Source organism: Lemur catta, chromosome 13 (genome assembly GCF_020740605.2).
Source record: "Lemur catta isolate mLemCat1 chromosome 13, mLemCat1.pri, whole genome shotgun sequence".
NCBI classification, from domain to species: Eukaryota; Metazoa; Chordata; class Mammalia; order Primates; family Lemuridae; genus Lemur; species Lemur catta.
Window position 1 is genome coordinate 7,701,830 of NC_059140.1, and position 111,475 is coordinate 7,813,304.

At 40.3% G+C, this 111,475-nt stretch overlaps 1 protein-coding gene and 1 long non-coding RNA gene across 7 annotated transcripts; one reads left to right on the forward strand and one right to left on the reverse strand.

Moving 5' to 3' along the window:
- Positions 1-6,551: 6,551 nt before the first annotated feature.
- Positions 6,552-63,049, reverse strand: LOC123649459 (zinc finger protein 708-like). Of its 3 annotated transcripts, XM_045567614.1 has the most exons (5): positions 62,962-63,049; positions 61,618-61,661; positions 53,717-53,808; positions 23,987-24,113; positions 6,552-9,605 (listed from the first exon to the last, which is right to left on the reverse strand). In XM_045567614.1, exons 2-5 carry the CDS (start codon positions 61,637-61,639, stop codon positions 7,540-7,542), a joined length of 2,307 nt encoding a protein of 768 aa, XP_045423570.1. In that variant the 5' UTR covers positions 61,640-61,661; positions 62,962-63,049; the 3' UTR covers positions 6,552-7,539. The 3 variants fall into 3 exon arrangements, with proteins under 3 accessions (XP_045423570.1, XP_045423571.1, XP_045423572.1); XM_045567615.1 differs by lacking the exons at positions 53,717-53,808; positions 61,618-61,661; positions 62,962-63,049 and adding an exon at positions 35,606-35,768; XM_045567616.1 differs by lacking the exons at positions 53,717-53,808; positions 61,618-61,661; positions 62,962-63,049 and adding an exon at positions 30,486-30,718.
- Positions 63,050-69,670: 6,621 nt separating this feature from the next.
- Positions 69,671-93,570, forward strand: LOC123649212. 4 transcript variants are annotated; one of them, XR_006738918.1, is made up of 6 exons: positions 72,081-72,116; positions 75,126-75,221; positions 80,596-80,723; positions 81,248-81,322; positions 88,287-88,508; positions 93,486-93,570. It is a non-coding gene; the product is annotated as an uncharacterized LOC123649212 (long non-coding RNA). The 4 variants fall into 4 exon arrangements; XR_006738916.1 differs by lacking the exons at positions 72,081-72,116; positions 75,126-75,221 and adding an exon at positions 69,671-69,843; XR_006738917.1 differs by lacking the exon at positions 75,126-75,221 and having other exon boundaries at positions 72,077-72,116.
- The last annotated feature ends 17,905 nt before the right edge of the window (positions 93,571-111,475 follow it).

Consider the following 111,475-nt stretch of genomic DNA (forward strand, 5'->3'; position numbering starts at 1 on the left):
CGGATGAACTAGAGCTCTGCCTGGAGAAAGCAGGGCTCAGCAGCACAACGAACGGTGTCTCAGGCATCAGCCAGTTCCCACAGCAGTTTAGGAAAGCAGGCGGCCCCGTGGGCTGGAGGAGGTAGATGATGATGTCCAAAGACCCCCCGGCGTGGGTGGGAAAGAAAATGAAGCTGCGCAACTGAAGGTGGAGCCAGGTGACCTGCCAGGTTAAGGCAAATGCGAGGTGTACTTCGCAGCTTCACATCCCCCTCACTGCCCCGCCTGGACTGTCCCCTCTGGTCCCTGCCTGGACTCAGTCTTGAAGGGGTGGCAGAGAGCCTGCAACGAGCTGCATTCGGAAAGGACGAGGTGCTCACCACCCAGCCCCTCCCTCCAGAGCTGAGCACGTCCCCCGAGCCTGGCACATGCCGGGATTGTAGTCCTGAAGCTCCGCAACCAAAGGGCTGGGAGCGGCGACGAGACTACAACTCCCAGAATGCCGGGCGAGGCGCGCATCTCCCTACCCCTCCCTCCAGGGCTGCAACACCCCCGAGCCCGACGCATGCTGGGATTGCAGTCCTGCAGCCCCGCGACCAAAGGGCTGAGAGCTGGGAAAGGGTTACACTGCCCTGCATGCCCTGCGAGTGCACCTCCTTGCGCCCATCCTACGTGCATGGTCAGAGGAGTTTTGCCTGGCTGATGGAAACCTGGTCGTTCTGAAACCTCTCCTGACTGTGGAAAGTGAGCATAGATACCAGGGGGACCCGTCTCACCCGCATAATTGTGACACCACATCTTCAGGAGATGCCAGCTTCTGACCTGTCTTGCCTGAAGTTTGAGTCTTCACAGACCAGCTAGGAACCCAGGGGGTCTCTCAGTTTAGTCAGAGTTGCCATGGTTCTACTTGTCCTCCCCGCCCCTTCCGTCCACCCTCCACCTCCTCTTTCCTCCACCCTTCCTCACATTCGCTTCATAAGATCTGCCCTTTCCCAACACTGCCCCTTTCTTTGTCTTGCCTTTTTGGACATACACAGTACTGCCCCGCCATGTAATGGAGCTAAAGGCCTATGGGCCTTGGCAGTTCTCGGGCTTGGGAACCCAGGCAGGAAGTTTCCTGGTAAGTGTCTTATAGTGTCAGTTCACTGCCTAAAATAAAAATACCTGGTCCCTGGTAACCTGGCATTTGCCTTTTCAAAGCCACCTTTCTATTCCTCCAGACTGTAACAGATCCCTCTCTGCACCCCAGGAGCACCTCTTGGATGCCTGGGTTGGCATCATAGCCCACGTCTCGGTCAGTTCTCTCAGAGGGACTCTTCTGCCACTGTTAGAGAAAACATCACAGGGGAAAGGCCTTACCTCTGCTTCATGCAGTCAGGGAACTCAGCCACACAAGGAAGAGACCCCCTAACCTGCTTTGGAGGCCACATCCACCACTTCTGTGACTCCCACCCAAGCTGGTTCCCAGGACTCGGGTGTTCTATTTAGGACCTCTCGGCCATAAATGACAGAAGCCAACAGGACCCAAAGTGTCCCGTGATCCTTCCCAAAGCATTAGGAAAGTGTGTACTGAGGTAATAATACAATGTCTGCATTTCTGAGCTGAATAAGTCACCCTTGGAAATTCTTTTGACATCCCTTTTTAAATATCCCTTTGAAACCATTTTTAATAATTTACTGTTGAAACTTAACAGTGATAATTCTCTTAATTCATTTTTCCATTTAACTTCTCAGATTAAGTACTACACTACTACAAGCTTCTGAAACTGCATTGGGCGCAGCCTCAATTCTGTGCAGGGAGGATGTACAAGACCAGAATATCCATTGCACATCTTTCTGGAGCATCAGTTTTACTACAGAATTTGAAAGAAACAAATTTAAGTGGTTTCCAAGGTGGAAAATTAAAACTTTAAAACAAGGCTGGGGCCGGGCGCGGTGGCTCATGCCTGTAATCCTAGCCCTCTGGGAGGCCGAGGCGGGTGGATTGTTTGAGCTCAGGAGTTCAAGACCAGCCTGAGCAAGAGCGAGACCCCGTCTCTACTAAAAATAGAAAGAAATTATCTGGCCAACTAAAAAATATATATATAGAAAAAATTAGCCGGGCATGGTGGCACATGCCTGGAGTCCCAGCAACTCGGGAGGCTGAGGCAGTAGGATCGTTTAAGCCCAGGAGTTTGAGGTTGCTGTGAGCTAGGCTGACGCCATGGCACTCACTCTAGCCTGGGCAACAAAGCGAGACTCTGTCTCAAAAAAAAAAAAAAAAAAAAACAAGGCTGGGAAGTCATCTTCTTTAAATAACTGTCAGTAATCTATGCCTGATATGTCAGACTTTCTTCTAGGAAAAAACCTCTAAGGATAACCTATTTTCCATAATTATAAATAGTAAAAATTGAAAATCTTGACAAGTCAATCACAAATCCTGCCCTGTGCAAGCTACTTGGGAGCCCAGAAGTTGGAGGCTGCATTGATCTATCATCACACCACTGCACTTCAGCCAGGGTGACAGAGTGAGACTCCCCCTCAAAAAAAAAAAAAAAAAAAAAGAAAAGAAAGAAAGAAAGAAAGAAAAGAAAACTCTGCCCTGCCAGTTTCCTAAATCACAATATGTGCTTGGTATGGTTTCATTTGTATTTTTTTGAGGAGGAGGGGGGACGTTATTGACATTTTGGCTATAACAGTGTATGTTTTTTAACAAATTTGTGGAAGTTTTTGGCTATTAGTTGTTGATTTACTTTTGTACTCCATTTACTTTTTCTATCTCTCCCCTCTCTCAGACTCAATCATTCTATAGGTCTCTAAGGCTCTATTAATTTTTTTTCAATTTTTTCACTCTTCAGATAATTGGATAATGTCTATTGCTTTGTCTTCTTTTTCTAATCTGTGGATAAGCTCAAAAATAGGTTTTTTTTCTTTTTATTATCTTTTTCTTTGATTCTTTTTTATAGTCTCTATTTCTCTACGGAGGTTCCACATCTGTTAAATCATTATGAGAATATTTTTTTTTACTCTTATAAACATATAATAGCTGTTTTCAAATCCTTGTCTGCCGATTACACCATCGTGGACATCTTGGGATAGCTTCTACTGCCTGCTTGTTATTGTGTTTATGGATTACGTTTTCATGTTTTTCACATGTCTCATGAGTTTTAAAATTGTGACTATTAACTATAAATGATAGTTATAGAGACACTCTGGGTTTTGTTATAATACTTTTAAGAGTATTACTATTTTTTGAAGAGGAAGTTAACTTGGCTGTATTCAAATTTTAATACCTATATTCCCTACAGTGGGCACAGATGAAATAATCTAGTGCTTATGCATACATATGTCATATTACTTATAACAATTTAGATGCATGTTTCTATACAATGATATATAATTATTTTATTAAGCTTTTATCATTTTTGTCTGTAGAATGGTAATTTAACAAGCTACTCCACCATTACTAAAAGCCAGAACCTCAGATTTCTTTGCTTTTTCTATTTTATATAAGTGAAATTTTACACCACATATACTTTTACATCTACTCTCTTTTATGCAACATCATATTTTTGATATTCATCCTTGCTATTGCAGATACCTATAGTTTTACATTGAAATTTTTTTCACTGTGGTAATCAACACAATGGTGATTGTGGTCAGCACCACCACTGACCTGGGTCCCAACTTCTGGGGTCTCAATGTTTGTCTCATTCCCCAGCCAAGGCCAGCCATGCTGGGAGGGGGACAGGGTATATTGGGAGGCCTAGTTGAGTGGCTTCTGCCTGCCCCAGCCCCACTGGAATTTCTCTGCCCAAAAGAGACCACTGTAAAGGCTTCACAATCCTAAGGAAGGGAGTTTGCACAGAACTGTCTCTTCCTCCACTCAGTAAGTGGTCACCCAGGGTGCTATTTGGGACTAATAAGATGGGGTCTTCTCAGGGTAATTGGTGATGACACTTTGCTTCCTCATTTACATGGAAGGCTCTCAGGTCTGGTCAGGAAGGAATGCATGAGTCTCCCATATCCTTTTCTTAAGCCACCTGGAACACATATCACTGCTAACTGGTCACAGGGCTAAGAATCCTGACTGTGGTTGATTAGCAGTGTCTACAAAGGCACAGAGTGGAGAGTCACAGCAAAAACATGTCTGTACCCAGTATGCCCCCTGGAATAAAAGCTGGGCAGCCTATGTGCCCAAATGGCTCATAGAATGGCCATCCCCATCCCTAGTTTGGGCAGCCAGCCTATCCCCATGTAGTACAGACAGACGCAGCAGAATGGGTTTGGCTTCCTGAGTAATTGTTGGGCTAATTTGGTGTAGGAAGTAAGCCCCCTACCGAATCTACCCAACAGCCTGGAGAAAGCTATGTGCCAATAGGATGGACCAGCATTGGAACCAGAGAACTGTTAATTCTGCCAGTTCATCACCCCTGCTGAACATCCCAGCTGTCATCAGCACATTCCATTACCAGGGCCTCCTGTCTCCACACTTCTGACCTGTCCACAGACAAACATCTCTTTTCCTGTTAGCCCAAATTAAACATGACTGGTGATTTGTATTTTTTTTTCTTTTTTTGAGACAGAGTCTCGCTGTGTTGCCCGGGCTAGAGTGAGTGCCGTGGCGTCTGCCTAGCTCACAGCAACCTCAAAAACCTGGGCTTAAGCGATCCTACTGCCTCAGCCTCCCAAGTAGCTGGGACTATAGGCATGCGCCACCATGCCCGGCTAATTTTTTCTATATATATTTTTAGTTGGCCAGATGATTTCTTTCTATTTTTAGTAGAGACGGGGTCTCGCTCTTGCTCAGGCTGGTCTTGCACTCCTGACCTTGAGCGATCCACCCACCTCGGCCTCCCAGAGTGCTGGGATTGCAGGCGTGAGCCACCGCGCCCAGCCTGATTTGTATTTTTAAAGTAAACTTTCAGTGAGAAAGAAGGTAAAACACACACTCATGGCTGTCCCAGTACCTCTTTCAACCTTGCCATTTTCTCTGGCCCCCATCTCCTGGCTTCCACTTTTCACTGATGAGCAGACCCTGTTTAGCATGTTTTCTTTTGGGAAGATTTTAAAATCTTCTGGAACTTTTTCTATAGAGAGGAAAAAGAAGGAAGAATAAATTTGGGCATAATGGGGACTTATGAAAGTTCAATTGTCATTTATTTGAGAGTCAAAGAGATTCAAACTGCCTGGTCCACTGGACTCCTCTGAACCCTAAGATCTCCATAGGACTAGACAGGGAGCTTTGTGGAGTCTAAAGTACCTTCCTCTTGGATGCTGATATGCCATATTGACTTCTAATTAACCCCAGTTCTGGGAATGCCTCTCAGATTTTTACTTTATCAACTCTTCCTAGTATAAGAGCACACACTACCATAAATACTGCCCTTAGGTCAAAACAACCTTGATGTTATGATACAAATTACAGGCTATGATGTATATAACATTGGCATTTTTGTCTTTTCCTGGAAGGTCAACTTTAATTGTTCTCCACATGAATATGTGTACCCTTTTCATATAGTTATAAGCCCTGTATCTGGGGTGTAACAGCATGGAGATCAATCTGTCTTATTGCCACCCATGACCATGCACCTATCTATCTATAAATTCCATAATAAATCACCCTCTACTGACAAATGGGATTTGTCTGCCTCTTCTTTGGTTTCCTGGCTCCTTCTGCATTTGAGCATAACGTTGCATTTATGGACATTTTACAAAACAGAAGAGCTAGTCAGGACAAATCTAGTAACCAAAGTGTGGGCAAGAGGAAGAAAGTATTGGAGTGAAAAGTATGGAGTGTTACTTCTCGTCTATTTGGGGTGATGTAGCCCATTTGTGAGATGCACACCAACCACTGAGTACAGGGATGCCCCTAAAATTCTAGAGGGACTAAAGAACTTGTCAGTAGAAAGCTGTATTACCCTTAAGGTAAGGAAGATCACCATGTGGCATTAACAGTGGATTGGGCATTACTAGGAGCTTTGCAAGTGGTCACAGAAGCCAGTTATCAGCTGAGATGAAGGTATAAAAGCTAGATGAACAATTACTGTTAGAAAAAGATATGAAAACCTCCACATCTATGTTACCAGTTAGCTTTGTGGATAAGTTTGAAACTCAGAAGATGCAGTTGGAAAATCTATCCTGGTGTTTTGTGCAGCTTGAAGGGTAGAAGCTGCCTTAGCCTAAAGTGTGAGCATGTCCATCTTTTTTCAACAATTTGAAGGATAAGAAAATTATATAATTACTTTAACTGAATAGGTAGCAAGTGAAAGGACAGGAATTGTATGGGGGCATTCTGCACCCTGGAGACATGAGATTTGTGAGAAATAAATTTAACATACAATACAGAAACTAAATTTGCTTTGAGAATTTGTGCAGTCTAGTTTGCTTGTAAATCATCAAATCTTGTGAAATTATGTTTTGATCCATTATTTCCATTTTTTTCTGAATATAGGCACACACACACACAAACACACATGCATTTCTTCCTCTATAGTTCTCTTACACAAAGTTTGTTTTTAGCTCAATATATTGTATATTGCATTCAATGTAAATCTAAACAAATCATCTCTATGTGTTCAACTGGCCCAGGAAAGGGTCATGTGCAAAGAAAACTATTGGGTAAAATTTTATGAATGATGATTTTGGATTTAAAGGTAAGATTTTGAATTATACTTTCATATAATCTTTATTGGAACCGTATCAACATATATACATATACAACCTTTTAGATAGAAGTTATCTTCACTTTACTGTGATATCTGTGAAGATGTTTTTACTTCTATTACATCAAATAACATTCAAGGTTTTTATGTCCTCTATCACATCAAATAATATTCAAGACTTCTATTTGATTCTACTGTAAAGATAATGTCAGTCTTTTAACTAACTGGCCAGTTTTTGCCTACTTAAGGAGCAATTGGTAAAATGATTGATTTTGAAAACTTAGAATGTTTCTCTCTTACTTTAATACAGAAGAAAAAAACTAGATTACATACCGTATACTTACCTGCATCATTGTTTTATGACTCAAACACAAAAAGTAACTTTCTCTACATTTTCTTAATGTATTTTACATTTGCCATTAAACTTTCATGGAAAAATTGATAGTAATCATATTCACCTAATATTGAAGGACCCCTCATAGCTCTGTTGCAAAGATAACAGATCACATATTTTCATATAAACATTAAGAATGAAGGCAAAGCATCAACTAATTTGAGAATTACATTAATATTTGCATTTGAAAATTACAAATACTATCAATACAAAGTACCCATGGAATATAATTGTACCTGTCTAAACATCAATATTCTTGCTCTTTTGAAAAATATGATCAGATAAATTATCTAAGTGCTTTGACTTCACATTATTCTCTACAATAAATACTTTGGGTTAGTGTAAAGTCTGAAAGTGTGCTTTAGTTGTCACTTGTATGAAATCCCCTAATGCACTTATACTTAAGTTTTTATTAAATACTTCCATGCGTTTATTGCACCTGTAAAGTTTCTTTTTCTATGAACTCTCTAGTGATTTCTAAGTTGTATATTTGGGATAAAACTCTTTTCACACATATTATGCCTATAGGGGTTCTGTAGTATGAATTCTCTGATGTTGAGTAAGGTGTGAATTACAGTAAAAGATTTTGTCACAGTCTTTACATTTGTAGGGTTTCTCTCCAGTATGAATTCCCTGATGTTGTCTAAGGCTTGAAGACTGGGTAAAGGATATGCCACATTCTTCGCATTTGTAGGGTTTCTCTCCAGTATGAATTTTCCGATGTCGTCTAAGATTTGAAAAATGAGTGAAGGCTTTGCCACATTCTTTACATTTGTAGGGTTTCTCTCCAGTATGAATTATCTGATGTTGAGTAAAGTATGAACTATGTCTAAAGGATTTACCACATTCTTTACATTTATAGGGTTTCTCTTCAGTATGAATTTTCTGATGTCGTCTAAGATTTGAGAACCGAGTGAAGGCTTTGCCACATTCTTTACATTTGTAGGGTTTCTCTCCAGTATGAACTACCTGATGTATTCTAAGGCTTGCTGACTGGGTAAAGGCTATGCAACATTCTTCACATTTGTAGGGTTTTTCTCCAGTATGAATTCTCTGATGTCGTCTAAGGCTTGCCAACCGGGTAAAGGATATACCACATTCTTCACATTTGTAGGGTTTCTCTCCTGTATGAATTCCCTGATGTAGTCTAAGGCTTGCTGACTGTGTAAAGGATATGCCACATTCTTCACATTTGTAGGGTTTCTTTCCAGTATGCACTACCTGATGTATTCTAAGGCTTGCTGACTGGGTAAAAGCTTTGCCACATTCTTCACATTTATAGGGTTTTTCTCCAGTATGAATTCTCTGATGTTTAGTAAGGTATGAACTATGGCTAAAGGATTTACCACATTCTTCACATTTATAGGGTTTCTCTCCAGTATGAACTACCTGATGTTTTCTAAGGCTTGCTGACTCAGTAAATGATATGCCACATTCTTCACACTTGTAGGGTTTTTCTCCAGTATGAACTACTTGATGTCTTCTAAGGCTTGCCAACCGGGTAAAGAATATGCCACATTCTTCACATTTGTAGGGTTTCTCTCCAGTATGAATTTTCTGATGTCGTCTAAGATTTGAAAACCGAGTAAAGGCTTTGCCACATTCTTTACATTTGAACGGTTTTTCTCCAGTATGAACTACCTGATGTATTCTGAGCCTTGCTGACTGGGTAAAGGATATGCCACATTCTTCACATTTGTACCGTTTTTCTCCAGTATGAATTCTCTGGTGTTGTTGAAGGACTGAATACTGAGTAAAGGCTCTGCCACATTCTTTACATATGTAGGATTCATACTCAGTATAAATGTTCTGATGTTCAAGCTGTGAACTCTGGTTAAAGGATTTACCATATTCTTTACATCTGTAGAGGTTTTCTTCAGTATGGATTATGTTATGTTTTCTTAGATTGGATGACTGATTAAAGACTTCCTCACATTTATAAGGTCTGTGTGAGTTTTCTCCAATATGAATTCCCTTAGTTTGAGAATGTTTCCCTGACTGGACAAAAGCTTCTTCACATTCATTACACTTGTAGGAATACTCTTGAATATGGATATCCTCATGGCTAATAAACTTTAAACATTGATGAAAAACTTTCGCACATTTTTTACATTTATACTGGATCTCTGGATATTGAGCTTTCTGATATTTCTTAGAACATAAGACTTGGTTCAAGGTTTTTTCAGGTTTATTGCATTGATAAATTCTCTCATCAACATGAATATCTTGGTAATTATTTAGGGTAGAGTTCTGGATAAAGGGCATTAAAGTTTTATTGGATATGTAAAGTTCTTCCCAATTATCTATTCCCTGATCTTGATTAAGCAATGATGATTGGGTAAACATCTTATCATACTGATCACAGTTGTAGATTTTGGCATCTGATGGTATTATTGGTTCGTGGAAGAATAATAAGGTTTTAATGATGGGCTCATCAAATCGGTCACATTTAGAAATATTCTCTTTAATTTTAAATCTCAAGTCATCAGAAATATTTGACTGAACACTGAATCCAATACTATATTCTAAGTCTTGGGTTTCTCTGGGGCTTTCAAGAGACTGGTTATTGCTTCCTTTCACATGTAGTGCTGAAAAGAAATACAGATAGAGTGTAAATGACATGCTGAGTCCAGTGAGAACAAAGATGAATAACTATTACAGCAACAGAGAAACTGCAGAACATATGGAATTCATTATGGAGGGTAAAGATTAAGGAGTTTTAACAACAAATAGACAAACCATTTTAGTGGGAAAATATATAGAGTACTCCAGAGAAGACATATCCTGCCAGCAGTCTGGAGAAGTGCCCTGAATATGTAGTATGGTTGTATGGAGCTAAATTTTTCCTGAACAAAGTCATTCTCTAAAGGATAAAATAGGTAGTTGTTTTTTAAATGATACAAATCTCATTAAAAATGAAAATATATCAAAGAAACTAAGAAATATAGTCCAATAAAAGGACAAAAATATTCAAGTGACCCTAAAGAAGTGAAGATCTATAAAGTAATGTTAAAAATATTTAAAATATCTGTCTAAAAGATGCCCTATAGCTCAATAACACAGACAACTAAATAAAAGGAGGAAAGCAATGCATAAAGAAAATGAGATTATTTATAAACATATTAAAACTAAAAAAAAAAAAACACACAAAAAGTATGGAACTGAAAAATAAAATAACCGAATTTAAAGATTCACTAGATAGAGTCAACACTAGACTTGATATAGCAGATAAAAACTAGCAAGCTTGATAATAGGCCATTTGAAATTATAGTCAAGAAAACAAAAAGAAAAAACGAAGAAAAGTGAAGACAGCCTGAGGGACTTATTACCATCAAGCATGCCAAAATATTCCTAATGAGAATTCTATAATGAGAGAAGAGAGAAAAATGAGTAGAGAGCTTACCTGAAGAAATAATATCTGAGAATTTTCTAAATTTGAGAGAGAAAATAGCATAAAATTTAAAGAAGCTCAACCTACTCTAACTAGGAACAACACAAAAAGACCCAAAACAAGACACATTATAATTAAAGATTTAAAAGTTACTAACAGAATCTTGAAATCAGCAAAAACAAAACAAACAAACAGAAAAGTACTTGGCATGTATAAGGGTACTCCTATAAAATGATCAACAGATTTTTTAGCAAAAAGAAAACATTGCAGGCCAGAAAGGTGTAGTACGATACTTTCAAAGTGCTACAAAAAGGACAACTACCAACCAAGAACACTATTTCTGGCAAAACTGTCCTTTAAAAATTAGTTAAAAAAAAAAAATTTCAAATATCAAGAAATCTTAAAAAATGTATACTCAAGAGATATACCCTGAACAAACTTCTAAAGACAGTCAATTCTTCACATCGAAATGTAAAATATTAGCCACATGGTGATGTGAATACATAAAGTTCTATGATAAATGTAATTATATGCATATATAATTTGGTATTCTGTGTTATCGTAACAATGGTAAAATACTTCTATTAATAATTCTGCTACATATTTGAAAAGACAAACCCTTAAATAACCATAAATTTGTGTTAACGGATACAAAATGTAAAAATATATAATTTGTGACATGAACAGAATTAAATTGGGGATAAAAAAAGGCAGGGACTTTGAATGGAATTAATGTTTTCAGCTTAAAATTGTTTATTATAACTTTCAGAAATTTTATTTAATATCTATGGTAACCACAAAGAAAATATCTATAGTAGATACACATCTCAATGCTCCTGGGGTGTACAGAAAAAAAAATTAACAGGAATGTAGTAGATACACAAAAGGAAATGAGAAAAGAATCAAACCATGTCACTACAAAAATCAACAAAACACAAAGAAAGACAGTAAATGAAAACAAGAACAAAATTCCTGTAAGACTTACAGAAATAAATAAAATGCAATAGTCACTCCCTTTCAGTATATACTTTCCACATAAATGAATTAAATCAATCATATTTTGTCTGAATAAATTCAAGGAATAAGATCCAAGTCTATGCTTTCTACAAAAGAGTCAATTTAAATATAAGAACACACATAGACTGAAAGGAAAAGAATTGAAAAATAGTAGTGAATGCAATGTCAAATACTCTCACATTGAAAATATATGTTACATCAAAAATTGCCACAAGGGACAACAAAAGATGTTATATAATGACAAAAGAGTCCATTGATTAGGAACCTATCACAAGTATTAATATATATGCACTGACCATCACAGCTCCAAAATATATGAAGCAACCTTTTATAGAACTGAAGCAAAAATCAGAGAGCAGCACAATAATAGTAGGATAATTTGATACCACACTTTAAATAATGAAAAGAAATAAACAGGCAGGCCGGGCGCGGTGGCTCACGCCTATAATCCTAGCACTCTGGGAGGTCTAGGCGGGTGGATCGCTCAAGGTCAGGAGTTTGAGACCAGCCTGAGCAAGAGCAAGACCCCATCTCTACTAAAAATAGAAAGAAATTATCTGGACAACTAAGAATATAGAGAGAAAAAATTAGCCGGGCATGGTGGCGCATGCCTGTAGTCCCGGCTACTTGGGAGGCTGAGGCAGTAAGATCACTTAAGCCCAGGAATTTGAGGTTGCTGTGAGGCTTACTCCACCGCACTCACTCTAGCCCGGGCAACACAGCGAGATTCTATCTCAAAAAAAAAAAAAAGAAAGAAAGAAAGAAACAGGCAAAAGAACAAAAAGGAAACAGAAGACTTGAACAACGCCATAGATCAATTACAGCTAAAAATCTTATACTGAACTCCCCACTCAACAACAGCAGAATAAACACTATTCTTAAGTACATATGACACATTATGCCATATAGACAACCTGGTAAGCCACAAAAAAAGTCTCAATGAATTTAAGCATATAGAAATCACACAAAATATTATTTCTGACTACAATAGAATAAAACTAGAAGTAAAAACCAAAAGAAAAGTCATATGTCCACAACTATGTGGAAATTAAACAATAAAAACAACAAGAAACTCTTGAAAACACTTTTGTTCAAGAGCTAAAAGACTTAATATTGTTAATATGTCAATGCTAGCCAAAGTGATCTATAGATTTATGAAATCTCTATCAAAATACCAATGGAAGTTTTTGCACATGTGTTAAAATATTCTAAAATTCCTATGGAATCTCAAAGGATCAAAAATGTTTGATCTCTACAGCAAAAATAAACTAGAAGAAAAAAAATGTTTGATCTCAAAGGATCAAGCAAACAATATTGGAATAGAAAAATGAAGTTAGAGGCATCATACTTTCTGATTTCAAAACATATTACAAAGCTACAGTATTCAAAACAGTGTGGTACTTGCATAAAGACAGACGATGAAACAGATTAGAAAGCCTCTGTAAACGTTCATGTAAATAGTCAATTTTTGCTCTGCAAGGATTCAAAAATATCACGAGGAAAGGACAGTATCTTCACAAAATAAGGTTAGGTATACTGGAAATCCAAATTGGACAAATTGAAGTTGGACCTTACCTTGCACTCTATACAAACAAGAACTCAAAATGGACTGACTTATTTTTTGTATCTTTTCTATAAAATTTTGAAATTTCTTTTTTTGTTCACCATTACTGTACAGAAATGCTATTTTCTATGTTGATTTGGTATTCCGGAACTTTACTGATTTTTTAATAATTCCAACAGTTTATTTTGTGTGGTGTAGTCTTAAGGATTTTTTAAATATGAGATTATTTTGTCTACAAACAAGGACAATTTGTCTTCATACTTTCCAATTTGAATGACTTTAATTCTTTCTCTTTTCTAATTGCAATAATACAGCCTTTGGAAGCTAAGAAAATCTTGACATTTCCAAATGAAGGAACAACATAAATGTTGTAAAATATTGTGTGAATTACTCAAATAAAAACTAAATATTTAGGATTAAATTATGCCATCATTTAAATATAAGCTGAGAAAAATGGATATAAATTTTAATGATCCCTTTTTGCCTGCAATAAACTTGAACTTAAAACCAAACATTTTAATAAATATGTGGTGCCCACTAGTAATCTGATTTATTTCTTACATAACATGTAAATTTAGCATTTTATTTCAGAACTTTTGAATCTAACAAACATGGACAAATTTGATAGGTAGCATTTCAGAAAGTGAAACATACAGGAGAGTGTCATAATCAAAATGACAGAATAGGAGGTCTCCCTCTCATACCCCCCACAACATAATGTGATAGCCATGCCCAAACAAGAGAGGCTTCATGGGAGTTTTGGGATACAGGTCAAGGTCTGTGATACCTTGGTGGAGCCCAAGATTGAGGAGGATGATTTCGAGAGAGGTGGACCATGACATAGTGGCAGACTTGCCAATAATAGTCCTGCCAACAGAATCAAAAATGACCACATCCCACTGTAGACGTAGCTATAGCCCATTTAACCTTGGTCCTGCCACTAGCACCATCAGCAAAGATACACAGGAAGATTCATATCCACCTGTGTCTCAGGTAAACAGGCTTGTAGATCTTGGTCCTATCTCTGGCAACTAAATCAACCTAAAACCCACCCTTTTCACTTCTCAGCCATTGTATGTGAAATCCTGCTTTCACAGAGATTATCAGGGAGAAAAATCCATCTGTGTTCCTGAATGCAGAATCACCAATATTGATCTCAAAGTTGATCTTGAAGTGGCGCTAAAACCTTTCCTCAGCCACAGTCCAGGACCCATTTTGCTCAATCTGACATATGTCTGACATATGTCTGGAAGCACACACATTTGTTTCCATAGAGGGAGGCCTGCTAACAAAAATCTTATTGTGAATTTTAAAATTGCCTTGTTAACCAGTTCCAGCCCATGTCAGCCAAAGTCTAGAAGCAGTCCTGCTCACCCAAAAAATTGGAAGGAGACATGACATGGACTCAGAGACAGACCTGAAGACATTGCTGTCAGCTGTGGCTACACTATACTATAGAAGCCCTATACATCAGTTCCAGCCCCTCTCAGCTGTAATCAGGGGTCAGTCCTGCCCATCCAAGGACCTGTCTCATGACTGAGTGAGAGAACTCCTAGAGACTCAGCAGGAGCCAAACCTGTCCACATACATCATAGCAGTACTGCATTTGCAGAAACAACTGCAGTTTCTTGTCTTACCACAAGTCCTACTTATCAAGATCCTGAAAAAAATTTAGTCTTCCCATGGAGTAGCCAGGATCCATGACTGTTTGATGGTTTCATAACAAGTCTGCCAACGATGGAACCCACTGCAGACCTAGTAACAGTCATATGACTTGACTCCAACCTCACTCAACTACAATCTCAGAAAAAATCTCATCAGGCCAGGTACCCAATAGGAGAAGGTATTTACCTCCCAAAACTTGTTTATAATGACGGGAAGAGGTCTTTGGTCCTTCAGATTCAAAGACAGAAACCAAGGATATACAGACCACAAAGAATCAGGCAGATATAATCACCAATAAAAGAAACTAATAAAGCTCCAGTAATCATCTCTAAAAAAATGAAGATCTAAGAACTGGCTGACAAAGAATTCATCTCAGTGAGATACAAAAGAACACAGATGGATAAAAAATTATAAAGTAATGCATAACAAAATGAGAATTTTAATAGAGAAGTACAAAAGATAAAAAAAATCGTACAGCTGAAATACACAATGGCAGAACTGAAAAATCTAATAGAAAGCTTTTAGAGGGAACTCAATTATTCAGAATAAAACTTCAGCAAACTCAAAGAAAGGTCATTTGAAAATAGCCAATAACAAAGAAAAAAATGAAAGAGTAAAGAAAGATATGGGTCTGAGAGCGCATCATTAAGTGAACAAATATATGCAGTTTTGATTTTCAAAGGAAGGATAAAGACAAAAAAGATTATTTAAAATTTAGTGTCTTAAAACTCCCCAAATCTAGAAAAAATATGTGGACATTCAGTTTCATTAAATTCAAAATACCTAAAGCAGGGATACATTATAATGTAAGAATACATTATAATTGGAAAATACAAAGACAAAAATGACAAGATTGAAAACAGCAGATCAGAGTCTTCAAATATAATGGAACTTTTATAAAATTAGCAGATTTTTTTCAGCAGAAATCTTGGAGGCCAGATGGAAGTGAGGCCATATATTCAAAGTGCTAAAGGAAGAAAAAAAAAAAAAATCCTGACAACTAAACAGACTTTATCTGAAAAATCTGTCCTGAGAAATGAAGAAGAGATCAAGACAGTCCCATACAAAAAAAGTTGAAGAAATTCATCACTACTACACCTGTCTTACAAGAAATGCTGAAGGGAATTCTTCAACATGACATGATAGAATGGTAACCAACAATATGAAAACATACAAAACTATAAATCTCACTGGAGATGCTAAATACAATGGAAAATTCAGAATACTCTAATACTGTAATGATGATGCAGAAATCACTTTTAACTCTAGAATACAAACTACAAAATGACACTATTAAAAATGAAGATGACCACAATAATTTAATGGATATACAATACAAAACGGTGTAAAGTGTAACATAAATAGTACAAAATCTGTTGAATTTTTTCTATTCAAAGAAGTTAATTTGTTATCTTAAGGTAGACCTAAGCTAGACTGTTATAAGTATCAAGTGTTCTATGTAAGTCTTATAACTTAATAACACTAGGAAAATAATTGAAATAACACCAGGAAAATACAGGGGAAAAAAAGAGAGAAAGTAATTAAAGCATATGCCAACAATAAAAACGAATCAAAAAAGTTAAAAAACGGGGGGGGGGAGGGGCAAAAAAAGTTAAAAAGAAGAGCAAATAGTACTAATAGAGAAACAAAACACTATCAAATGGATAGAATAAACAAAATTACAATAGAAAGTCTTTACCTCACATAAATACTTCACATATAAAGAGACTATCTAATGAAAAGACACTGCTATAGACTGATTGTTGTCTCTAAAATTTATGGTAAAATCTAATTGCCATATGGTGGAATTACGAAGTGGGACCAGGTTGGGTAGTTGTCTTATGCTTGTAATCCTAGCACTCTGGGAGGCCAACATAGGAGGATCACTTGAGGTCAGGAGTTTGAGACCAGCCTGAGCAAGAGTGAGACCCCGTCTCTACTAAAAATAAAAAAATCAGCTGGGCATGGTGGTGCATGTCAGTAGTCATAGCTACTCAGGAGGCTGAGGCAGGAGGATTGCTTAAGCCCAGGAGTTTGAGGTTGCTGTGAGTTATGCTGATGCCATGGCACTCTAGCCTGGGTGACAGAGTGAGACTCTGTCTCAGAAAAGAAACAAAGAAAAAGAAGTGGGAACTTTAAAAGGTAATTAGGCTATAAGGGCAAAAAGAGTCAATAAGGTTTTTCTTTTTTTATCATAGGAGTGTTAATTATCATGAGCATAGGTCTGCTATTAAAAAAAAAAGCTCTGTCTAATGCACACCCTCTCTCTCCCTCAGTTTTTTTATATTGCAGGAAAAAGTTCTTTACCAGATGCCAGTACCATGTTCTTTCCCTGCCCAGCCTTCAGAATCATGAGCCAAATAAACTCATATTCTTTATAAATTACTAGTCTGTGGTATTTTGACATAGTAGCAAAAATGGAATAAAACAGAGCAAGTGAATGGATTTTTTTAAAAAAACTCAAATCCAAAATTATGCTGCTTACAAACAACAATTTTGTTTAAGGACAAACAGGCTAAAAGTGAAGAGATGGAAAACAATATCCCATACAAATTATAAACAAAAGAGGGCAGGAATGGTTATACCTATGTTGTACAAAATACATTTCTAGGAAAAATCTGTCACAAAAATAAAAATCATTCACTATATAATTACAAAGAGGTTAATTTTTCAAGAGTATACACAATTAAACCTACATATGCATGCAACACAGCTCCTAAATATATAAAGTGAACATTAATAGAATTATAGGGAGAAATAGACAGAAATACAATAATAAAGGGGATTTTAGTACCCTACTTAAAACAATAGATAGGTCATTTAGAAAATTAATAAGAAAAGAGTACAGTTGTAAAACACTATAGACCAAAGAGAACTAACAGACAGAGATATAACATTCCATCCAATATTATGAGAATACATATTCTACTCTATAACACATGGAATATTCTTTAAATAGAGCATATGTTGGACAAAAAAAAAGTCTTTTCAAATTCAAGAAGATTAAAAGTATATTAAGGCCGGGCGCGGTGGCTCACGCCTGTAATCCTAGCACTCTGGGAGGCCGAGGCTGGTGGATCGTTTGAGCTCAGGAGTTTGAGACCAGCCTGAGCAAGAGCGAGACCCCATCTCTACTAAAAATAGAAAGAAATTATATGGACAGCTAAAAATATATATATAAAAAAATTAGCCAGGCATGGTGGCACATGCCTGTAGTCCCAGCTACTTGGGAGGCTGAAGCAGGAGGATTGCTTGAGCCCAGGAGTTTGGGGTTGCTGTGAGCGAGGCTGATGCCATGGCACTCTAGCTTGGGCAACAGAGTGAGACTCTGTCTCAAACAAACAAACAAAAAAAAAAGTATATTAAGTTTTTCTTTCAGATCACAATGGTATATTAATAAAACCAGAAATCAATAGCACAAAGAAAATTGGGAAACTCACAAATATGTGGATAATAAAAAAACGTGCCCCCGAGTAACCAATGGGTCAAAGAAGAAATCCAAAGGAATATCAAAATGTATTTTGAGACAAATTCAAAGCATCACCAATGAATGAACACTTCTAGGATGCACTAAAAGTATTATTAAGATAAGTTTATAATGATACCTTTTGACATTAAGAGAAAAAGTTCTGAAATAATCTAATTTTAATACTTTATAAGTTTAATACTCAAGGAACTTAAACAGTAAGAATAAAATAATCCCAATGTTAGCATAATAAAGAAAATAATAATAATTAGATAAAAAATGTTATAAATAAAAACTAGAAAAACAAAAGAAAAGATCAAAGTAGCCAACAGTTAAGTTTTTAAAAGAAAACAGAATTGAAAAATTTTGGCTAGAACAACCAAAGGAAAAGTAACAAAAGAGGACAGAAAAAAATTATAAATGAAAGAGGAGACTTTAGAACTGATATCACAGAAATACAAAGTATAATAAGACCATAATGTCAACAATTATATGACAACATATTGGATAAATCAGAAGAAAGTCACTACAAGAAAGAAAAGCCTGAACCATTATCTCTGATGAAGATACAAGCAGAAATTCTCAACAAAATACTAGAAACCAAATTTATCAACACACTAAAAAGATCATACACCATGAACAAGTAGGATTTACACTTGGGATGCAAGGATGTTTCAACATATATGAATCAGTAAAAATGATATAATGCAAAAACTGAAAAGATGGAAATCATATGATTATCTCAACTGATTTATTAAAAACATTGGACAAAATTCAATACACATTTATAATAAAACCTTGAAATAATATACATACAGAGATATCTACCTCAACATAATAAAAGTCTTATGTAACAAGCCCTCAGGTACCATTATCCTCAACAGTGAAATGTTAAAAGATTTTCCTAATATCAGAAACAAGAGAAAGAAACCTAATCTCACCACTTTTATTCAACATATTACTGGAAGATCAAGCCAGAGCAATTAGGTAAGAAAAAGAAACAAAAAGCATTCAAATCAGAAATGAAGAAGTAAAATTCTCTCTGTTTGTAGATGAAGAGATCATATATATAGAAAACTGCAAAGATTATATCAAAAAAAGTTAGAGCTACTAAACCCATTCACTAAAGTTGTAGGTCATAAAAATCAACATTCAAAACTCAGTTGCATTTCTATATACTAACAATAAATATCTGTGAAAAAAGTTAAGAAAACAATCCCAGTTACAATAGAATTAAATACTATAAAATTCTTAAGACTCAATTTGACAAAACAGGTGAAAAGATTTGTTCAGTAAAATCTAACATTAATGAATGAAATGGAAGATGCAAATAAATGAAGATAGTCCTTGTTCATAAATTGAAATAATATAAAATGTCCATACTATACAAAGCAATCTACAATCCCTATTAAAATTCCAATGGCATTTTTCACAGAAATAGTAAAGAATTCAAAAATTTCCATGAAACCACAAATGACTCCAAATAGCCAACAAAATCTTGAGAGAGAACAAAGCTGGAGTCTTCACACTTCCTGATTTCAAACTATCACAAAGCTATACTAACCAAGAGTATGGTACTGACATAAAAACAGACAAACACCACTGGAAAAGATTAGAGATAGCAGAAATAAACCCATGAGTATACAGTCAACTAGGTTTTGACAAGGACACCAAGATACACAAAAAAGAAAGCATAGTCTCTTCAATCAATGATGATAAAAAGGAGCTATCCCTATGTGCAAGAATTAAACTTCTAGAAGAAAGCATAGGGAACAAACTCTTTGACATTAGCTTGGTAATGTTTTTTTTTTTAATATCACACCAAAAAACTACAAGCAACAAAAGCAAAAACCAAAAACAAGTAAGACTACATCAAACTAAAAAGTTTCTGCACAGCAGAAGAAAAAAAAACACATAAAAGAGCAACATAAGGATTGGGAGAAAATATATCTGATAAATGTAATACTTAAAATATATACGGATCTCAACTCAATAGCAAATAAAAAAAAAGGTAAATCTGACTTAAAATGTGCAAAGAACCCGAGTAGATATTTCTCCAAAGAAGACATAAAAGTGGCAAATAGGTTTATGAAAAGATGCTCAACATAATTATACATCATGAAAATGCAAGTGAAACCACAATGAGATATTACCTCACACTTCTTTTAATGACTATTATAAAAAAGTCAAGCGATAATAAATGTTGGCAAAGGTGAGAAGAAAAGGCAACTCTTCTACAATGTCAGAGGGAATGTAAATTGATCCAGCCATTATGGAAAGCAGTATGGAGGCTCCTCAAATATTAAAAACAGAAATACCATACAATTCTTCCATCTCACTTCTGGGTATATATCCAAAGGATATAAAACCAGCAATAGAAACAGATATCTGCTCTCCTATATTTATAGATTATTCACAATATATAGTATTCTGCAGCCATTAGAAAAAAAGGTAATTCTGCCATTTGTGACAACATGGATGGAGGAACCAGGTGGAAATTATGGTAACTGAAATAAAATAGAGAAATAAATTACTGTATGATATGAGCTATTTGTGGGATATAAACAAGTAGAGATCATAGCATTAGAGAGGAGAATGGTGGGTGCCAACACTGGGGAGTGGTAAAAATGGGGAGATATTTGTCAAAGAGTACAAACTTTCATTTACAAGATGAATAAATTCTGGGGATATAATTGTTCAGGTGGAGAGCTAGTGTACATGGGTTTAGAGAAAGATTTCTTCAGATAAAGATTAGGATATATACGTAAAAAATTTACTTTATCTTTTAGGAGGAAAGAAATAGAGCGGAAAAAGTGAGCAAGAGAAAAGGGAAATAAAGGGAAACAATGAGGGGGAGTTGTATGGCGAGGTGCCCAAAAGATAAGGGAGGTACCTTGCCAAGGCCAGGAAATTGATTTTCATGGGGACCAAGAGAAAGGAAAAAAATAGTGATTGTTGTCAGTTGAAACAGAAGTGGCTGTGGAAATTAGCAGGAGGCAGCTGTGAGACCTCAGCTTGTCCCTCTTGTGCTTTTTTGTTTGTTTCTTTCTGGAGACTTCTTTATCTCTGAAATGTAGTCAGACTTATCACTGGGGATGTGATCTTGCCCTGAGGTATGGTTTTAGGCAGGAAACTGAGACCTGGAGTTTGGCCCTCCTGCTGTCCACTCAGGACTCCTCAGGAACTCCTTGAGGCTATAAATTCTAAAAGACAGTGAGCTGGTGAATGTAAAGAGAAAGATTTATATTTTCTTTTTGTCTGTTGGGTTCCTTTTATTATTAGATGTTGTGAAAACAGAACCTGGCAGGGTGCCTATCAGTACACATACACAGAGAGAGAGAGTTTATAGAATGTATTTTTAGCTGTTATTTTGCTAGCAAGACCAACAGTACTCTCAATAATGTGCAACATTGTAAATATAGTTAACAGTACCATATTGTATACTTCAGATTAAATAATACTCCCTTGAGTAGATGAAGAGACTAGACCTTAAGTGTTCTCACACACCAAAATTTGGCAACTATGTGAAATGATGGATGTGTTAAGTTCATTGTGTTATTACATAACGTATACATATATCAAATCACCAAGATGTACATCTCAAAAACAAAATTTATATTTGTAAAAATAAATGCACATGTTGGGAAGAAAAAAAAAGAACAAACACACAAATGAACAAATAAACACAGAGGAAACATTCTTGGTAAGGTGCATAAGTAACCAAACAAAATTGTAAAATGGTAATTATTAAGATATAAGGTGGCCGGGCCGGGCGCGGTGGCTCACGCCTGTAATCCTAGCTCTGGGAGGCCGAGGCGAGTGGATCGCTCGAGGTCAGGAGTTCGAGACCAGCCTGAGCAAGAGTGAGACCTCGTCTCTACTAAAAATAGAAAGAAATTATCTGGCCAACTAAAAATATATATACAAAAAAATTAGCCGGGCATGGTGGCTCATGCCTGTAGTCCCAGCTACTCGGGAGGCTGAGGCAGTAGGATCGCTTAAGCCCAGGAGTTTGAGGTTGCTGTGAGCTAGGCTGATGCCACGGCACTCACTCTAGCCCGGGTAACAAAGTGAGACTCTGTCTCAAAAAAAAAAAAAAAAAGATATAAGGTGGCCGGGCACAGTGGCTCACGCCTGTAATCCTAGCACTCTGGGAGGCCGAGGCCAGTGGATCATTTGAGCTTAGAAGTTCGAGACCAGCCTGAGCAAGAGCGAGACCCCATCTCTATTGAAAATAGAAAGAAATTAGCTGGACAACTAAAAATATATAGAAAAAATTAGCCAGGCAGGGTGGCATACGCTTGTTGTCCCAGCTACTCGGGAGGCTGAGGCGGGAGGATTGCTTGAGCCCAGCAGTTTGGGGTGGCTGTGAGCTAGGCTGACGCCACAGCACTTTAGCCTGGGCAACAGAGTGACACTCTGTCTCAAAAAAAAAAAAAAATAAGGTAACAGTCAAAATGTTAGCATACGCTGGACAATGTTCTAAGCCTCCCATAAACACTTTTTAGTTAAGAACTCTATATGGCAAGTAGTACATTAAACTGTGCATATACAGTTTAAATTTCTAGTTCAGGCTAGGAAAAAGCAACTGTTAATGTAAAATATATGATTAGAATTTTTAAATAAATATTTTAAAATTAAATACCTAATTAAATATTTATTATGTTATTTAATATTTAATTAAAGGGGATGTTTTCTACTCTGATGAAATTACAGAGAATTAATTTCTGTATTATCACCTTTGAAACCTCCATAGCATTGGAAATTAATAAAACAGAAAATATTTTACATCTGTCTAAAGTATTTCTGGGACTTCTGAACCAAATATTACTATGTCCACCACCATGTTCACACAGTTCTGACATGAGGCAAAAACAGAACTTAAAAAATCGGTTAACATAGAGACAGTCAGAAATATGCACAGATTTTCCCAGGACCCCAAGGAAATGGATGAGTGGATCATGGAGGCCCTCACAGGCCAAGGGGAGGACTTTGGCTCTCACTGTGAATTTGATGGAAGATCACTGAAGGGAAAAGGGAGTCCTCAGATAGTATTTTTCACAATCTTAAGGAGAATCAATCCTCAGACAATATAAGAGCATGAGAAAGAAGATGTTTTTCTGTGAGAGGAAGTGAAATGAATCTAGGCTTCTCAAAAATTAGTTTCGTTGTACCAGAGCTTCTTAATCCACACTTTAAGGTCTAGCTTCCTCCTTGTCCTTTGAACCTATCACCTGTGTCATCTGCTTCATTCACTCTCACCTACCTGGGTGTTTGGTTACTGTTTCCTCTCTCTTTACATTCCAGGGCTCTTTCAGTTGTTTAAACAACGGACCAAGTCCAGCTTAGAGACAGCAAGTTCTAGTTTATTAGAAAAAAAATCCCATGAATTTTGCTTGGGATTCTTCAATTTTCAACTTACCATTGTACTCAGTAGAGAAGATAGAATATTATAGAAGATTCTAGAAGATTATTTTTTTAAGTACTATTTTCCAACAGCACCCGTAGAATATTTAGGAAGCATTTTAAATTTGTGGATCCTGTGCTTCACTTTCAAGTATGACTGAATCACAAATTAAAAGAAGAAATTGTATTTTAAGGTATAGACAATATTTTATATCACTGAATTTCTAGAATCACCGCTAAAATAGAGTGAAACCTACAAATTGCCTCAAGAAAGAAGGTAAATAATGAGGTCAAACATAAAGATTTTTTTTGTACATTAACAATTCCCCAATTATTTTTCCTGAAAACAGGAATCTGAAACTCATTCATACAAAACAGAAGCTCCCAAGACACATTCTGCAAAGAAAAGAAATAAAACCCTTGGAGTATATTAGATATTCTAGAGGTAAGTTATTCTCACCCACGGAGACCAGGTTTCTGTAGTTCTCTGACATCACATCCTTATACAGATTCTGCTGAGCAGGGTCCAGGTATTCCCACTCCTCTGGAGAGAATTCTATGGCCACATCTCTGAATGTCAACAGTTCCTGAAATAAAAATAAATCAATACATAACACATTGACCACGTAGCCATGGGCAGAGTTCTTAGGGTCCAGGTATTCCCACTCCTCCCGAGAGAATTCTACAGTCACATAACTGAATGTCAACAGCCCCTGAAAAAAATTAAAAATATAAATAATAAACAAATGAACAAGTGGCCACGGGCAGAGTTCTTAATTTGACCCAAGATAAAAGGAGGGAGAGTTAAGAGTCCTGGCTCTGACATATATAAGTGACCTGAATTACACAAGAATATACATTTTAACACACTAATATTCCTTAAGGCATTCTCTACCTCTGTGGAAGGAGAATGACATAACATCCACAAAATTAGTGTAGATACTATGCTTATATAGAACATAAAATATAAAACTAAAGCATCACCAACAGAAATATACATTTTCGAGTGCTATATTTACATCATACAGAATCAGTTGCGTCTATTCCTCAGATGGAAAGTCATGGTGAGTGAGAAGCACATTTCTCAAATTTTATTGGGTACAACAATGAACCGTAGATCTTGTTATAATGCAGATGCTGATTCAGTAGATCTGGGTGAGGCCTGAGATTCTGCATTTCTAACAAGCTCACCAGTGATGCCAATGCCTGAGGTCTTAAAGCCACACTTTTGAACAGCAGAGGTAGAACACTGAAGGAAGGATTTATGGATGACACAGAATTGAGAGTTTCATGAAATATATAAATTATAACATAACAGCAAGAATAGCAGCAATCCCTTTTGAACATTTACTGTGTATACTAGATGTCATTCTAGCAGCTTTTCATATATTAATGCTTAAAACCACAAAAATAATTTATAAGAAAAACAACAATATTCCTATTTTATGACAATATTTTGCCAATTATCCAGTAAAGAGTAGAGCTTGGGTTTTACCCCAATTTATCTGACTTAGAATTTATCTCAAAAGGACATACAGGCCAATATACAGAGACAACCCCAACAGAATGTTCAGGGCAGATTTCTTAACTGAGAAGAGTAATGAAAACAAGTTAAGAAGACAGCAACACAAAATTGATAAAATAATGTTACATTTTATGCACACAAATACATAGAAATGGTACCTATGTACACACTAAATGTGATAGAGTAGAACATTTTTGTTTAAAGAAATATATTTAATTGTAAAAAAATTATAGATCTCTGTTGATTATTAGACAAACTATGGAGACCACCACACACAATAATATAAAATTAAATAAGAGCTATTGTTCCTGAGCCGTTTTTTCAATTTGTTTCATTTATTCTACGTGCCTGTTACATTTTCAAGTTTTAAGATGCTCAACATATTACTTATATGCTAACTCTTCTTCCTTTTCTCCGAAAATACAGAGAATAAAGAAACATATGTTTGTGACACGAGAGGAAAATAAAATAGAAATGTACAAAACTGAGACCTGTTTTAAATCTACCAATCTCAAAAGCAGTATCTCAAGTTAACAAATATGAGATCCTTTATTCTCCAAAGCAAGCTATGAAGAAGTAGAAACTAAAAAGAAGGGAGTTTTTGCATTATATGTGATTGTTTAAACACACCACTCAGTAAATTCCCCCAAGATAGCATTAATGACAAATACAAAAAGAACAAACTTTATAGTGAAGGAATCTTGCCAAGAATACCTTAACCAAGTGAATAAAGCTACCATCAGGTGTCATGGGACAAACTGGTATGAAGTGTCAATAATCACAGATGGACTATAATTACCACTGTGATATGAGTGGGAAAAATTAAATTATAATCTGAATCTAATCACAGAAAACAGAATCTGTGGCAGAGGGCACAGGTAATTGTATGTCTTCAAATTGGCCACGTGATCATAACCATTAAGCCTGGGCTGAGAACCTCTTAGGTCTTGTTTCTCAAGCTTCAACGTGCATATAAATTTTTTGGGATTGTGGGCCCCAACTTTCGGTAATGTGGTTCAGCAGGTTTGGAAGGGGTCTAAGAATTGGCTTCTATAACAAGTCCCTCTTAATGGGGATGATGTTCTCCCGAGACCCATTATCAGTAGCACTCAGCTAGAGACAGCAGAAACAGCACAGAGTCCCTTACACCTTACACTCTTACCACAACACAAATACTAACTTGAAAGTTCACATTCCTTGCTGGCCAATTCAAGTTTACAGAAGGCTGAAGAAGGCAGCAATGCCTGAGTGAGTCTACATTTGTAAAACAACATGTATACGTGTTAATGCAGTGTTTACTGAGCAGGTACCATGTGCTCCCAAGTATGTTACAGGGCTCTGTGCTGGGAACTCCCAGTATGTGAGCTGATCTTCACAATAATACCCTGGGAGTCAGATACTAAATGTCCCCAAATTCCAACCAGGATTCAGATGAAAGACCTGGTCTTTGTATTTCTCTTTTTTCCCCTATCATTTGATTTTAAGAAGAAAATATATAAAATAAAAGCTAAATACAGACAGATGGGAGCAATACAGAAAAGGGTGAAGCGTAGTTCAGAAGGATTTTTTACTGTTGTGCTTATATTTACCTTTTTATAACTTGTAGAACAACTATAGGTAGCTAGGTGGGATGTCTCAGAAACACAGGTTTTAATGACAAAAAAATTAAGGCCCCAAAAGATAGAGTCCTTTCTTTCCAATTACCTGCTTTTGTGTTTTTAAAACTTGTCAGCACTAGATTTGGAAAGACAGGAGCAGCCACCCAAAAGTCTAATTTCTTCTAGTCAGTTCTGTGAGGGGAGATTCCAGGGTGGGGCCACACTTGGACCAGGCTCAGAAGAGGGTGGATGGATCTGGGCAGGACTGGTGCAGGGAGCAGACCTGAGGCTTCTCATCTCTGTGCTGGTTTGTTTTCAGTTCCATCTTTCCTAAGCCTGCCCAAGGGAAATTTCACTCCCTGAGTTTATTTGATTTTATTTATGTATTTTATTATTATGATTATAATTTTTGTTATTATTATTTGAGACACAGTCTCACTCTGTTGCTCTGGTTAGAGTGCAGTGGAGTCATCATAGTTCACTGCAACCTCAATCTCCTGGGTTCAAGCGACTCTTTTGCCTCAGCCTCCCAAGTAGCTGGGACTACAGGCACGCACCATGACACCCATCTAATTTTTCCATTTTTAGTAGAGACATGTTCTCCCTCTTGCTGAGGCTGGTCTTGACTCCTTAGCTAAACAATCCTGCCATCTCCCAGAGTGCTAGGATTATAGGTGTGAGTCATCATACCTGGCCTGATTTTAATTTTTTTAAGCCCTATTCTTATCTATTTTGTAACATACAATGACAAGCAATTTAACCCAAACTCATAGGGCTTTCTAGAAAAATTACAAGCTTAATACTTATTCTTAACAAGGTAAAAGCTCATAATAATAACTCTTCTATCCATGAATTGCCCTTCAGTGGTGACATCAGCACTCACAACAACATAAGGGACATGGTACAAATGAAGCCCAAGTCCCCTGTACACCTGCCTTCTTGGCACTGAATGCAAGATGTTAAGTGCAACCACTGATACATTTTTTTCTAGACTGAAAGTCTCTGGACATTAAAGACCATGACTGCTTCATGTGGTTTTCTTATGACCAGATGAAATGAAGGCAATTGATTTATCCATCAGTTTGCATCTCCAGACCTCCTTTTTGTTCTTCACCCAAGTACCAAGACACTGGAGCAACTTCCTTCTGGGCACCAACCAAGGATATTTCTTCTGTGAGGGGAGAAACAAAGCCCAGATCACTCATTTCTCTCCCTCTGAAGTGAAATTAGAACTCGATCTTGTATGTCTCAGCCCATTCTGCACAGGATATCCCCAAAACATCAAAGTCTCCGAGGTCCTGGTAAGAGAGTCTCTAGTGACATTAGGCTGATGGCCCCATCGTGCTCCAGGCAGGAGAAACTCAGGCTGACTGTGGGTCAGAAGAGAGAATAAAGCTGCCCTGGTGATGCAGCTGATCCTGGATCAGCTGTGTGCTGATCACCTGTCCATGCTCAGCTAACTCTGCGGTAAGAGGAAGCACAGGAATGCCCCAATACCCAGTAAAACAGTGTATAGGCAGGTATTGTTGTGGTCAGGGCAATGGATATCTTGTGGCCCTGCCCTCTGGCTGCTCAGGTGCTTGTTTATACTTACAGATTCTGCCATCAGATTCTGTTCACACCACAATCCTCTCACACAACTACAGCAGCTCACTGGCCAAGATCAGAAAAGTTCAGAAGTCCCCACTCCAAAAATGGGGCTTTAAGATATCTATGTTGATCTTTTCTCAATACAGAAAATGTCTCCCCTAGATTTTCTGTATATCCTCAGTTCAACACCTGGCCCTGTCTTGTGAATCCCAGGTGGGGGCCAGATATTATAAGCAGGTGTCAGGTAGGAACAACCTGGCTCTGTATTCTTGGGTGTTATAGTGAGGGGAGGGAAGCTGGAGGAAAGATCCCCTCATGGAAAGGATCTAAGGCATCCTGAAGAAGCTGAGGACTTGGATTTAAACTTTGGAGCTAGAAATTTAGTTCTTAGGACGGGGACTTGCAGATGCCTTCTGTAAATCCATGAACATTTGTGCAAAAGAAGGAAGTTCAGATTCTAAGGCCTACTCAATACACATGTGCACGCCTGGTTGAGTATTGGGGCCCCATTGACTCTGACTTGGTTTCAAGTTCTGAAGATGTCAAGTTCATTGAAAAAAAGAGGATGACTGATTGCTGCCTGTGAAGTTATTTTTGGTAGTAATCTGCTCTAGAAGAGACTGTAGATGCCAAATAGGCAGAGAGATAATTCTGCCTATAGATTTTGGCAACAGAGTACAATTTGCTCCACAATTGTGGGTTGTGACTGGAAGCCCCATAGGAAAAGACCCCTCTACAGTGAAACCTGATGGGCACCATATATGTTCATATTATGTCTGGAAACTCCAGACAGCCTTTCAGAAATATAATAAGAAAATCATCTCCAGACCCAGAAAAACTATCCACAATGGTAGAGCAGAAAGAAAACTGTTTTATTACACAACCCAGAATGGGATGTGCGTGACAGGCTAAGAGATTGTAAAAATAAAGAAAAGTTGCCATAATTAGTCTTTATTTATTTATTTTTTTGAGACAGAGTCTCACTCTGTTGCCAGGACTAGAGTGTCCTGGCGTCAGCCTAGCTCACAGCAACCTCAAACTCCTGGGCTCAAGTGATCCTCCTGCCTCAGCCTCCCGAGTAGCTGGGTTTACAGGCATGCGCTACCACGCCGAGCTAATTTTTTCTATATATTTTTTAGCTGTCTGGCTAATTTTCTTTCTATTTTTTAGTAGAGATGGGGTCTCACTCTTGCTCAGGCTGGTCTTGAACTCCTGAGCTCAAATGATCTGCTTGCCTCAGCCTCCCAGAGTGCTAGGATTATAGGCCTGGCCCCCCATAATTAGTGTTTAAGTAGAAGACCTGACAGCACCATTTGTCTTATAAAGTACATCCTAAATTTATCTGGCCATTGGGGAGGCTCTCTCTGTTTTGGCTATATTCCAAGAAAATTTGAATTGGCTATATTCAAAGAAAAAATATACTTCTCTTGTCTTCATGACAAGATTCAGATCTGCAACTTGGATCCAGGTGCCTGCTAAAGGCAGGCTCCTACTTTTCTACAAAAACAGTTATATAGGGCTCAATCTTCCTGGATATTTAAATTTCAAAGCAATAGTTTCCAGGTCCTAGAGAAAAGATATTCTTTGGTCAAAAAGAAGGACAAAAGCCCTATTTAGCTGTTAAAATAACTTACATATATTTTGAAGAGGCATACAAAAAATTTCAATACAAAAGTTTGGTAAATTAAACACTTCAAGAAAAAGGAAGGGCCAAAACCTCTTCCCTCATTTTCAGCTTTGAGAATTAAGTCTTGTAATTCTAATCTACATTTGATTTGCTCTTACCCCAGCCAGATCTAGGGCCATGGTCTTGAACACATGGACATCTACATTCCAGAAGGTGCTATATTCAGGCACCAGAGGGGTGGCCTTGGGCACACTGAGTGGACAAAAAAGATTTGTAGGGAAAAATAGGCAGAACAGAGAAGGTGGTATCAAGGGACCATGGATGTGAGACAGTGCAGCATTATTGGAAGGACTGGTTTTTGCTACATATACAAGCCCAGGTGGGGCTATGTCTTATTCCTGTGTCCATGCAGGAGATGAGATTATGATAGGGTGGTCCAGAGCCTAGGTTGGTGGAGGGATCAGTTCCTGCTACAGACTGAGTGTTGGGGTGGGAAGAATCCAGGAGTCATCGAGGTCCTTGTATGGATTTTGGTGTGCGACTGTAAGAGCACATGTGCTGTGGGTGCAATTCCTGAGCTTGGACCCTTGTCCTGAAAGAAGCATGACCATGTCATTACCTAGTGCGTGTGTGAGTGGACAGAAATCACAGGGTGGCAGCAGGGTGTGAGGAGAGGTCGGCCTTCGGAACACATTTCCTCTGTGACCTGAGAAAACAAAAATATCTCAGAGTTTTTGGAGCTATATGAGACATGCAAAATTGATCAGGCCCAGACAGACATGACTATGTGACTTATGTCAATCTCTTAACTCATGCCTGGGGGCATTTGTTTAAAGATATTTTGTTCCAGACTAGCTGCCTCACCCATTATCTTCATGTTTTTAGAACTGTGATTAACAAAACAAAATACAGCCAATCAATAGCTTATGTAATTTTAATGTAAATTCTTCATGAACAACTTAGAAACTGCCTCTCCTCTTTTGCCCTTAAAAACCCACTTGCAACTACTGCCAATGGGAGTTTATATTCAGGGCAACTTGAATCTATGCTCCTGGGTGGCCATCCTCAACCTTTGCACGTCAATACTCTCTTTAAATTAGATTCTGACCTTTTTGATTATTTTAGATTGATAGTCATCAGTCCCAGCTGGAAAAAGACATGGAATCACATGACAATTTGTGGCATAACAGGCCATGTGCAGGAGGACAGAGCCTCCCTTCCCTGAGACACCCAGAGATTCCTTGCAGGAAAGGTCTTGTCCGACCCACACTGGGTGAGAGTCACCGGCATCCATGTGTCCTAATTTCCCCAAATATCCTTCATTAGAGACACAAATAAACAGTCTCTTTGCTTTGAGTATCTCCCAGGGCATATCATCAGGAATTATTACAGCATGAGCATTAAGGTGTTTTCATCGCAGCCTTGTTTGATAATGAACAAGTGTGCAACAGTGGTGGAAATGGATGGAAGCCCTTAACAATGACGCCATGATGCATATGTGATGATATACAAAGGATGTCATGATCCATGTAATGTGATAAAACAGATTAGAGCAGCATTAAAAAATCTAATTCTGTTGTTTTTGCTTAGTGTGCATATGTTTTCTGTGAACTGTAGTAAAATATACGTCCTTTTAAATTATTTATATTTTCGGCCGGGTGTGGTGGCTCACGCCTGTAATTGTAGCACTCTAGGAGACTGAGGCCGGCAGATTGTTTGAACTCAGGAGTTTGAGACCAGCCTGAACAAGAGTGAGATCCCGTCTCTACTAAAAATAGAAAGAAATTAGCTGGACAACTAAAAATATATAGAAAAAATTAGCCGGGCATGGTGGCACAGGCCTGTAGTCCCGAGACTCTGTTTCCAAAAAAAAAAAAAAGAAAAGAAATGATTTTTGCTTCTTCAGACCATATCACTCACTGCACACATATTTTCAACCAAGAAAATAAAAAGCTTAAACTCAAATCATGGAATAAAATCCTTAAATACTTTGGAAAACAGGAATTACATGGCAAAAAAGATTTTATAAAGTGCTCCTTCCATGGTTGGTGTGAGCAGGCTGGGAAACCTGCAGTGGAGGTGTCCCAGGAAGAACTAACTGGGCCTTCAGTGACCTCCTGTGGCAGGCTTAGGGACTGGCCTTAGCTTGGAGTCACTGGGCTCAGGCCTTTGCTTTTTGGTCAGGGTTATTTACATAATTTTATATAAGAAAACACACAGTATTTAAAGATGGCAGCAAAATCACTCAAATCCAGTGTTTATGTTTATAGAATAAAAGGAAATTCTAAGCGGGAAAAACTCAAGCCCTAAGTGTTTTTCCTCTGCTCTCATACCAGAACATATCAACACAGAAGATTTCTGTGACCAAAGGTGAGGGGACTTCTCCCTATCAACAAGCAAGAAATCAGTTTTGCAGGAGACATCAGCTGCGTGTCCTTAAACCCAGTTCAATTCCAATACTATCTACCTGGAGATGGGGGATGAGGCACAGAGTGTTCATGTCCTTGCTAGAGTCATCACCTTCCAGGAAATTCCATGTGTTCAGCTACCTGGAAGCTCCCCAAACTCCATCTTTTTGGGTTTTTATGTAAGCTTCATTTCATCCACATAATTAATTAAACCATAAGTCACTGGTTATCAACTTAACCTTAAGCTCCTCTCTCCTCCCTAGAGGTTGGGGGAGGAACTGAAAATTCCATCCCTCTGGGCATGTGACTCATTCCCTTGGCAACCAGAATGCCATCTAGTGGTTTCTAGGGGTTTTCCAAAAATCCTCTTACTAACATAAGTCAAGTGCTTTAAAGAACATGTTGTAAATATTAATAACAAAAGACTATCTTTCACCTTTACTGGTCAGGAGCTACCTCAGAAACCAAGGACAAAATACCAAATAATCTAACAAAGAATATTTTTACTGCTCTAGTCACTTAGGAAATAAAACTTACAGGAGCTGAGATTCAGGAATCATGGGGAAAAAAAATCAAAATATATTTATGATACTATCACAGAAATTATAAGGCACTAAAATGTCATACCTCAACAGAAAAAGCAAACGTATCTATCCCTTTTAGACAATAAACAGCCCATTTAATTATTTGCATTATAACAAACCATTTAGTAAATACATTTATGAGTTGCCAAATCCTGTCTCATAGGATTGATCATTAAACTCCAACATCCAGACAACAGAATACAAAATAGAGTTATCCACTGTCACAAATTCTCCACCCTGCAAAAAAGAGAGGAATGGATGTTTTAGTGAATCTTTGTCATTCACCAATTTTTCCACCCTACTTTCTTGTGGAAATATATTCCTTCATCTGCAACCAAAATGGAAGACAGATTTTTCCAATTTTCTTTCCTAGGTAGCATTCCCAAAGCTAAGCCCTGGAACTCCAAAATCACCTCCAAATAAAGAACATACCTGAGAAACTTACTACATTCACTATGGGAAGAAAAATGGTAAATAAGAATTTTTAACAAGTTGAATATATGACCAGATTTTTTAACGAGATCTATGTTTTTCATACCTATTTGAAAATATTTTATCTTGCAAGCTCTACTGCTAAAATTCATTTTATAGTTAAAGACAAACTGAAGGGAAAATAAGTGAACAAATCTTTTCTAGGTGAAAAACCCATAGAAGGGGAAGTGCTGACAGAAACACCAACACGTGTGACTCAAGTGTCCAGTCAGGCCATCCTAACACTGGGCAAATCTGCCCACCCCATCCTGCTAATTGAAGTACTAGATGACCCTTCTCCCAGGAGACACTGCACTGTGACCCGCTTTGTGCCTGAAATGCATTTTGCTTTGCAGGTTCTTGCACCACCTCACTGGGGTCTGTTTTCTTTATCCTTTGAGGCAGTTTTTTCCCCCTTCACAAGTGTGAGAAAATCCAGAGAGCAGGAAGCATTTGTGTCTTTCTTCCTTAATACCAGCATCCAACTGGCATGTCTCCAAGAAATGAAAACTGGGCTTGGGAGAAGAAAATCTTCATGTCTCAAGTAGTTAAGCTTTTTAGATGAAGGGAATACCAGGAGATTCCTCTCAGCCCCAAGGCAACCTAATGCTGTCTTCACAGGCTCCAGCCCCAAACCTCAGGCTGTCCGCTTGGAGAAGACCCAGGGGCTGATATTCACTAGACACTCCAAGAGACAAGGCCACTGTGTGCATTCTGGGTTGTCCCCACACAGTTATGAAACCCAGGACCAGCAAAAGACAGGAGGGTGGCTGAGGACACTTCACCCTATAAAATTTCTGTAGATAAACCTCAAACCAAAGACATTCTGGTAAGACATCTGTGCCTAGGGAAGATAAAAGAAGGAGAGACACAAAGAATCATTATAACAGAGTGTCAAGTGAATAGTCTCTGATTTCCTCATGTGAAATATTCAGAAACACAAATATTTATTTTTTCTTTTTATTTATTTATTTGAGACAGAATCATGCTCTGTCACCCAGGCTAGAGTGCCGTGGCAATAGCCCAGCTCACAGCAACCTCAAACTCCTGGGCTCAAGTGATCCTCCTGCCTCAGCCTCCCGAGTAGCTGGGACTACAGGCCCGTACCACTACACCTGGCTTATTTTTTCTATTTTTAGTAGAGATGGGGTCTCACTCTTGCTCAGGCTGGTCTAGAACACCTGATCTCAAATAATCCTCCTGCCTCGGCCTCCCAGAGTGCTAGGATTACAGGCATGAGCCACCACACCGAGCCCCATGAATGTAAAAAGTGTGACCCACTCCTCTGTGAAAAATGATAAACAATTAAAATATTCTGTCTCTTTAAAAGTACAATAAAGGACAAATAGTGGATACTGTGAATTGGTGAGTGAAAGTTCATATTTGGGAATGTGGGGGAAAAAACTAGAAATTCGGTATTTTACTGCAGGCCCTAGGAGACTTATGTTGGGGGAACAGAGCGGTGGATTTGAGATTCTGGTTGCCATACATTTGGAAAATGCAGGGAGGAACAAGTCCTTCTGTGGAGTGTTAAAATAACTGAAGAGTTGGCAGTTACACTGAACTGACACTTGTGCCCCAACTTCTACCTAAGGATACCGAAATCTAACTGAAATGCAGTTTTTGTAAATTACTAACTTGGGAACATTTAGGCTTAACTAACTACAAACTACCAATTAACCTCTGATTACATAACCAGAAGACAACCACCGTCATATTCTAAAAAAGGCAACTACAAAACTATAATCAATCAGTTACTGAATTTGGTTTGCTTCCTTACGCAGCTTATAAAACCCCTTCCTTCAAGCCGCTCCTGTGGATCCCCAAACGCAAACCATGGCTGGGGGCTTCCTGACTCACAAATCGGTTTGCTCTAGTAAACTCTTTAACGTTTTAACGGCGTTTTAGTTTAATTTTTAACAGGGGAAAGGACAAACTGGGGACCCCATAAGCCCCAGCACTGAGAGGGGATTCTCCCCTGATAACCCTCACGTCTTTACCGCACAATCTGACAGAAACGCCCGCGGCGCTGCGGGCGCAGAGCCGCCCCGAGAGGCCTTTCAGCCGTGCGAGGTCACGTGTAGACAGGACAGGGCGCTCCGGGTCCTGGCTGCCGTCCCAGCCCCCACCCTGTGGCCCCAGGGGTCCGAGGGCCGAGCGGCACCAGCGGGGACTCGGGTTTGCAGACTCCCGGGCAGACACCGGGAGGCCTGGGACCCGCCACACCCGGTTACAGCCGGCTCCAACCCCCGGGACAGCTAGTCCCACACACTCACCATCTCCCAGCTTCCGTGTCGTCCCTGCATCCTCCTCACAGATGTTGCAGTCCTGCAGGTCACAGCACGACAGAGGTTGTGACGAGACGCAAGGATCGTTCAGAGCGAAAGAGAAGGAGCAGCGAACACGGACGAGGCCCGGCGGGCTGAGGCCGGAGACAAAGGCCGGTGCCGGGCTGTAGACGCCGCCCCTTCCTCTCCCGCTGCGAGCCTGATTGGACCGTTCCCACACCAGCACTCCTGATTGGATGGGCCCAGACCCTTTCCCTTAGCCCCTGAGTGACAGATGACGGGATCCCGCCTATTCAAAGCTGCAACCAGTGTTTTTCCTCTCCCCTCAGGGACCTGGCACTGCCTGGAGAACATTTGCGTTTAACCTTGTATATTATGTCATATCCATTGTGAATAATACGCATAATATTCAAAATTGAAACCTAAAATTTCAGGTTCTGGGTCAGGCATAGTGGCTTGTGATTCGTAGCACTTTGGAAGGTCAAGGGAAGATGATGACGTGAGGCCAGGAGTTTGAGACCACCCTTGGCAAGATAGCGAGACATCATCTCTACAAAAAATTTTAAAAAGCCAGTCATGGTATTGCAGGCCTGTATTCTTAGCTACTCGGAAGGCCAAGGAAGGAGGATTGCTTGAGCCTACGAGTCGGAGGCTGCAGTGAGCTATGATCAGGCCACTACACTCCAGTCTGGAAATCAGAACAAGACCCTGTCTCTAAAATAAATAAATAAATAAATAAACAAGATTTTATAAAATTTCTGGCCTCCGTTTTTTAAGGAGGAAGCCTGAGTTTTGAAAAGGGAGGCAATCCTTTCAGGCAGCAATGCCTACTAGAACTAAAGTAGGAGCCACGTGTGTCATTTTAAATGTTTTAGTAGCAATGCAAAAGAAAACAAGCACGTGAAACTAATTGTAATAATTTATTTAACACAATATATCCAAAGTACTATTTCAATATGTGGTTAATATCATATTATTAATAAAATACTGTTTGGTACTAAATCTTTCAAAGCCCCTCTGTATTTTAGCTTCCAGAACACCCCAATTAAGACAGCACATCTGGATTCATATTGTTAGAGCCGGTTCCCCTCGGCCCCAGGAACAGAGAGACAGAGTCACTGAGGCTGCAAAAAGGCAAAGGAGTTTTATTGACTAGCTCGAGCTAGGGTCCAAGCCCCGAGCACCAACGCAGTGGTCTCTTTCCATGGGCAGGGACCCCGCGCAGCGGGGAGGCATGTCTTTTATACTCTGGCAGCGTGCCCTGTTCCCTTTTTCTTTTCCCCCCCAGCATTATATTTCACCCTGCCCCTGATTGGTTCCCCCTCTTTCCAGGTCCTGGACTCAGCGCTTTTCCTCAGTACTTTTTCCTTGCATTTTGTTTTAACCCATGATGCCTCATGCAGTCGGGGAGGGGTGGGGGCCAGTACATCAGGAAGTGACTTGCAGTTTTACTCTCTGGGGTCTTATCTTTCTTTATCTCCCCAAGCCTGTCATGGCTTTACCTAAGCTTAAGCAGACACGCAATATATACAGAAGCAGAGCTAGGCTGTTAGCTTCTCACACCCAGGAAGCCTAGCCTATCATGGAGTTACCCTTGCTCTTATGCCTGTTTTTCATTCTGATTAACTATGTTTATCAAACAACTAAAAGGAAACACAGTCACAGAAGCAAATAGCATCAGTTAGAATCAAAGAGAGCACACATTTTTTTTTTTAACAATTCATCACACACACATTTTCCTACTATCAATTCCTGTTCTTCATTCCCCCCTTTTTCTTTTACCTACGAGCACTCTTGCTCGTACATGGGGTTTCGCACCTCTTCCATTTCTAAGCAGGTATCATGGCTCAGCTTTTGGTATTGCTGCCGCAATACCATCAATTGTATGGTATTGACCCGTTCTTTTACAAAGGTAATTAATCTATTTAGAATACACAGTCCGAAAGTGAGGATGAGCAGGAGCACAATTAGGGGTCCTAGTATAGTGGAAAGCAAAGTAGTCAGCCAAGGGGAGCTATTGAACCATGACTCAAACCATCCTTCTCTTTGTTCACGCTCTCGTTTCCGCTTTGCCAGTCCTTCCCTGACTTTAGCCATGGTGTCTCTAACTATCCCAGTATGGTCAGCATAGAAATAGCACTCTTCCCCAAGGGCCGCACATAGCCCTCCCTGTTGGAGAAATATGAGGTCCAGTTCCCTCCGGTTCTGTAGCACCACCTCAGACAGTGAGGTTAGGGACTTCTCTAAAAGAGAGACAGACTTTTCAATTCTGGCTATGTCTTCATCTACGGCAGCCCTCAAACTATCGAACCCCCTATGTTGTATCGCTAAGGATGAGATTCCTCTCCCAGCTCCTATTGCGCCTAGGCTGAAAAGGGTGGCTAAGGTTATTGCCGTAAAGGGCTCTCTTTTTTTTCTAGCCAATCCGGCTCTTTCTGTGCCCTTTGTCCATGCATCGTATATTATATCTTCTTGATGGTAAATAACCTTAGGGAACACTAGCACCTGGATGCAGAATTCTTTAGACTCATTAAAGACAGACAGGCTGAGACATGGAGTCAGGCCTATCTTAGAACAAATCCACCACCCATCAAGTGCCGGAACAATCCATTTTGTTCTTCCAGTCCGGTTCACGACCAGGTGGACTTTGGCACAAAGCTGTGCATGGCTAGGGGGCACCTTCCCTATGCAGGTTCCGCTCCTGGTGACTACCTGAAGTGTTAGCCCTGGGCCCTTGCGGTCCCACTTGCAGGACCCGGGGGTCTCCTCTCCCGAGTAATGGAAGGGGGCAGCCAATCCCACTGCTTCATAGAAAGGGGGTCTAATATCATAGCATAACCAGCAAGCTGCCATAGCATTGGGGTCAGAGTGGTTCAAGGCCTCATATGCTGCTGTCAGCATTTTCCATAGGGGATCTCCCGGCTCCTCTGCTCTGGGGGCTGCTTGTATTTCTACTTTCGCCACCGGAGTCTGTGCTCTGGGGGCTACTTGTGTTTCCACTTTCGCCACTGGAGTCTCTGAAGGTATGAGTGGGGCGCTTGTCGGGCTTCGGGTCGTTGGGCATGGGGTGTTTTGTTTCTCTATCAGCACTGCATTGGGTCCCACAATGCCCGCGATGGGAGAAACCTTTAGCCTAATCTGTATTATGGTACTAAATTGTGGGCGCTGATGGAGAAACAGCCCCCAAGAAAGTCCCGAGGTCCACCGTCTGTCCTTTTTTCCTTCATCTGTAAACCTTACACGTATTAGGTTACAGTTATGGCCATATAGTCTTCGTGTGCATGGCCGGACAAAAGACATCTCGATAAAAAGGGGAGTTACCTGCCATTTGCTCTCTCCATCATTGGTGGTTACACACTCCCAGGCTGCACAGAAATGAGAAAGGACTCCCCCACACTTGCGTCTCATCTCTCCTGTTCTAAATCCAGGACACGCATAAAACCCATTTATGCCCATGGACACTCGCCTTTGGTACTGCCTCCACTTTCCCCCTTCCATGTCTTCTAGAGGGTTAATCTTTTCCAAATTAAAGTATAGGTCTGGCCACCAGGTGTTTAGTGGGGCTGTTCCTGAAGTCGTGTTAAAAACTTCATGGGTTTCTAGACTACTGATCTCCCAGGTGAGGCTATAGGGCATGTGGGGATCTGGGTCAGTCAGTATTTTTTCTATAAGTGTTTTGATTATACCAGTCACCACAAGCATCTTCATTCCGGGTGTCCCCATCATTGGTCCGGCGGCAGTCTGGTTGCCACGCGAGTCAGTCTGGTCTTTAGTGGATTCTCTGGATCTGCCGAGGCTCTCCACTGAATTTGTTGCTGCTCTTGCTCGTCCTTGTTGGGAGGTCTCGTGTGAGAGTGGTGTATCCAGGTCGCCACTCCATCAACCTTCAGGGCAGTGGGGGTGACAAGAATAATCTGAAAAGGTCCCTTCCACCTGGGCTCTAGGGTTTTGCTATTATGCCGTTTCACCCATACCCAATCTTCCGGCTGGTAGGGGTGCCCGGCAACCTCTTTTCCCTCCTGTCGAGCTGCCTGATAAAAGGCTCGGAGCGCAGGCCAGATCTGGCCCTGAACTCGTTGGAGGGCCTGTACAGCCTGCAGCACTCCTTTAGGGTTTTCAGGCAGAGCCCCAGAAGTCATTTTTGGTATTACAGGTGGAGGAGCGCCGTATATAATCTCAAAGGGGGTTAGGCCTAAATGATAGGGGGTGTTCCGGGCTCGGAACAGGGTGAAGGGAAGGAGGGTCACCCAGTCTCCACCAGTCTCCAGGACCAATTTAGTCAAAGTCTCCTTTAGGGTTCTGTTCATTCTTTCTACCTGCCCCGAGCTCTGGGGATTATATGCACAATGTAATTTCCAATCTGTCCCCAGAGCCCGGGCTAGCCCCTGACTAACCTGACTTGTGAAGGCTGGCCCATTGTCAGACCCTATGCTCTCCGGCAGCCCGCACCTGGGAACTATTTTTTCTAATATTTTCTTTGCCACTATTAAAGCAGTTTCTCCTTTAGTAGGAAAAGCCTCTACCCACCCTGAGAAGGTATCTACCATGACCAGTATTTGTACCCATATTTCCCTGGTCTTATCTCTGTAAAATCTATTTCCCAAAATAATCCTGGTTGCCTCCCCCGTTCCCTGGTACCTGCATGGGTCCCTCTGACCTTTCCCGGCTGCACAACCTGGCAGACATGGCAGTTTTTGACAATGTCCTCTGCCGTCTTCTCTTGTGATTTGAATCTGAGTCGTGCCGTGGCCAGCAGCTGTAACATCTTCTTCTTGCCAAGATGCGTTGTCTGGTGCAAGTGCCCTAGTAGGTGATTCCCTAAGGTCTCAGGGACTATCAGGCGATGTTCTCCATCTTGGAACCAGCCATCCTTGTTCGGCGTCGCCTGCAGCTTCTCTGTGGCCCACCTTATGTCCGTGCTGGAATAGTCCTGTTGGGGGGGCATCTTCCCCATCCCAGGGGGCGGCAAGCTCAGATGCAGAACATCGGTTAGTACCGGTCCCTCCGCAGCCCTTCTTGCCTCAGCGTCCACGGCCCGGTTGCCCCTGGCCTCAAGGGAGTCCCCCCTCTGGCGTCCCGGGGTATGGACTACAGCCACTGCCTTGGGTAACAGGATGGCTTCTAGTAGTTGGAGTATCTCTGGCTTGTGCTTAATCTCTTTGCCTTCAGCTGTAACGAAGCCCCTTTCTCTGTAGAGGGCTCCGTGTATATGCACTGTCCCGAAGGCATAGCGGCTGTCAGTATACACCGTCAGCCTCTTCCCCTGGGCCCGGCGAAGGGCTTCTGTCAATGCGACCAGCTCAGCCTTCTGGGCCGAGGTCCCCTGTGGAAGGCGCGTGGCCCAGATAAGCCTGCCTTGCTCATCTACTATGGCCGCCCCTGCATACCTGTGTCCGTCCCGGACGAAGCTGCTCCCATCCATGAACCAGGTCAGGTCGCTGTTCGTGAGGAGGCGGTCTTGCAGGTCACTCCGGGCCATCTGAGTCTTGGCCAGGATCTCAAGGCAGCTATGTTCAGGCGTTGCCGGCACTGGATCTGGCAGAAGCGTGGCTGGGTTCAGGATGGCAGAAGTCCGGAACTCGATGCGAGGGGCGTCTAACAGAAGCCCCTGATAGTGAGTCAGCCTCGCGTTCGTGATCCATCGTCCCGGCGGCTGCTTCAAGATCCCCTCTATGGCGTGAGGGGTGGTGATGTGCAGACGCTGGCCCAGGGTGAGCTTGTCGGCGTCTTTGACCAGCAAAGCGGTAGCTGCGATGATTCGCAGGCACGCTGGCCATCCTGCTGTTACTGGGTCTAGCTTTTTGGACAGGTACGCTACCGGCCGCCTCCAAGGTCCTAGTGTCTGCGTGAGTACCCCCTTGGCTATTCCCTTTCTCTCATATATAAACAGGTGGAACTCCTTTGTGAGGTCAGGGAGCGCTAGGGCCGGGGCCTGTAACATAGCTGTTTTCAGGGCTCGGAAGGCGTCTTCCATTTGCATAGTCCATTCCCATGTCTGGCCTGATTTACATCCCTCATATAAGGGTCGAGCTTTTTCTGCAAAACCCGGGATCCAGAGGCGGCAGTACCCCACTGACTCCAGGAACTCTTGTACTTCTCGACATGATGTCAGAGTGGGATTCCCTAACACAGTCTGTTTCATTGCCTCAGTCAGCCATCTCTGACCTCCTTTTGTTTTATATCCTAGATAGGTGACTTCTTCCTTGTAAATCTGGGCCTTGTTAGCCCTGGCCGGGTATCCCTGTTCGCCTAGCACCCTAAGCAGGTCCTTGGTGCCCTCTAAGCAGGTCTGTGGGGTTGGGGCAGCTAGTAGCAGATCATCTACACACTGTAGCAAGGTCACTTCCAGGTGGTTGGCATGGTACTCACCCAAGTCGTAGTGAAGGGCCTCGTTGAACAAGGTGGGTGAGTTCTTAAACCCTTGAGGCAGCCTTGTCCATGTCAGCTGCCCCTGGATTCCCCTCTCTTCATCTTGCCATTCAAAGGCAAATATTTCCTGGCTGTGCGGGGCTACTGCCAAACTGAAGAAAGCATCCTTTAAATCCAAAACAGTGTACCAGGTTTGTGTCGGGGGAAGGGAGCTTAGCAGGGTATAGGGGTTGGGAACCGTAGGGTGGATGTCTAGGACCCGCACATTGACCTCCCTGAGGTCCTGCACTGGCCGATAATCCTTCCCACTCGGTTTTCTCACTGGCAACAAAGGAGTGTTCCAAGCTGACTGGCACTTTCAGAGGATTCCGGCATCTAGAAGCCTTTGAATGTGGGGCGTTATGCCCATCTTGGCCTCCTGGGGCATGGGATACTGCCTGACCCGGGCTGGTTCAGCTCCTGGTTTCAGTTCAATATAGAGAGGCGGCCGATGCTTTGCCCATCCTGCTCCCCCGTCTCAGCCCAGGCTTCAGGAAACTCATGAAGCCAGTAGCCCGTTTCCCCTTCCTGATTGATCTTCATGGGCTGATACAGTCGGTACTCGTCTGCCTGAGCCAAGGTCAGGACTTGAGTAACCCGGGGGCTACTGATAAGGTTGCCTTTATCATCAGTTATTATTATTCCTTCTTCTTCAAAGTAGATATGGGCCTTTAATTTTGTGAGTATGTCCCTTCCTAATAATGGGGTGGGGCACTCTGGAATGACCATAAAAGCATGACTCACTTGCCCTGAGCTCAAATCTAACTTTTGTTGAGTGGTCCATTGGTAGGGCTTAGTTCCAGTTGCCTCCTGCACCCAGCTAGTCCTATTGGATAGTTCTCCAGTAGTTTTGGTAATCACCGAGTATTCTGCCCCTGTGTCCACCAGGAAGCTAACTGGGTTCCCCTCCACTTGCAAGGTTACCCTGGGCTCGGGGAGGGGCACCAAACCCCGTCTTCCCTATTCACTATCTTCTCCTTGCCCCACTACTAAGACTCTCTTAGGCGATGCTCTCCTCCCTGGGCCCCCCTTTTTCTTGGGACATTCTCTAGCCCAATGTCCATGCTCCTTGCAGCGGGCACACTGATCCTTGCCTAGTCTTTCCCTCCGGGGTCGTTCTTTGCCATCTGCCCCTGACTGTCCCCTTCCCATGGCTCCAAGTAGGATCTTAGCCATTTCCTTATTTGCCTTACGTGCCTCACCCACCTGGAACTTTCTATCTTCCTGTCTCATTCTTTCTAACTTCTCTTCCGGTGTCTCCCTATTGTTATAGACTTTTTCCGCTACTTCCAGCAGGTCTTTCAAAGTTTTTTCACTCAGCCTTTCTATTTTCTGCACTTTACGCCTAATGTCAGGGGCTGCCTGGTTAACAAAAGCCATCATTACTGCTGCCTTGCTCTCTTCTGCAGCAGGATTTATGGGAGTGTACTGTCTGAAAGCCTCCATAATCCTTTCTAGATAAGCCGCTGGACTCTCCTCGGGCCCCTGCCGAACATCCCCTACCTTAGCCAAATTGGTCAGCTTTCGTGCTGCCGCTCGGAGACCGGCCATCAGAGTCTGGCGGTAGACCCGGAGACGCTCCCTGCCTTCAGCCTCATTGTAGTCCCAAGGCGGCCGTTCAAGGGGAAAGGTCTGGTCGATGACCCAAGGATTGGTGGTAGGCCTGCCGTCTGCACCAGGGACTAACTTCCGGGCTTCTCCCTGGATTCGCTCCCTCTCTTCTGTGGTAAAAAGCACCTTAAGTAACTGTTGACAATCGTCCCATGTGGGCTGATGAGTGAAAAGGACAGAATCTAACAGGTTACTTAGGTCCCTTGGATTATCAGAGAAATTTGCATTTTGAGATTTCCAATTATAAAGATCACTGGTGGAGAAGGGCCAGTACTGATACGCTTGTTCTCCGTCCACTCCCGGGGGTCCCACAGCCCTCAAGGGAAGCGCTCTCACTGGTTCAGGATCTGGAGTTTGTCCAGTCTGTTGTCTAGTGCCGTACGCCGGACCCCTTGTCGGAGGTTCCGCTCCCCCTTGGGCTGCGGGAGCTGCAGGAGCCGCCTGGGCCATTCCAGGATTATAAGGTGGAGGTGTATGCCACTCTAAATCTATTAAATGTGGATACAGGTTAGAGTCTGGCACTACAGGTGATCCTGTGGGCTGAGGATCCTGTACCCTACTCTTCTTTATCTCTTTGGTAACTAGGGCTTGTGTCTTGTTCCTTGATGCTGGCAGGAGGGTCCTTAGCCAAAGTGGCGGACCCTGGACCAAGTCTTGCCAGACTATAATATAGGGGCCTTGGTCCGGATGGCCGTGATGACCAAAGACTATCCCTTTTATTTTTTCAATAAGCTCAGCATCAAATGTTCCTTCCTGTGGCCATCCTACCCCAAAGGCCGGCCACTCTGCCTCACACAAGGTGATAAATTTCTTTTTCTTTATATCCAAGGAAAGGCTGTGTGCCCTTTCCTTAACATTTTTAAAATGATCAATGAGGGTAGACAAAGGTGTAGTCTGAGTCTGACCCATGCTCACAAGGGTATTAGGGAAGGGAGTCCTCTCAGGTGTCCGCCTGGCTGCGTCCCTCCAGGGAACTTAGGCGCGTCTTGGCTAAGGTGTACCCGTATAAAGCCCGGGCCCGGTCACTCCTTTTTAGGGGAGTGAATCACCGTTATGCCGTACGACGTCGCCACAGAACCGCAGGTTAGGACCCACTCAGATTCCGTAGCCGCAGCTGTGGAACCTCATAGAATCACTCTCCATTCATTCCATCAAACAGACTCTACCTCTTAAAAGGGAGGGTCGATCCGGAGCCACGCTAGGACTCCCACTACGACCCAGTAGAAGAATGTAAATGCACACTTCTGTGGGGTACCCCAAGATGGGGGTGTTACAGTGTATAGACCAATACCAAACACCAGGGCTAGTGAACAGAGGAGGATGAGCTCCACCCAGAATACTGCACCTTCAGAGACCAGGCGCGTCATAGAAGCGAAAAACAGACGAGGCGACAAAGTAACAACAACGAGGAACAAACAAGGAAAACAACAGACTACCAGCCGGCTACCATTTGGATTCCTCGTCAAACGGATCCACTTGGTTTCGCCTTTCCGACAGAGTTTCCACCAAGTGGCCCCGGACTTATCTCCCCCGCTCGGGAGTGCCTTCCACTGACTGGAAACACAAAGAGGCGGAACCAACCGTGGGGGTGACAGACGTCTCCTGTCACTCCCGACCGGAGACCCACCAGCGCGTCCGCCTAAGTCTTCTGCCGGTCTCTTTCCAGGGCCCAGTTACCTACACCGTACGGATTTTAAGAGTTCCAACTCCTCCTCGGCTCCGGATTCTGTTCCAAGGGGTTTGGGGATCCCAGACGAGCCCCCAAAATGTTAGAGCCGGTTCCCCTCTGCCCCAGGAACAGAAAGACAGAGTCACTGAGGCTGTAAAGGCAAAGGAGTTTATTGGCTAGCTCGAGCCAGGGTCCAAGCCCCGAGCACTAACGCAGTGGTCTCTTTTAGGGCACGGACCCCACACAATGGGACATATGCCCTTTTATACTCTTTGCTATAGCTTGTTACAAAAGATTGCCCAATACAGATTGCCCAAGCACACACACACCCCCTGCACAAGCTGTTCACGTGCGATTAGGAAGGTTGCCCTGGCTGTTTAGGCTGTTCACGTGCTGATCATGCCTCGGCCCCTTTATCAGGAAGTTACTTGCCGTCACCTCCCCAGGGCCTTGTTTATCAAGCATTTGAGCAAGCAAGCACTGTTTACAGAAGCGGAATTTGGCTGTTAGCTAAAAGCAAAAACAAGTCACCATCAAACAAACTAAAATATTGTTTTAGCCCTACTTTACAGAAGGGGACAGCAAGCCCGAGACCCTGTGCCGCACGCTGCTGGCACTGCTCCAGCCCAGCCACTCGGAGGCCATGACAGTACCTTTAAGGGGAACCCAGCCCTGATTGTAGGCAGGTGGTTGGGTTTCCAGTCCGGTGGGTCTAAAGTGGTTGCAAGAGCAGCAAGGAAATAAAAAAAGGAAAAAAAAGCAGCCTTCTCCAGAACCAGAAGGTGAAATTGGGCCCCCTAAGATCAATGGAGAAGCCCAGCTAGGGATGTCCACAGCCACAGAAGCGCTCAAGATCCCCTGACTCCTACATCCTCATTTGTGTCTCCACTGCCACCCACTGCCTCACCTCATTCCAACCAAACCACACGGCCTGATGCAGCCCAGAATGACCATCCCCATGGCCGCCCTGATCTTAGGAGCCAATGCAGTAGCAGTCATGAGTTGAAAGACACCAACCAGGCTCACTACAATACCAGGAGGAACAGCAACAGTCCCCACTCTCTGTCCTCTATGAACCACAGGCAGCACAGGAGGACTGCAGTCAGCACACCCTGGCAGCCTCCCCCACTCCTCTCTGGCAGCCAGTGTACCCCGGTGCTCCACCTTCTGCCAGGAGTGGCTGGGGAACACCCACTTTGTGCAGTGTCCATCCTTCCCTTGGCACAAGTTCTACTTCCTTCCTCTAGACAACGCATCAAATAGCAGGCAACTAGTGGAGAAGTCTATTGTCCCAGGGGGAAATAATGCCCTCTTATGGGTTCCGATGTCCCCTGGGCCATTATGCAGGGGAAAATTGCAACCATTTTTTTTGGAGATGTGAAAGTGAGAAAAGAGATGTTTGTGACTTTCCAGTTTGAGAAAAACCCAATGATTACCCTTACTTAAAATTGCTTGAATTGTTTGTGTATCTCTATGTATATGTACATATCCAAGACAAGGGAAATGTATACTTCATAAACATGGCTGTATAATTTTTGACAACAAAAGGTATGTACTTATAGGCCAGACATGGTGGCTCATGCCTGTAATCTTAGCAATCTGAGAGGCTGAGGCAGGAGGATTGCTTGAGGTCAGGAGTTCGAGACCAGGCTGAGCAAGGGTGAGACCCTGTCTCTATCAAAAACAGAAAAACTAGCTGGGCATGTTGGCTCATACCTGTAATCCTAGCACTCTGGGAGGCCAAGACAGGAGGATTGCTTGAGGTCAGCAGTTTGAGATCAGCCTGAGCAAGGGTAAGATCCCATCTCTACTAAAAAGAGTAAAAAATAGCTGGGTGTGCTGGTGCCTGCCTGTAGTCCCAGCTACTCGGGAGGCTGAGGCAGGAGGATCACTTGAGCCCAGGAGTTGAAGGTTGCTGTGAGCTAGGCTGACACCATGGTACTCTAGCCTGGGTGACAGAGTAAAACTCTGTCTAAAAACAAAAAAAAAGAAATAAAAGGAAAACAATAATACAAACATTTACCCATAAAATCCTGTATGAAACAATATAACATTAAAAAATATTTTTTTTAGACAACTACAATGTTCAGCTACGACTATGAGAATAGGTATTGACACGTGGTATATGTAAATACAATTTCACAGAAAATGCACTATAGTCATTAATAAAAGGCTGTAATGTTTTGCTTCAAGAATAAGCAGAAAAAAGAAAAAAAGGCTGTAATGAGAATAATGCATAACCACTAAAAAGGCACTAAAGATAATATTTTATTACATTAATATATTGATATTATTTCAATACAAAATGAAAAAGCTGTAATCCAGCCTTCAGAAGGAGAGAAAAGCCTTACATTTTTGAACAAAGGAAAAACTACAAATTTTGTTAAATATGGTGACTCACTGATGTAATATATACATTTAGAAATAAATTATATCATCATTTAGATATAGGTTGAGGAAAGTGAATGGAAATACTAATGATTTCTTTTTGACTACAGTAAACATAAATTTACAAGTGAATGTTACAATTTATGGGTTGTCTATTAATCATCTACCTTTATATGTTATGTAAATTCTAGCAAATTGTTCTGAACATTTGAATCTAAAATTACAGACAAGTTTGAAATAGAACAAAATAGAAAGTGAACATGTATAGGGACAGTGACATGAGCAAGATGGTGGGAGGTCCCCTGCTCGTATATCCTCCCAAAGGAACAATAATTTGACAGCCATCCACAAACAAAGGTGCCTTTATGAGAGACAGGCACCACAGCTCATGTCTGTAATCCCACCTATACTTTGGGAAGCTTAGGCAGGAGGATTGTTCAAGCCAGGAGTTTAAGAACAGGATAAGGGATAAAATGAGACCCTGTCTCAAAAGAAGTGCCTTTATAAAATCTTTGGGATTCAGGAAAGGAGTTATGAAAACCTGCAAAAGCACAAGACCAAGAGGGATCATTTGGAAAAGACAGCCCTCATTGAGGTGGCAATCTTGAGGACCCCTGGTCTTGCCTACAGACCAGAATATGGCATACCCAACTTGGTTTCATTGAGAATTATGAAGTTACTCTGTAACTGTCTCCAACTCATCCCAGCCCATCCAGAGTAGTTCTGCCAATCCAGAGACTTGAAGGGAGATGCCCATTCATGGCCATGGAGGCAGGCCTGCAGAACTTGGCCTTTACTATGGTCTCTGAAGCAGCTCTGTGACTCAGTCCCAGCCCTCTTAGCCATAGTCCATATCAAGTCCTGCCCAGCTAGATACCCACACAGTGCCCTGGGGAAACTCTTCCAGGTACTCCATGGGAGCTACACTCACACCCTTGATTATCAGGCCCACCATATGCGGACCCAAATGCAGAACCCTGCCCCAGTGCTTGCCCAACTGATTAAGGTTGTGAAGGCAATCCAGTCTGCCCAGGAATAAGACAAAATTCATAACCACCCAAGACCCTGGTCATAGGCCCACCAAAGGCAGACCCCACTGCAGACCCAAGTAGCACCACTGTGACCCAAATACAACCCCTCACCACAACAAACCCAGAGGGGATCCCATTAGTCATGGAACCCAAAAAGAGAAGATCTTTACCTGCTGAAACCAGTTTATAAAAACTGTAAGAGGTGTTTGCTCCTTTAAATGTATAGACACCAATGCAAAGTTATATTGTACCCATTTTTAGCGCTTCTATTTTAACATAGTACTGAAAGTCCTAAGAAGAACAATTAGGCAAATAAATAAATAATTAAAAAGCATCTAAATTGAAAAGAAAGAAGTAAAAATTTTGCTATTTGTAGATGGCATGATCTTATATATATAGACAACCACAAATAGTACACCAAAAAACTGCTCAAACTAATAAATGTACTTAGTAATTTTAAAAAATATTAAACTAACATTCAAATATCAGTTTTGTTTCCATACACTAACAGAAAGCTATCCAATAAAAAAAAGAGAACAATCTCATTTACAATAGCATCAAAATAACAAATTACTTAGCAATAAATTTAACCAAGAAAGTGAAAGATCTTTACAATGAAACATATAAGGTATTGGCCGGGCACGGTGGCTCACGCCTATAATCCTAGCACTCTGGGAGGCCAAGGCAGGAGGATCGCTTGAGGTCAGGAGTTCAAGACCAGCCTGAGCAAGAGCGAGACCCTGTCTCTACTAAAAATAGAAAGAAATTAGCTGGACAGCTAAAAATATATATAGAAAAAAAATTAGCCGGGCATGGTGGCGCATGCCTGTAGTCCCAGCTACTCAGGAGGCTGAGGCAGAAGGATTGCTTGAGCCCAGGAGTTTGAGGTTGTTGTGCTATAAGCTAGGCTGACGCCACGGCACTCTAGCCCGGGCAACAGGGCAAGACTCTGTCTCAAAAAATATATATATATATATAAGGTATTGATTAAAGAAATTGAAGATAAAAATCGGCCGGGCCTGGTGCTCACGCCTGTAATCCTAGCCCTCTGGGAGGCTGAGGCGGGTGGATCGCCCGAGGTCAGGAGTTTGAGACCAGCCTGAGCGAGACCCTGTCTCTACTAAAAATAGAAATAAATTATCTGGCCAACTAAAAATATATATAGAAAAAAAAAAAATTAGCCGGGCATGATGGCGCATGCCTGTAGTCCCAGCTACTCGGGAGGCTGAGGCAGGAGGATCGCTTAAGCCCAGGAGTTTGAGGTTGATGTGAGCTAGGCTGATGCCACAGCACTCACTCTAGCCCGGGCAACAAAGTGAGACTCTGTCTCAAAAACAAAAAAAACAAAAAAAAAAAGAAATTGAAGACAAAAATATATATAACAATTTCCTATGTTTATGGATTAGAAGAATACATATTGCTAAAGTTCCATATTATCCAAAGTAACTTATTGATTAAACTGGATTCCTATCAAAATTCCAAGATCATATTTTAAAGTAATAAAAATAAATCCTAAATTTATATGGAACTTCAAGAGACTATGAATACCCAAAACATTCTTGAGGAACAGAACAAAGCTGTGGTATCATACTTTCTGGTTTCAAACTATATTTCAAAACTCTAGTAATAAAAACAGGATGGTATGTTCAAAGACTCCTGGAACAGAATAGAGACCCAGAAATAAACCTATACATATGAGGTCAAGTAATCCTTAATAAGGGCACCGAGAATACACAATGCAGAAAGTATAGTCTCTTTACTACTTGGTGCTGGAAAAACTGAATACCCTCAAGCAAAATAATGAAATCACACAATTTGTCTTACACCACACACAAAAATTAACTCAAAATAAAATGAAGCCTTAAATGGAAGACATGAATCCTTAAAAAATTTTAAAGGAAACACGTAAAACATTTCCTTGATATTGGTATGGGCAATGATTTCTTTGGATATGACACCAAAAGTATGACAACAAAAGCAAATACAGTTGGACTACACCAAACTGAAAAGTTCTGCACAGCAAAGAAAAGAATAAGAAAACCTACAGGATGAAAATAATATTTGCAAGCCATATATGTGAAAGAGGTTAATAATCAAAATATATAAAAAACTCACACAATTTAAAGGCAAAAAACAATAAAAATGCAACTGAAAAATACGGAAAAGACTGAATTGATATTTTTCCAATGAAGACATAGATATCACTTCACACCTGTTAGGATGGCTAATATCAAAAAAAAAAAAAGAGAGAGAGAGATAACAAGTGTTGTCAAGGGTATGTAGAAAAGTAAACCCTGTACACTATTGGTGAATTGGAAACTGGTGGATTCATTAAAAAAAAACAGTCTGGTGGTTCTCTGAAAAAAAAACAAAATAAAACAAAACAAAAAACAGAACTACCATACGATCTAGCAATCACACTTCTACATATGTAACCACAGGAAATAAGTATCATGAAGAAATATCTGCAGCCCTGTATTCACTGCAGTATTATTCACAATTGCCAAGATATGAAAACAACCTAAACATTTGTGAACACTGAATGGATAAAGAAAATATGGTCTATATTAACAATAGAATATTATTCAGCCATAAAAATAAATTCCTCTCATTTCAACAATATAGATAATTCTAGAGGACATTATGGTAAATGAAATAAGCCAGGCACAGAAAGACAAATACTGCATGATCTCACTCATATGGGGAATCTAAACATGTTGAACTCATAGGAGTAGAGAATACACAGGTGGTTGCCAGGGCCAGTAGGCAGGGAAATTGGGGTAATATTCTTCAAAGGGTACAAAATTTCAGTTATAACATGAATGAATTTTGAGATCTAATGTATAGCTTCATGACTGTGGTTAATAATAATGTTTTGTATGCTTAAAATTTACTAAGACAGTAAACTTTAAGGATTCTATTTTTTTTTTTTTGAGACAATTTCGCTCTGTCGCCAGGGCTAGAGTGCCATGGCATCAGCCTGGCTCACAGCAACCTCAAACTCCTGGGCTCAAGTGATCCTCCTGCCTCAGCCTCCTGAGTAGCTGGGACTACAAGCATGTACCACCACCCCCTGCTAATTTTTACTATTTTTAGTAGAGACGGGGTCTCAGTCTGACTCAGGCTGGTCTCGAACTCCTGAGCTCAAGCGATCTTCCCACCTTGGCCTCCCAGAGTGCTAAGATTACAGGCATGAGCCACCGTGCCAGGCCATGGATTCTCATTATTCAAAAAAGCTTAACCATAGTGAGGTGATCGATATGTTCATTAATTTCACTGTATTGATGAATTAATCATTTCACAATGTATACACATCAAATCATTACATTTTATATAATAAAGATATAGTTATATAATTTTTTAAAAATCCAGATAGACACACAGATACATATGTATTTTAATATATATATATATATATATATATATATATACACCCTGATGTCTCATATATATGAATGACAGGCCGGGCATGGTGGCTGACGCCTGTAATCCTAGCACTCTGGGAGGCCGAGGCAGGAGGATCGCTCGAGGTCAGGAGTTCAAGACCAGCCTGAGCAAGAGTGAGACCCCGTCTCTACTAAAAATAGAAAGAAATTAGATGGACAACTAAAAGTATATATAGAAAAAATTAGCCAGGCATGGTGGCACATGACTGTATTCCCAGCTACTCGCTCGGGAGGCTGAGGCAGGATGATCACTTGAGCCCAGGAGTTTGAGGTTGCTGTGAGCTAGGCTGACGCTATGGCACTCTAGCCCGGGCAACAGAGGGAGACTCTGTCTCAAAAAAAAAAAAAAAAAAAAAAAAGAATGACACAGTCTTAGTAAACTTTATACTCAACAAAAGACAATTCTGATAGTTATAATTATTAAAATAAGGTAAGAAGTGAGTTTAATATATGCTCAGAAATATTCTAAGTTGCCCAAAGACAGTAACAAATGTAGGGAGTAAAAAAAAAAAAAAAAAAAAAAAAGGCCAAGCACTGTGGCTCACACTTGTAATCCTAGCACTTGGGAGGCCAAGGCGGGTGAATCGTTTCAGCTCAGGAGTTCGAGACCAGCCTGAGCAAGAGTGAGACCCCCCGTCTCTACTAAAAATAGAAAAAAATTATATGGACAACTAAATATATGTAGAAAAAATTAGCCGGGCATGGTGGCGCATGCCTGTAGTCTCAGCTACTTGGGAGGCTGAGGCAGTAGGATCGCTTGAGCCCAGGAGTTTGAGGTTGCTGTGAGCTAGGCTGACGCCACGGCACTCACTCTAGCCCAGGCAACAGAGCGAGACTCTGTTTCAAAAAAAAAAAAAAAAAAAGAAATATAGGGAGTAGATACATTAAACTATAATACAGTTGAGGAATTTGGGCATATGAAGTATAAATTACCAATTTCAATTAATGCTGAAATAATTAAATATTGAAGTAAAATAACATTAGATTTTTGTATTTAGGAAGATGCTTTATAAAGTATTCTGATAAAATTACTAAGTGTGAATTTCTGTGTAATACCAACCGAAACCCACATAGGATCAGAAATCATAATGCTCACAAAGCAGAAAACATGCAACATCTGTTTGTAGTGTTCTTGGGATTTTACAATCAAACCCCATCACCACTACTCTCACACATTTCAGATAAGATACAAAAATAGAACTTAAAGATGTTTTAACATAGAATTCCTCAAAAATATGCACAGATATTCTCATGTCTCCCAAAGCAATGAAAGAGCAGTCAGATCATGCAATCCTTTGTAAACCACAAAGATGAATTTGGCTTTCACTGGAAATGCAAAACAAGATCACTGAAGAGGAAGTAGAGTCCTTAGAGAATGTTGGAACATGGGACAGAGATGCCCCTATGTGAGAGCAAGAAAAAGAAACCCAGGCTTCTCAAAAACCATTTCCATTGGAGCAGAATATTCCAAAACACATTTTAAAATCTGGCTTCCTCCTTGACCATTCATTGAACCTTACCATCTACTTCATTTGCTCCCACCTACCTGTTTGGCTACTATCTCATGCCTCTTCACATTCCAGGGTTCTTTCCTTGGCTCCAGACAGATTAACAGGTCTGGCCTAGATACAGCAAGACCTGTTGTATTACAAAAAAATAATGTGATTCTTAGTGGTGTTCGCCAATTACCAACCTAGTTATAAAAAATTCCAAAAAAGTTACTCCCAAAATAACATTTCTTGACAGAACCTTTGGAATATTTTGAAAGTATTTTAAATGTGTATGTCCTTAGCTCCACTACCCAGTACTGCTGAATCAAAAATTGGTGATGGAAGTTCGATACTAAGGGGTGGGCAACAACATATTATGCTACTAAATTTCTAGAATTACCACCAATATAAAGTGAAGAATGCACATCACCTCAAGAAATGCAAAGGTTAATGTCAAGATAAAACATCTTGAATATTTTCTTTTCCACACCAAAAAATCCAAAGTACTCCTTAAAAGGAAAGATCAGAAACTTGTTCATACAAAGCAAAAATTCCCAAAGAACATTCTATAAAGAAAAATGAAATCCTTAGTGTGGAATGGGAATTGTCCACTGAAGTTATAGTCACCCAGAGAGACCAGGTTTCTATAGTTCTCTAACATCACATATAAACCCCTCTGAGTAGGATCCAAGCATGCCCAACCCTCTGGAGAGAATTCTGAGGCCACATCCCTGAATGTCACTAGTTCCTGGGGTAGGAGGAACATTATTTACCAAGTGGCCATGGACAGTGTTCTTTGACTCCAAGTGAAAAGACAGAGTAAAGAGAACTGGTTCTAATATGACTGACTTGAATTGTCCAATAAGACAATTATTAACACAATATTCTCTAATGTAGTCTCTAACTCTGAGAAAAGAGCATGGCATAAGATCCACAAAACCAGTGTAGATATTATACTTTTGTTAATAGCAAAGTAAAAAATTAAGAGCACCAACACAGGCATGTACATTATTGACTGCCTACATTATACAGGATAAGTTGTGTGTATTTTTCAGATGGAAAAGTCACAGTGATTTGGAAGGTATCTCTCAAATTTTGATGTGCATAACAGTGAGCTAGATATTTTGTTGAAATGCAGATTCTGATTCAAAAGATCTGGGGTAAAGCCTTCCTGCCTTCCTCCCCTCTTTCCTTCCCCACTTCCCCACCAGAAGGCAATGGTGTCATCATAGCTTATTGCCACCTCAAATTCCTGGACTCAAACAATCCTCCTGCCTCAGCTTCCCTAGTAGCTGGGACTAAAGGCATGCACTACCACACTCAGCTAATTTTTTTCTATTTTTTCAATAAAAACAGGATTTTGCTCTTGCTCAGTCTAGTCTTAAACTCCTGAGCTCAAGCAACTCTCCTGCCTCAGACTCCCAGAGTGCTAGAATTACAGGCATGAGCCATTGCACCTGGCCAGTTTCTGAATTTCTAACAAGTTCACCAGTGATGTCAGTGCTCTGGACCAAGGTGAATATTTTGTCAAACATCCAGTAGGCAAGAAAGCCTGTTTATCCAGTTCATCTGACCAGTAAGTAAAAATGAGAGCCATCATTTCCCAAAGCAAGCTATAAGAAAATCTAAAAAGAAAAAGGAGCTTCCACATCAAATGTGATGGTTTATCTATATCAGTTGGTAAATCTCTCCAATGTACTTACTAATAATAAAGAGAAAAGTAATTAACTCTAAAGTGGAAAAAATCTGTCAGGGAACACTTAATTGAATGAATCAAATTAACATCAACTGTAATAGAAAAATTGGTATCAGGTGTTGATGCACACAGGCGGACACGACATCACTGTTGTGAGATTGGCCACAAAGAAGTAAATTATAATCTGAATTTAATCATGAAGAGACAGCAATTTTGTGCTAAATTCAAACTAAAGATATCCCCCAGGTTCTAAAATCGCTTATAATTTATTCAAATAACCTTTCTTTACAATCCTAGGAAGCAAGCCTCTTCTAATTATTCTTTTTCATAACCTTTTAAGTTATTCTGGGAAATTAATGCCATCCTCTTTAACTTTGCATTTTCTTAATTCTATTCTGCATAGAGCTGATGGAGTATCTAGATGGAATCTCAACAATCCATGTTCTCCTTCCTCACTGATACCCAAGGACCTGAACCCATCTCCAATAGGAAACTTGCATATCCCATTCATAGTCCCAGATTTATCTGTCACAAAGAGAACATTTTTAATATTGCAGCTCATACATGCATGGTAAGAACTGATCATGGCACATAAGATGCCTGGATGAAGAGAATGGAGAGAAGGCTCTGGTATAGAGGGCAGAAGAAATTTCCAGAGCTCCTTGACTATCCTAAGATATAAAAAGTACTTTAAATAAACATATTAGGCAGGAACATCAGATATTGAGATGCAAAGGCTTGCAAATTCTAAACATGTGACATTCCAGGAGGAAAAGTGGACACAGCCCCTGAACTGGGACACATTCAACTAAGAACCAGCCATTTCTTCCCCTTCCTTCTCCTTCCCTGGAATTTTTTTTTTTGTGAGATTATCTGGACAAATCACACCTGTACCTTGAGACTATGCCCTTAAAGTATCATCAGCACAACCCCTTCACCTGCTACCACCATATCCATAGGGAGAAAAAAAGGACTAAGTACAGAAAAGTTCTACCCTTCCCTGTCTCTTGTCACAGGAGAGAGTAAGGAACAGTGAGTTCCCACACGAGGATCAAAATGTGAATGTCTCCTTTCCTACATTTTGGTGTCCTCCCCTTCCACAGATACCAGCAATTTCTGTGGCGGCAAGGGGTACATGAAACATGCTGGCCTACCCCTACCAAACTCAAGCCAAGCAGGTCCTGTGATCTCTCTTTGGAAAAAAGTTTGAACACAACTCTAATGAATGTACCCAGGAGACCTCATGCTTGACTCTGGGTTTCTTTACAATCAAGGGGGACACTTAATTAAAACCACATGGATACTACCACCCAGAACAATAGTCTATGGGCAGGACACAGGTCATGGCATTTCTTCAAACTGGCCATGTGATTCTATGGGAAGACTGGACTGAGGACCACTTATCTAAGCATTGTCTCTCAGGCTTTAATGAGCATATAAATTATTTGGTACTCTTGTCCCCACTCTAAGTATTGTGATTCTGTAGGTTTGGAAGGGGTTCATGAATTGGCTTATATAAGAAGTTTCCAATGTGAAAACCACCAATCACCATCCTGAAACATGACATTCCTTGCCAGTCCTTTAAAGTTTACTGAGGATGGAGACAGCAGCAATGTCTGAGAAAGTCTGCCTTTGGAATATATTATGTATATGCATTAAGGCAATGTTTACTGAGCATGTACTATGTACTCACAAGTATGCTATGACACACTGTGCTGCAAAAATTAGTGTTAGTTAATCCTCATAGCAGCCTGGGAACTGGGTACTAAGAGTGCCATAATTCCCAGGATTTTAATGAAGGGCCCAGAATTTCCATTTCTTTTTCTTTTTATCATTGATTTTAAAAAGAAAAAAACTATGGAATAAAATATAAATATAGGCTGGGTAATGCTGCTCACATTTGTAATCCCAGCACTTTGGGAGGCTAAGACAGGACAATTGCTTGAGTCCAGGAGTTCAAGATCAGCCTGATAGTGTGGTCAGATCTAACACGTACAAAATTTGAAAAATTAGCAAGATATGGTGGTTGGCACCTGTTGTCCCAGCTACTCATAAGTCTTATACAGGAAGATCTTTTGAGCCCAAGAGTTTCAGGCTGCATGCAGTAAGCTATGATGGTTCACTGCACTCCAGCCAGGGTGAAAATGTGAGAGCCTGCCTCAAAAAAAAAAAAAAAAAAAAAAAGCTATTTGCCATCCAAAGGCAAAGAAAAAAAAAAAAAAAAACAAAAGCTAAATATACACAGATGGGAAGAATACATAAAGAAAGGGTAGAGTATAGCTCAGAGGGATTTTTTCATTATTCTATTTATAATTATTTTCTTCTGAATTGTGGAGAAATTACTGCATCTGCAGGAATAGAAAACAGGTTGCTTAGTGGGATGTCTCTAGAAGCACTTGTTTTAATAAAGAAGAAAAAAATTAAGGTCCCAATATATATAGTTTTTTGCTTCCATTTATCTGCTTTTCAGTTTCAGGAAATTGTGAACATTAGCTCTAGAGAGGTAGCAGCAGCAGCCACCTAAAACTGTGATCTCCTTTATTCAATTCCATGGTGTGAAGTTCCAGGGTGGGGCAAGACCTGGATGAGGCCTGAGAAGACCTTGGATCTGGGCAGGGCTGGGGCAGGAAGGCCCTGGGCTTCTCATCCTATGTCATTTGGGTGTTTCCAGATCTTTCCTAAGTCTGCCCAACAGAAACTAGACTCCCTGAGTTTGTACAATTTCAATCTATCTTAGCCACTTCCTTGTTTATTTTATAACAGGCAATTTAACTGAAACCCTTAGGGTTTCTAGGACAATTATGGTAGAAGCTAAATATTTATTCTTAACAAGGTTAAAGTAAAAATAACTTCTGCCCGTAAATAACCCTTCCTGTAGTGAGATCAGAACTCACACAACATAAGGGCAGTGGCCCAAATGAAGCCTGACTCCCCTGTACATTTCACCTCTTTGTACTGACCATATGATGCAGCCATTATCCATTTGCTCTAAAATAAAAGTTCACAGGTGGTAGGCACCATATCTGCTTCACCTGTTTTCCTAATGGCCATATGAAATGGAAACAACTGCTTTTTCTATCAGTTTGTATCTCCAATCCTCCTCCTTGTTCTTCACCCAAGTATCATGAAACTGTAACATCTCCCATCTGGGCACCAACCAAAGAGAATCTGTGAGGAATAAAACAAAACCTAGATGACACATTTCTTTTCATCTGAAGTATAATTAGACCCTGTTGTCAGCCTGATCTCAGTCTGAACAAGACATCGTCAATGTCTCAAAGACTTTCAGGTGCTGGTCAGGATTACGGTGAGCCTGGGCTGATGCCCCCATGGTTATCCAGTCAAAGGAGACTCAGGCTGACTCTTTGGGGTCAGGATAGAAAATGAAGTTGCCCTGGTGGAGCAGCTGACCCTGGATCCAGGTGGAATATTACCTGTCCTTAATCAGCTAACTCTTGGGTATGAGTAAAGACAAGAATACCTTAGTTCAGTTATACAGTGTACAGGTGGGTGGAGTTGTGCTCATGGCTCTAGATATTTTGTGGCTCCGAGCTCTCACTGCCACCAGATTCTGTTTATGCCAGTAGTCCCTCACAAAACTACATCGGGTCACTGGGCAACATCTGGAAACTCAAAGGATCCTACTCGAAGAGGGGGTTCTAAAACGTCTGTTTGAGCTCTCATGATGCAGAAAATGTCCCCCCTGGGTTTTCTGTACATGCTCAATTCAAAGTACAGCCCTGTCATGTGAATCCCAGGTGGAGGGCAGCCCTGATGTGCACATTCTAAGTGAGATCACCTGGCTCTGCATTCTTTGGGTGTTACAGCCAGGGAAATAAAACCAGAGGAGAGATTCCCTCACGGAGGTTGCTCTAACATATTCTGAAGGATATGTTGACCTAAAAGGAAAAAACTGAAGTAAAATTAATAGTAGTAGAGATTTTATTTGTGCCCAGGTTGAGGACTGAAACCTGGGAGTATTAGTTCAAGTTGCTCTGAATATACACTCCTAGTAGCAGCAGGTACAAGTGGATTTTTAAAGACAAAAAAAGGGGAACAAGAAGTGGGCTGAATCAAAGTTGTTTGTTCAGAATTTTCATGGTTTACAGAAATAGCATGGACTAGTGATTGGCTATGCATTGTTATGCTGTAGGGTGTGAGTTATGGTTATTAGGTTAATTTATACCTACTTGTGGCAACAAGAAGCTTAAAGAGATGAATACATAACTCAAAGGAAAGAAAATGACATGACTATGCTCTCATTTTACTGTTTCTCTGGCCATGGTAATTAAAAAGGCCTGCAATCCTCAAATAATTTTTTCTTTTTTCTCAAACCCCAAGAGCACTCAGAATGTGGGGCTGCCGATTTAGGTCTTGGAGGGGGGGGGGGTTGAGAAGCAGCAGGTGTCCTCTGCACATCTGTGAGTGTTTAGGCAAGTACAGGAGGAGGAACTTGAGATTCTCACACCTAATCAACGTACATGTGTGAGCCTGCCTGGGTTTCTAATCCTTATGGTCTCTGAATCAGTTTCAGGTCTGGAAGCTAGGAAGACTGAAAGAGAATAACTTCTGCTCTGTGAAGTTATTTTTGTAGAAATCTAGTCTAACTGCTCTAGGAGGAACTGTAGATCTGAAATAGGCAGAGGGATCAGCCCGCCTACAGATTTTGGGGGCACTGTGCACAACTGCTGCACAATTGTGTGTTGTGACTAGAAGCCTGAGCAGGAAAGTCCCCTCTACAGTGAAGGATGGTAGCACCTTATATGTTTACATTGTGTCTGATAATTCTGGACAGTGTTTGGAAAATATAATTAAAAACACAAACCATTTGCTATGCCCCCAAAACTCTCAAAAATGGTAGAACGTAAAGAAAACTGTTTTATTACACAATTAAACCAGAATGTGAAGTAATTCCCAAGCAATCTGCTAAGAGAATTGCAAAGACAGAAAGAAAAGTTGCCATAATTAGTCCTTGAGTAGAAAACCAGACGGCACCATTTGTCATATATGATTCATGCTATATTCACCTGGTAACTGGGGAGTCCATCTGCGCTTACCAATTGGCTACATTCAAAGGAAAAATAAACTTCTCATGTCTTCATTACTGAAGGTAGTTACAAGTTCAGCCAGGTGCCAGACACTTACCTAAACTCTGAGAGAGTGTGCTATCTTTTTTGCTATTTCCATTTCAAAGGAATTGTTCCCAAGTCCTAGTGAAAGATATTTCTGAGTCAAACGACTGACTAAATGTAAATAATTAATGATATGTGAGCACTTCTAGGAGTTGCCAAGTCCCATCTCATAGAATTTAGCATTAAACTCAGACATCAAGATAATAGGTTACAGAACAGAAATATCCACGGTCACAACTTCTCCACCCAGAAACAAAAAGAAACTGATGTTTTCATGAATCTACATATTTTACTATTTCATCTACCACACTCTCTTGTGGAAATATACTTATTTTTTATAGCCATAATGAAAGATAGAGTTTCCCTGGCAGCATCCCCAAAGCTATGCCCTGGGATTCTGTTTGAAATCACCCTCAAAAAGAACAGACGTGAAAAACTTACTCTGGGGAAGATAAAGGTAAATAGGAATATTTAATAAATGGAATATATAACTATAGACTTTATTTTGACATCCACATGTTTCATACCTTTTAGAAACATTTTTCTTATCTTTAAGCTCTAACTGCCATTTGAAATTAATAAAAAACTGAAGTTCTTGCAAGGTGACAAATTCAGGGCATGGCAGTGCTGTCTGGAACACAGACATGTCTCACTCAAGTGTCAAGTAAAGCTACTTGGGACATCCTCCCACTCCCATCCTACCCAATGATGTGCTCAATCACCATCCTCCCAGGAGACACTGCATTGCACCCTCCTGTGTGCCTAAAGTGCATTTTGCTTTGCAGGTTCTTGCACTTCCTCACTGAGTGGGTTTTCTTTTTCCTTTGAGATAGTTTTTCTCCCTTCACAAGTATGAGAAAATCCAGAGAGCAGGAATCATTTCTGCCTTTTCCCCTGAATATCAGCATCCAACTGGCTGACCACCGATGTGTCTCCAAGGAATGAAAATTGACAGTGGTGAAGAAAATATTAATGTCCCAAGCGGTTAGCTTTTTAGATAAAGTGTAAGCCAGGAGACTTCTCACAAGTCTCAGGGCATCCAGCTGCTTCCCTGAGAGGCTCCACACCTATACCTCAGGTTATCCTCTGGAAGGAGATGACCCAGATCTGATACTCACCAGATACTTACTCCAAGAGACATGGGTAGTCATCTTGGGTCATCCCCAGGCAGTTCTACAATTCAGGGCCAGAAAAAAACTGAAGATTAGCTGAGGACACATCACCCTGTTAAGTTTCCAAAGTGAAACCTTAACCCCAAGAAGTTCTGATGAGATGTCTATGCCTAGTAAAGATAAAAGAAAGAGAAACACAAAGATTTTTTTATAGTTGAGTGTCAAGGGATTATTCTCTACTCTCTTCGCATGTGAAATATTTACAAACAGAAAACAGACTTTTAAAAAAGTACCATCCACTGCTCTGTGAAAAAAAAATCATTCACTTAAATACGCGTTTAAAATGTATAATAAAGAACAAATAATTCATAATGGGGCAAATCAGAGAAAGGAAATTGGCATTCAGGAATGTCCAAATGGAAGAGAAAATTTAAGATTTTTTGGCAAGCCTCAGTTAGGCTAGGGGAATAGCATGGTGAATTTGAAATCCTGGTTGCCATACTTTTGGAAAATACAGGGAAAAACTAGTCCTCTTGTGAAGTGTTAAAATAATTAAATAAAATACAACTCCGTTGAAGTGTCTCTAGTGTCCTGGGATCCTATGTAACAAAAAATCCAGACTCTAAATTGCATTTCTTGTAAATTACTAGCATTTCTTGTAAATTACTAGCATAAGTAGAAACAAAATTCAGGCTTAACGGATTACACACCTGCAAATAGCTTATGACTACATAACCTGGAAATTTCCAGCGGGATAGGCCAAATAATTGTACCCAATTATTTAATTTGCTTTGCTTCCTCAAGCACCTTATAAAAGCCTTGCCTTCAAGCCTCTCTGCTGAACCCCCCAAACCAAGTCTCGGGGTTTCCCATTCATGAATTGCTGTTTGGTTAAATTTTAGCGTGCCTCACTTTAATATTTAACAGGAGAAGGGAGGGACAGTATCCCACAGTCCACAGCTCCTCCCACATAGGAACCCCGCACACCGAGTGGGGATTCTTCCCTGAGGACCCTCCCGTCTTCGCGCACAATCTGGGGGAGACTCGAGGCTGCGGTTACAGAGCTGCCCAGATAGAGCTCCCGACCCGGCTGAAGTCACAGGAATGGAACAAGACGCCCGGGGTCCGGGATCCTGCCCACCCCACCCTGTGGCCGAAGAAAACTTAGGGCCGAGCAGCGCCAGCGCGGATTTGAGTCCACGGTTTCCGGAGCTGACCGCAGGGGGCCCGGGGCCCGCCACGGCCGGTTCCGGCGGGTTCCAACCTGTCAGCTCCCCCACCTGGGGACACCCGGCCCCTCACATTCACCATTTCTCAGATTGCGCAGTGTCCCAGCATCCACCCTATGGACCTCCCAGTACCTGCAGAAGGACGTGGCAGTCACCTGGGCCTCCCAGAGTAGAGGAGAACGAACAGCGTAGACGGACTGGAGTTCGGTGAACACTCTCGTGTAAGACACAAAGGGCCCGCCGGATCGTGGAAGGCCGCACCCTCCACTCCCGCTGGGGCGCCTGATTGGACAGTTCTTACCTTTGCACCCCTGATTGGATAAGATTCCAGGCCCCGCCCCCTTAGCGCCTTGAGTGACAGGTAATGAGATCCCGCAAGTTCTTGAGTGACAGGTAATGAGATCCCACAAGTTCTTGTCTGCATCCAGGGCTTCCTGTCTGCGCGGTGACCTGGCTCCTCTTGGGGAACATTTGCATTTAACCTTGTATGTAAGGTTATATCCACTTGTAAATAATGTATGATATTCAAAATTGGAAACAACATAGTGACAATTATTTTTAAACTTCACATCTCACAACCTTCGTGGCTTTAGGTCTTTAAGAAGGCAGCCTGAATTTCGAAAAGAGGGACACAATCCTCTTAGGCAGCGATTTCAAATAAAAATGAAATACGAGCCACGTGTGTCACTTTAAATTTTTCCTCGTACAACCTAGAAGAAAATAAGACGGAAATATTGTAATAATTTATTTGACCCAATATTTCCAGAATATTATTAATGAACAATTTTTTAGTACTAAATCTTTCAAAGTCACTCTGTATTTTAAGTTTCCAGAATGTGACAATTCAGACAGCACAACTGGGTGCACATGTGTGGTTTTGACACTTTTGTTTATATTAAGGTTGATCAGTGGGTCCAGAGAATATCTGCCTGTTATTTTCATATAATTGTTTAACATTTATTGATTAGTATTTCCTCATTTCATTTATTTCACTGAGGGTTGCAAAATAGCAGTTTTCTAATTATATTATATCGTTTGTATATATTAGTTTTCATTCTTCCATTAAGAATTACATTTTCTTACGAGTTTTCATTACATTAAAAACTAGCCTATCAGGGAAGAAAGGATAAAAGCTTGATTCATCCTTTTATTAAAGTTGATACAATAATGAGGATGTGGCCACAGCAAAGAAAACACAGGAATAATATTTCTCTTAATATTATTTTCTGTGTATTTCATGGGATTCCATACACTGCAGTCTGTATTTATCTTTTTAGTTCAAATTGCCCCATCACAGTTCAGTGAGGGACCCTTTGCATTGCCTCCTTTGTCCCTGTTGCCATGTGACCGTACGTTTTCAGGGCTTTTTTATTTTCTGGAACAAACGTGAGCTTCCCTTTGTGCATTATATAAATCACAAACAGATTTCCCATTTGGCATTTTCCTTTTTACTTGACTTACGATGTTTCCTACCATGCACAATATTCTGATTTTATTAATATATTATGTACTTTATCTTTTCTTTCATCAACTTTTTTTTAGTCACAAGCCAGATTTATTCTCACAGCATTTCTTTCTACTATTTATATGTTTTCAATTCTTTACCATTTGCATTTCTTCTTTATTTGTCCTTTATCTTACCACAGCATATAAATGATAAATCCATGTTTATCCTTTTTCATAGAAATATCCAATTCGCCAATACCAGAAACTAATAAAGACAGCTCCTCTGTAGATTTTTTGGTGTAACTTCTCTTATGCACTTTGTTAGATTTCTGAATTTTCTACTGTCCTAGTCTGTTGACTATTTTTGCATCAACACCACAGTGCTTAATTATAGAATGCTTTGTGTATTTTAATTTCTTATATGACTAGAAACCCTACTGTATCTCTTTCTCAGGAATTTTGGCTATTCTTATAAGTTTCTTTTTCCACATGCACTTTGCAAAATCATTGCTAGCTTTAAAAAAAACTGACAGACTCTGAGATCAAATACAATGATGAAGTTAGCATAAGTATAAATGAGTTCTTTATATTATTTTTTCTATTTAAGAACATAATGTGACTTTCCATTTATTTAAGTTTTTATTCATACATTTCAAGAATGCTTTATTATTTTGCATGTATAGACTTTGTACATTTTCTATTAGATTTTTTTGCTAGGCAATTTTCTTTTAATTTTTAAAATTTACTTCATACTTTTTCTTTCTATCCTTCTCTCACTGTACCCATAAATGATTCTTGAATTACACATAGAAAGGCTACTGGTTTTGAGCACCAGTGTCACATTGCATGAGTTTATTGAACTATTTTTGTACTAGGACTTTTTTGTGTGTGTGTGACAGAGTCTCACTCTGTTGCCTCTGCTACAGTGCCGTGGCATCAGCCTAGCTCACAGCAACCTCAAACTCCTGGGCTCAATCAATCCTTCTGCCTCAGCCTCCCAAGTAGCTGGGACTACACGCATATGCCACAATGCCCAGCTAACTTTTTCTATATATTTTTAGTTGTCCATCTAATTTCTTTCTATTTTTAGTAGAGACGGGGTCTCGCTCTTGCTCAGGCTGGTCTCCAACTCCTGAGGTCAAAGGATCTGCCCGCCTCGGCCTCCCAGAGTGCTAGGATTACAGGCATGAGCCACAGCACCCTGCTGACTTTTTTTTTTCTTTTGTTTTACCAATTCCTTTGTGTTTCCAGGTATATATAATCATATCATCTGCAAATTGAGTTTTACATATTTGTAGCAATTTCTTATGCCACCTTCACTTGCCTTGGATAAAGCTAATGTAAATTTATTGAATATTAGAGGCAACATTGTGCTTTTTAGTATTGTTTCTGAAAACAGTAGATCTCCCTGAGGTTTTCCATGAATATCAATAAGACTGTTTTGTCCCTGAGCAAGAGCGAGACCCTGTCTCTACTAAAAATAGAAAGAAATTAGCCAAACAACTAAAAATAGAAAAAATTAGCCAGGCACGGTGGCACATGCCTGTAGTCCCAGCTACTCAGGAGGCTGAGGCAGGAGGATTGCTTGAGCCCAGGAGTTTGAGGTTGTTGTGAGCTAGGCTGAGGCCACAGCACTCTAGTCCCGGCAACAGATTGAGACTCTGTCTCAACCACAACAACAAAAAGACTGTGTTGTCAAGTTTGAAAAGAGCTATCAATTCCTAATTTTGATGGTTTCAAATTAAGAGTAATGTATACTAAATTCCGCTAAATAGACATTTTTTCATCTGTGAACACAATCATGTGACTGTTCTGTTTATCCCTATGAAATAATGAAATTTATGAGTGGATTTCTTAATTCTCAATCACTCTGGAATTTCAGGAATAAACTGCATTTTTTATTATATATTGTTTTTAATAATCAGAATTTGCTCTATTTTATTTCACATATTTCTATGTGTAGGCAGAGACGGAATTTTTCTATAATAGTCTGTTTTGTACACTCAGAACTTTTGGGTACCAATCTTCCATTTGAGTCCCATAATTTATTTGAAAGTAGTACTTCTGTTGTAATGTTCTTGAATTGAGTTAGAAGCATTGACTTGTGTGATATTTAGAATTCCGCTGTTAAAATACTTGATCCTGGAACTTTATTTGTGAGAGCTTTTTTTATAAACTTTTCCACTAATATGGATACCATTCTGTTTAGACTTCTAATCTAAACAGAGGTCTATATTGGTAAAGAATATTTTTTCTAGAAAATTTTCTTATCACCATGTTTTCCAAATTAATGTGCATTGAGTGGTGCTAATTATTCTTTAGTGATTTTAATCTAAAGTTATGATATCATGTTCAATCTTTTTCATCTAAACTACTGATGCATCCTTGTTGGTTTCTTCATGTCACCTCACTTTTCTTTCCATAACTTAAATAAAGGGGCATCTCAGGAACACAAGAATTAAAAAAAGTATTAGATTTTAGATAAAGACCTTATCCAAGAAGCACAAAGTCCAACACATGCTTCACTGACAGTCCTTTCCATATTAAACCTCAGCATTTCCTGCTGTCTTCCACTTGACACTCTGTCTTCAAGGACAATGAAAAAGAAAGAGCCTCTCCCAAACACTCCAATAGTCTCCTTGGAGATGCCAATTATGAGCTTGCAATTATTTAGTTGATCCATGACTAAGAGATTTTTCCAGAAATAGTCTTATCTCCAGTAGAGTGTGTTATCATTGTCACTATAGATGAAATGATCATTTCAGTTCTGTGGGAAGGTGAGGTCACAGAACTGTAAGAGTTTATCTCAGAATTTTCTTGACTCCCTTCTACACATACACTGACTACCAAACTGTCACACTGAGACTACCCTCCTGGCAGCAGAAAGTAACCAGTTGAGTGTTTTAGGTTTTAGTCTGAGAGGCATAGTCTGTAAAGAAAGGTTTATCAGGAGTCTAGGTAAGTGATAATGTCTGCAAAAGGGATTCATCTTTATTTAACACTAGTCCAGTGCCAAATACACTCATTATGGAGAAATAATTCCTGAGGCAAGAGCTGACCTCTTGGAAATAGACTGAGGTCCTAAACCTACGCTGATTTCTATCTTCTCCTAGTATTATTCAATCCATAGTAATGGAAGTTATGTTTTATCTTAGTAAATTTAAGGGGATACTTAAATCCTCTATAATTTTCATTCTGAAATTAATCTCTACTTGAATCACAAATATCACTTTCAGAAAAGTAAAAATAATGCTTTAAAATATCCCTTCATGTGATGATAATTAAGTGGAACTATGAAACAATGATCCACTGCTGTCCAGACACCTTGTGTCTGAGTGGCAGTGACTAGAGTGTATTATAAATATCTTTTCTCTAATGCTGGGTGTCTGATGTGCTAAATAGTGACAGTACCTGTTTTGACAGAAAACCTATGCCATCTGTTGATTATGCTGAGACTGTTTTTCCTGTTGAAATAATGGAAGTTGTATTTAAGAAAAGAAGTTACATTTTGATTTTGGGTTTAAGATAGCAGAAAAAAAAAAAGAAGACCTTCAACAGTTTCTGCTTAAAAAATACTGCAATGTCACCTCTCATCTCACTATGAATGTCTCCAATAATTATTCAATGTACTTATTTTCATGACTTTTGGATACATCTTTATGTATTTATCTTATATTGGAGTATAATTAATGATGATTACATTATCCTAAACTATTATTATTTGTTATTAAACAAGTCACAATATAATCATAATCATAATGTTTGTCATTGCAATGTTTTATCTCATATTCACATGTCAGATTCTATACCTAAGCTCACAGCAGTATTCTGCAATGATATTGGTGGTTGGCACCATTGTAATCTCGTTTCTGGATCAAGGGAACATACATAATCTTGTTAGTGTTGTATTCTGAGTAAGAATCTTTTCTTGACAGCCAGACAACCTGGGTTTAAATCTTAATTCAGGCAACTTACAGGGATGGGAGTTACCTGAATATTTTTTATTGTCTTTGCCTAAGGTTCCTTGTCAGTCATGAGAATAATAACATCAACACTTTTGCTGAGTTGAATATTCAGTCTGCAATTGTATGTAAACCTATAACAAAAAGTCTCACTCTAAATGCTGTATAAAGGATAATAAATATACAAACATAATCCATCACTTCTTAAAGCAAATAATAAGTGTTTCTGAGTGTGAAAAAATTATATGTTGAGAATATCGGACTTCAGTAGCCTTGAAATAATACCACTGTCGTGTTTCTCTGCAGGATCCTCTGGCTCTGCGGAGGATACGAATATCAGTACAAGAACAGGGCAGAACAGTCTCCAGGGATTTGGCAATAGGGATTGTCTCCTGACTGCAGACTAATAGTTAGAATCCTGGGAAATGTATTTCCTATTTATGATTATATCTACCTTTACTTCACTAGATACTGGTTAAGGTACACATATCTGTCAAGCACCTGAAATTAGCTATTGCCTTGGCCATTCTTTCTAAGGGAGTCTCCCAGACAATGGCAGCATTAGAAATGAAACATTTCTTCAGTGATTTTGTATGTAAACTTAGATCTTATCTTTACCAGAGGTGTGTCCTTTGGCACCTCTTGCATTTTGTGTCTCTTCCAATCCCTCATAGTCTGTCCCTGGAACTTCAGGCGGGCAGCGCTTAAAGTGAAAGTTGACAAGTACATTGACCAATTCAACATTCTCTGCTGAATCTTGCAAATTAATATATATATATGTATATTTATGTGTGTGTGTGTGTATATATATATGGAAAATAGAGCAGTAAGGACATCACAAAGCAAAAGGATTTGGATATTCTTGTGTACTTTATGATAAAGTGATGTCCTCATTACTTGTAAATTTTCAGCCTTTCCTAGTATTTTGGATTTTGGACTTAGGATCTGAGCCAGTGGCTCTGTTTTTCATCTTATGCAGACACAGACAATGAGTTCAACTCATATATAAGAGCAACATTTCTCCCGAAGAATCCTTATCCAGCTGAGTACCTTTTATAACTTTTTTCACCCTCTCTTCCTTACAGTTTATGTGGTGCTTTTTAATGAACCCCGGTGGTGGCTGGTGAACATCACTGTACTAATTAATTTGTGCTTCCCAATTGTCATCCTCTTTGTTCTCAGGGACCAGGACAACCATGTATCCAGACTCTGTTCTGCCTACTACAATTCCCTAGTCTGATAATAGAGCCAAGTAGCTCCAGGTCCCAGAGCAGAGAGGAAGCCCTAGGTGCAACAATGAATTTGTGGGATCTCATTACCTGTCATTTAGGGTTCTAAGGGGCGGGGCCTGGGCCCTTATCCAATCAGGGATGGGGTGTGGGAACTGTCCAATCAGGTTCCACAGAGGAGGCGGAGGGTGCGGCCTTCCAAGATCTGGCGGGGCCTGTGTTTTTACCCCGGCGTGTTCTCCAAACTCGGGTCGTTCTCCACTGGTCTTTCTCATTTGCTTCGGGGCTAACGTGCTACAGCCTCTGTCACCCTGTGACCTGCAGGTACTGGGAGGTCCATGGAGAGGACTGTAGGACTCTGAGCAAGGCGAGAAATGGTGAGTGTGAGGGGCCTTTTGTCCCCAAGGGGGAGAGGGCTGGTTGGAACCAGTGGGAACCGGCTGAGACCGGATCCCGGCCTCCCGGCGGTCAGCTCGCTCTGCACTGGCGCAGCTTGGCCTTCAGGCTCTGCGGCCACAGGGGCGGGGCGGCCGGGGCGGGTCCCTGGGCGTCTCGTTCTGTCCCTATGCGGTGACTTCCGCCCAGCCCGGAGCGCTTTCGGGGCAGCTCCGCGCGGCAGCCCCGCGTTCCTCCCAGATTGTGCGGGGAGTCCCCACTCGGTGTGCCGGATTCGCTCCTACGTGGGAGGACCTGTGGGTTGTGGGATGCTCTGCCCCTTCTTTCTCCTGTTAAAAATTAATCTGAGGCACGCTAAAACTTAAGCAAAGAGCTATTCGTGAATGATGAAGCCTGCAGCCATGTTTTCTGGTTTTGGGGGTTCACTAGAGGGGCTTGAAGGTGCATGAGGAAGCAAACCAAATTAAATGATTGTGTACAGTTATATTGTCGCCTTATTTGGCCTGTCTAGGCGGAAATTTCCTGGTTATATAGTCATAAGTTAATTGCAGGTCTGTAGTGCATTAAGCCTGAATTTTGGAAAAAGAAAACCCACTCAGTGCGGCAGTGCAAGAACCTGCAAAGCAAAATGCACTTAGGCACACAGGAGGGTGCGGTGCAGTGTCTGCTGGGAGGGTGGTCATTGAGCACGTCATTGGGTAGGATGGGGGGAGGATGTCCCAAGTAGCCTGACTTGACACTTGAGTCAGACGTGTCTGTGCTACAGTCAGCACTGCCTCTCCCTGAATTTGTCACCTTGCAAAGATTTGTTCATTTATTCCAACTTCAGTTTTTTTATTAACTGCAAATACCAGTTAGAGCTTAAAGATAAGAAAATATTCCAAAAGGGCATGAAAAATGTGGATTGTGAAGAAATGTAGTTATATATTCCATTTGTTAAAAATTCTCATTTACCTTTTTCTTCCCCAAAGTAAGTTCTTTTCAGGTGGTGATTTCAAACAGAATCCCAGGGCTTAGCTTTGGGAATGCTGCCAGGGAAAATCTGTCTTCTGTCATGGGTGTAAAACATAAATATGTTTCCACAAAAGACTGTGATAGATGAATTGTTGAATTATGTAGATTCATGAAAGCATCGGGTTTTTTTTTTTTTCTTTTCCTTGGTGGAGAAGTGGTGACAGTGGATATCTTTCTTCTGTAGCCTATTGCCTAAGTGTCTGAGTTTAATGCTAAATTTTAGCATTAAAATTTGTGATTTGGCATCTCCCAGAAGTGTTCACATATGATTAATTGTTTACTAAATTATTTGTTGTCATGGTAATAATTCAATGGCCTGTTTTTGTCTGAAAGGTATACATAATTTTGTTTTTTCCTGTTGAGGAATAAAATGTAAGTGCCTTGTAATTTTATTCCCTTCTGTAAACTCTGTGTTTGAATGATTTTTCTGGATTCTTCCAATATTGCATGTTTTCTCATTTAAAACTAAGTGAATGACCGTGACTGGAAAGTAGAAGCCTGAGCCCAGTGACTCCAGGCCAAGCCTATCTGAAAAAGGAGGTCATTGAAGGCCCAGTTAGTTCTTGGGCATCCTACTCTGCAGGTGTCCCAGCCTGTTTATACCAGCCATGGAAGGAGCACTTTATACTAAGACAAGCTACAGAGCCCTGGAAAGCTAGGGGCCGAAGGCAGACGTGGTCGGTGTTGGGATGGAAGGGGGTTGGGAGGCTGCTTGTGAGGATGGAATTGTTATTGTCCTGGGGCTGTTTCTAGACATTATAAAATAAAATAAATTCAAATTTAGGTAAAAATTACTTAATTCTAAAGGAATATTGCAACAGGGGAAAAACACCAGCTCTGATTTTAAAAGATCTATGTTTAGACAGAAAATGGCTTTCTTTTATAGAGAGGAACAAACAAGAAGAAGGTGGGAGGGGGAGGAAAAAAATGAAGGGTGGTAAAATCAGATTGTAGATCACCCTGCAGTCAGCCTGTTCTTAGGAGGGGCATAGAGAGGGGTAGTATGTTTTCTTAGGCTGATGGTGGGTCAAAGTTTAGGGACCCGCAGGATGGAGAGGAACCTAAGCAAAGTTTGGTTACCACATTTTTTTTTCCTTTTTTTTTTTTTTTTTTTAATTGAGACAGAGTCTCACTCTGGCACCCTGGGTAGAGTGCTGTGGCATCATCATAGTTCACTACAACCTCAAATTCTTGGACTAGAGCAATCCTGCCTCAGCCTCCTGAGTGGCCAAAACTACAGGTGAGCACCATGACTTCCTGCTAATTTTTCTATATTTAATAGAGACAGGGTCTCACTCTTGTTCAGGGTGGTCTTGAACTCCTGAGCTCAAGTAATCCTCTTGCCTCACCCTCCCTGAGTGCTAGGATTACAAGCATGAGCCATGGTACCTGGCCTTGGTTACCAAGTATTTTGATTTGATCCCCGAAGACAAAATTGTTCAGCTGATTGGGAATTTGCAGTCTGTGTCTAGTTTTTGATAAGTAAAAAAAGAAGCAGCATCTCAGTCGTAATGGGAAGAATGTTTCTTTGCAGGGAGCTGCTCTTGAGAACACAAAGGCTGGGGGATTTTTTTAATCACAGCTATTTACCAGGATTACCTGCCTGCCCCATCTCCCTGTACCACTTTCCCTTGCCCTATACATCTATTCCATTTGGATATTTCTGAACTGTATGTTTATAACAAACTGGTAAACATAGGTATAGTGTTTGGCTGAGTTCTATGAGTAGTTCCATCAAATTAATTGAACCTGAGGAGAAGGTCATAGGATCTGCACCTTACAGGCTGTTGCTAACAAGAATAGATGGGCCCCCTGGGCTTGGGACTAGCATCTGCACTGGGGGCACTGCTGTAGGACTAAGCCTTGAACTTGTGGGGTCTGGGCAAACTGTTGCTGATGTCGGAATTGACTTGTTGGACACCCAGTTGGTGTTGAAGATTCGGTGTTAGCAAATTCTACATATTTGATGAAGGAAGTGGTATCCGATGAAAGACATCACAGGGGCCTGGGCTGGAAGGAAATTCTGGGTGTCTCAGGGAAGGCAGGCTCTGTTCTCCTGCACACAGGGTGTCACACTGTGCATTGTCCTATGATTCCAGGTCTTCTCCCAGGGTAAGAGAAGAGTGAGGACTTAGAGGGAAGGAGTTCTGAGAACAGACTCCCTCCCTCACCTTGCTGCCACCACATGATTTCCACCAACTTAGGGACATACCCACTAGGCAATGCCGTGGCCATGCCCCTCCCAGGACAAGGCTCCAACCTCAGGAATCACCACGGTATCTTTGCTTTTAGTTCCCTGCCAAAAACCTACACAGTGCCTAGAGGCTTGTTCCCACCCCGAGACACTGAATCTGTAGCAGCAAGTTGGTCCCTCCATCAACCTAGGCTTCTAGACCACTCAGTCATAAATTTATTTGCCTACATGGACACAAGAGTGAGTCAAAGCATAGCAACACTCGGGCCAGTATCTGCAGCACAGACCAGTTCTTCCACCAGCTTTGCACTCTCCCCCCACCACAGGACCTTGATAGCACTTTTCTCCCTTCTGCCTTTTTTCTCACAGACTCTCTTTATCGTGTACACAGTGTGCACAACACCACCCCTCAGCTTCCTGTATCCATTACCTCCTAGAATTCAGATGTCCATTAAGTTCAAGACCATGGCCTTAGAGATGGCTCTTGTCAATGCAAATACAAATTAGAAATGAGACAACCCTTCAACTTGAAAATAAGATAAATGATTTTGCTTTTCTCTCTTTTTCTAAAGCATTTAATTAAAAAAAATTTATATGTAAACTTCTTGATCTTTTTGAAATATATTTAAATTATTTGAAATGATAGATACACATTTTATCAGTCTTTTGAGTCAGAAATATCTTTCTCTAAGACTTGGGAACGATTCCTTTGAAATATAAATAGCAATAAAGACAGCATCCTCTCCCACAGAAACTATAAAAGGGTGGGAGCCTACCTTCAGCAGGCACCTGGCTGAACTTGTAACTACCTTCAGTAATGAAGACATGAGAAATGTATTTTTCCTTTGAATGTAGCCAATTGGCAAGCACAGATGGACTCCCCAGTTACCAGGTGAATATAGCATGAATCATATATGACAAATGGTGCCGTCTGGTTTTCTACTCAGGGACTAATTATGGCAACTTTTCTTTCTGTCTTTGCAATTCTCTTAGCAGATTGCTTGGGAATTACTTCACATTCTGGTTTAATTGTGTAATAAAACAGTTTTTTTTAAGTTCTACCATTTTTGAGAGTTTTGGGGCCATAGCAAATGGTTTGTGTTTTTAATTATATTTTCCAAACACTGTCCAGAATTATCAGACACAATGTAAACATATAAGGTGCTACCATCCTTCACTGTAGAGGGGACTTTCCTGCTCAGGCTTCTAGTCACAACACACAATTGTGCAGCAGTTGTGCACAGTGCCCCCAAAATCTGTAGGCGGGCTGATCCCTCTGCCTATTTCAGATCTACAGTTCCTCCTAGAGCAGTTAGACTAGATTTCTACAAAAATAACTTTATAGAGCAGAAGTTATTCTCTTTCAGTCTTCCTAGCTTCCAGACCTGAAACTGATTCAGAGAACATGGGGCCTGACAGCAAAGCCAGGCTCACACGTGTGCGTTCAGTAGGCCTGAGAATCTCAACTCCCTCCTCCTCCATTTTCTCAAATACCCACAAATGTGCAGAGGACACCTGCTGCTTCTCAACACCCCCCCCCCCAAGACCTAAATGTGCAGCTATAAATTCTGAATCCAGGTCCTGGGGTTTGAGAAAAGAAAAGAACTTTCATCTGAGGATTGCAGGCCCTTTTAATTATCATGCCCAGAAAGACAATAAAATGAGAGCATAGTCATGTCATCATCCTCCCTTTGAGTTATGTATTCATTTCATGAAACTAATTGTTATTGCCACAAGTAACTATAAATTAACCTAATAATGCCTCAATAGACACCATAATTCACATCCTGTAGCTTAACAATGCATAGCCAATCACTAGTCCATGTTGTTTCTGTCAGCATGAGAATTCTTAAAAAACAACTTTGATTCAGGCCACTTCCTGTTCCTTTCTTCTTTTCTTTTCTTTTTTTTTGTCTTTAAAATCTACTTGTACGTGCTGCTACCTGGAGTGTATATTCAGGGCAACTTAAACTAATACTTCCAGGTTGCAGTCCTCAACCTTGCCCCAGATAAAGTCTCTACTCTATTAATTTTACTTCTGCTTCTTTTTTTCAGGTCAACATATCCTTCAGAATATGTTAGAGCAGCCCCCATGAGGGAATTTCTCCTCTGGTCCTCCGCTGGCTGTAACATCCAAGAATGCAGAACCAGGTTGATCCCACCTAGAATCTACACATAAGGGCTGGCATCCACCTAAGATTTACAAGACAGGGCTGTACTTTTAATTGAGCTTGTACAGAAAACTCAGAGGGACATTTTCTGTATCATGAGAGCTCAAACATAGACATCTTAGAGCCCCTTTTTCAGAGTAGGGTCCTTTGGGTTTCCAGATGTTACCCAGTGATCTGATGCAGTTTTGTGAAGGACTCCTGAAGTTTTGTGAAGGATCATATGGTCATCCTGGCATAAAAAGAATCCAGTGGCAGGATCTATAAGTATAAACAATTACTTCAGCAGTGGGAGGTCAGGACCACAAGATATCTGGAACTATAATCACACCTACACCTGCCTGTACACTGTACTACTGAAGTAAGGTATTCTTATCTTTTCTTATACCCAAGAGTTAGCTGATCGGGGATGGGTAATATTATACCCGGATCCAGGGTGAGTGGCTCCACCAGGGCAAGTTTATTCTCTATCCTGAACCCAAAGAGTCAGCCGCAGTCTCTTCTGACTGGATCACCATGAGGGCATCAGCACAGGCTCAGAGACAACCCTCTCAGCAGCACCTGGATGTCTTTGAGACTTTGAGCATGTCCTATTCTAACTGGGCAGGCTGACAGCAGGGTCTAATTGTCCTTCTGTCTCAGATGAAGAGGAATGTGTCATCCAGGTTTTGTTTTATTCCTCACAGATTCTCTTTGGTTTGTGCCCAGATGGACGTTGTTCGAGTTTTCTGGTTCTTGGGTGAAGAGCAAGGAGGAGGTCTGGAGACACAAACTGATATATAAAACAATTATTTCCATTTTGTATGACCATTAGGAAAACAGGTGAAGCAGTCATGGTCCCTACCATCTGTGAACTTTTATTCTAGAGCAAATGGATAATGGCTGCATACAAAAAAGGGAGATGTACAGGGGACTCTGGCTTCATTGGGCCACTGCCCTTATGTTGTGTGAGTTCTGATCTCACTACATGAAGGGTTATTTATGGGCAGAAGAAGTTATTTTTACTTTAACCTTGCTAAGAATAAATATTTAGCTTCTACCATAATTGTCCTAGAAACTCTAAGAGTTTCAGTTAAATTACCTGTTATAAAATAAACAAGGAAGTGGCTAAAATAGGTTGAAATTGTACAAACTCTGGGAGTCTAGTTTCTGTTGGGCAGGCTTAGGAAGGACAGACCTGGAAATATCCCTTTGACATAGAGGTGAGAGGCCCAGGGCCTGCTTCCTGCCCAGCCCTGCTCAGATCCACCCTCTTCTCAGGCCTCATCCAGGTCTGGCCTGACCCTAGAATCTCCCTTCATGGAATTGATTAAACGGGATCACAGTTTTGAGTGCCTGCTGCTGCTACCTCCCCAGAGCTGGTGTTCACAATTTCCTGAAACTGAAAAGCAGATAAATGGCAGCAAAAAGAACTACATATTTGGGGGCCTTAATTTCTTTATTTATTAAAACAAATGCTTCTAGACACATACCACTGGGCAACCTATTTTCTATTCCTGCATGTGCATTAGTTGCTCCACAAGTCAGAAGAAAGTAGTTATAAATAGATCAATGAAAAAATCCCTCTGAACTATACCCTTTCTTTATGTATTCCTCCCATCTGTCTATATTTAGCATTTTTCCATTTTTCATTTCCCTTACAATGGCAGGATAGCCTTTTTTGGGGGCAGGGTCTCACTTTATCACCCAAGCTGGAGTGCAGTGGGACCATCATAGCTTACTGCAGCCTCAAACTATTGGTCTTAGGAGATCCTCCTGCATCAGACTTCTGAGTAGGTGGGACAGCAGGTGTCAATCACCACACCTGGCTAATTTTTAAATTTTTTGTAGGAATGAGATCACACCACATTACCCAGGCTTGTCTCAAACTCCTGGCCTCAAGCAATCCTCCTGTCTTGGCCTCCCAATGTGCTGGGATTATGGATGTGAGCCACAGCACCCAGCCTATATTTAGATTTTATTCCATAGCTTTTCTTTTTAAAATCAATGATAGAAAAACAGAAATATAAATGGAAATTCTGGGCCCTTCATCTAAATCATGGGAATTATGGCACTCTTAGTACCCAATCCCCAGGGATTATGAGGATTAACTAACACATTGTGACATTCCCAGGACAGTGCACCATAACATACTTGTGAGCACATAGTACATGCTCAATAAACATCACATTAATGCATGTGTACATGATATTTTTCTAAATTGAGACTTACTCAGACATTGCTGCTGTCTCCAGCCTCTTAAATTTTAACGGGCTAGCAAAGAATGTCATGCTTCAGGATGGTGATTGGTGGCTTTCACTTTGGACCCAAAACATTTATATAATGATAGGGACTTTGGGGTGTAAGGGAACTCTGTGTGCTGTGCCTGCTGTGTCTAGCTGAGTGCTGCTGATAACGGGTCTGGGGGAGCAACATCAGTGTTAACTGGGAACTTCTTATAGAAGCCTATTCATTAACCCCTCCCAAACCTACAGAATCACATTACTTAGATTCCAGGATACCGAATGAATTTTATGCTCATTGAAGCCTGAGACACAATGCTTAGATAAGTGGTTCTCAGTGCAGTCTTCCGTTAGAATCACGTGGCCAGTTTGAGGTAATGTCATCACCTGTGCCCTCCCCACAGACTCTCTTTTTCTGGGTGGGGGTGACCGGTTTTAATTAAGTGTCCCAGATGATTGTAAAAGAACTTAGAGTCAAGCACGAGGGCCCCCAGGTACCCTCATGAGTGTTGAGTTCAGACTTTGTTCCAAAGTGAGGTCATAGGATCTGCTCTGCTTGGGTTTGGTAAGGGTGGGTCAGTGAGTTTCACATAACCCTTGGTACAGCAGAAATTGCTGGTGTCTGTTGAAGGGGAAGACACCAAAGTGTGGGATTGAAGACACTCAAATTTTGATTTTCCTGTAAGAACTCATTGTTCCTTAATCTCTTATGTGACAAGAGACAGGGTAGCATATACCTTTTCTGTGCTTCAAGGCCCTTGTTTCTGCCTATGGATATGGTGGTAGCATGTGAAGGGGTTGTGCTGATGCCTTTAAAAGCATATTTTCAAGATTACAGGTGTGATTTGTCCGGATAATCTCACCAAAAAGAATCGCAGAGAAGGAAGAGGTAAAGGAGGAAATGGTTGGTTCTTAGATGAATGTGTCCCAGTTCAGGGGTTATGTCCACTTTTCCTCCTGAAATGTCACATGTTTAGAACTTACAAATCTTTGCATCTCATCTTTTGATGTTTCTGTCTAATGTGTTTATTTCAACTATTTTTTAAATCTTATGATAGTCAAGAAGCTCTGGAAATTCCTTCTCTTACATGTGAGAATTGTCTGGAAAGTGTGTAGCCATTGTTAGTGTAATGTTTCATATTAATTACATGGCTGGATAATTTCTGGACAGCCCTCACGTACCAGAGTCTTCTGTCCATTGTCTTCATCCAGGCTTCTTATGTGCCATGGTAAATTTTCACCGTGATTTTATGAACTACAATATTAAAAATGTTCTCTTTGTGACAAACGAATATAGGAATATGAATGGTATGTGTGAGATTTCTATTGCAGAGGAGGTCGGGTCCTTGGATGTCAGTGGGAAAGGGGAACATGTACTGTTGAAGTTCCATCTGGATACTCCATCAGCTTTATGGAGGCCAGAATTAAGAAAATGCACATTTAAAAAGGATAACATTACTTTCCCAGAATAACTGAAAAAGATGTGAAAAAGATGAATTAGAAGAGGCTTGCTCCCTAGGATGTGAAAAAAAAGACTATTTAAAAACACTATTAGTGGCCAGGCGTGGTGGCTCATGCCTGTAATCCTAGCCCTCTGGGAGGCCGAGGCAGGTGGATCGCTCGAGGTCAGGAGTTCGAGACCAGCCTGAGCGAGACCCTGTCTCTACTAAAAATAGAAAGAAATTATCTGGCCAACTAAAAATATATACAGAAAAAATTAGCCGGGCATGGTGGCGCATGCCTGTAGTCCCAGCTACTCAGGAGGCTGAGGCAGTAGGATCACTTGAGCCCAAGAGTCTGAGGTTGCTGTGAGCTAGGCTGACGCCACGGCACTCACTCTAGCCGGGCAACAAAGTGAGACTCTGTCTCAAAAAAAAAAAAAAAAAACACACTATCAGAGATTACAGAACCTGGGAGATATGTGTAGTTTCAATTTTGCATAAAATTGATGTTTCTTAATGATTAAATTCAGGTTATAATTTACTTTTTTGTGGCCAATAATCTCACAACAGTGATATTTTGTCCTCTGGAGTGTATTAGCACTTGCTACCAATTTTTCTATTACAGCTGATGTTAATTTGATTCATTTAGTTAAGTGTTCTCTGACAGATTTTTTTCATTTTAGGGGTAATTAATTTTCTCTTTATTATTAATAAGCACCTTGGGAAGATTTACCAAGTGATGTATATAAGCCATCACATTTAATCTGGAAGATCTTTTTTTGTTTTTAGATTCTCTAATAGTGTGCTTTGAGAAATGATGGCTCTCATTTTTGTTTACTGGTCAGGTGAACTGAGATGCACACAGGCTTTTCCACCTACTGGATGTTTGACAAAATATTCTTCTTGGTCCAGAGCCCTGGCATCACTGGTGAACTTGTTAGAAATTCAGAAACTGGAGAGGCACAATGAATCACACCTGTAATCATAGCACTTTGGGAGGCAGAGGCAGGAAGATCGCTTGAGCTCAGGAGTTTGAGACCAGCCTGAGCAAGAGTGAGACCCCATCTCTACTAAAAAATAGAAGAAAAATTGCTGGGCATGATGGCATGTGCCTGTAGTCCCAGCTACTCAGGAGGCTGAGGCAAGAGGACTGCTTGAGTGCAGGAGTTTGAGGTTGCAGTGAGCTATGATGACACCATTGCACTGTAGCTGGGGTGACAGAGCAAGACTCTTGTCTCCAAAAAAAAAAAAAAAGAATTAAAAACTCGGGCTTCATGCCAGATCTCCTGAATCAGAAACCGCATTTCAACAAAATCTCTAGTTCATTGTTGTACACATGAAAACTTGAGAGATACCTTCGAAATCACTGTGATTTTCCATCTGAGAAATATATACAACTTATCCTGTACAGTGTAAATATACCAGCCAAAATGTGCATGCCTGTGTTGGTGCCCTTAATTTTATACTCTATTATCCATAGAAGTGTAATATCTACACTGGTTTTGTGGATCTTATGCCATGCTCTTTTCTCAGAGTTAGATAATACATTAGAAATATTAATGTGTTAAAAATTATTTTATTGGACATTTCCAGTCAATTATATTAGTCAGAACCAGTTCTCTTCAATTCATCTTTTCTCCTGGAGTCAAAGAACTCTATCCATGGCCACTTGGTAAATTTCTTTTTCCCCTAGGAACTGTTGACATTTGGGGATGTGGCCTCAGAATTCTCTCCAGAGGAGTGAGCGTGCCCGGACCCTTACCCAGAGGAGTTTATGTAAGGATGTGATGCTACAGAACTACAGAAATCTGGTCTCCCTGGGTGAGTATAACTTAGATGCACAATTCCTATTCCATACTAAGGAATTTCTTTCCTTTATAGAATGTTCTTTGGGAATTTTTGCTTTGCATGAGCAAGTTTCTGATTTTTCTTTTCAAAGAAAATTTTGGAATTTTTTGACGTAGGAAAGAAAATATTCACGATGTTTTATCTTGACATTAACCTTCCCATTTCTTGAGCTGGTGTGCATTCTTCACTCTAGATTAGTGGTAATTCTAGAAATTTAGTAGCATTATATGTTGTTGCCCACCCCTTAATATCCAACTTCTATCACAAATTTTTGATTCAGCAGTACTGGTCAGTGGATCTAAGAACCCACACATTTAATATCCTTCTAAAATACTCTAAAGTTTCTGTTAGGAGCATTATTTTGGGTAAACTTTTTTCATATTTTCTATAATGCTCTCTTCTGTAATGAGTACACTACTAGGTTGGTAACTGTAGAACACCACTAAGAGTTATGATACCTTTTTCTAATAAAACCGGTCTGTCTGTCTCTACGGCAGAGCTAATCACCTGTCTGGAGCAAAGGAAAGAGTCATGGAATATTTAAAAAGAGAAGAGGGTAGCCAAACACCCAGGTAGGTGGGATGGAATGAAGCAAATGACACAGGTGAGAAGTCCAAAGGTCACAGAGGAAGCCAGTCCTTAAATGTGGTTTGGGAAGCTCTGCTCCAATGGAAATGGTTTCTGGGAAGCCTTGATTTCTTTCTCTTGCTCTCACATAGGTTTATCTCCTGTCCTATGCTCTAAAATTCTCTAAAGACTCTATTTCCTCTTCAGTGATTTTCCTGTGCATTTCCAGTGAGAGCCAAAGTTTTCTTTAGAGTTTATAAAGGACTGCATGATCTTTGACCTTCCACTGCTTTGCAAGACATAAGAGTATCTGTGCATATTTTTGAGGAATTCTATGTTAAAGCATTTTTTAAGTTTCTTTTTCGTATTATATCTGAAAAGTATGAGATAGTGCTGATGTTTAGATTTGGTTCCAAAATCCCAAGGATACCACAAGCAGATGTTGCATGTTTTCTGTGAGCGTTATGAATTTTAATTCTATAGGGGTTTCAAATGGGATTCTACAGAAATTCATACTCAGTAATTTTATCAAAACATTAAGGGTCTCCCTAAATATATAAAAGCTAATGTTATTTTACTTCAAAATTTAATTTTTTCATATTAATTGAGATTGGTGATTTTGTACTTTATATTCCCAAATTCCTGAACTGTATTATAGTTTAATGTATCTACTCACTACATTTCTTAATGTCACTGACAGCTTAGAACATTTCTGAGCATATATTTCGCTTCCACTTTTTACCTTATTTTTTAATAGCTATAATTATCATTTTGAAATTTTCTTTTGTCTAATATGAAGTTTGCTAAGACTTTGTCATTCATATGTATGACATATGTGTATATACATATACATGTATCTGTGTGTCTATCATCTGGATTTTTTAAAAATAAAACTGTATAACTATATTGTATAGAATGTAATGATTTGATATGTATACACTTGTGAAATGATTAATAAAAGCCAATTCATGAACATATTTATCACCTCACATAGTTAACCTTTTTTTAATAGTGCGAATCCTTAAAGTCTACTGTCTTTGCAAATTTTAAGCATACAAAATATTTTTAACTGTAGTCATGGAGCTATACATTACATCCCCAAAACTTATCCATCTTATAACTGAAAGTTTATACCCTTTTAAGAACATTACTCCACTTTTCCTGCCATCTTATGAGATCATGCCATAAACAGCAACATCATTCACAAAAAGCAACATTTTTACTTTTTCTTTTCAGTTTGGATTTTTTTTCTTTTCTTTTCTTTTCTTTTTTGCGCCTAATTGTTTTTCTTAGGACTTCCAGTACTATGTTAAAATAGAAGTGCTGAAAATGGGCACAATGTAAATTTTCACTTGTGTCTTTAAATTTAATGCAGCAAACACTTCTTTCAGTTTTTATAAACTGGTAAAGATCTTGTCTTTTTGGGTCCCAAGGCTGATGGGATCCCCTCTGGGTTTGCTGTGGAGACGGGTTGTAGTTGAGTCACAGTGCTGCTACTGGATCTGCTGTGGGGTGTGCATTTGGTGGGCCTATGACCAGGGTGGTTGTGAATTCTGTCCTATTCCTGGGCAGACTGGATTGCCTTCAGGACTTTAATCAGTTGGGCAGGCCCAAGGGCAGTGTTCTGCATTTGGGTCCACATATGGTGGGCCTGATACCAAGGGTGTGGGTGAGTGTGGCTCCCATGGAGTACCTGGAAGAGTTTAGGCCACTGTGTGGTTGTTTATATGGGCAGGTCTTGCCATGTACTGTGGCTAAGATGTCTGGGACTAAGTCACAGAACTGCTTCAGAGACCACACGAAAGGCCAAGATCTGTAGGCTGTCTCCATGGCCATGAAGGAGCATTTCCCTTTAGGTCTCTGGGTGGTCAGGGTGACTCTGGAGGGCTGGGATGAGTTAGAGACACTTACAGAGTCACTTCATAATTCTCAATGAGGCTAAGTTGGGTGGGGCCATATTCTGGTCTGTAGGCAAGACTAAGGGTCCTCAAGATTGCCACCTAAATGAGAGCTTGCCATCTCAAAATGATCCTTCTTGGTCTTGTGCTTTAGCAAGTTTTCATAACCCTTTTCCTGGATCCCAAATCTCTCATTAAAAAACATTTTTGAGACAAGGTCTCATTGTGTTCACCTAGGCTGGTCTTAAATTCCTGGCTTGAAGTGATATACACCTGCCTAAGTTTCCCAAATAGCTGGGATTACAGACATGAGCTCTGGCACCTGACTGTCATCAATGCACTTTTGTCCATGGATGGCTGCCAAATTATTGTTTCTGGGGGAGGTATATTCAAGCAGGGGAACTCGTGTTTCACCATCTTGCTGATGTCCCTCTCCTTACATATGTTCACTTTCTGTGTTGTTCTATTTCAAATTTGTCTGTAATTTTAGATTCCAGACAATATGCTAGAATTTATACAATAAATGAGTAAATTAGATAATTAATAGGTACCCCATGTTTATTAATATTATAATGTTCACTTGTATATTTATATTTACTGTAGGGAAAAAGGAATCATGGGTATTTCCATTCACTTTCCTCAGCCTATATCCAAATAATATAATTTATTCCTAAATGTTTATTTTACATGTCAGTGGCTCTCCACATTTAACAAAATTTGTATTTTTCCTTTATTCAGAAATGTAAGGCTTTTCTCTGCTTCTGAAGGCTGGATTAAAGCTTTTTCATTTGGTGTAGAAATATTATCAATATATTAACATAATAAAACAGTAGTGCTTTTTAAATGCTTATTACAATATTCTCATTAGGGCCTTTTATTAATGATTATAGTGTATTTTCTGTGAAATTGTATTTTTATGCACCATATGCCAATAATTCAAAATATCTGCTCTCCATGGATACACAGTTATAGATGAGCCTTGTAGTTATGTAAAAAATTGTTTTTAATGTTACGTTAACATAGTATATAAGATGTAGGGATGGGCGTGGTGGCTCATGCCTGTAATCCTAGCACTCTGGGGGCTGAAGCGGGTGGATCGTTTGAGCTCAGGAGTTTGAGACCAGCCTGAGCAAGAGCGAGACCCCGTTTCTACTAAAAAAATTAGAAAGAAATTAGCTGGACAACTAAAAATATATATAGAAAAAATTAGCTGGGCATGGTGGCGCATGCCCTGTAATCCCAGCTACTCGGAAGGGTGAGGCAGTAGGATTGCTTCAGGTCAGGAGTTCGACACCAGCCTCAGGAAGAGCAAGACCCTGTCTCTACTAAAAAAAAAAGAAAGAAAGAAAAAATTAGCTGGACAACAAAAAATAGAAAAAATTAGCTAGGTGTGGTGGCACATGCGTGTAGTCCAGCTACTTGGGAGGCTGAGGCAGGAGGATTGCTTGAGCCCAGGAGTTTGAGGTTGCTGTGAGCTAGGCTGATGACACAGCACTCTAGCACGGGCAACAGAGTGAGACTCTGTCTCAAAAAAAGAAAGATGTAATGGGTAAATATTAAATATTTCTATTATTCTTATTCTTCAGTTCCATGTTACTGTGTTTCTTTTTTAGGTTAGGTTTCTTAACATCAGTTTATTGTATGTTTTGTTTTACCTATGTATTATAATGTTGGATAACAATTTGAACTCTATATGTACTTTAAGTCAATGTGGGGTTTAATTGAAATATAAATGAGGCATATGTACATGACAGTTAAATTATATATGTGTGTGTATTTGTTTCTATAAATATGACCCAAACTTTGTTTATGGTTTATCTTGTATATTTGTTTTCTTGGGTAGTTTTCATTTATTTATTTTTTATTTTTGTTTTTTATTGTGACGGAGTCTCACTTTGTTGCCCGGGCTAGAGTGAGTGCCGTGGCGTCAGCCTAGCTCACAGCAACCTCAAACTCCTGGGCTTAAGCGATCCTACTGCCTCAGCCTCCTGAGTAGCTGGGACTACAGGCATGTGCCACCATGCCCGGCTAATTTTTTCTATATATATTTTAGTTGAGCAGATAATTTCTTTCTATTTTTAGTAGAGACGGGGTCTCGCTCAGGCTGGTCTCGAACTCCTGACTTCGAGCGATCCACCCGCCTCGGCCTCCCAGAGGGCTAGGATTACAGGCGTGAGCCACCGCACCTGGCCTATTTTTGTTTTTATTTGCTTATTTATTTATTTTTGAGACAAAGTCTTGCTCTGTCACCTGGGCTAGAATGCTGTGGCATCAGCGTAGCTCACAGTAAACTCTAACTCCTGGGCTGAAGTGATCCTTCTGCCTCAGCCTCTCAGAGTGCTAGGATTACAGGCGTGAGGCACCGCTCCTGGCCTGTTTTCATGGCTAGTTTTCAATGGTTATTTTATGCTATCTGTTTGAATAGTCATGAAAATGATATGAATTTTACCATGTGTTTAATGATGAATTTATATTTTCTTTTTGAGAGAGAATCACTTGTAATTTGAAGGCAATTTTTGCAAAACTTTATAATCTGTATCACTTTTAGTTACCTTTTTTAAATTTTTATTATTGAAGGTACACATAACAAAATTTATCATCTTAAATCTTTTTAAATACACATTTCAGTAGTGTTAAGTATATTCACTACTTACTGTGATGCAAAAGATCTCTAGATCTTTTACATCATTCAAAACTAAAACTCAGTACTTGTTAAGAACTCTTTATTTTACTGTCTCCAGCCCTTGACAACCACCATTCTACTTTCTTTTTCTATGAATTTGACTACTTAAGATATCTTATGTAAGAGAAAATATACAATATATATCACTTTGGTACCAGCTTATTTCAGTTAACATAATATTCCAAAAGTTTATCCTCATTATATGTGACAAGATTTGCCTTTTTTTTTTTTTGAGACAGAGTCTCACTTTGTTGCCCAGTCTAGAGTGCAGTGGCGTCAGCCTAGCTCACAGCAACCTCAAACTCCTGGACTTAAGCGATCCTCCTGCCTCAGCCTCCCGAGTAGCTGGGACTACAGGCATGCGCCACCATGCCCGGCTAATTTTTTCTAGATATATTTTTAGTTGTCCAGATAATTTTTATTTCTATTTTTTTTTAATAGAGACAGGGTCTCGCTCAGGCTGGTCTCGAACTCCTGACCTTGAGCGATCCACCTGCCTCGGCCTCCCAGAGGGCTAGGATTACAGGCGTGAGCCACCGCGCCTGGCCTAAGATTTGCCTTTTTAAGGCAGAATAATATTCATTGTGCATATATGCCACAATTTCTTTAACTGTTCTTCACTCAGTGGATATCTGGATTGCCTCCACCTTTTACCTTTTGGGATTAATGCTGTACAAATATGAGTGTGCAAATATTCTTCTAGGTTTTACACTGTACTTTGTATATATACCCAGAAGTGGAATTGCTTGGTCATATGAGAATTATATTTTTATTTTTTGAGACAGAGCCTCTCACTTTGTTGCTGGGGCTAGAGTGCCATTGTGTTAGCCTAACTCACAGCAACCTCAAACTCCTGGGCTCAAGTAATCCTCCTGCCTCAGCCTCCTGTGTAACTGGGACTACAGGTGTGCATCACGATAGCCAGCTAATTTTTTCTATTTTTAGTAGAGATGGGGTCTCGCTGTTGCTCAGACTGGTCTCAAACCCTTGAGCTCAAGTGATCCTCCCGTCTCAGCTTCCCAGAGTGCTAGGATTATAGGCATGAGCCACCGTGTCCAACCCTATATTATTAATTATTTGATGAACCTGTAAACTACATTTTATAGTGTCTTCATCATTTTTTTCCACCAACAGTCACCAGGCTTCCAATTTCTCCACATCCTTGATTTTTTTTTTTTTTGGATAGTAGCATTCTAATGAATGTGAGGTGATAACTCACTGTGGTTTTGCTTTGGATTTATCCAAACAGTAATTTTGGACATCTTTCAACTGCTTGCTGAGCATCTGTATATATTCTTTGCAGAAGTGTCAGTTCCATCCTTTGTCCACTTTTAAATTAAGTTACTTTTTCTTGTTGAGTTTCAGAAATTGCTTATACATTTTGGATACTATTATCAAATACATAATTGGCAAACATTTTCTCCCATTTTATTGGTGGCATTTCACTCCACTAAATGTTTTGTGTGTAGAAAAATTTAAAATTTGATGTAGTATTATTTTTGTTTTTTCCCTGTTGCTTATGTACATGTTCACCATTTAAAAATTTTTAATTATTATGGATATATAGGAGTTGTATATATTTATAGAGGGTGTATGTGTTGTTTAGATGTAGGCATACAATGTGATTTAATAAAATCTGGGTAATTGGGGTATCTAATTCCTCAGGCATTTATGTTGCTCATGCATTTGATGTCATAGCCAATAAAGTAGTGCTAAGATAATGTCATGATCTTTTTTGTATATTTATTTTGAGTTTTATTAGTTATATTTCTTGTGTTTAATTACTTAATCCATTTAAAATATTTATTTTATATGGTGTAGAGGCAAGTCCAACTTTATTTTTTTCATGAAGATATCCAGTTTTTCAACATCATTTATTTAAGAGACACTTTTTTCTCCACTGTGTGGTTATGACAACCTTGTGAGAGATCATTTGATCATATATACAAGGGTTTATTCCTGGGCTTTCTTTCTTCTTCTCTGTAGAACTTTTTGGAAATTATAAATGTATAAAGAAACCAAATTTCTCAGAATCTTTTTCCCTAGAAGCAAAACCCCATACTTAATGTTTGGTATATTTCCTCCGAGTCATTTTTTATGCACTTTAAATTTTGAGCTCATTCTGTATGATATTGGGTATAATTTTTAAGGCATGCATTTAATTGTTATTTTTAATAGTATATCATCTCTCATAAGCATTTCCCCATGTTCTAAAATTTTGTAAATCCTACTTTTAATAAATGCCTAAAGTTCCAGTAAAGGCATACCTTGTTTACTCAGCCAGTCCCCTATTATTGGACAGTTGTGTTTCCCCAAATCCTTGTGATTATAAAAAATGTTGAGATGAGCATTTTGGTCTTCATTTAAATTTCTTTTTTTTTTTCTAAGGCTGGTCAAGTGAAGCAGTGGGAGTGGAGAAGGAACAGAGGAATCTGTAACTCGTTGTGATCAATTAGTTGTAACCTCATTTAAATTTCTTAAAGATGCCTTCCTGGAAATGGCTGAATGACTGTTATGGGAATGAGAACTTCTATGAAGAGATGTGCCCTGCTGTTGATGCCTCCTTGCAAACTGCCTTCCTGGTGGCAGGTCTCCATGAGTCCTTCTAAGGTCAGCACTGTTGGCTTCAGGGTCCTAGGGTGTCTGTAGCTATGACCTCCTCTCAGGTCTTCCGTGAATTCAGGTGTAACTGGCCTGCCCTCTGGTGGCCACAAGGAAGGGCTGTGGAGCATCTTGTGAACTTTAAGATTGACAGGTTGCCCCAGATGAAGAAGGTAAAGATTTCTGAAGGAGAAATAATGTGTGCTCAGCAGCAGAAGTAGTTGCACAGTCTACCCAGATCCTGTTCTATTCAGGTAGGTGCTGCTGTCCAGTCCACACCCCCACACACTGGGGCATGTGAGTCTTCAAAACTTCAAGAAGAGCTCCCACAAGATGAGACCCTGGTAGGAGTGCAATGTCAAGAACTTCCCCTGAAATGGGGAGTAATAACATCTGTTTTGCAGACTGTTTTTTCACCCCTCCAATAACTATTCACTGAGTGCCTTGGGCCAGGCATGTGTATGGGAACCCCACCCTCATGGAACCTGTGACCTTTACAGTATAAAAATAAGCAAATCCCCCCACAGGTGGGAAGGCTCTGATACAGAGGACAAGGGCTGTGGGACAGAAGTCAGGAAAGCTCTCTCAGGGGAGGGCTTACCTGAGAAGACCACTGTGGCACACAGATTGTTAGGAACCTGTAAAGGTGACAACATAGGATTAAGAATATCCCTTATAAAAAATAGCTCATAGAATCAATCTAACACTAAGTTTATTCATGGCACCTTCTCCATAGTTGCAGGAACTTTTAGAGTAGTCTGTTGCTGATTCTCAAACTGCATGGTTGTCACTAACTTACAACAATTTGTAACACATCCAATACCAAATCTCTAAATTTATACTACAATATGTGAGAAAAAATTTGCTTTTTTTTCATTATTTAATGTGACAAATGTGCTATGCATGAAAATTTACACAAAAATTCTTACCATCTTCATGTAGGACTTATGAGAATTTAAAATGTTAACAGTGATTCAGACAGTTATATAATAAAATCCACCATAAGTACCTGTTAAGTCTTCTGCAATTTTCACTATTTCTATTTGCATAAATCCGAATCTCAACCACACACCTGACTACACCTGTACCTCCAAAATTATCTCTCACACCTGCTGTGATTTCGGAAAACATCTGAGGCCTAACTGTCTCCAAAGCAACAATTAAAGCAGACATTCTTCCTGAGATATCAGACCAGGCCAGTCCTTATGAACCCTGAAATAGAAACATAACAAAAAATTACTAGCTACTTTAGGACATAATACTAAAAAATCTAAAATATTGTGACAAAAGTTTCTAAATTCCTTAGCTTAAATGGTTAACAATGCTTATGTTTTATATATGAAATCGCTACAAGTTGCAGAACTAAACCCAAGAATATAGTAGCTCAACACTTATACATAAAATAATTTTGTAGCCTTGTCTTTGACATTTTGGATTTTACTCTTATGACAGAAGGGTCTGAAAACGGTGAATGTTGTAAAACCTGCCTTCCCCTTAGCAGGTGTTACCTTTATTGAGTGGGCTGGAGCAATGATAGATACTGACCAGTCCTCTCCTGGAACAATGTTTATCATGGAAAGAGAATCCACTTACTTTTTCCCCTAGATTTTTCTCACAGGTTCCTACTCTACAGTAACATATGATACATATATTGATGAAAATACAACTATTGCCCTCCTACTAAACACTCATGTTTTTTAAATTATAAAGAAATATATGCTATAAAATAAAATGTCAAATTATATAGATCCTTATAAGGTACAACCCTCCCCTTACCTCCAAACTCACTCCCTTCATAGAAGAAACTACTGTTAACATGTTGGTGTTTACTCTTGTGGATATTTTTTATGAATTAAAAAATACACATAATTTTTAACATAAGTTACATCATTCTACATGGCTTTTTAATTTACTGTTGTCGAAGCTATATATCACTTACATCTTTCCATACCAGTGCATGTATTTCTAACTTCCTATCATTTAATGTCTTACAGGCATTCCAAAGAATTGGTGGGTCAAGTTTCTTTAACTGTTCCTTTTTTTTAATAGAAATTTAGATCTGTTGCACTATTTAATGCTTCAGTAAGATCCTTGTACATTATTTACTACACTGATATCTTCCTACTCAATCTTCCTTGCTTTCTTTTAGTCAGAGTATGTCATGTTTTCAACATTTATTTAAGGAAGTTATTTGATTTATAGGGAAATGTATTTTATCACTAAGACACTTGTGAAGAAGCTGGAATCCAAAGTCATCCATTTAGTATTATGCTCTCCCCATTACTTTCTAACAAGTCAGTAATCTATCGCAATTTCAATTTAAATATTTGAATTGCTTCTACTCTCTTTGTTCAACTGTTAAGTGCACTGATAAAAATCATGTAACTGGAAATATTCCATTAGTTATATATTTTGGGGCCACAAATTTAAAGTAATAAACTCAAGACAGAAGCCTAAAACTTTGATTTTTTTAAAAAAGAATTTTCTTTACTATCCCCAACACTTTTTGATTTCTACTAGATCTTCACGCATGGGTGAAGAGATGTGGTTCTGCTGACAGTGTCTGTCTTGTACATCAACAGCTAAGGCTGCCACGTTCATGAGTAGAGAAGAGTTGACCTCCTGAGGACCTCTGACCTTGGTCTTAGACATACAAAAAATAATGAATTTAAAATTTCAGGTGTTATCTCTCAATGCTAGAAATGCCCATTAAAAGTGGAGTTCAACTTGGTGAAGCAAAAGGAGTGTAAGCAGAGTAAAATATAATTTTTTACCATCTGTAAAATTTCAAAAAATATATATTCTTTTTAATATAAAAATTTTCCACAGTGCAAGCTATACACACACACACACACCACACACACACATTTCTTTCAGTTTTTTAAGTTGTTTCTAATTATTTGATGGGTTTGTCCTTTAATCTGGGTTATGGGAAGTATGAAAGAAAATTTTGGTTTATCAAAGAAAAGGACTTCCTGTAAAACACTTTATTTAACACACTGAAATGAAAAGCACTGGAGTGTGTTTGAATGGAAGACTGTGACCTACAGCTGGAACTCTGATCTTTAGCATTCACCTTCACTTACATTCAGTGGCTTGTTGTCATTTCCTGCTTCTGGGCAGGAGATTGTCTCTTTGTTCTTAGAATCATAGGCTATAACTCAATATAACTCAATGGTAAAGAAACTTAGAGGTTAGTTTTTATTATTATTATTATTTTTAGAAGAGCTGGCAACTATATCTCCAAAAGCTGCCAAGGTTGTAGGACTCCTGTATACAGGACTGTGCCCAAAGCCAGAGGCCCAAGGAGTGAACCTTGCCCAAATCCTTGGGGAGAGCCCTGCATTAGACCCTAGGGCATAATTGGGAGGAACATGTCTCTTCAAGTATGTTGCTTCTCTATTCCTTTTCATGGTCTTTAAGTGACTACATCAGCTAGTCCAGCCCACCACACTGTGCCCTGGGTAAGGTAGAAGATTTGAAGACAGGCCTGTGCCCATGATTCTTTCTCACCAAGAGTGAAAATAACTTCACACTCTGAATGTGCCCCTGATTCTCTCTTCTACTTGCTCCTCAACAACACATGCACAGAGCCATGGTGCTGAGGGACTCTGCTGGTGGCCTTGTCCAGGATGGGTGTGGCCCCTGATGAGGGCAAGTAGGGAGGCAGAGGCCAGGTGGAGGGTCTGGGTAGCCTAACTCAGTCCTGACAGTGTCTGTTCTCCTCAGCTCTTCCCTGTGCGCTTGGCAACGTCTTACTTCCATGATTATCTCAGCCTGGCCCTTCCACCTTGCTCTGAGAGTTTGCCCTGGGACCCCCCACAAATAAAACATATTGAGGATGTCCAAGGTCTGGGAAAGTTTCAGGAAATCTTGGGTGCTCCAGTGTCATCTGCACACATATCTCCTGTCTTTTTCCGCATATACCCCCACTCTCACACAGTGGCTGACCTCTGCTGACTCTGAACCACATCTTGCACTTAAAGCCGATTTGATGTTTGATTCATATTGCACTTGAGAAGCAGGGAAATGTCACAGTTCCACACACTCACAGCTCCTTCTCTTCTAGAAACACAATTTCATAAAGGTAAAATGTGAAATTGAGTGGGTTAACCTTCAACTCTTTTTTTTTTTGTTTTTGACCCTCAACTCTTTCTTGGTGGTAGCAGTGGCTTCTATGGGAGCCAGAATCATAAAGAGAAAAGCAAGGAGAAAGAGAGAGACCAATGGGCTGTGTGTGTGGCTCAGCTTTCTTTGTGACTGGAATTCTACCCTTTTTCTCTTCACTCTCACTTATTTTTTGTGCTCTGAGGCTCATTGGTCATTACGGGGCGTTTGCAGACTCAGAGATGACAGGCTTTGAATCCTGCCCTTTGCACTTTCTAGCTGGGGGGCAACCATCATTTAATTTAATGTTGCCTTATTCCTCCTATTAAATATAATCTAAAGTTGCTATCTACAGTTGCCAGTTTGGGGAGAATAGTCTTTGTTTATGTATATGTCACACTTCCTCTATCACTTAGATCAGCTTCTCCACAGTTCTTAGGAAAAGTTTATCAATATGAATTTCCTTCTCTTCTATGTAGATTCCAAGTTTAGTCTTTCTCTTGAAAAAAAAGTGTTATTATACTCACACATGACAAGATTCTAACAATAACAAGAAAATTGAAATAATGAGAATTATTCCTGTAGTCCCAGCTACTCGGGAGGCTGAGGCAGGAGGATCGCTGAAGCCCAGGAGTTTGAGGTTGCTGTGAGCTAGGCTGATGCCACGGCACTCACTCTAGCCTGGGCAACAAAGCGAGACTCTGTCTCAAAAAAAAAAAGAAAAAAAGAAAAGAAAAATTCTGAGGCAAAATAATTATTTGATTGGTTAAAGTTATAAAATTATTTAGTTTACATTGTTAGAAAGTATCTAGTTATATAATTAAGTTCGATGGATATTACTGTTTGTGTGAGCTTAAGTTCTGTTTTTCTTTAATATAGGCCTTTGCAAGACAAATGTGGCTTTCTCATGGAGAATCTGAAATTTGTGAAAACTGAATTAATTTCCTGATCTTTAGAGGGTGCCTTTGAACCTGACCTAAAATAAACTTAGTTGTGAATCAAACCAATTTGTCTTGAGTATCAAATCCCAGGAATGATGACGCTGGAACCCCCTGGGATTGGCTCTCTACCCATAGGATAGAGACAGGTGTGGTCACAGGCACATCTGCAAGGACTTCAGCATTGCCCCCTTGGCTCAGAGCCCTTCTCCTCAGGGAATTCTTGGTGCAGGTGGTGCCGTTGGTGCCCTGAAGGCCACTAGGTTCTAGCCCATGCCAGGCCTTTCAAAAGCCTCATTTTGGGCCCTCCATGGCCTGGGTTTCCCTCTCTTAACTGGTAAAGTGAGTCTTGTGCTGTGGCTGGAAGCTCAATATTATTCTCCTCAGCACACCGTAATACAGCCACAGGAATTTAGGAGCAACTCCTTGCTGTCAGATTTTAGGAAGCATCTGAGGAGTCAGAACTGAACATGATGCTACTCTGCTCCAGACTTGGACTTCCATGATTCAGGAGCAGTGGTCACCTCTTCGTCATCCCTTTCCCATGAGATGTAGGAAGTGACTACTAAGGAGAAAATTTTTGCTATACTAAGCTTGCTTCTTTGCTAAATCTGGATTTTATGTAAAACTCCACAGATGGGCCTAGTAGAAGGTTCAGGGATATGATATAAGTTTGGTCAAGTAAAGAGTCTTTGTCACACCTAAATCATTTCTAAGTGTACACAGCTCAGCAATGTGGAGTCTGTTCACATTGGTGTGCAATCAATTTCAAGAATCTTTCATCTTGCAAAACTGACTCTCTTCCCAATAAACCAATAATTGCCTATTTTCCCTGCCCCATCCCCTAGCAACCACCATTCTATTTTCCATTTCTAAATGGATTTGAGGACTCTAGATACTTCACAGACATGGAATCATGTAATTTTTTTCATGTGTGACTAGCTTATTTCATTAAGCATAATGTCCTCAATGTTTGTACATGTTGTAGCATATGTCAGAATTTTCTTCCTTTTTAGGGGTTACTTTTACTACAATTTCAAATCTAAAAAAAGAAACTTGGTACCATGGGAAAGGCAATTGTTCAGTCATTCCATTTTAAAAGCTTATGGTGAAAACCTAAGAAGCCAGATGAAGAAATGGAGCACAGACACATAAAAACATGTGTGAGCCTGGGAAACATTTCATTAAGTGAAAGAAGCCACTCTACAAGGCCACTACTGTATAATTCTATTTCTATAAAATATCCAGGTAGGCAGATTCTAGAGAAAGGAAGCGGATTTGTGGTTGCCAGGAGACTGGGAAAAGCCAAATGTGAAGTGACCATTTAATTGGCACAGTGGGGTGTCCCTCAGGCACTGGAAATATTCTGAGTTAGATAGTGGTGATGGTTGCACAGTTTTGTGATTTGACTGAGAAAACACTGAACTGACACTGTCAAAAGGGCGAATTTTTATGGGATGCAAATCATATGTCAAAGAGGGAGAGAAAGTCAGAGAAATAGGGTGTTGATGTGAGGGCGCAGATATTATTGTGAGTGCTTCATGTGCTTTGCGAGCTACTTCATGAAGTGAAGAACAGAATGATAGAGGTTTAGTGTTTCAATGACAAAGTGCCAGAAGCAAGTATTTATTAGAAAAATTCTGAGGCATGGCCGTGCGCGGTGGCTCACGCCTGTAATCGTAGCCCTCTGGGAGGCCGAGGCGGGTGGATCGCTCGAGGTCAGGAGTTCGAGACCAGCCTGAGCAAGAGCGAGACCCTGTCTCTACTAAAAATAGAAAAATTATCTGGCCAACTAAAAAAATATATATAGAAAAAAATTAGCCGGGCATGGTGGCGCATGCCTGTATTCCCAGCTACTCGGGAGGCTGAGGCAGGAGGATCGCTGAAGCCCAGGAGTTTGAGGTTGCTGTGAGCTAGGCTGATGCCACGGCACTCACTCTAGCCCGGGCAACAAAGCGAGACTCTGTCTCAAAAAAAAAAAAGAAAAGAAAAATTCTGAGGCAAAATAATTATTTGATTGGTTAAAGTTATAAAATTATTTAGTTTACATTGTTAGAAAGTATCTAGTTATATAATTAAGTTCGATGGATATTACTGTTTGTTTGAGCTTAAGTTCTGTTTTTCTTTAATATAGGCCTTTGCAAGACATTTAAGTACCTCACATTAAGTTTTGCTTACGTTTGCAAAGCAAGTAAGATTGAGGTCACTTATGAGGCCTAACTTTTAGTTTAGGGAGTCTCCAGGATATGTCTCCATTTTAATTTGCTTTAACAATCCTTTTATAATTTCATCTCCTACCACAACTGTAACTTGCAAGTGATTGCTGTACATATGTAGGCACTTTTTATGTATGCCTTGAAGGCATGTTCTGGTTTTTAACTGATTTTTAGTATATTGGGGCCACTTATTGGAATGGTAATTTGCTATCTCCCAACTATTAATGAGAGTTGTGGGGTCTGTGGGGGTCAGGGTGGAGATGAAGCACAAGTGAAGAGGAAACTGCTCTCTAACCCACACATGTGGTAAAAACAAATTTCATGTGGATAAAATGCGTAATTATCTGAAATTTAAAATTCTCAAAATATGTTAGTGTTTATCTCATTACTATGTAATATGGAAATTGTAAGGCAAGGGACAAAACAAGCACCCCAAAACTTTTTTTTTCCCTACATACACATTAAGTACATTTTATAATGAAACATTGCATGATCCCAGAGTAAAGTCCCAATAAAAATATATAGTAAGATACAATAATATGTTTAAAAATAATACCTGTATCAGATTTATTGCATAATATTCTACCATAAAATAAGATCAATTGAAACCTATAAAATGGAATAAATAGAATAAAGTTTAAAATTAGGCAAATGATATGTCAGATAAAGAATAAATAAATATGATCAACACACAATTAATATACCTTGTCTTAGATTTTATTTAAAGAAAATAAAAAATAAACAACGATGGCATGGTGATTTAAGCAAATGGAAAAAACTAAACATTTCACCACAAAGTATGCTATTGAAGGTTAGTGGATTTCAGTCCTCCATCAATTTGGGCTGGGAAAATGAAGATCGACATACTTTTTTGAATTAAAGAAAGAAGACATTAATATATATTTATTTTGCTACACTTTATAATATCAAATCACATATGAATGATTACATCCTAATATTTTTCTATTTTTTTATTTTAAAGACTAGAGTCCTGTCGCACCTGGAGTGCAGTGGCATCATCACTGCTCACTGAAACCTCAATCTCCTGGGCTCAAGCAATCCTCCTTCCTCAGCCTCCCCCGTAGCTGCGACTACAGGTGTGTGCCACTGCACCTGGCTAATTTTTCTATTTCTTGTAGAGACAGTGTCTCACTCTTGTTCAGGCTGGTCTCAAACTCCTGAGCTCAAGTGATCCTCCAGGTTTGGCTTCCCAGAGTCCTAGGATTATGGACATGAACTACCGTGCCCAGCCACTATTTTTTTTAATTATAATGAATTGCATGACTGTCAGAAGACATCCAAAAGACATCATATGTCTTACATGAAATATAAAATTGATTAGTAACCTCAGCCTTCAATGAAACCCAGAGTTCACTATTGAGACTATATTGTTCGAGTTCCTTTCCTAGGATCACCCCAAGTTCTGTCATTTATTAACACAATGTGTCTACAGTTGTTACCCCTGCTCATCAGGAAGAATCTGAGAAGTAGAAGTTTCTTGTTCTCACTCTCTTCATCCTCTGCTGAATAGGGTCAGGGAGCTCCCACCTCAAGCCTCATCTAATCTGCTGACAGGCTATTATCTCCTGCACAGGGAAGGGGTGGACATGTCTACCACTTAGGAAGAGCTCTGAGCTTCTCCCTCCAGGACTGGATCCTGGGACCAGACAGTGTGCCTGGGATGAGCCAGCCCTCAGTAGGGAAGACGTAGTCCACCCGGTCACCATAGTGTAGAAGGTCTGCTCCATGGCATGCAGAGGCCCCTGAGTTGGGCAATCTCAGAGAGCAGTTCCCAGGTCATCTGAGAATGTACCTGCTGTACCTGTACATGGGCTTTGTCTTTATAGATGGCCTCAGACATAGCATACAGAGGTCACCAAGCTTTTCCAAAGTGGTGGTAGGTGGTCTCCTGGGGACCAAGATCTGGGCCACTTCCTGCATGCAGTCCCTAAGGTCCCCTAGATTGGGCATCACAGGTCTCTTTAATTTTACTGTTGTGTTCAGTATTGGATGCCTTGGTTTCTTATCCAAGGTCAAACTCTGCTCATCTCCTAGACAGTTTCCTATGGGGGAAGCGTGTGAGTGAGAGACTTGCCCAGAACAGTTCCCATGGACACTTATTCCTGGAACCTCCCCATGCACCTTCAGGTGAACCCCACTTGTCTCTCCTCCTCCTTCTCAACCCCTTCAGCCTCCCTAATTAAGTGAGGCTGAACCACTCCTGAATGCTCTCTGCATGCCAGAGTCCCTAACATCCTCTCAGTCACCGAGCAATTTCCATCCTGCCTGAACCCTGAATAAGTTACCTGCTTGTCTGCCCTTTATGGCAGAAAAGCAAAATCCTCCTGGCTCTGTTTAGGCAGCTGTCCTTGGAACTGATTTTCTTCTTCCTTGAGTTCCCCTCATCTGAGTCGGACTCTGATTCTTTGGATGAAATGAGGGTTTGAGTGAGTGCCTCCAACCAAACACCTTGGAAGTCCTGGTCTCCTGGATGCTCAGAGCTGAGGTTGCCAGCAATACTTTGTTTTCTTCCATTCTCCAGAGTACAGGATCTGAGAGGACCTGGCCACCAAAGAGCTCCCAGTTACTTTCCTAGGGGCAACTGTCCCATCTAACCTTGGAAGAGTCAAATCTTACCTGATCTAACCTTGCTGTGTATATCTTTGAGCTTAATTTTCTTCAAATTCTCCTAATTTAGATTGGGCTTTGATACTGAGCAACAGTATATTTAGGTGAATTACCTCTCTCTAGGCACAAATCCCCATATTCTATCCCTGGTTTATATTGTAGGTCATTCTCTCAACCAAGGCTGTATATCCAATGTCAAGAGTGAACATGAAGCTGGGCGTGGTGGCTCACGCCTGTAATCCTAACACTGGGCGGCCAAGGTGGGAGGATTGCTTGAGGTCAGGAGTTTGAGACCGATACCCCATCTGTACTAAAAAAAGAAACAGAAAGAAATAAGCTGGGCATGGGGTGGCACACACATGTCCCAGCTAATCTGGAAGCTGAGGCAGGAGGATCACTTGAGCCCAGAAGTTTGAGGTTGCTGTGAGCTAAGCTTACGCCATGGCACTCTAGGCCAGACAACAGAGCGAGACTCTTGTCTCAAAAAAAAAAAAAAAGAGTGAACATGAAGAATGCTGTTCCATGGGATTATTGCCACAGTTCTCAAAGGCCCTGGAGTCATTGCCATCCCTAATCTCAGAATGAAATCCTACCAAAGACACTCATCAGTGTGTCCATGAGGGTATCTGTAAGTCCGGCCTACATACAAACAGCCCAAGGTCTTGCCTTGTTTTGGGGTGTGGTTCTCACTGGGATGAGAAGAGAGTGTCTTCCTTTTTTCTTCAAATGGTTTCTTCTCCTCATCTAAGTCCCCGTCTGTAATAGAGATCTTTTGGAAAGAGGGTTGGTCAAGGGGGCCTTTCATGGAGGGGCAGTGGGGAGCTGGGACTTTAGTTGCCATTTCCATGTTGAAGCTAAAGTAAAGGTCTTCTCTGTGCATATTCAGATTCAGAGTGTGGGTTGTTCTGCTGGACCTGCCTCTTATAAGTCCTTCAGCTGAGTGTGGCTCTCTCCTACTGGCTGAAGTGACACCTCCCTCCTGCCACTCATTTTACTCATCAAATTTTATTTTTTTAATAACTGATGACTCATTGGTTTAAAAATTATTTTACTAGAGCAAAATTATGATCAAAATAAATTAGTTTACTAAAGCCTTCTAAAAATAGTTTGACAGGTAGGCCTATTACATAAAACCCTGCAAACTAGTATAACCTCTATGGAGACTAGCATGGAGCTGCCTCAAAGAACTAAAAGTAGACCTACCATTTGATCCAGCAGTCCCACTACTGGGATCCCACTAAATGGAAAAAAGACATTTCTTAAAAAATACCTGCACCTGGATTTTTATGGTATAATAAAACCCTTAATTTCTTTAATGTTCATTAGTTTATAATGTTTTTTCTCTGAAGGACAATATCATTCAAACACATGTAAGAACTAAATTATGTGTTTTTTCACCCTCATTTGGGCTGTCACTGATGTGCCCACAGGCAGTCTTGGTAGCACCACATGGCTGTTCCTGTCATTGTACCATACTGTATTTAGCACTTCCTGGGAACAGGGTGTAGGTAATAGTAACAAGAACAATAGCACTACAGGTAAATGATAAAAAACAAAACACAAATCAGAAACAAAACCACTCCAAGAATTTCCCAGTATAACTGAACTGTAACTTGTGCTTCTTTCAAAAGAAAGGACAACAGCAACAACACACAGAGCCCTAGGGTGTTTAAAAAGATGAAGTGGGACTGCACAGATGGCAGTGCCATCTTGTCCACACCACTGTTTGTATTACTGCCTTCTATCACGGGAACTGTGTCTTACATAACCAACAAGCATGCAGCATCGCAAGCTCACAACTGATCACGTGGACAGGGAACAGCAGTCTACTTTGTCCCAAAAAAAAAAAAAAACTCCCTAAAAGATAACACAATCTTGAAAATTTTCCAGTAGCACCTCTCAGAAAGTCATCAATATCACAAGAACTAAACTTTAAGAACAAAATAGATGCAAAATCGATTTTCCTATTCCTCCAAGATGACAATGTTTCCGGGTAAACCTGGTGGAATTTCTGCAGGGCATGGGCCACTTAGCAGTGGCGCCCTGTCACTCATTTTCTTTCCTTCTCCACCAGTCGGCCTCTGGCCTGAGAAAGCAGTCAACAAGTGGAAGTAATAGACAGTAAAACAATCTTACAGTGTCAGAAAATGTATTTGGCTTTTTTTTGGTAAAACAAGTGCATAAAAATACAGCAAGAAGAATTTCTGATTTGTCCAATGCCGTAAAAAAGCTGCTCAAGTTACAGCCTATATAGAATGGTAACTATAGGATAAAAGCCCACAAATACATGCCTGTGTCAGTATATACCTTTTTTGTTTGTTTTTTGAGGTAGAGTCTTGCTCTGTCAGCCTGGGTATAGTGCAGCGGCGTCATCCATAGCTCACTGCAACCTCCTACTCCTGACCTCAAGCCATCCTCCTGCCTCAGACTCTTGTGTGGCTGGGACTACTGGCATGAACCACCATGCCCTGCTAAGTTTTTGTATTTTTGGTATAGACGAGGTGTAGGGGGGGGTCTTGCTCTTGCTCAGGCTGGCCTCAAACTCCTGTCCTCAAGTAATCCTCCTACCTCAGCCTCCCAGAGTGCTAAGATTATAGGCATGAGCCACCAGGCATGGCTTATGAGTACTTACCTTTTGTTGTCAAAAATGTAGAAATATAATGTACTAAAAAAATCAAAATTATGCAGCCATGTTTATGAAGGCTACATTTCCTTTGCTTTGGATATGTTCATATATATGGAGATACACGTATAATTCAAGCAATTTTAATTAAGGGCAATCATCAGGTGTTTTGTTTTTTTATTTTATTTTATTTTTATTTTTTTGAGGCAGAGTCTCACTCTGTTGCCCGGGCTAGAGTGAGTGCCGTGGTGTCAGCCTAGCTCACAGCAACCTCAAACTCCCGGGCTTAAGCGATCCTACTGCCTCAGCCTCCCAAGTAGCTGGGACTACAGGCATGCGCCACCATGCCCTGCTAATTTTTTCTATATATATTTTTAGTTGTCCAGATAATTTCTTTCTATTTTTAGTAGAGACAGGGTCTCTTGCTCAGGCTGGTCTCGAACTCCTGACCTTGAGCAATCCACCCGCCTCGGCCTCCCAGAGTGCTAGGATTACAGGCGTGAGCCACCGCGCCCGGCCGGGTTTTTTGAAACTGGAAAGTCACAAGCCTCTTTTTTTGTTTTTTCACTTTCTCTTCTCCAAAAGGAATGGTTGCAATTTCTCCCTGCATAATGGCCCAGGGGACATTGGAGCCATAAGAGGGCATTATTCCTTGCTGGGACACCAGCTCCCTGCTATTTAATGCATTGTCTGAAGAAAGGAAGGAGAACTTGTGCAAAGGGACAGACGGGCACTGCACAAAGTGGGTGTTCCCCAGCCACTCCTGGCAGAGGGTGCAGCAAAGGGTGACCCTGGCTGCCAGCGAGGAGTTGGAGAGGCTGGTAGGGCACACTGACTTCCGTCCTGTGTTTCCTGTCCCCTGCTCCCCTATCCTCTGGTGCCCAGCCTGCTTTTTTTCATAGAGTAGAGAGGGCAAACTATTGCTATTCCTCCTGGTATTGGAGTGAACCTAGTTGTCATCTTTCAAAGCATGACTGCCCCTGCATTGGCTGCTACTAAGATCAGGGCAGCCATGGGGTTGGCCATTGTGGGCTGCATTAGGTGGTGTGGACCGACTGGAATGAGGTGAGGCAGTGGGTGACAGTGGAGACAGAAATGAGGATGTAGGAGTCAGGGGATCTTGAGCCCTTCTGTGGCTGTGGACATCCGTAGCTGGGCTCCTCCACTGATCTTAGGGGGCCCAGCTTCACCTTCTGGATCTGGAGAAGGCATTTTTTCCTGCTGTTGCAACCACTTTGGACCCATTGGTCTGGAATCCTCACAACCTGCCTGTAATCAGTGTTAGGGTGGGGACTCACAAAGAGCTCATGGCATGGGTTGGAGAAAGAATGCTCATGCCACGGGTAGAACTGTAAGTAGTAAAAAGTTTATTTAGTTTTCCAATAAAGAGAGAGATGGAGAGGGGAAAGGAGAAAGTGGCCAGGGCACTCTAATGGAGCACTGGATGTGCTGGGCTGCGGAACAGAGGAGTTTTTAAAGGGTAATTTTTCCCCCTCCTTTTTGCAGACTGGTAACAGAAGAGGCTGCAAAGCTATCACAGGTGCTCTTTTGTTTGTTTTCTCTTCTCTGTGAGTCCGGCTCATCAAAGCTTCTCGAATCTGGTCTGGCAAGAACTGAGATAGAGAGCTAGAGCAGGGAGCTCACACCCCTTTTGTCTCCTTAGGGCTCTTCAAAGCTGTGGAAATGAATTCTTAGAGATAATGAGTTAGGCTGCAGGTGTTTAATTAAACAAAACAAAGAGCAGTTGTGCTGTGAGTTTTCTCTTCAAAGGGGCAATTATGTGTTACGAGTTTATTTCTCTCACTGTTTGATGGCTTATTTTTCCTCAGATAGCTCATTAGTAAGGCCACGTTTCACTCTGGGCCAGGTCTCTCCTAGGCCCTGAGTGTCCGGGCCTGTTCAGAGCCAGCAGAGTGTGGCGCACGATCCAGGTCCTACTGTCCCTGTCCTGCGCTCTAGGCCACAACCTTTGCTCGCTCCTTCTGCTCCCGGCTCTGCTTCTCCTTGGCCCCCGCCTTGGGCTGCTCCACGCGGTGCCCGTCGCCGGCGGCTGCCCAGAGCCCAGGCCGGGGCGGCACAGCCTCGGAGGCCGAGCCCACTGCGAGAGGTGCCAGGGGGGCAGACGGTGTGGCCGCACGTCCAGCGCCGGGCACTCAGCTGGGGCGGCTCCTGCAGGTGGGAGCAGCCGTAGGGTCACTTGGCCAGGCCCGCGTCCCGGCGGCGGCTGCCCGTGGTGGAGCGTAGGCCGGGCCCGTGGGCGGCGCTCCAAAGCCTGTGGGGCACCTCGGGGCTGTCGTGGCCAAGCCGCTAGTCCTGCTGGCGGGGCGAGGGTGGCCTGGGCCGCAGTGTCGGCGGGCAGGCGGGAGCGCCCAGCGAGCTGCCTTGCCCCCTCCAGGAAGAACTGGACTTGGAGGCGCCCTCTGGGTTGACGCAGGGCAGCTCAGCGGGTTTTGGGGAGTCCCAGACCAAGGCCGAGGGCGGGTAGGGGCAGGTCACACAGGGAGCGCGACTGCCACCACCTCCGCGGTCATATCTGCCATCAAATTTTATTGGTTTTATTTAATCTTATTTCAGCTATGCAAAACGAATAAATTCTGTGATCTAATGCACACAATGGGGATGATAGTTAATACTGTACTGTGTACTTGAAATTTGCTAAAAGAGTAGATCTTACATTTTCTTAACTCAAGCAAACAAATGGTAACTGTGTAGAGGTGATATATATGTTAATTATGAATGGTGGTGATTATTTCACAATGTACATGAAGTTGTATACCTTGAATATATACAGTTTTTATATGTCGATGTCTCAGTAAAGCTGTTACACAAGGATAATATCACTAGAGGACAGTCAGTATTTTGCTAAAACTAACAGTTACCTTAAAAATCTCCATTCCCAGGGTATTGTGGATGTTTGATTTGGCTCAGAGCTCAGGTGAGCAATAAAACATATGTGCAGAGAAATTTGTACATGAAAGTTCACAGAAGTATAATTCCCAATAGACAAAAACAAAACAAAACAAAACCTACCAAATGTCCATAAACAGATTTTTAAAAATGTATTTCCATGCAATGGAATATTCGAAAAGATTGAAATATATATACATGCAGAAATGTAGATAAATCATGAAAAAATTATGTCGAGTGAAAGAAGTCAGTCACACAAGAGCACATATTACTAGTATGGAATATCCAGAATAAGCAAATCTACAGAGAAAGTAGATCCGTGGTTGCCTAATGCTGGGGAGGGGGAAAAATGCGGAGTGACTGCCACTGGGTGTGAGGTTTATTTTTTAGGTGATAAAAACATTCTGAAAGTACATGGTGGGATATTTTCACAGCTCTGTAAATACACTTAAAAAGGTAAAGTTTTATAATATATGAATTATATCTCAAAAAGCTGCTAGAAAAAAATAAATTAAAAAGGAACTGCACATTGTGAAAACAGAAGTAACTTCTACAGTTCTATGAGCAGATTAGGATATGGGGCCCTCAGTTTTCGGCAGGCAGACCAGAGTCTGAATATGTAGTTGTCTTGGTCCATGAGAAGAAAGGGGCCAACAGTTGAGAAACATGAATCAATTAGCACAGTGAAGTTTACCAGCCACTAACTGGGATCATTAAAAAACACCATGTAAATTATAAGGAGGAGAGGGTGAGAAAAGCTACAAAGGTATCCAACAACGGGATAGAGATTCTTTGTGTGGCTCTGGCCTCAGGAGAGCACCTGGGGAACAGATTGGTTCCATAAATGTGCTGAGCCCTCTCTTTGTGTCTGTACAGGATGAAAACCACAGAACCACTGGCCCAGATCCTGAGTGCAAAACTCAAAATATTACAAAAGGCTAAAAAAACTTACAAAAAAGAGGATGTCACTTTATTATGAAGTGCACAAGAACAATATCCAGAACCTTTTGTTTTGTGGTGTCATTACCGCTCCACTTTTCAAAAATGCATATAGGAAAATATATGTTTAAAAGCATTTGCAAGATTCAGCAAAAGAAGTTAAGTTGGCCAATGTATTTGTGGGCTTTCCCTTTAAGCTCTGCCCACCTGGATTTCTAAGGGCAGATTGTGATGGCCTAGAAAATACCCAAAAGGCAGGAGGTGCCATAGGACACACCTCTGGTTACTCTGTGAGGATAAGAAATAAGTTTACATCCAAAATTACTGAAGAAATGTTTCATCTCTAATTCTGCCATTGTGTGGGGCCACTTTAGAGATAATGACCAAAGTGTTGGCTGATCTGAGGTGCTTGATCATCGTATCTGTGGATCTTAACCTGTGTCTCATGAAGCAAATGTAGATATAATGATAAATAAGAAAACAGTTCCCCCTGGATTTGAAGTATTACATGCTATAAGGAAATATTTCCTATTTCCAAATCCCTGGAGGCCATTCCGTCTTTTTCCTGGACTAATATTGATATTCAGAGCCAGAGGGTCCTGCAGATAAACAAGAGAGTGGTGTTACTTCAAAGCTACCGAAGTTCGATATTCTAAACACAGAATTTACTCATATTCAGAAACATTTATTGTTTGCTTTAAGAAGTGATTGATTATATTTGTGTATTTATTGTCCTTTATACAGCCCTTAGAGTAAGAGTCAGTATTATTATAAGCTCTACATGACATTGATGACCGAATATTTAATTCTAAAACTATTGATGTTATTCTTATGACTATTGGGGAACCTTGGCAAAGACAAGGCAAAATACTCATTTAACTCCCACCCCAGTAAATTGTATAAGTCAGGGTTTAAACTCAGATTATTTGGCTGTCAAGTAATAACTCTTACTCAGACTACCGCACTAAGAAGGTTATATATGTTCCCGTCATCCAGAAATGAGATTACAGTGGTGCTAACCACCAATATTGTTGCAGAATACTGCTGTGAGCTAAACTGTGGGATTAGATACATAAATGAGAGATAAAACATCACAGGGTTCAGATTAAAATATTATTGATTGTGATTGTATTATGATTTTTAATAACAAGTGGAATAATAGTTGATGAGAATGTAGTCATTATTAAATTATACTCCACTATAAGATAAATACAAAAAGGTGCCTCCAAATTCCATGGAAATAAGTTCATTGAATAATTATTGGAGAGATTCATAGTGAGACTGGAGTTGAAAATGTAAAATTTTCAAAGCAAAAACTGCCCACCTTGACTTTTTTCCTCTTCTATCTGAAACCCAGATCATGACATAACTTTCTTCTTAAATATGCCTTCCATTATTTCAATAGGAAAAATAATCTCAGCATAATCAACAAACAACAGAGTTGTTTTGTAAAAACAGATACTGTCACTATTAATCACACAATACATCCAGCATTAGAGAAAAGATACATTCTTGTCACTGCCACTCATACACATGGTTTCTGTACAGCATTTGATTGCTGTCTTCTATTAATAGTTTCATTTAATTATCACTTACATGATGGCTCTATAGTAACGTTTTTATTTTCCCGAAAATAATCTATAATTTAAGTTGAGAAGATTAATTTCAGAATGAAAATCATACAGAATATAAGTATCAGCTTAAATTTACTAAGATAAAACATTAACTCTCATCACTATGGATTAAGTTACATTAGGAGAGGATAGGGTTCAATGTATGGTCTAGGCCTAGACTCTAGGGTCTCCAGCCTATTTCAAAGAGGTCGGCGCTTGCCTCAAGAATTATTCTTTTATCCTGAATGTATTTGGCAGTGAACAAGTTTTAAATCAAGAATAATCCCCTTTCTATACAGGTGCACTTACTCAGACTCCTGATAAGCCTCCTTTGTTTACAGACTCTACCTCTCAGGCTGAAATCTAAACCTGACTCCTTCCTGATTTCAGGATTATGGTCTAAGTGAGACAGTTTTGTCAAGCAGTGTATGTGTGAAAGGGAGGCAGGAAAACCCTGAGATAGACTCTTGCCATTCTGTGACCTCACCTGCCCACAGAACTGCAATTATCATTTTATCTATGCTGGCAATGATAGTGAACACTAGTGGATCTGATACTGTTTCTGAAAAACTCTGTCAAGAATTACCCAAATAATTGCAAGTTCTTAATCAGCATCTCCAAGGATGCCATTGGAGTGTTTGGAAGAGGCTCTTCCTTTTCCATGATCCTTGGAGACAGACAGCATGTCATGTGGAAGAGAGCAGAAAATGCTGAGGTTGATCCAACCCAGGAGGGCCTGGCAGTGAAGCACGTGCTGTACACTGGACTGTGTGCTTCCCTGAGAAGGTCTTTTACTGGAAATTTAAAACTTAGTTAACTCTTGGGTTTCTGAGATGCCCCTTTATTTACAGTTCTGGGAAGATAATGAGTTGACATAAAGAAAATGACAAGGATGCATCAATGGGTTAGATGTAGAAGATTGAACATAACATTATAAATTTATGCTAGAATCATTAAAGAATAATAGCACAACTTAATTCGCCCATTGATTTGGAAAATGAAAGGATATGTAAATTTTCTAGAAAAATATTCTTTACCAATATATACCCCTGTTTAGAAAGGAAGACTAAATGATATAATATTCATAGGAGCAGAAAAGTTTATAACAAATACAGATCCAAGATAAAGTATCTTAACAAAGAAATTCTATGGTCATTTTAAATATCCCGTAAATCAATGCTTTTAACTCAGTTTGACAACATTACAATGGAAGTACTACATCCAGATAAATTATAGAAATCAAATGAAACATTGGTACCAAAAATTTCCAAATGTGGTACAAAACAGACTGTTAGAGAAAAATCTCATCTCTGCCTACAGATAGAACTATGTAAGATATAATACTAGTAAACAAATCCTAATTTATTATTAAAATATGTATACATATATATAATGGCAAAATTCAGTTATTCTTTGAATTTAGAGTAATTAATTTAATAATAGGAAATTGAATAAGTTTTATTATTTTCATAGAAAGAACAATCACATGATTATGTTCATAGATGCAAAAATGTCTACTTAGCAGAATTTAACCTGCATTACTGATAATTTAAAACCATGAAAATTAGTCCTTAATAGTTCTTTTCAAACTTGACAAAATGGTTTTTTTCAGACCCATAAAAAACATGAGGCACATTCCTACTATTTTCAGAAACAATACTAAAAAGCACAATATTGCTTATAGTATTCATTAAATTTGCATTGAACTTTATCCAAGGCATTTGAAGATAATGGAAGAAATAAAAACAAATATATTACGACTTAATTTGCATATAATATGATTATATCTCTGAGAAACAAAGTAATTAGTAAAAAAAAACTAATACAAAGAATGGTTCTGTAAACAAACACAATATAACATTAACACACATAAACAGTGCTTTTCTGTGTAAATCATTTATGAATTAAGTATGAGAAGGATACAATAAAAGTTGTAAATTTCTTTTCATTTTTATTTTTTATTTATTTATTTTATTTTATTTTTTTATTTTTTTATTTTTTATTTCAGCTCTTCATGGGGGTACAAAAGCTCAGGTTATATACATTGTCCATGTCCTACCCATCCCTCTGCCCTCTGAGTCAGAGCCTCAAGCGTGTCCATTCTCCAGACAGTGCACCTGGCACTCACCATGTAGTCATACCTCCATCCCTTCCCCCCACCCACCTCCCCGAGTCAGCACCTTCAAGCATGACCATTCCCCAGACGGTGCGCAACGCACTCATCATGTAGGCATACACCCACCCCTCCCTCCACCCCTCATCTCAGTCTGATATCCAATTGGTATCCTTCCCCAATGTGCATTTAGGTGATGATCAGGGAAACCAATTTTCTGGTGAGTACGTGTGATGCTTGTTTTTCCACTCTTGGGATACTTCACTTAATATAATGGGTTCCAACTCTCTCTAGGAGAACCAAAGAGACGTCGTATCATTTCTTATAGCTGAGTAATACTCCATGGTATACATATACCACAGTTTACTAATCCATTCGTGGATTGATGGGCATTTGGGTTGTGTCCACATCTTTGCAATTGTGAATTGTGCTGCTATAAACATTCGGGTACAGGTGTCTTTGTTATAGAATGACTTTTGTTCTTCTGGGTAGATGCCCAATAATGGGATTGCTGGATTGAATGGTAGGGCTACTTGAATCTGTTTAAGGTATCTCCATAATGCTTTCCACAGGGGTTGCACTAGTTTGCAGTCCCACCAGCAGTGTATGAGTGTTCCTGTCTCTCCGCATCCCCGCCAACGTGTGTTGTTTTGGGATTTTTTGATAAAGGCCATTCTCACCGGAGTTAAGTGGTATCTCATTGTGGTTTTGATTTGCATTTCCCTGATGATTAGGGATGTTGAGCATTTTTTCATATGTTTGTTAGCCATTTTTATATCTTCTTTTGAAAAATTTCTATTCATGTTGTTTGCCCACTTTTTGATAGGGTTGTTTGATTTTTTCTTGCTGATTTTCCTGAGTTCTAAATAGATTCTTGTTATCAGTCCTTTATCTGTGTGTAGTATGCGAAAATTTTTTCCCATTCTGTAGGCTGTCCGTTTATTTTCATGACTGTTTCTTTGGCTGTGCAGAAGCTTTTTAATTTAATCAGGTCCCATTCGTTTATTTTTGTTGTTGCTGTGATTGCCTTAGGGGTTTTCTTCATAAATTCTTTGCCTAGACCAATGTCTGTAAGAGTCTTTCCTACATTTTCTTCTAGAATTCTAATCGTTTCCCATTTAAGGTTTAAATCTGTTATCCATCGTGATTTGATTTTTGTGAGAGGTGAATTCTGTGGGTCCTATTTCAGTCTTCTACATGTGGCTATCCAGTTTTCCCAGCACCATTTATTGAATAGGGATTCTTGTCCCCAGAGTATGTTTTTGTCTATTTTGTCAAAGATTAGATGGCTATATGAGGATGGTTTTATATTTGGATTTTCTGTTCTGTTCCACTGATCTGTGTCCCTGCACTTGTGCCAATACCAGGCAGTTTTAAGAACCACAGCCTTGTAGTATAGTTTGAAGTCTGGCAAATTAATACCTCCCATTTTGTTTTTATTGCTTAAAATTGCTTTTGCTATACAGGGTCTTCTCTGATTCCATACAAAGTGTATAATTATTTTTTCTAAATCTGTGAAAAATGATGTTGGTAATTTAATAGGGATTGCATTGAATCTATGTAGCGGCCCGATTGCAGAACAGGGGATGAACACAGAAAGAAACACACAGACACACAAAGACGGTACAAGACTGCAACGACAAGAAGCACCAGTCGCTTTATTTTTATACTCCTTTTGTCTAGCAGCTACTTCCTGGTACGTGACTATCTTTAGAACCCTGAGGCCACATGTTCCATTTCTTATGGAAATTGCTCAAGGAAGGCAGACGTTTGCATCTTAACCTTTGGAAGTCATTACCGTGTGCAGGACAATGAGACACGCCTTGGCTTGTGCGCAAGACCTAAGGCCCTTGGCTATTTGCCACAGGGAACAGTTTGTTTATTCAACAGGCCATTGACCTCTAGCTCCAAGAAGCAATCAACAGGCCGTGTCCGGACCTATTGACCTCTGGCCTCAAGGAGCGTTCAACTGGCCATGTCTGGACCCATTGACCTCTGGCCCCATGAAGCACATCCAGCTTTGCTGACTCTGGGCTCAAGCCAATTCTTGCCCAGGGATGGTCCCTACAATCTATAGATTACTTTGGGTAGTATAGACATTTTAGCAATGTTGATTCTTCCAATCCACGAGCATGGTATGGTTTTCCACCTATTTACGTGTTCTGCAATTTCCTTCCTCAGTGTTTCATAGTTCTCTCTATAGAGGTCCTTTACCTCTTTAGTTAAATATATTCCTATATATTTTATTTTCTTTGTTGCTATTTTGAAGGGTATTGAGTCCTTAATTTGGTTCTCCAATTGACTGTTATTGGCATATATGAATGCCTCTGATTTGTGTGTATTGATTTTGTAACCTGAGACTTTACTGAATTCATTAATTAATTCCAGGAGTCTCTTGGTTGAGTCCTTGGGGTTTTCCAGATATAACATCATATCATCAGCAAAGAGTGAGAGTTTGATGTCTTCTTTCCCTGTTTGGACACCCTTGATTCTGCTCTCTTGCCTGATAGCTCTCGCAAGGACTTCCAATACTATGTTGAAAAGTAATGGGGACAGTGGGCAGCCTTGTCTGGTTCCAGTTTGAAGTGGGAATGTTTTCAATTTTTCCCCATTCAGTATGATGTTGGCTGTGGGTTTGTCATATATGGCTTGTATCATTTTTAGGTAGGTCCCGTTTATGCCTATTTTTCTCTCAAATTTTCTGTGAAACATTTTATTTAAAAAAATTTGCATTATCTGAAATAAAAAATTAAAAAAAAGATTTATGGTTATATTTTTGATTATAGAAAGAAAATGTCAATTGCAAAAAGCTTAGAAATTATAGAAGATAATAAATCCCCTGATTCCATAAATTCTTGAAAGCTAAAAAAAAAATTTGCATTGGACATCACT

Coding starts and splice junctions, on each gene's coding strand:
- LOC123649459 (XM_045567614.1), bottom strand. CDS start 61,639: ATGACTACCCATGTCTCTTGGA. Junction 53,809..61,617: donor GACTACCCATGTCTCTTGGA/GTAAGTATCTGG, acceptor GTAATACAACAG/GTCTTGCTGTATCTAGGCCA. Junction 9,606..23,986: donor CAGAAACCTGGTCTCCGTGG/GTGAGAATAACT, acceptor ATTTCTTTTCAG/CACTACATGTGAAAGGAAGC.